Source organism: Zosterops lateralis, assembly GCF_965231275.1.
Source record: "Zosterops lateralis genome assembly, chromosome: 17".
Taxonomy (NCBI): Eukaryota; Metazoa; Chordata; class Aves; order Passeriformes; family Zosteropidae; genus Zosterops; species Zosterops lateralis.
The window spans coordinates 9,886,733-9,996,051 of NC_139777.1; the positions used below are offsets into that span (position 1 = coordinate 9,886,733).

The window sequence follows — 109,319 nt, forward strand, 5'->3', positions numbered from 1 at the left end:
CCTCTGGAATACCAGGGGTGCTCTGACCTCCAGCAGCTCCCGTTTCTCTTCTTGTGGAGTCGCTGTTTTCCTTTTCTCCCTGTCCAGCTGCTCCTGGCCCACGCAGGCTCCCTGCCCCTGCCAAGACTGGAAAAACCCCTCTTGTCCCATCCCCACACCTTTGCCTCTTCCAGGAGTGGCTCTGGCCCTCCCCTCAGCCCCAGGAGCAGCCCAGCAGAGCCTGTCCCTGCCACCTGCAGCAGTGCCAGGCCAGGCCCTGCTTGGGCATCTCGAGGTGACCTCACCATCCTCTGCAGGTCCGTGTGGCACCGGTGACGGGTGTCCCAGGTGTGTCCCGGCAGTGCCAGCCCAGTCCTGTGCCAGGGACACATCACCCCCATCCCCGGTCACTCCACAGCCCAGCTCTGCCCTCAGGGTCCCTGTCCCCTCCTGGGCTCCCAGTGTCACCTTCTGCTCCATCCCCGGAGCAGGACCCACCCCTGGAGTCCCCATACCTGGCTCTGTCCCCTCGGCTCCAAGGCCTGGCACCAGGTCCCAGCTCTGTCCCCTCGGGGCTCCTCCGCAGGGCCCAGCGCAGCTGCCCCGCTGTCCCCTGGCACACAGGATTGGGGTCACAAACCATTTGCCCCTTTTCCATTGCTTCTCCTCCTGCATTTCCGTGGCCACCACGTGGGACACAAGGACCAGGGCTTGGTGTCCCAGCCACATCCCACTGCTCCCCAGATCCCAGCAGGAAGCAGAGCCAGGGGAATCCCTGCATCCATCCCACAATACATCCCATCCCAGCTGGGGCTGAGCCCGTGGCAGAGCCCAAACCCCAGAGCCCGGGCCTTTACCTTGCAGGGTAGGTCCCCTTTCTGGTCCCCACACAGCCCTGGGGACACAGGTGACCCCCATTGCCTGGGGGCTGCCACAGCTGTGCCAGCACCTGTGGGGAAAATGGCATTTGGGGGAGGGGGCCCCACAAACCCACAGAAACCCCACAGGCAACTGGGGCTGCTCCCTGTCACCGTGTCCTTGGCCCTGCCATGTCCCTTCCCCTGCTTGTTCCAGCCCTGCACCCTCCTCCAGCACCTCCCAGTGCCCCAGGCCAGCCCAGGCTCACTCCTGCTGCTGTCTGCTCCTTCCCTGTCCGTGTCATCCAGAGCCAAGGTGACATTCCCTCCACGTCCCCAGAGAGCTGGTGGCTCCTGTCGCCTCATGCCCAGGGTGGGATGTCTGCTGGTTGTGGCACTGCTGGCCCTGGGAAAGCTGCTCCCAGGAGAGCCAGTCCTTGCCCCAGCCCTGCTCCTGCCAGCAGAGACCCCTGGAGTTCTCCAGGAATGCCCAGGCAAGGCTGTGGCCAACAGATCCCCACGGGGAGGGTCCCTGAGGCCCAGGGCTGGCTGGGCAGAGGGGGATGCCCAGGGGACCCTCCAGGACACCCCCACACGGCTCAGGCGGGAGATCCTCGCTCCCAGAGACTCCAGGCTCTCCCTCCTGCTCCGGGGTGGAGATCTGTCCTGCCTGGGGGCCCTGCCCAGATCCACGGGCACCTGTGGCCGCAGGTCCAGGCTTCTCCCTGTGGGGAACAAGGACTCATCCTGCCCAGGACCAGCTCCTTCCCTGGGGACATGCCCAGCAGGCTCCTGCTGGCACAGCAGGGGCTCCACCATCCCCTCCCAAAAGCTGGCAGCAAAGTCCTCGGTGCAGATGGAGCTGGAGCTGCTGCAGTGGCCTGGGCTGGGCTGGGGGCCCGGGAGCTGAGCCCAGGAATGCTCCTCTTCCCGTGGGACAGGGCTGTCACCCTGGGCACACCCGGCACCACGTCCTGCCAGCTCTGTGGGGGACAGCAGAGCCATGAGCCCACCCCAGTGGGAAGGAGCCATCCCATCCTGCTGGATTTGAACCCCCTTGGAGGGGCTGGGAATTCCTGTTCTTACCAGGGAGCACTTGGGGTGCACCAAAGCACCAACACTGAACCCACCCCACCCTGTTCTGTAAGATCCTCAACTGCTTACAGTAGGAAAAGCCACAATATTATTCTTATCTTCCTTTTAAACCAGGGTAATTTTTGGCCTTGATGCTCCCAGAGCAGAGCTTGGTGGGGGGCAGTGCCAGGGAGGGCTGGCAGCACCCAGGATGGGGCAGGGATGCTGTCAGCTCTTCCCAGGAAGAAATTTTCTCTAATATCCAGTCAAAACCTCCCCAGCACAACTTGAGGCTGTTTCCCCTTGTCCTGTCCCTGTTCCCTGGGAGCAGAGCCCAACCCCCCCGGCTGTCCCCTCCTGTCAGGGAGTTGTGCAGAGCCATAAGGTCCCCCCTGAGCCTCCTTTTCTCCAGGCTGAGCCCCTTTCCCAGCTCCCTCAGCCTCTCCTGGGGCTGCAGCCCCTTCCCAGCTTCATCATCATTCCCAGGCAGGCACTGCTCTGCAGAACTGGCAGAGGGGGCTGAGGGGGGCAAGCAGAGGTGAGAAAGCCCCGAAGTGCCCCATCCCCACTCACCGGCCATGCCAGGACACTGCTGGGGAGGATGTCACCGTCCCTGCGGCCACCAGTGCTCGGCACAGCCACACCCGGGTGCTGCAGGGAGTGAACAGAGAATGGAACAGGGAATGGGGCACGGCCAGATGTGTTCACCGGGGGGGACAAGGCAGGAGCATCCCAGCGCTGGTGCTGTGTCTGCACCTCCACAAAGGAGCCCGCAAAGGAACCCGCCTTCCCACACCCACACCTGGATTTGCCGGGCATCAGCAGGGTCCAGATCCAGGAGCCTGAAAACCAGGGCTGCAGGGAGGGGGAAAGAAGCGCTCAGGGTCTCAAAGCACTTGGGGTTGGGCCAGAAATTCCCAGGGGGGTTCTCCGGTGGGGCCAGGCAGGGCAGGATCACCCCGGGAGGGGTTGGGGCACGTCGGTGCTGGAGCAAAGGTGTGCTGGATCCAGGTGGGCTGGGTCCAGGTGGGCAGGTCCAGGTGTGCTGCTCCAGGTGTGCTGGTCCAGGTGTGCTGCTCCAGGTGGGCTGGCCCGGGGCTCAGTGAAGGGGCTGAGACAGACACAGCCCAGCCCGGCCCTGCCCGGCCCAGCCGCCTCCGGAGCTGCGGTGCCAGCGGGTGATGGGGGCCGGGGGTTGTTTTTCTTTAAAACCAGGACATCGGCACTGGAGCCGCACTCGGGAGCTGCAGGGCCCCGGGGCCACCGCCGTGCCCAGCGCAGGGAGGGTCACAGTGCCGGGGTTCCCCCACCGCAGCCCCGACTCACCTGGGGCCGGCAGAGAGGAGGCAGGAGCGGGACGGGCAGGGCTGTGTGTCCCTGTCTCCTGGCAACATCCCGCAGGGACCAGTCTCAGCCTGCCCGGACCCTCCTCCAGCTCCCCCGGGCCAGCTCCTGTCCTGCACAGCGTCCCCTGGGGCGGCTCGTCCCCACCATCCCACAGGGATCTCCGTGCCTGGGTACCTCCCCTGAGCCCCATTCGCTGTTCCTCATTCCCTGTTCCTCCTCCTCTGGGTCACCATCTTCCCCCTTGGCCAGGCCCCCTGGGACATCTCCACTCCCATCATCTCCTCTCCTGGCCCATCGCCCTCCCAGGGCAAACCCTGCCCTGCTTCTCCTTCTCGCTCTTGCTCCCAGATAATCTCCTTCCATGCTCCTGCCTCCCTGGACCTCCTGCCTTGGACAACGTCCCCTGGATCAACTCCCCTCCTGCCCCTCAGGCCACCCTCCCTGGACCACCTTGGCAACTTCCCCCCCCAGATCCTCCTTCCCCAAACCTCCACTTCCCTGGACCTCCCTGTCCTTTGGGCAACCTCCTCCTTTGAGCAACATTCCCTGGATCTTCTCCTCCCTGTGTCACCTTCCAGGATCTCTCCCCATCCTCCACCCCGTGTCCATGTCCCCTCTTAAACCCAGAGCTCCTCCAGGACCCGCAGCCCTGGGGACCCAGTGACCATCTCAGCACCACGGCTTTTAAAACTCCCGAATCCAAGTTTTATTTCCGTGTAGGAGAAGAGGGATCACTCACAATATATTATTGTTCAAAAAGAAAATACATTCAACAGCATTTACAGTGGAATGACATTAAAATCCTCGAGGAGGAACAGAAGGACCAGGAGATGGTGCTCTGGTTAAGTGCTGCTGATAAGATGATCTCTGGAAGATGGAGCAATTTTTTTCCGTTAGCCTAAAATCCGGGGGATTTCTGGGTTGGGGTGCTCCTCGCGCTCCCCACGCTCCATGGAGCTGTGCAGGGTCTGTGATGGGGGTTCCCAGAGGGATGAGGCGATGGGGGCACAGCACAGGGAACCTCTTGGGGCCCCAGAGCCCAGCAGGACCCTCGGTGCCAGCCCTTAGGGAGCAACACCCTGCTCCCTGCTCTGCCCTGGCCGGGAACACCCCAATCCAGCCTGGGAACAGCCTGTGCTGGAGCTTCTCCCTGCTCCAAGCTCCCAGGTGACACTTGCATTGACACAGCAGAAAGGAAAATAAGGCATTCTGAAGAGCTCCATTTCAGCCTGTTTTACAGACCTGACTCAGGCCCCCAGGGGGACAAACCCCCCGGGACACTTTGGTGCTGCCACAACCCAAGGCAGCGGCACCAGGGATCAGTGGGGAGCATCCTCCCTCTTCCAGGCAGGACACCTGGGGCCGGGACATGGGCAGCTCTCCACAGGCTGAATCCCAGGCTGGATCATTTAAGATCAGCTTTCCCGAGCCAGGGCAAAGCTCCAGGAAGGAATGAACATTCCGGAGCAGCTGCTGCAACTCTCGGGACAACGGGAAGCAGCTTGGAGCATCCCACTCCCAGGGATCCCTAGCGCCACTCCTCCAACCCCAAACACATCATTTCCAGATGGGAATGTCTCTGGAACACCTTTGCCATGCTACAGGATCCAGCTTTGGAGCAAACCGTCGCTTCCCTGCAATGGGAATCATTCCATCACTATCACCCGAGCTCGGGGACGAGCCGAGGAGAATCGTACTCGTGCTGTAAAAACTCAGACAGACACTCCTGTCTTCATCATTTTTCATCTATTGTGTACCATAGAAATTTAAGCAAAATAATTTTATATATATTTCTATATATATATATGTATAAATTAGAAGCAAATAAATAAGATTAAAGGGTGCACTGAGAGCAGTGGGGGCTGCCCTGCACCACTGTGACGCCATCCGGGGCCGTGGGGACTGTACACTGTGGGGATCACAGGGATGGAAGTGCTGGAAGCTGATCAGGAGGAGACTGACGGATGAGGAACCTGATTGCATAAGTGTCCCGTGTGCAGCCTGGATATTCCAGTTACCATTGCCTCAAGGTTCGTTATTGCTAATTAACTTCCACGTGGGTGTGACGGGCCCAGCTCAGTCAGTGTGATATGATGGAGAGCCAGAGGAGAGGAGACAGCAAAAATGGGATCCAGCAGGGATTAGCAGGGCCAGTGCAGGTCTCCAGGTGTCCCTGCTACTCCCCGGCCCAGCAGATCCCATCTCTGGGATGCTGCCACCTCATGCTTCCCTTCAGTACCCCTGGTCCTCACCTGTCACCAGCAGTGCTCACTCCGCTTCTCCCAGTGCATCCAGGGCCAGGCAGGGTGATGACACCCAGGAGGGGTGAGGGGGACAAGGGGTTCCCTGCCCTGACAAACTGGAGCCGCTGCAGGGTGAGCCCAGGATGAGGAGGAGAGGGATGTGAGCCAGGAGCAGGTGCTGGGATGCAGGGACCCACCACCCTCAGCCTGTGGCCAGGCCTGTCTGACTGAACAGGGTGGGAGATGCACGACCAAGGCTCCATCCCAGCAGCACCACTCCCCTCCTCTCCCCACGGCACCTCTTCCTTCCTCTCCCAGCCAGCTCCTCAGGCACAGCTCAGCAGGGAGATACGGATGGAAAAGCTGGCATCGAGACCCAGCCCCCATGTGCAGGGATTTGGAGCAGGGACACGGAGCCAGGAGCATCACTGGGATAAAACTCTTCACTGCAGGGGCCTGGCATTCCCAGCCTCGCTGAGGCCATCTTGCCCTCAAGATGTGGTTGCAGGAAAACCAAAGCAAACCTCACTCAAACCACTCCCACACGATAAAGACAGGCCCAAGCTTTGCCTGAACACATCAGAATGTGAGGAAGCAACTCCAACACTCTTGAAAAAAACAAAATCCAGGTCAAAACCACCAAAGTCACCAGCTGAAATATCCTACTTGGTGTTACTGGGATGACTGGGCACTGTGGAACCACCAAGAGCCTCCAGGATCAAGCGCCACGGCTCCTGGGGACAGCTTTCCAAGCAGAGTTGTTCATGTCCATCTTTGAAGGAAACCTGAACCAGGAGCAGGATTTGTTTTTTTTAAAAAAATAATTCCACAAAGTCCACACAGAAATGGGGTCCCAAAAAAAAAAATAAAATGGCAAAGAGAAGAGCTCACACAAGCACGGCATTCCCACACCCCAGGCATCTTTGGAAGTCGACGTCTCAGCCGCTGGAGCCGAGGCGCTGGAGGATATAGGCAGCAACTCCTGACAGCAATGAACATCCTAAACTCAACCCAGCTCCACGTGTCCTCACTCCTAAGCAGTCACTGGAGAAGCCATCATTAAAAAAAAAAAAAAAAAAAAAAAAAAAAAAAAAAAAAAAAAAAAGCTATTTATTAGTGCATAAAAAAATAGGTTTGGAATCCCTGTTTGGATCTCTGCATGTATTGACTCTGTCAGCCTGGCGGGACGCTGCCGGCGGGTCCTGGCTGTCCCTCGGGCTGTGCCCGTGTCCCAGGGCTCACTGGGGGGCTCAGAAGATGTCGGGGCACACGCTCCAGTCCTGCTTGTCCTTGGCCTCCCAGTAGCCGCCCTTGTAGACACAGATCAGCTCCCCGGTGACGGCGTCCACCTTGCGCTCGAACCACAGCGGGATGTACCCCTCGTATTCCTTCCCTGGATGGGCAGAACAGGGGTCAGGGGCTTCTCCATCCACAACCCCACAACCCCACAGCTGCCCCAAGAGCCAGGACTGCCTGTCTGTTGGTGCTCCCAGAGATAAGACTGATTTGAGCCCAGCTGTGCTGTGGCCATGAGGGCCAAAGGTAGAGTGATCTCTAGAGGGACAAAGTGACTGGTGGGACATGATGGCCAGGGACACGATAATCAGCATGGCAAAGCAGCCAACAGCCCTCCCTACCAGAGCCCACAGCCCCAAAAACTCAACCAGCCCCCACAAGTGTCCCAAACCCACCCACAAGGGTCCCACAAGTGTCCCAAACCCACCCACGAGGGTCCCCCAGAGCTGCTCTCCCCTTGCAGGGTCCATCCTCCACAACCATCCCACAGCAGGGGCAGCACAGTCCCTGCATCCTGAACCATGCAAAGCACCTCACCTTCCTCCAGGGCCTCCACGGCCTCGGCCTCCCTGCGCCGGCGCACGGCTCTCTGCTTCTCCTCCAGCCTCTGCTTCTCCACATTGGCCTCGTCCCAGCGGCCGCTCTCCATCAGCCGCTGGTCGGGGCGCAGCCGGCTGTCCGTGGGCGCCACACGCTCCTCGGGCTCATTCAGCGTCAGCGCCAGCTCCGAGAAGAAATACATGTTCTCTGCGTTCTCCCTGGAGCCAGAGAGCCTGGTCAGGATGGGGACTGGGGATACCTCAGGCACAGCCCCCCAGCCCCACTGATCCACTCCTGCTGTGCTGGCACTGCTGGGGCACCTCCAGGGCTGGGGCAGCTCTGGGACCCTCCTGGCAAGAGAGACCTGGAGGGGCTGGAGCGTGTCCAGGGAAGGGAACAGAGCTGGGGAAGGGGCTGCAGCCCCAGGAGAGGCTGAGGGAGCTGGGCAAGGGGCTCAGCCTGGAGAAAAGGAGGCTCAGGAGGGACCTTGTGGCTCTGCACAACTCCCTGACAGGAGGGGACAGCTGGGGGGGGTTGGGCTCTGCTCCCAGGGAATAGGGGATGGGATGAGAATGGCCTCAAATTGTACCACAGCAGTTTTGGACTGGACATTAGGGAAAATTCCTTCTTGGAAAGGGTGGTCAGGCATCGGAACAGGCCGCCCAGGGCAGTCCCCAAGCCAAGAGAATATCCCCAGTGCAGGGACTGTCTGTTGGTGCTCCCAGAGCTCAGACTGATTTGAGCCCAGCCCTGCTGTGGTCACAACAGCCAAGGGAGGAGTGGTCTCCAGAGGGACAAAGTGACTGGCGGGACATGATGGCCAGGGACATGATAACCAGCAACGTGAAGCAGCCAACAGTCCTCTCTGCCAGAGCCCACAGCCCCAAAAACCCAACCAGCCCCCACAAGTGCCCCAAACCCACCCACAAGAGTCCCCAAAGCCACCCTCCCCTTGGAGGGGCCTATTCTCCCGCCTCAGAAAAAGCCACTCAGCCCCACAAGTTCCACATGTCCTCAGGCCTGAGCACCGGAGCCTCCCATTCCACAAGGCTCTGGGAAATGCCACCCCCATCCCAATCCTGCTGTCCCAGGGGACTCACGGGAGCGGGTACTTCCTCCACAGGATCTTTGGGGACAGTGTCTGGTAGACAGTTTTCTGCTTGCCCTCGGTGCTGGTGCTGCCATGGCTGCTGTGGACGATCTTGGAGCACTCCATCTTCTCATCCCACGTGCCCGACATGACATAGTGGGCTTTGCCATCGGCGTCAGTCACCACTCCTGTCACCTGGCAGGGGGACATGGCTCTGGTGGCCTTTGGGAACGCCAAGAAGGTCCCCACAGCCTCCAGGTACCCAGCTGGATGTGCAGGTGTGTCTCCTGGGACATCTCTGACCTTGCAGGTGGGTGTCCAACCCACCAAACCCCTCCCAGATCTCAGTGCTGCAGCTCCAGCACATCAATGCCAAACTAGGGGACAGGGAGGTGCCACCCAGCCCTCCCTGGTGAGCCACATTAGAGGTGCCTGACCAGCCCCTCAGCTCCATGCTGGGGCTCATCCCAGTGGTACTGCAAGCCTGGAAGAGCCAGCTCTGACCCCTGAAGGAACAGAGTTCCTGCTGGACACTCACCTTGCGGGGGACATCCCTGGAGAAGTAGCTGTAGGGGGTAAATTTCAGCTGGCATTTATCTTTGGACTTATGGTTAACAATCTCTATTTCACCAGACTGGATAAAAGACACAGAAGCACAGCAGGGAGAGACAGAGGAGGGTTAGTTGTAGTGCAGGTACCAATCACCACTGGGCACAGCAGCACCAGTGACTGCCCCTCACACCAGCCACCCCCACCACCTGCTGGCCTTGGGGACAGCCAGAGAAGGCTCCAGGAAGCCTTTCCCATCCCTGCAGGAAAGCACAGCTTCCCATCATGGCAGGAGCATGTGCCCTAGGAGGGCAATGCTCCTCCAGACCCCCAGAGCCAGGCAGGGCCTGTCCCTTCACCCACCTGGTCAATCCAGAGCTTGCCCACGATGATGTTGTGCACAGTGGAGGTGACTTTCCTCCAGACATAGTGATTCCCACTGGAGTGGAACTCCAGGTGGATGGCGCCTGTGGAGAGAGCAATAATCTGAGCTCAGCAGGGACAGATATTCCCCAGAGCCCATCACCACCCACTGTGCTCATCCTCAGGGCCATCCCTCTCCCTGCATCCCCCAACCAGGTCTGGCTCTGGATTCATCCCTCCCTCAGTCTGCTCCAGAAAGGGAGGTTACAGCTCTTGCTGCCCTCTGTCAAAAATAGTCATGTTAAAAGCAGGTCAGAAATGTGCTGCCTGGTTGAGTCAGGCACTGGCACCACTCTGGGAATGCTGCCTAGCCTAGGGACAGGCAAAAGGAAAATGAAATGCTGGAAGGAGGCAGCTTATTGCACTTGACTGGCAGGGAGAGGGTTAAAACAGGCAGCAAGTTATCTTTAAATATCCTGGAAGGAGAAATCAATTCCTGGGGAAGCGGGATATTTCCAAAGCAAAAGAGCCTTTGCAGCTGATATAATTTCCACTTCCAGAGCAGACATGTTATTGATGAATCATTGGATCAGGAGCACAAATCTGGGCTCCTCAATTACTTGGGGTGGAATTCACTGAGCCCCAGGTGAGTCCAAGGAATTCCTACAGGCTAAGGAAGCAGTTTCTCTAACTGCTGGGTTTTGCATGAGCACTGCAAGGCCCATCAATCCCAGATAATTCCAGGATCCATCACCTACCCAGTGGCATGATGGAGAGGTATTTGCCCCTGAACTTGCTGGCAATGGTGATCTCCTGCCACAGCGTCCACCCTCGCCTGGAGTACACGTGGTGGGCGGCTGCCGGGGGGTGGTGGCTCACCTGGGGACAGGAGACACAGCCCGTGAGGACACGGCTTCATCCTTTGTTAAAGGGATTCTCTGGGTTGTAATCATTGTTTTTATTGTTTTGCTTATGTTTCCCTGCTTAGTTAAGTGTCTGCAGAAATCCATTGGGGAAGTCTTCATAGTAAGAAAAAACAGGGGAGTTGTGGAGTCCCTTGAACCCCTTGGGGGAATTCCCAGGGTTCTGCCTTGGAAGGATCTGCCATAGAGTCTTTCCTGCCTAGGCTGAAAGAAAGCTCTTCCCCATGGTGCTGTGCACAGTGTGCTCTGCTCTGGTCTCTCCTCTCCCCACACTCCTGGGTCTGTGGTTTCCCCTTTCCCCACTGGCTGTGGTACCCTGGGTGCCCAGCCCCATTTTCCCTACAGGTCACTGACCTTTGCCTGCCCCTTGTACTGCCCCCGTGCCCTCAGACCATTGGTTCCTGACCCCTATTTAGGCTTGTGCACAGCACACAGCCAGGTCTTTGTCCCTGATCTCCCTTCAGTGCCAGGAATAAACCTCGCTGGAACTGAATCATACCAAAGCCCTTCTTGCCTCTCTGCTGAGCTTAGCCGTGGCGTGTGATGTGTGAGCCTGGCTGCTCTGCCTGAATTCCCCACAAGTGGCTTTTCCACAGGAGATGCTGACTGGGATATAGGCAGCAGCTCCATCATCTAAAAAGCATAGTGATACACACGGCCACCGCAGAGCCCAGCTGAGGGCTCAGAGAGGTGACAGCTCCATACCAGCCCAGCACTGAGATGGGCACCAGCTCCACACCAGCCCAGCACTGAGATGGGCACCAGCTCAGCACACAGCTCCACACCAGCTCAGCACTGAGATGGACACCAGCTCAGCACACAGCTCCACACCAGCTCAGCACTGAGATGGACACCAGCTCCACACCAGCCCAGCACTGAGATGGGCACCAGCTCCACACCAGCTCAGCACTGAGATGGACACCAGCTCCACACCAGCCCAGCACTAAGCACACTCCAGGCTCTGGACAACCCAGTCTCCTCCTGGGCATCAGGGAGAGCCCCATGCACTGCCCTGGCAGCAAAGGGAGACACACCAGGATCCTCCCAAGATTTGCTAAGGCTCATTTCAAACCATGATCCATGAAATCTTCACTTGAACAACCATCACTGAGAGATCCTGCTGTTTTGTGATCCCAGGACACAGCCCTGCTTTCCTGGGGTCCTGGCTGAGAGCCATGGGAACAGCACCTGGGTAATCCCAGAGGACACAGGCCCACAAGTTGTCCAAAATACACAGCAAGACTTTGGCTTTTCCCTCACATACACATCAGGCTGGAAAAGCAGACACAGCATTCTGAGAGTGACTTGTTAGAGGATGGTACTCACATGGCCCTGCCCTGGAAAAAAAGCTGCCCAAAACAAAGGTAGGAGCAGGAATATCCCAGGCAGAGGGATGTGTCCTCAGACAGGCCCTCAGCTGGTGGCACAGCCTGGCACAGGCATCCAGCACCAGCACCCATCGATCCCCAGAGCTCCAGGATGATTTCCCTGCTGTAATTACAGGCTGAGCGCCCTGAGCTCTGGATTACACACACAGGCAGGGCCAAGGCCTCGCCATTAAATCCCAGTCACCAGCAGCAGGAAATCCTATTTGGATAACTGGATTTCAGGCACTGGATTATCACTGCTTGGCTGGGCGTGTTGGCAGGCTGAGCAGCACAGGCAACATCCAAGGAAAATTCAGAGCAGTGGGAAAGGCATCTGGAATTGGTCAGGAATATCAAATCTGGGTACAAACAGAGGAAAACTGGGACCAACTGGAGAAAGTAATTCCAGGCAGGTTATTTATCTGGGAGGGAACAGGGACAGAGGATGGAGTGTAGAGAAAAGGGAGGTGAAAGTGTTCAGGAATGTTGCACTCAGGGGAGAGATGTGGTCAGAAGTATCCAGGGGGGACAGGCAGCCCTGGGCTTGGCACCACAGCTGGGATGAGGCTGACAAATCCACCCAGAAGTTCCAACTGGACCTCAGGAAGGTGAGGGTGGGGTGGGATTTGACAGGAGGTGCTGTCCTGCTTCAAGCCAGCACTCCACACATGTCTGACAAGTTTGGGCACCCACTGGCAGGGAGGGCTTTGCCTGTTTCTGCGTGTCCTGCGAGGAGCTGGTGGCAGAACTTGGCACCACTGCAGCAACTGCTCCAAAGGTGGGGACAAGGGGCCAAGCCAACCCAGCCAAACCTGTGACCCATCCCCACCTTGTCACCCAGCACAGAGCATGGAGTGCCATGTCCAGTCCTTCCTTGGACACCTCCAGGGGTGGGCACTCCACCACCCTGTCCCCACACCATTTCTGGGAGAAGAGCCCACATGAGGCTCAGGAAGGTGCTGGCTGCCCCCCAGCAGCACAGGAGCCCCAGGACGAGCCCAGGGAGCCTCACCTGCTCACAGAGGGATCGGAATCCCAGCTCCTCCAGGCGGTCCAGCTCGTAGGTCTCCCCCAGGAGGGGGTTGAATGGCTTTGCAGTGCGGTGCACAGTGGTGGAGTAGGAGGACACGGAGAAGGCGGCCACAAAGCACATCTGCTCCGTGGAGCTCTCACACTTCACTGCCTTGTCCAGCAGCTCGTGGTACTCCAGGTCCTCCGTGAGCCGCTGCAGCATGGACAGGGGCTCATTGAAGTTTACCTGCAGGGGAACAAGGCAGGGTTGATGTAGGAGCATCCCTGGACGGCAGGGAGAAGGAAATCTGCAGACCTGAGATATTCTAGAAACACGTGGTTTTATTGCAAGGGTCGTGGGTAAAAAGGGCTTTGCCTTCAGCCACCAGCCTCAGCTAAAGGGAAGCCCCAAAGAGAAAGGGAGAGAGAGAGGGTCTGAGGTAAGGGAGGTAGAAGAGCTAAGAGCACTAAGAGGGGTAAGAGAGGCAAGAAGAGTGCAGGGGTCAGAGAGCGAGGACCTTATTATAATCCATTATATCTCTTTTTGTGTTGAACATTCTAATTTACAGTGACCAACCAGTGCAAGATACAAAACCTACAAACTTTGCATGCAGCCTATGAGAACTACTATATTACCATATCATCCTATATTCCAAACTCTAAAGACTACTTTACTTATCCACCTTTTCCCTGACACCTTGGCAGGGTGGAGAGGGGTTACATTCTTGGGTCCTTCTGTTTTCTGTCCTTCAACCCATCTCTAGCTATTCACCATCTTCCTGCCTGCCATGATCACATCTCAAAGCTGCCCTTCATTTCTATTTCACTCACAGGTTTTACATCTCCAGTATTTCTTACGAGGCAATCATATTCGCAAGCCCTTCCTGTCCCATCTTTCCCAACAGGTTGAGAAACCAGGTGAGATCTCCAAGAGGCACCACCAAGCCCAAAGGAAAGGGAATATGTGTTTTGCTCCCTGCTCTGTGCCAGGCAGCACCAAGGTTTGGGGTGTGGGGGAGCCAACAGCCCTGTGGGATCATCAGGGATCACCCCAGGTTATCACCCTGTCCCCAAAATGAGCCTCAACTACAAGCTCAGCCCCCTGCTGCCTCCCAGCCAGCATCCCACAGGACAGGGATGTGCTGCTCCCTTCATCACATCCTGGGAAAGCCATCCCTGTGCCAGGTGAGCCAACTGCCCAGAAAACCTGGAAAAGCCCCATTGTGGGGTCTCCCAGCTCCTGGGACTCCAGTCCCAGGACAATACCCCTATTTTTCACTCTGAAAATACTGAAATTAAAAAATAATTGAAAGCAAGACAGAGCCACGAAAGGTCTTTTGCCTTTTTAGCTTCATTTCAAAACAAAGAAATATATTTTAAGAGGACCAGATGGCTGAAGAACCACTTCTCTAAGCCAAGTTAAATATTTCATAGTAGAAAAAACAAACTCCAGATTCGAGGATTTAGCTTTTTTTAGATTCTCCACTCAGGGATTTAGCCTGTAAAGTGGCAGGGTTCTTACAGCATCAGAGAAAGAGAGAGCTGGGGAGAAAGAGCAGCATCAAATCCACATAAAGAGCAAATCACTTGGGATAATTCTCGTGAGAGATACAGAGAACAAAACCAGCAGCTGCATCCTCAGCACTGCTCAGAAAACAGGGAGCAAAACCCTTTCATAGGGGAAGAAGATGAATCCACCCAAATTCCAGACTCCTAAAACTCTTTTCCTCCTTTTCAGTGCTGCAGGATTGTTCATTCAGAGGGAAAAGCAAGGAGCTGTTTGCACAAGAGGTTGCTCAGCCCATCATATCCCCAGCAAGGGGATGGATCTCAGGAGACCTCAGAGAATCTCAGGAATGCTCTTAATTCATCAGGAATCTCCCTAAAAAATGTCCACATGCAGCTGAGCTTGTGGGGTGGATCCTGGGGCATCTCCGCCAGGACCCTCCTCATTTCCTAGTGACTGTGGGATCAAGACTTCATATAATCCCAGAATGATTTGGGTGGGAAGGGACATTAAATCCCATCAGTCTCATCCCTGCCATGGGCAGGGACACCTCCCACTGTCCCAGGCTGCTCCAAGTCTCAATGTCCAGTCTGACCTTGAATTCTGCCAGGGATCCAGGGGCAGCCACAGCTGCTCTGGGCACCCTGTGCCAGGGCCTCAGACCCTCATGGGGAACAATTTCTTCTTGTATTTAATCTAAACCTCCTCTCTTCCCTCACCTTTGGACTCATGCAGCTCCCAGGATAATTTGATTGACAGGAGAAGTAGGAATTCCTCTCTCCAGGCACCAGCAGCTGCTGGGATTTCACATCCTGAGCTCATTCCTATGTCCATCACACCCTGATCTGCTGCTGCTGCAGAACTGGATGGTGCTGGGCTGTCCATCCCAGCTGCAAATAGCACAAGGAAGTGACAGCTCATCACTATCAGCCAGAGCTCTGAGCCCTCACTCTCTGTTTGCAGAGACAAAACAAAGCTAATTCAGCATCCCAGCCTCTGGAATGTGCTCCTTGCTCTTTACCCAACAGAGGGTGGACCATGAATACAGCTCTGTGCAGCTCATGTGAGGGACTGTTCCACACAGGCCCCCCCCAGCAAACCCTTTCAGGCCATTACAGGGAGCCTTTGCTCCCAGGGCTGAACCAGCAGCACCCCAAATTTGCCCCCAGCATCTCTTTCATCAACAAACTGCTCTCTGTAAGGAAAAGGCTCTCTGAGCCCCCAGGGTGGAACCCAGCCCTGCCGTGGTTGGTGCAGATGGGGCTGAGCCCTGAGTGTCCTGTCCTGGATCACACTGGGGAAAACATCACCAGCAACAAGGTCCCTTCTTCATGAATCCTCAGGGATTCACAGTGTCCTGCTTCCCTCTATCCCTCTGCAACAGCTGGATTTGCAGAGGACACTCAGGCAATGTCCCCTCTGCTCCAGCCTCCCCTGGAGCAAAGATGTGCTGGAGCAAGTCAAGAGGAGGCCACCGAGATGCTCCCAGGGCTGGAGCCAGGCTGGGAGAGTTGGGGGTGCTCACCTGGAGAACAGAAGGCTCCAGGGAGAGCTCAGAGCCCCTGCCAGGGCCCAAAGGGGCTCCAGGAGAGCTGGAGAGGGACTGGGGACAAAGGATGGAGGGACAGGACACAGGAAATGGCTTCCCACTGCCAGAGGGCAGGGCTGGATGGGATATTGGGCAGGAATTGTTCCCTGGGAGGGTGGACAGGCCCTGGCACAGGGTGCCCAGAGCAGCTGTGGCTGCCCCTGGATCCCTGGCAGTGTCCAAGGCCAGGTTGGACATTGGGGCTTGGAGCAGCCTGGGACAGTGGGAGGTGTCTCTGACCATGGCACGGGTGGGACTAGATGGGATTTAAGGTCCCTTCTCACCCAAACCATTCCATGATAAGCATGCAGCATTTGCAGAGGGCTCTGCCAGCACAAAATCCAGTCTCTGGAGACAATCTCCTGTCCCTGTTTGGGGCTGCTGTGCCACCACAGCACTGGCAGGACCATCCAGAGCTGTGACCCAAACTCTGTGCAGAGCCCAGAGCCAGCCCTGGCTGCAGGGACACTGGGACTCACGGGCATGGGGATCTTGGAGAGCTCTTTGCCAATGCAGTTCTTCATGATGCTCCAGAGGTTAAGGCTGTAGTTGGGCTTGTCAGGAATGCGAGACCGTCTCCTTTTCCTCGGCAGGAGATCTTTGCCTGTGGACTCATTGTAGCTGCTTTGATTGGAGCTCTCAAAGACCTGTGGAAGCAACATAAGGAACTCAGGTATAAGCTGGACCCAGCCAGACCCAGCAGCTCCCAAGAACAGCAACCACAGGTCAGGAGACACCTGAGAAGCATTGCTGGAAGCCTGTTCTCCAGAGAAATATGGGTACAATTGTCCCCCAACACCTTCCTGCTTCTCTCAGGAGAATGCTTAGGATGCTGATGACTCTGACATCTGTCCCTCACCCGTGACTCACAGAGGAACCACCACACAGCATCTGGACCCAGATGGAGGGTCCCTCACAGCCATCCCCTCTCCCCTGGTTTCACCCCACCAGGACCATCCCTCCCACTCTGCCCAACCAACTCACACTGTCCTCCAGGTTCCAGTCCTCGGGGTGGCCCTCGCTGGCCCCGCTCAGGTTGCTGCCTGAACGCCTGTGGGAAGGAAACAACAGTTCAACAGCTTACCTGTGAGAGCACAGCACAGGGCACAGAACACCCAGGGCTGGTGCAGCATCACCAGAGCACCTCCCTGCACCACCCCACGGGACTGCCAGGAAGGATGAGGGCTGACAGAGGCTGTGCACAGCTGTTAGGAGGGGATTCTAAAGACAGGATGCTCAAGAAGGGATTCTCAGCCCCAGACCCGGGGGCACAGAGATTCTGCTTTTGTCACCAAGCCAAGTGATGTCACCGTGGGTCAGACCACAGGTTCCTCCAGCCCAGGTGTCCATGGAAGAGTAAGAGTAGGTGACAGCAGACAGAGGGCAGAGTTTGATGGGATACTGGGAAGGAATTGTTCCCTGGGAGGGTGGGCAGGCCCTGGCACAGGGTGCCCAGAGCAGCTGTGGCTGCCCCTGGATCCCTGGTAGTGTCCAAGGCCAGGCTGTACAGGGCTTGGAAAAACCTGGGATAGTGGAAGGTGTCCCTGCCCATGGCAGGGGGGGAATGAGAGGAGCTTTAAGGCTCCTTCCAGCCCTACCCATGCCATGATTTCATGATCCTGTCAAGGCATTGTGCTCCCTACCTCTGCCCAACACTCTGAGGGATTTCCCTCCAAGTCCCTGCTCCCATCAGTGTGGGGCAGAGGACTCAGGTCTCCCACAGCATCAGCTGACACCTGCCCTTCCTCACCTGCTTCACTACAATGGGGTGCCATCCTTAGCCTTGCTCCAGGAATGCAGGAGCAGCTGGATGCTGGATGGACCCCTGGACAGAGGCTGGGAAAGTTCTGGAGGACATACCCACAGGGTGACCCCGTGGGAGGGACTGCTGCAGGAAAACTGGCCCTTCCCAGCCCCTCCCGAACTCCCAGGCAGGCTGGGGGTGGTACCTGTGGTGCTTGGGGTCTGCAGTTACAGTGATAAAAGCTGGTGCGTCCTCCATGGCATCGAAGTACTCTGTCTCCTCATCTTCATCACTGGCCTCTCCTTTGGCAGACTGCACACTCCCTGCTGGAACAGAGGCTGTGAGACATCCCGGGCTGCTGGTCCCCTCCAGAGCCCACCCCGCGGGATCTGTCCCCACTGTGTCCCCTCCCTGCACAGCCTGACCCCTCCTGTGCCTCCTGCTCCACACCCCGAGGATGCTGTACCGATTCCCGGCTCCTAAAAGCAGGAATGTGCCCTGCTCCCCAACCCAGGCACACAAGGCGACCCTGCCATGCTCCAGAGCACCCCCGAAAATGCCCCCAGGCTGCCCGAGGGTGACACGGGTGTGCCCAGCCCGCGTCTGATGTGGCTCCGCTCCAGCACCGCCCCGTCTGTCCGCCGGGAAATCCGGTTTGGATTAAAGCAGGAAAAAAAGTCACGTGTTTCAGGTGATGCTCAGAGAGGTTTCCCGGCCCCGCATTTCCAAACATTCCTCCGCTTCCGTGGGAGGGATCGATGGCTGTGACGCCCAGAGCAAGCGCTGCCTGCAGAGTCCCTGCGCAGCTTCCCTGCTCCTACCCCATCCCGGGCAATCCCATTCCCTGCCTCACTCTCACCCTCGGGAGGAGCAGGGTCACCACCTCAGGGAGATCTGTGCCTGTCCCTGCAGCGATTTCCACCCTGCCCTCCCCAGCTGCACCTCAGAATTGTCCAGGCTGGAAAAGCCCTCTGAGGACATCAAGCCCAGCCATTCCCTCAGCATTGCCCAGACCTCATGTCCCCAGGTGCCACATCCATACAGCTGTTAAATCCCTCCAGGGACGGGGATACGGCTGGACAACCCTTTCCATTAAGAAATATTCCCCAATATCCAAACTAAACTTCCCCTGAGGCCACAGAGGAACAAGGGCAGTGCCTGGCACCAACATCAGCCCCCTCTACCAGCCACTGCTCTCTCCCTCGGGTCTATTTTTCCTTTAAAAGTAAGACCCGGCACTATTAGCAGTTTTTGTGGCTGTAACTAATGCTTCCCTGGGGGAAGGACATTTGGCAAGAATCTGCAAAGCTGTTGGATCTTATTGCAAATGAGTCCTGGCTATTCCACTGCCACTCCCAGCAGCCAACTCAGCAGTGCCAGGGACCCTGAGTCTTTTCCCAGTGCCATGGCTGCCCTCCAGCACACAGAGATGTGCCCACCATAAGGGTTAAAGCTCCCAAAATAGCTTGGAGTATCATCAGTGAGCTAGGGACACAGCCCTCTCTCACATGTGAATCTTGGGGACATCCAAGTCCCTGAGCAAGACCAATTAGGAATAATTATGGTGTAATGGGATCCATTTAAAAAAATACCATGGGGATACAGGGCATTGCCTTGGGCATCCTTCCCATTGCTGGCAACTCACTGGGAGCAGCCAGGCAGAATGCCCTGATCCATCCCAGAGGTGCCTGAACAGCCCTGTGCCATCCCAGGGGACCCCAAACAGCTGTGCCCCATCCTGGGGGTCCCTGAGTGGAACACCCCAGTTCATGCTGGGAGTCCCTGAGCAGCCCTGTCCCATCCCGGGGATCCCCAGCAGCCCTGTCCCATCCCGGGGATCCCCAGCAGCCCTGTCCCATCCCGGGGATCCCGACCAGCCCTGTCCCATCCTGGGGATCCCTGAGCAGCCCTGTCCCATCCCAGGGATCCCGACCAGCCCTGTCCCATCCCGGGGATCCCGACCAGCCCTGTCCCATCCCAGGGACCCCGAGCAGCCCTGTCCCATCCCGGCTCACCCTTGGCGGTGCTGGAGATGCTGGCGGTGCCCGAGGCCAGGCCGGGCGCCCCACGGCAGGCTCTCTCCAAGCTGTTGTGCTGCTTGGCTAACTGCTCGATGGTCTCCTCCAAGCGGATCCGCTGCTCCCGCTCATGCTGCAGCAGGCGCTGCCATTTCCGGCTGTGGCTCTCAGCTAAGTCCAGGAAATCGCGGCAGGCCTGCGGCAGGAAGGGACAGGGACAGCTCAGCTGGGAGGTGTCACGGCACACGGTGACCCCAGAGCTGCTTCCCCAATATCCCCTCCTGCTCCTCTCCCAGGAGAGTGGTTTTACCAACTCCCAGAGCTTTGCTCATTCCCCACAACCACAGCTCAGCTCCGGCATCCAAAGCTGAACCATCCCCAAGGAGGGGGCTGCAACACAGACATCTGTCCATGAGCCTGCCCACAGCCTGTCCCTGTCCCCATCCCTGACCCCCCTGTGGTCCTCAGGAGCCCAGGCTGGGCCCTCACAGCCCTCAGCCAAGCACGGAGGTCTTGAGTGGCACCTTCATTCCCAAATTCAGCAAGTAAGAAGCTGGATGGGATAGTGGTCCCTGGGGTGACAGCCATAGACAGGAGAGGATCATAGAATCACAGAATGGTTTGGGCTGGAAGAGACCTAAAGATCATCCAGTTCCATGGGCAGGGACACCTTTCACTATCCCAGGTTGCTCCAAGCCCCATCCAATCTGGCCTTGGACACTTCCAGGGATTCAGGGGGCAGCCACAGCTACTCAGCTACTCTGGGCCACTCAAGCCAGGAGCCAGCAATCCCTGTACTCCAGGGAGGCAGAAAGGCAGGATGCCCAGCTCCTCCCTGGAGCTGCATAGCCCAGGACACAGCACAGGGTCTGGCCTGGCCCCTGCAACACACCCACCATGGCCAGAACCCCCCATTCCCCTCCCCAATGAGCCCAGGGGACCCCCAGCCATAAGGACCCCACAGACATGCTGGGCTCATGGAAGGAAGGCTCAGGGAGGCTCCAAGTGAAGCCTTGCAGTACACACAGCATCCCCATCCTGTGCCACCAGGCAGGGGACAACACAATTCATGCTTGCAGGAGAACCCCTTGGCACCACCCCCCCTCCCAAAGCCCCCCAAGACTGGCATCACCCAGTCCCAGCTGCGCCAGAGTCCAGCAGGAGATTTCCGGGAGCAGGACATCCGCCCAGGGCTGGGACACCGGGACACTGCCGGCTGTCCCACACTGCCTCATCCCAGACAATGGGCTCACAGGACAGCCCAGCCCTCACAGCTCTATTTTTAGGTTATTTTCCATCTTGGATGAAACCCTGAGTTCCGTGGCCTCGCTGCCTCCTTTGCCATCAGCCCCACGTGCAGCTGAGCACGGACCAGGGCTGCTCCTCCCACCCCAAATCTCTGCCAGATGCGACACACTGAACTTCTTCTTAGGTTTCAAAGTAGGAAAACAGGATTTTTATGGAAATTCTCCAGGAGCTGGCAGCATGAAGAGAAATTAACTGTGCTTGTGCAATTCCTTGTCATACCAAAGAAGCCCAATGCATAAATGCTGGCTGAAAATTCAAACCTATTCCAAAGTACTAAAACCAGAGTTCTGGATGTCTGACAGACTTCCAACATTCCCAGGACCTGATTATTTTCTGTTTCCAGCTATTTGGAGTCCACAGATGATCCATCCAGCTCTTGGCTTGGTTAGTCAGCATTTGGGCTGCAGGTGGCACCTGAGGATCGAGGTAACTCCTGGTCAAGAAGATCCAGGGTTTCAGCTTCCATGACTTACTCTGATTTTACCAGGATTTGTCCAAGAAAAGCTCCAATTCATCCGTTCTTCATCAAACCTCTCCTTTGGACAGGAGCAGGATTTGAGACTCATCCAGGGAAAGAAGTTTTTCCTTTAAGGTTTTGCTTCACCTACACCTGGAGCATGGAGGGACGAGACCCTCCATGTGTCCCCTCCATCACACCCTTGATGCTTTTCCCACTGAAGGCAGGACTGGGGCTCAGGGTCCTGTCCCCACAAATTCCTGGCTGTGCTTCCATCTTACACATGTTCAAAACCAGGATCAACTCTGGGACCCTCCTGGCAAAGAAACACCTGGAGGGGCTGGAGCGTGTCCAGGGAAGGGAACAGAGCTGGGGAAGGGGCTGCAGCCCCAGGAGAGGCTGAGGGAGCTGGGAAAGGGGCTCAGCCTGGAGAAAAGGAGGCTCAGGGGGGACCTTGTGGCTCTGCACAACTCCCTGACAGGAGGGGACAGCCGGGGGGGTCGGGCTCTGCTCCCAGGGAACAGGGACAGGAGGAGAGGGAACGGCCTCAGCCTGGGCCAGGGGAGGCTCAGGGTGGATATTGGGAATATTTCTTCATGGAAAGGGTGGTCAGGGTGACACAGCTGCCCAGGGCAGTGCTGGTGTCCCCATCCCTGGAGGGATTTAACAGCCATGTGGATGTGGCACTTGGGGACAATGGTCAGTGGTGGCCTTGGCAGTGCTGGGGGTACAGCTGGACTTGATGCCCTCAGAGGGCCAGACCAGACTCCACATTTTCAGGGCTGTGTTTCACCTCCTCCTCTGGAAACAATTCAGCTTTTCCCCATCCCAAAATCTTTCTTGGAGCCACCCATGGCCCAAAGCCCATGGGGACCCTGCCCTGGCCCATCCCAGTGACACCATCCCAGACCAGCCACTGGCTCCGTGTGTCCCATGGATGCACTGGGCTAAGAGGGTGAAACCAGGGCAAGTAATGGGATATGGCCATGACCTTCCCACTCCAGCAAAGCTCATTATCTGCTCCAAAGGTCCAGCTCCACAAGCAGCAGGCAGAGAAATGCCCAGTCTGGCACTGAGAGTGGGAACTGTGGCTGCTCCCAGCTCAGGGGCTGAGCACTTTAAAACGAGATCACCTGTAATTATCCTACTACAATTAACCATGGGCTGGAAGGTGTAACAGGGAATTAGGGGGAAAGGAAGTAATTACTGAGGCAGGGCTGGGAGCTGGGAGGAGAACTTGCTCCAGCAGCTGATGGGAATCAACATCCTAATGAAAAACAACAGGTAACACCTCGGAATCCCCCATCCCAAAGCTTCAAGGAGGATTCCATGCTAAATCCCAAAGGGAAATCTCCACCACTGGGCTTCATTTACAGCTATATTAAAAAAAATCCAAGTGATCCAGAATGGTTCTCAGCATTGTAGAGCGTGAGGAGGTTTTGGAAAGATGAGCAGGACAGGCCTCACGAGGCCACAGATCCCACCATGGGCTGTGGAGCTTCCATGGAGCAGGTGAGGACAATGCAGAGTCCACACTGCATCCCACAATGGTGTCCATGTGGGTTTAGGAGCTGGGATACATACTAGGATTATTCCCTGGTTTGGAAAGGCTGTAGGGGCCCCTCTCTGCAGCCTCTTCCTCTGTAATTCAGACAATGGCTTGTTCCAAACCTGGATCAAAGGATCCAGATCAACCCAAACAAGGATCATGTTTGCTCCTGGGGAGAGAAGTGATGCCAAGGGTGGAGAGGGGAGAATATCCTGCAAGAGGGATCTGCCAAACTCAGCCCCCACTGCTGGCACCAGCAGCCAAGCAAATTGAAGTGATTAATTTGGGTTTACACCCCCTACAGCCAGACAGTGCCAAGTTCCACAGGGATGCTCACTGGAGGTGGGAGCAGCACTAAACAGAGATCAGGGGATATTTTTTCACAGTCTCTGTCAACTGAACTCAGTCCTGAGCCAGAACTCATCCCTGTATGGAACAAGGGCTGCAGGGCACTGGGGTGAGGAGCTCAGACACAAATATCCCAGCTCATCACTCATTCCTGGCATTAATCCCCCACCTTGGTGTTCCCAAGGTACAAACAATCCCAGCCACTGAGCAGGAGCAACACCTCGAAATCCAGCTTATAAAATTCTCATGGAGAGGTGGCTAAATTTAGTTCCAGCTGAACTTGCTTGGGGATGTCGGCAAGACACAGCCACAAATTCACACAAGGCTGGCACAGGGACAGAGGGAAGAGGCTCCCTGAGGAACGCACCCAAAGGAGAGCACAGAGCCCAGACTGATGGATGAAAGTGCAGGAAGAGTGATTCCCCACTGAGCTGTAGGGCTGAGGAGTCGAAGGCATGAAGGTACAGCCTTGGGAGGCACCACCCTTCTCAAAGCTCTCTCAAGATCCACCCTCTGGAGAGCAGAGAAGGGGAAAGGGCAGAGGATGTGTGCCCATCCCCACGTGCTCCTCACCCCATCAGGAGACTGGGTTTATCCTTCACAGCATCCAAACTGCTGCCTCCCACTCACAGAGGGGCAGCAGGTACAGGAGGTGACAGAACATGACCTGGATTTTGCCCCAGGGATGGTGCTGGATCAAATCCTAAAGTTCCAAAGGCTGTTCTGCCTCAGCAGCATCACAGCACAAATGGGGTTGGAGAGCAGCAGCCAGGCTGACAGGTCACTAGTGACCAGAGATAAAAGCAAACTCCATCCATGTGCAGCCCCTGATCTCAGGGAACCCCAGTGTTACCTGCAACCATGTGGCAGGAGGGACAGAGGTGGTTTCTCCTCCTCACCATGGGCAGAAAAAGTTGTGGCAGGTCCTAATCCAGCAATGGCTGATGAAACTGTAAATCCCAGGCAAGACAGGAAGGCACAGCCAAGGTGGCCAAAAGAAATGGAAAAATACCACCGAGGTTCCTGCAAATTCCCGTGGAGGAAGAGGCAAAGTGCCATCGAGATCCTGCCGAGGAGCAGGAGGCAAGACTTGGTGCCATCAGCTCTGTGGTCCCTCCCTGTGCCCAGCAGCTGCTGAGCCAAGGGCACATTTAGCACCTTTCACACATTTGTCACGGCAAATATCCCGATTTCACAGCTTGTTGCTGGCTAATGGGAACGTCGTTAACAGCCCCGGGATTATTCATGCAGCAGGAAACAACCACCCGAGGTCACCCATGTCCTGCCAAGGTGGTGGTGTCACACACCCGCGGGGATCTCTGCTTCCTCAGTGGAGCAAACAGTCAAAATCGGATAGAAGGAACAAAGAGATGAGGTTAATTAGCTTGAAAGGGTAAATGATCACAGCAAGGCCTGCCAGACTTCATAGAATCATCGAATGGCTTGGCTGGAAGGGACCTTAAAGCTCATTTTGTCTCATCCCCCAGCCCTGGGCAGGGACACCTTCCACTATCCCAGGCTGCTCCAAGCCCCAATGTCCAGCCTGGCCTTGGGCACTGTCAGGGATCCAGGGGCAGCCACAGCTGCTCTGGGCACCCTGTGCCAGGGCCTGCCCACCCTGCCAGGGAACATTTTCTGCCTGGGGTCACCACAGGGTGACAATCTCTGGGGCAAGCCCAGCACAGCTGAGCATTCCCAGTCTCCAGCACAACGCCGATGGATGCCAAGGGAACACACTCACACCTGCAATCCCACCTGTCCCAGGATCCCGGAGGATCAGCCATGCAAATCCAACCTTTGGGCAGGAAAAATCCAGCAGGGAAGTGCCTGCTGCTGTGGGACCAACACCTCCTGCTCCTCAAGCATGGGACAAGGACCACTCCATGGCCCAGGAGTGACATGAGAGGAGGCAAGTGCCAGATGCGTTCAATCATCTCTTTTTCCTGGGTGAATTACAGAGCAGGAGCCATCACTCCACTCAGCGGGGACAGAGCTCTGCCATTCCGAGTGCCTGGGAGATAAGTGCTCCCTTCCTTCCTGGAGTCATCAAAACCCTGGGACACAGCTGGCTGCTGCTTGCTGCAGAACAGCCCCCCGAGGGAAGGGCAACTGCAGAGCCTCTGTTTGGCTCTGAACACAGCGAGACACAGCACGAAACCAGAGCATCACAGGATCATGGGCTGGGTGGGAAGGGACCTCGGAGTTTGTCTCATTCCACCCCCTCCATAGGCAGGGGGACTTTCCACTAGGCTGCTCCGAGCCCTGTCCAACCTTGAACACTTCCAGGGATGGGGCTGAAGCCATTTGGGTTCAGAGCGGTGAGATACAGACTCACAATCTGCCACTGCACCTAGAGAGGGTTAATTTGTCCTTCTTCCCCCTAAAAATACTCTGAGAGCAGCAAGCAAAGGGGAAATACAAGGACAGAGCCAACCTGAATCCCAAATCATCCCACACACAGTCAGATGGCAGCGAGAAGTGGTCTGGAGTGTGGTCATCTGCTCGACAGCAATGGCACCCGCAGCTGTGCTGGGGCCCAAGGCCAGGCTGCTGCTCAGCACCACATCAACACAGCCTGCTTAAATAACAGCAAATCTGTCCTAGATCCTTGGAGTGACCCTCAGCCAGCATCCCAGCTGTCTGAAGCAGGGTGTGGGAACACCAGGAACTGCTCCTCCCTGGGGCAGGGCTGGTGGGGAGAGCTGGGCTGAGCCTCAGCTCATCATGACACCCTGAGAAACCAAGGTGACATTGCATAAAACCCTCTGAGATCAACATGGAAAATCATCCCGCTCCCTCTGCATCCACGGGAAATAGGTGCTACAAAAAAGCACAGACATGGAAAAGATCCTTAGTGATCCAACAGGAAGTGGGAAGACACTGGAGGAGGCTCCAGCCCACCCCTTGATGCAACTGTCAGCAGCCCAGCCTGACCCCAGTGCTTGAACAAGGTTCTCCCAAAATCCCTGATGGTCCCATTCCATGTGGCACCTTGTGCCCCAGCAGTGCCTGCTTCTCTCTGGGGTTCATGGATTCCCTGGGAGTCAGAGATGTCCACGATGGAGATGCTGAAGACAGAGAAGTCCAAGACTGAGAAGTCTGGGATAGGTATGTCCAAGATGGAGACATCCACACTGTGGTGGGGTCTTGTCTTGTCTCCTGATTGTCAATCTGGGAATTTTTCTACCTTTCCACATTATTTTGGGCCACCTGCTTTAAGGCCATGACACACCAATGTTCCAACCAGATCCACCCTGCCCAGGGGTTCCTTGGAGCCAAGCTCATCCCAAAGCTCATCCCGAGGCAGCGGGGCTGGCACAGCATCCAGACCCCGCCTGCAGCAGCACCATCAGCCCCATGGAGCCCACCCCAAGCAATAAAAAGGGGATTAGTGGGAAACGGTGGCAAATCCGCCGGGCTGGCTGTGCTAAGAGGCTCTAATCCCAACCCATACAGCCTCCATGGAGGAGGAATCCCAGACCCATCCGGAATCACAGCACTCAGCAGGACAGAAGGACGTGTTCAGTGTGGTTCTGGGAAGGGGAACGAGCCAATGCTGCCCAGGGTTACAGATCAAGGCAATGCCAGCCTGGAGCTGTGCCACAGGATGGATCTGGTTTCTGCTGGGAAAACAACTAAGGAATTGGCTGGATACTCCAGGGTGCCAAATCTTCCACTCCAAACCTCATTGAGCAGCACCCAGCAGCCTCCACTGGCCATGCCAGAGGGTGCTAAAGACATGCTGGGTGCAGTACAGAAGATATCCTGGGAGCTGAGACTGTGCTGTGACCTCCTTCTGCAGTGGCCACCCCAAAACTGTGTCCCTGCAGGGCTCCCCTGCTCTTCTCCAGCCATGAAAAGTCTCAGCCTTGTCCTGGTGCTCCCACCTGCCTGCACAGCAGTGGGGCCTCCCCACTGCACCTGTGCCAAAAATCCCCTCCCTGGGAAGCTCCCAGCACTGGCTCTTTCCCTGCAGGGAGGTACCTCCAGGTGGCTGCTGCACATTCTTCATTCTCCTTCACTTGCCCAAGCCCCTAAACCCACCCCAGCAGTGAGGGACCCTCCCACGATCTGCAGGAGGAGCAGGAGGAGAGCAGCCAATCTCCACTTCAGGCCCCTGGAGTCCCAATCCTGGTGCTGGTGTGCTCAGAGAGCTCTGTCCTGCCGACAGCTCCCAGGATGACGGATTTCCTGAGGCTCTTGCTGGCTGCTTTCCTCATCCCCTGATGGAACAGATTCCAGGCTGGAGGAGCATCTGTCCAAGCACTGGGCGGCAGGAGCAGCTGGCAGTGCCTGCAGGCAGCTCCGACCCCGGGATCTGCAGGAAGCTGCCTTGGATTGTCCCTCACATTCAGCCTTATGCAAACCTCCCCACGGTATGAGAGGGGCTGCAGGAGCAGCAGCAGCCCCCCACAATTCCCTCATGGTCTCAGTGCCATAACTTCTCCCTGAGTAAATCCATGGGAGAGCAGAGCTGCCATTCCAGTGCTTTTCCCTTTGACACACACTGGAGGAAGGAGTCAAAGTGAAGCATCTCAGGGCAGCAGCCAAGGGAAGAGATAAACACAACCCTGTGACCCCGAGGGGATTCACCCAGCAGTGCTTTGATATTTGCTCTCCCCACGGCCCCATCCTGCCCCAGCCTCCAGGCAGGGAGGAGGATCCCAGGAGGATCCCTGGGCACAGGTTAAAGGCAGAGGTGATGCCTGGCTGGGCTGGCTCCCAGCTCAGTAGAGCTGCTGCCCAACCCCAGGCACTGCTGACAGTGCAGGGCCGTGCTGGGCCCACCAACACAGCCCTGCTGACCCAGCAGCACGGCACAAACGCTCCCAGCTCTCCTCAGCGGAAAAGTCATCCCTCCCAGCCAAAAACATCCAGGAGAGAAGAGCTGCAAGAGACACCCTCAAGTGCTGGGGATAGATTCGTCCTCCCTCTTCTTGCACAAGGCTCTGAGGGGAGCCCTGGGACAGTCTGAAACCTCCTGGGGGTCAGATGGACAGAAGGAGGAGGAGGAGGAGCCAGAAGAGGGGGAAGAAAGGTGAAAACCCCTGCAGCAGGGTGAGCAGGGACACCCACTGAAAGCCCCAGCCAGCACAGAGGCCCCACGGCCACACACGAGGGCTGAGTACCCACACACATGATAAAATCCAGTTGGAAGCACTCAGGGAATGATGATGAGGAGGGAATGGGAGGAAGGCACTGCCTGTCTGAACAGATCTGATCAGAGATACCCTCACACCTCTAGATTTAAAAGCATCACAGGATGCTCTGGGAAAGGCTCAACAGCTCCGAGAGCAGGGGCCAAGTTCCACATCTCAACATCTCCTCATCTGCCCATTTCCACTCCCCCAGCCCCACTCAGGCAGGGACAGACCCCAGAGTGCCACTGTCACCCTCCCACCCTCCTTCCCCCCGGTAAGAGCAAAGCACCCACCAGTTATTTCCTGGTCAGCGCAGCACCTCCACAGCAGGAACACCCGGAGCCCTCGCTGCAGCCCTCTCATCCGAGGGGATTAGGGCTGGGTTAGGGATTTAATCCCACTGCCGGGGCTTTTCTGGGTCGGTGACATGGTTTGCGAGGCGCTGATTAGTGCGCGTCGTTAGCGCAGCACGGATAATTAACACAGCCTGTGCCACATGCCAGCGAGAGCTCCTGCGCCATCAGCCCGGCCCAGGCACAGGGGACAAGCCCTGGCCCCCTGGGGGGTCTGCCTGGGGTTTTGGGCAGCACAGCAGCTGTCCGGGGTCACAGAGGGAATCCCTGCCCTGAGGAAGCAAATCCAGGGGTTAGAGATGGAGTTTTCTCACTGCAGTGATGGAATTAACCCCTGAATGCACAGGGAAAGCTCCTCCAGCCCACTGGCTGTACTGGGGTGAACTGGGAGCAGCCCAGCAGGCTGCTGGTCCCTCCCTGCTGCCCACATGGAGGATGTCAGTTCCATCATCCTGCCTGTGCCATTATGGGTTTGGGGACCCCAAGGGACAGACTATATGTCCATCCACACCAGGAACCAGTTCAGCACAGGGACATGCCCAAGGTATGGACCAACAGCATCAGCCAGCCCCACGGTCACTCCAGGAAGGTGATCCCAGGAGTGTTGCCTCCCAGCTTTGAGCAGTTTTCCAAGCAGACACAGACACACTCACAGGGTGTATCCATCATCTACCACTGGATAAACCCAGAACTCACACATGGGGCTGGAGACTGTGCTGGGCAACCTGAGGCTGCTCAGAGAGGGTGATCAGCATCATCTGAGTTAATATAGAAATAGTTTGGGGAGAATGGATCAATCACAGCAGCATTCCCATGGGGCAGAGGGGGCCTGGTGCTCCACAGGGAAGCTGGAAGCAGAGGAGTAGCTCTGGGGAAGCACATCTTGTGCCCAGGCAGCTCATTCCAGCACGGACACCCAAAAGGCTCCAAATAAACCAACTCCACCAGACAAATGCCACTCAGAGTTCCCAGGAGCCCAGTGTGGCTGCAGGGAGAGGCTAGAGGTTCTTTGAGCCACTGGCACATGGCACAGGGCACCCCAAAAGTGCTGCTGAGCCAGAGCATAGCCCTGGAGGGATCCACAGGGAGAGAAATCTTGCTGGGACTAGAAGATGCAGCCTCTGAGATGCTGCTGGGTGTCCTGGAGGGGCTTAAACTGACAGCCTGGAGGCCCTTTCCTGGAGGAGAGGTAGCACATGCTGTTGTCCACTTCACTCTGGCTCCAGCTCTGTGTTTCATGCTCTTGGAAGCCCTCCTGGCAAGCCTGAAGGATGGAGAGTGCTCTGTGCTGATGTTTCAAGTGCTGCTGCTCCAGGCAGGTTCATTCCCATAGGAAAGAAAAAGCTGGGTGGGAAATCAGCCTGCCTCTAAGCAGGTGCTGCAGGACAGGCTGGGGTGGCCAGCAGTGCCCCTCAAGGGCAGGTGAGTCCTTTGTTCCTGGGACTTCCTGCTCCAGGTGGTCCCTTCTCAGCAAATCCTGATGGAGCACCATCTCCCACCCAGCACCGCACCCCTGGCTCCTCTCACCCTTCCTTGTCTGAGCTGCACTGGCCTGGCAGAGCCTTCCTGCACCCCTTCTGCTCCAAAACCTCAAGGGAAAACACAGACTAACCCAGAAATGACACAGGCAAGCCCAAACCCTGCTGCTCTCCATGCTCCCTTTCCTTAGGAAGCACAAAGCTCTGCCGTAGCATCCCCATTCCCATTAAAAACCTATTTCCATCCCCACCCACATCCTTTGAGCTCTTCCCAACGCCCAAACTGGCTTCCTCAGTGCATCCACACATCCCTCCTGCCTGCTGTCTCCTGCTGAATGATGACAGGGAGCTTTCCCCACTCTTGGATGAGTCTACACAACTCAGCGCACTGCTCCGGATCCTCTGGGCCTCTCATCCCAGTAATTTGTTGCTTCTTATTTCCACACACCTCCCACTCCTCCCCCATGGCAGATTGTGCCTTGGCTTTCCATGTCTGCTGCCCAGCCCTGCTGACACAGGGCTCCTCCATCCCAGCAAGCCTGGATTCTGCCTGGTGAGATTCCAACAGGGAGCAGAGCCAACAGGAGGCTCACAGAACTCTGGGCTTCAGTTTAAGCCCTGCAACAGCCAGTCTGAAATCCAGCACATCTGAAATCCTCACCTGTAACACAAGAGCCCAGCACATCCTGCTCTGCCTCTGCCCAAACCCTTCCCCATCACTCCCAGCACCACCTGCCCAGGTGATGCTCCCAACCTTTGGAGAGGAGCACCCAGTGCTGGCTGTGGCAGCACCCAGAGCACAGAGGGAAGGTCACCTTCGCAGCAAAGCTCTTGCATTTCCATCTCTGTTTATTTATTTCCCGTGCTCGCTGTGCTCCCCGCGGCTCCAGGGCCATTTACATAATCGGATCAGAGGCAGCTGCACAGGAACTGCACGCGCCGGCCCCAGAGCTCCCAGCCCTTCCTCCCAGGAGCACCTTTCCCTCCCTGGAGCACCCATTCCCTCACTGGAGCACCCCGTCCTTCCCTGGAGCACTCATTCCTCTCCTGGAGCATCCATCCCTTCTTCCCAGGAGCACCCATTCCTTCACTGGAGGATCCATCCCTTCCCCAGAGCACCCATCCCTCCTTCCCAGGAGAATCCTACAGCACCCATTCCTTCACCGGAGCACCCATCCTTTCTTCCCCTAGCACTCCTCCCTTCCCTGAAGCACTCATCCCTTCTTCCCTGGAACACTCAATCATTCCCTGGAGCATCCACCCCTCCCTAGAGCACCCATGCCTTCTTCCCAGGAGCACCCACTCCTTCTGCTCACAGCCACAGCACCAAACCTCACAGATCCATATCCACTTCCATGGAGCAGATCCATGAGGTTTGGTGCTGCAGCCAGGGCAGAGCCTGACACGGAGCATCCACATGCCAGCACCAGCCCAGTGCTGCCGGCTAAGATCACTCCAGGAAAAACCTGGTGAGCAAGGACACTTTAATTTCTCCTGCAAGGAACTCCTGGACTGGCAGAAGCACCCTGTGCTGCCATGGGAATGTGCTCGGGGATGGAGGTGGGCATGAGCACGGTGTATTTTTACCAGAGATCTCCACATGCTTCCCTGGAGCAATGTTTCATGTTCTATACAGAAGATTTTGGGACCTTTGCACTGCACAGAGCTCCCCCCATCCCCCCATGAGAGGCTCCTGGCAGCTCCAGAAGGTATCAGCCCATCTAAAAGGAGAAATCAAGGCATAGAAAGGGATCCATGCTGGAAAAGGTGACAGTGTGGCTGGGAGCCACCAGTCCTTGTGACAGGGTCGTCAGGCTGGTCCCCTCCCTCGTGGTCCCCCTCTCACTGCTTGTCCCTCTCCTGCCTTTTTAATCCAGCCCCTCAAAGTGTCCCCTGCCCACACCTCTGTCACCTCCTCCCTAAACAACTGGTTCAGCAAGGATCTGGGAGAGCCACAACCTCCTCCCAAAGCTGCCACGCTGCTCTCACCCTGCTCCTTCCAGTCCTGCCCCTTCCAGGGCATAGCCTTTCCCTCGGGCATCTCCCACCCTGCTCCTTCCAGTCCTGCCCCTTCCAGGGCACAGCCTTTCCCTCGGGCATCTCCTCAGGATGCCCATCCAGAGCCAAAGTACCAAAGGATGCTGTTGGAAACAGATCCAAAGCATCCACGTGAAAACATGCCCTGCCACCCCCCGCCCCTCTTACCTGCTTGGGATTTTGGACAAGCCACGTTCCTGCTGCTTTATCCCGGCACAATGTTTTTTGTGGAATTTCTCACCTTCCAGACAGCCCTGCTCAAGCTTTTATCACGTTGCAAACACCACAATCTCCTCCTCCTCCTCCTCTCTGGGCTGGACACAGCAAATACTGCTCTGCTCATCCCTCCAAAGGCTGCTGGAAAATCCTCTCCCTGGCAATTCCCTGCCCACATCCCATTGCTGTTCCGCCTCCTGACAGCAAACCTGGGCAGCACCAAGGGTCTGCTGGCACCTCCCACCACGCTGCCAACCCCATTCCCAAAACTTGGACAAACTCTCCGTGGGGAAAGCGCTGCACAAGCATCCCCAAACTGGTCTGAAACACAGAAGAGAGACTCAGGAAGCTCTTTCCCCCCGGGGCTACAGAATCCTGGGAGTGGGAATGGGGAGGATGCTATGACCACGGGGTTCTGAGTACCTCTAGCTCTTGCTGGGAATTAATGTAATTTTTTTAAAGCCCACATCAAACACCAGCCAACCTCCCTCTGCTCAGGGCTGGGACAGCACAGTGACAGCACTGCTCCATTCACAATTCCCTGAGCCCTGCCTTCATACATTATTCCAGCCCAGTGAAGCTTTGGGATTGTTTTTTTTTAAATTTTCTTTAAATATTTTATTCAGTTTTGCTCTCTCTCAGAGCACCCCAGAGTAAACCAGGCTCTCCAGGAGAGGCTGTCTCACTGTGATGGAGGCAGAGCCACACTCCAAACACGAGCTGTCTCCAAAAAACAACCAGAAAGCACCATGAGGCTGCACCGGGCAGGAGCAGCAGCGGTGCCAGCACAGCTCCCTGACCTCTGACAACCCGGCTGGGAGAGCGGAGCCAGCACGAGACCCTGAGGGGGTTAAATCCCACAGCCCTGTGGAACAGCAGCAGCTTCAGGGAAGCAATGAGGATGTGAGGGATGTGGGTCTCAACCTGCAGCAAGCAGTGGACTCTGAAGTGCTGTGCCAGGTAGAATTCCTCCCATGGAGCAGGAGAAAACCCTTCAGCATTCTCAACATCCACATATCCCAGCTCGACAAAAACAACCTATTACACGGAGCAGGCTGTAAGGATGGAGCAGACCTGTGCCTCAGTGGGGTCCATATCCATGCCCTCTTCCCAGCTGCATCTTCCCAACTTCCCATGCCCTCACCGTGGTGCCGAGCCCCGGCTGTGCCAAGCCCCGCGGCAACACGAGCCAAGCCACGGGGAGCGAACAGGGAGGGCAGAGGGATGGAGGAGGAAGGGGAGGAGGAGGAGGGGCAGGAGAAGCAGCACTCACGTTGATCATAGCATTGGAGGTGATGCGGAAGAGCGTGGCGCGCTCATTCACCGCCTTGATCTTCTCTCCGCTGTCGGCCGGCAGGCGCAGGCTCTCCAGCTCGCTCAGCGAGCGCTGCAGGGCCGCGCCGTGCTTGGCGATCAGCTCATTGCAGGTGCTCAGGTCCTCCAGCTTACTCGACAGGGTCTTCAGGGGGCCGTGCAGCTCGCTCTTGTCTGACTGCGAGGCGGGCTCCTCGTCACCCGAGTCATCTGCACAGGGAGGGATGGAGAGAACAGCGTTTCCATGGTTACCCCCGCGGGCAGGGACCGACCGGGGACCTCCCGCCTCCTGCCAGTGCAGGGCTGGGGGTCGTGGCCACCGCGGCCCCCCCGGAGCACAGCGTGGTGGGGGCGGCACCCAGAGCCCTGAGCAGCCTCTGCTGTGGCTGTCACCGAGATCTGGGTCAGGGTTGGGTGGTGGGGTGGCACAGGGGGGGGTCACACACCAAACCTGCCCTTCCCAGGCTCACCGGGATCGATCCACCTTGCACTGGGGACTCTGCCAGCCCTGCTCGGGACAGGGTGAACTGTGTCACCTGAGGGAAAGGTCACAGAGACACCAAGGAAAGTGACACTTTACCCAAAACCACCAAGTCTTCATAGGGCAGAAAACTCCACAATCAGCACCTCAGCTACAGCAAAAATTCCTGCAACTCCAGAACACTTAAAAGCACAAAAATAACCCAAATCCACTCAGTGGGGTGCTGGAGAGGATGGAAGTTTAACAGGAAAGTTTTACAGAAATGAATGCTTAGCAGAAGGCTCTTTAGAAATGAAAACTAGTTTTGATACAGAAGAATAAAAGAAGCTAGAAACTGCAGGAGTAACAGTTACTGGATAACCCAAGAAAGCAAAGGTTAAGTCAGACTGAAAGGAGGTTTTTCAGCTACAGCAAAGGTATGTTTCACCACAAAGAAAGATGTTTCTACCAAATAAAGACAATTCCCAAGAAAAGCAGAAGATACCACAGGTAAACAGACATGCTGATGTAGCAAGTAGAGAAAAGATTTAGGAATTTTCCACTGCAAGAAAACAGAAAAGCAACTTTAAGCTTAAACTGTAACATACTAACTTTTGTAACTGGATAGTACTAACCATAATATGGTAATGACAGTAGTTGTGACAGGCTATAGGTAAACGGTAAAGGTATTGTGTATGACGCTGATTGGTTGTATGTATTAAGATGCTCTGTAAATAAAAATATGTAATGCATTGTAACAAGAACTAAAGGGGCTTCAGGAGTCACCTCTGAGCTGATGCTGACAGCTTTTAGCTTTGGCTCTGTTACCCACGGCCCAGGACTGCTGTGACTTCAATCGATGAAACAAACAGCACCTTTAAAGAGCTGCCTAGAGTCCTGTATCTCTCGTTCAGGCTCTTACAGTGGGGTAATACAGCATTTCTGATCACCCCACTGCTCCCCAGGAGGGAGGTGAGTGGCCCCAAGAGGCACCAGCACCCAAAGCAAATACAAAGAGAGAGAAGCAGGTTGCGGGCAGGGGCTATACCCCATCTTTATGCTCCAAAGTCTAGCTGAGGGTTTTCCAGGTGCTCCCAAAACCCACTGAGGCAGCAGAGCAGGGACCTGCTCCTCTATCTCCCCTTTCTCAATCATCTGTTTCTGGATTTCAGAGAGATGGGTACCAGCAAAACCCCATTGCAGCTCCTCTGCCAAGTCTGGGGGACTGGGGGAGTGAGAACATTCTCCAAACAATCCAGGCACAGAGCTCAGGGCTGGCTCTGGTGTAACGGGGGAGCAGCACATTCCCTCTCAGGGCTGAAAGGGAAGAAGGAAACCCGTGATTCCCTGGTAGGTGGGTGTTTAGCTGCTATTCCTGGCTCAATGATAGGAACTCTGGAAATGCTGCGAGTACTGGCAGAGGTGTTCAGGCACTGCTCACCCAGATTGAATCCACAGTAAGGAAACCAGAGGAAGAGCACCCTTCAATTACTGTGATGAAAAGGCAAGGATCTAGATAAATGTGTCAGGATCACTAACCCAGAGTGGAAGCAGGAACAGAGCACAGCACAGTGTCACACCAGGACTCCTGGTTAACCCTCCCAGAATGGATGTGATGGCACAGCTCAGGGACAGCTCAGGGACAGCTCAGGGACAGCGCTGGACCTCCACAGCAGGACCAACCTCACTGCCCACGAATAATGAGAGAAAATCCAAGTGAAACAGGGCACAGAGCAAACCCCAAGTGGCTCATGAAGCACCAGGACATCATCTCCCCGTGTCACCACTTGTTCCTCTACAACCCAGCTGACAAACACGAGCAGCAGCTGTTGGAGCCAGGACAGGAAGTGGCCACCAAGGACAATCAGAGCACCCAGGGAAACCAGCTGAGACTTCCCAAGGAAAGGGAGCTGCCAGCTGAGCTGTTTGGGAGCTGGGCAGCTCCCACAGACAGGCTGGAGAGCTGCTGGGCCTGGACAGGGGACAGGAGTAGGGGTTTGAAAACACATTGAAATCAGGGAAGTCTCCAGAACAGCTGGTAGGGGAAGGGGAATAGGAACAGGCAGGAGGTGCACAGAGGCACCACAGCAATGGCACAGGCTCACACTGATGCCTTGAGTTTTAGCTTTCATATTTTCCAGATTCTGTACTGCATTAGTATATAACTCTGAGCTCCATATAAAGTGTCAGCAAGTTCTCTTCACAGTTCAGTCACACAAAACAATCATTTTCCAGCCCCAGAACCAAGGACACTGTTGCAGCTTCAGGCCCAAAAAGTGCAAACAACAGTGAACTGAGGAGAGCAGTCTGAGAGGATGGGACTGCATAACCTGAAGCTGTAATTGGACAATTAACCTCAATATGTAAATGGACCAAAAACTTATACAAGTGTAAAAACTCATGACCAGGTGTCCATCTTGGGTGGAGCCACGGCTGGGCTCTTGTACTGCCCAAGGTGCATCCTTCAAAGGCCTTTTTAATAAATACGTACTTTATTCCTTTAACACTGTCTAGCCTCTGTTCCAGGTAGCTTCTCAAGGCATCAACACCACAGGTCAACTCCAAAAGACCTGGCAAGAAAATTGAAGCCACTTTTTCTCCCAGTACAGAAAAGAACCAAAACCTCCTCAAAGTCTATTTTCTTCAACACAAAAGTTTCATGTATTCCCATGGTGCCTTCCCCACTGGGACACACAAAGGGTCTCCAGCAGTGTGGGTACATTCCCTGGGCTTGGGTATTGTCTCTGCACGTGTCCTGAGCCGGTGCTTCCAAGGACAGAGCACTCCATACCCTGGACACTCACTGGGAGAGGGACACCAGGCTGCTCCTGCTGCTCTCAGCTGTGTCCCTGGGGCTTTCCAGGGAGTCTCTGGCCTCCTTCACCATCTCTCTCTCCAGGTGAGAAACTGCTCTTCCCACCACCATCCCAGCAGTCTCTGCAGGCTGTGCCAGCTGCCTGCACTCCAGAAGGCAGGAACTGTTCTCCACAGCTCTGGGATCTGATCCCTAACGAGGCTGGACTTTAATAGCCAATTTATAATAAAGTCCCATGTTTTATAAAGCTCCCAAGGGCAGAAGCCAACCCTGCTGGCTCAGCTGTCACTGCCAACAAAAGCCTGAACATGGCAAAACCCACCTCTGAGGGACTCCAGGGGACAATCCGAATTTCCCAATTTGCTGTTTGCAGACATCAAAAATAATTCACAGTTTTATCTGCTTACAAGTGCTACAAAAATTGTGCCAAGCAAGAGAAAATGTCTCTCTGCCCATCCCCAGGCAGCATTTAACCCCCAAATTCCTCCCTTTAATTGTCCCCTCATCCTGCTTTACACAAAATGCTGCCCCAAAGTCCTGGCTCCCATGGGCTGTCAGTGCTCTGGGATTTCCAGAGCAAAGCCTGGATCACCTCGCCCAGGTGCAGCCCCAGATCACAGCCTGGGGATTTTTCACAGAATCACAGAATGCCTTGAGTAGGGAAGGACCCACAGGGATGACCCAGACCCCCAAACAATCCCACCCTGGGCACCCCTGGCAGGGCTGTCCAAAGGCTCCTGGAGCTCTGGCAGCCTCAGGGCTGTGCCCATTCCCTGGGGAGCCTGGGCAGTGCCAGCACAGGGATGGCAGAGCATGGAGAGGGACAGGCTCTGCACTTTGCCAGGACATTATTTCCTGCCCATTGACTGAGGCTGTGGGAACAATCCCTGCCCGAGTGCTCAGCTTGAGGCAGGAACGCAGCATGGCCCAATTTCTTATTGCTGTGCAAAATTATATAAACGCCTCAGAGCCCAGGAAAAGGGGGAAGGAACCTGGGTCAGCCCAGTGATGCTGCTCATTCCAGCTGAGCTGAACATCCCTCACCAGCTCTTGGTATCCCAAAGGGGCTGCTGTGGGATGCTGGAATGCTGGCAGGGTGGGCAGCAGGATCCCACCTTCCTCCTCCTGCCTGGGCAACTGCAATCATAGAATCATGGAATGGTTTGGGTTGGGACCTTAAAGCTCACCTCCTTCCATCTTCTTGACATGGGCAGGGACACCTTCCACTACAGCAGGAACCAATTAATCATAATATATATATAATTAATTATTTTATATATATATAAATATCTCAAGCAATATTATTTGTTGCAATTAAATCAAAGCATGGGAAGAAGGAAATCCAATGTCACAGCTACAGTCAAATAAACTAGAGTAGCTGAAAGCAGAAATGATCACACAGAGCACCAAACCTCCTCACTGCCATTCCCAGTATGGAGCTCTGGCTCTGCAGGTGCTTCCATCTTTCTCCTGGGAGCTCTCAGGAAAGCTGACCAAAGCCCAACTCCACAGAAACATGAATCTTTCTGTTTCCTGCAGCAACCAGCAGCCCCAGATCCCAATGTAGGAGCCCTGCTCCCCCCAGGCCATCCCCACCAGCTCTCTAGCTGCTGTTGGTTACCAGCAGGACAAACTGCCACGGGAATGCTGTGACACAGGACAGGGGCTCTGGGCTCTGGCGTCCCCTCATTGCCCCATCAGGACTGCTCTCAGGGAAGCTGCTTTGAATCACAGGATCATTTAGGCTGGAAAAGACCTCCAAGACCATCATGTCCAACCTTTGACTAACCTTTGCACATGACACACCAATTCCTGTAGTTACAGCTGAAGATCATCATGAAAGGCTGCAGGAGAGAGCTGCAGAAATATTTATCCTGTTGCTGAGGATGAAAGATTCACTCATTCAGAAAGGTGGAAGAGCAGCAAGCCTCTGCCGGGAGGTCTTTGCTTGGAGCCCAGCCAAACACCACAGTTTCGAGGATCCTGCCCTTATTCCAGCTTTTGTATAAGCTCAGACAGGGAAAAAAATGATTTGGCTTTGCTAAGGCTGAGAAAACACCCTGAAGGTCAGGAAATACCCACAGAGAGAGTTTATCCAGGGCTCCTCATTTGAGGATGGACCACAGGGAATTTGCAGAAGCCAAAGAGCAGAGGGCCCAGGATCACAGCACTGAGACTTCAGCCCAAATGGGGGGTTCCTGACTGCACCCAATCAGGGTCACAGAACCTCTTGGAAGCTGCAAAAACACAGATTCCTAAATACTTGGGAAGAATTTAGGAGAGGGGAGAGGGGGAGAGGGGAAACATGACTCCCACAGGGTAATGGTGAGGGACACCCAGCAGAATCCAACGGAAACATTTCCCGGCACAGCCCAGAATGGAGTTTCAGTGATGGCTTTGAAGGGGATTCCAAACACACAGGGAATGAGGAGGAACCAGAAGAAGGGAAGTGAGAACTGGTTGAGGTGGAGGATGCTCAGGAGCTGGAGCGTGTCCAGGGAAGGGAACGGAGCTGGGGAAGGGGCTGCAGCCCCAGGAGAGGCTGAGGGAGCTGGGAAAGGGGCTGAGCCTGGAGAAAAGGAGGCTCAGGGGGGACCTTGTGGCTCTGCACAATTCCCTGACAGGAGGGGACAGCCGGGGGGGGTCGGGCTCTGCTCCCAGGGAACAGGGACAGGAGAGGGAACGACCTCAGGCTGGGCCAGGGGAGGCTCAGGTTGAATATTGGGAAAATTCCTTCACAGAAAGAGCTTTCCAGCCCTGGGAGGTTTGGAGTCTTCATCCCTGGATGGATTTCACAGCCATGTGGATGTGGCACTTGGGGACATGGATCAGTGGTGGCCTTGGCAGTGCAGGGGAATGGTTGGACTCGATGCTCTCAGAGAACTTTCCAACCTTAATGATTCTGGGATTCTATTCCAATCCTCTGTGCTCCTTGTCTCTGGATGCTGCCCTCACTCCTTTCCTCCTGCTTTATCCTTTTGGATCCTCAGCTCCCAGCAGCTCCTAAATCCCATTAAACCTCCAACCGACATCCCCCAGCTAGGCAGAGCCAAAGTGAACTGGGACCATGTCCAGGACCAGCAAAAAGCCTAGAAGCCCTGCAGGAGCCAGGAAGGCCTCCCTGCTCCTCCACACAGGGAGATCCTCCAAGGACAGAGAGTGCTTTAAATCCATGGTTTCCAGCCCCCAGCACACTGTCCCTGCAGAGAGAAGGGCTCAGTGATGGATCCCCTCTTTCCATGCAGGACGACAGCGATGCTTCCACCTCATCCCTCCTGGTGCTCCAGCTCTGCCATCTGCTCTCCATGGAATAAAGATCCTCCCTAGAGCAGCAAACCCTCAGGGGGTGGCAGGGGGGCTCTCAGTCCCATGCTGGGATGCAGGTGGCCCTGGATCCCCTTGGGAAGCAGCACACCCCCACCTCAGGAGCTTCACCCCGGCTCACCCTGCTCCTCCATGTGCTCAGAATGAAAGGCAAATATTCAGCAGGAATTGCTGTCGCTCTTCCCCAGGGAACAAAAGCTCCTCAAGAAAACAAACATGAAAGGCTGGCAGGAAAAAATTGACAACAAATTGCCAGGTTCCTCTAGTTCCTGTGCTGCGGATGAGGCAGCCCAGCCTCCACAGCACCCTCCTAAGGATTCCTGCATTCCCAGTGTGCTCTGGAGATTTCCCTGTGCTCACCAGTGGCACAGAGAGACTATCCATGATTTGAATTCATCCTTCTTTCCATCCTGCAGCTGAGCTTTGCCCTGGCCTTGTGTGGGGCTTGGTGCAAACACCTCCAGGACCCTGGGCTGGAGCAGTGGATTTTGGCTGAGCAGAGTGTGAGCGGCCATCACCACCCAACTCCAACCTCATCCCTCTCCCTGTGCCACGACACAAGTGTGGCACAGCAGGGCTGGCCCCAGGCACTGCAGTAACCCACATAACACCCACCTCCTCCTCCTTTTCCTCCTCCTTCCCCCCCTCGCTCCGGGAAGGCTCCACAAATGCAGCTGCTGCTTCCCGCTCTCCTCACAGTGCACTCAGGAACTCTGCAAGCACAGGCTCAAATCCCAGAGACACAAACCACAGCAGCTCCTCATAAATCCCCTCTCCAGGAACACTCCAGGCTCATATTTTACACCTCCATCCTCAAATCCAAGTGCTCCCCAAGCCGAGCCCCTGATGCTTTGTTTGGGCTCAGGACCAGCTCTGGCAGCCCCAAGGCTGGGTTTGGGGCTGGGTTTGGTTTGTAGGGCACAGGCACAAAGTGTTGCTATAGGAACAGGCACAGCCTCACCGTAAGCTGCAGAGATTATTTTTGGAGCTGTGATGCAATTTAATCTATGGAAAATGGATCGGCAGCCATCGGCCATAAGCCTCCTCGGGCTTGTTTCTCAGCCCAGAGAACACAAACCTCAGTGCCTGGAGCAGCATCCCGAGGCAGAGTTCCCTTTCCACCTCCTTTTTCCGTCTTGAAATCTTCCCTTGGATAAATGTTTGCCATTGCCTGCAATTTCTCCAGAGCTGGTGGGAAAGCTGCTGGCTGGAGGCACAACAGAGCATTCTCATGTTCTGGGGACACACTGGGGCTTTTCAGTACAGTCCATGGGGATCCCAGGGACAGGGATGCCACGCTGAGCATCCACCCCAAAACCATCAAGGAGCAATCCCAGGGAGCTGCTGCTCACAGCTGGGCTGTCCCAGTGCTGCCCATGGATACGCAGAGCTAGGAAGAGCCTTTTCAGGGATAAACCAGGAGAAGGAGAAGGGCTTGAAGGGTTCAGCATTAGACCTTTTATTCCAAAATTCCCAAACTGCATCCAGAGTCTCACTGTGATGACTCCAGCCCAAAGCACCACAGCCCCTCAGCCCCACACCATGGCTGGGGCAGGCAGTTTATCCCTGCTTATCTTCCTCTCAAAGTCCAGCACAGCTCTCCTCACCCTATATCCCTCACCTTCCTTCTCCCTGTGAGTGGAAAACTTTCCTTTCCCAAGTATCTTCATTTTCAGCAACAGACCTCATCCTTTCTTCATCATCTTAAATCCCTCCCCAGTCCTCCTCCAAGCCTCAGCTGCTTTCCTACCACTCCATCAGAGCCTCCCAAAGGCAGGACTAGCCCTGTGCTGGAAATTAAACCCAGCTTTCTCCTGGAGGCAGCTGGAATGAGCTGATGGGGGGGTTGGAAGTGCAGGATCAATATTGCAGGAGTGAAGTCGAGCCAGAGTGCTGCCCACGGGGAAAGCTCTGATGACTTTAATTCAAACAGCATTCCTGGGTTGCCCCAAAGCCACCAGAAACCACAGCAGTGACAATCTCAGCAGCTGATCTCCCCATCAGCAGCAGGACCTGCACACCTGCCAGGAGAAGCTGAGCTTGGAAGCATTGCAGTCCCAACCCTGGCTGTTCCCAACCCCTGGAACAAGCTGCCTTCAGGTGCCTGGATGGTCCAACCACCAGCACAGCATGGATTATGCCTCCATTCACCAGTTCCACCTCTTGTGCACTTACTCCTGCCTTTTCCCACACTTGCCTGGGAGTTTTGGATCTAAAAGTATGAAAAGTATCCCACTGACTGGGAAAAGCCTTTTCTCCGCCCACAGACAGAGTGGAAGATGTCCATGAGGATCAGCCAGCAGCAAATCCTGCAGCCATCCCAAGTGAAACTCCAATAAATCCACAGAAACGAATCCCACCTCCTTTCCAGATTCCCTGTTTATCCCAACACCAAGCAAGGGAATGATTCAGAACCACCAGCCCTTCCTGTGTGGAATTATCCGGATCTCAGGGATATGCTGCTCACCCGTCACTCCTGGAGCAGAGCAATTTCCACCCTGGCTCTGGCAGACACAGCTGCTTTCATCACTTTTAATCGCTATGAATATTAAATGGAGCAGGGATCTATATTTAATAGCCTGGCCCGGCTGCCAGGGAGATGGATGAGGTTTATAGCAGCTGCAGATGCAGGAACAGGCGGAATTTTGGTGGTTAGAAAGAATTACACTGAGAATTAATCATCAAAATAGTAGGGAAAATAATCATTCATAAATCATTCCAAATCCGGGTGATCGCTCAGCAATTACCACCAACCTGGCAGGGCTGTTGCTTCTCCCCGCTAATGCAAAGGGAAAGCTGCACAGGCAAATGGGAGCCTAAAAATAGGGAAAATTGGCTGCTTGTGACAAGCTGGGACATATCCTGAAGTCACATTCAGTGGGAGTAGGTGGGGAGGGCCCAGCTGGTGATGGGGCTCAACAGACCAAACCCAGAGATCAAAGGCCACTTCTCCTAGGGGTGCTCACCTGGAGAACAGAAGGCTCCAGGGAGAGCTCAGAGCCCCTGCCAGGGCCTAAAGGGGCTCCAGGAGAGCTGGAGAGGGACTGGGGACAAGGAGTGGAGGGACAGGACACAGGGAATGGCTTCCCACTGCCAGAGGGCAGGGCTGGATGGGATATTGGGCAGGAATTGTTCCCTGGGAGGGTGGGCAGGCCCTGGCACAGGGTGCCCAGAGCAGCTGTGGCTGCCCCTGGATCCCTGGCAGTGTCCAAGGCCAGGCAGGAAAAGGCTTGGAGCAATCTGGGACAGTGGAAGGTGTCCCTGCCCATTGCAGGGGTGGAAAGACATGGGATTTAAGTCCATCCAGCCCAAACCTCTCCATGATTCTATGAAAATAAGCAGGATACAAAAATAGGGAGTGGGAAAGCACAAAGCATCTCCATTCCCATCACTGCAGCATTCCCAACATGGCTATTGAACATTTTATTGCTGCAATTACAAAATGATGATGTTCCTGGTCAATAATCCTGAGCAGCACAGGCTGCACTTAATCTGGACTGCAGTCACGCACTTCCCAGCAGAAATGGCATTTTCACAACACCTGAACAACTTCCATAAGTTGAAATTCAGGCTACAGAGTCACACAGATTGAGTTCAAAACACACCAAAAGGCAGGGTTTAAACTACAAACCAGATGGACACACTGAAGAAATGGAGATGAAATGCAGCATGTCATCAACAGGGACAGGAGGAGAGGGAACGGCCTCAGGCTGGGCCAGGGGAGGCTCAGGCTGGATATTGGGAATATTTCTTCCCAGAAAGGGTGGTCAGGCACTGACACAGCTGCCCAGGGCAGTGCTGGAGTCCCCAACATCTGGAGGGATTTAAGAGCCATGTGGATGTGGCACTTGGGGACATGGGGCAGTGGTGGCCTTGGCACAGCTGGGGGAACAGCTGGACTTGATGCTCTCAGGGGGCTTTTCCAACCTAAAAACTATTCTGTGGTTCTATAAATACACATACATATATATGTGTGTGTGTATGTATATGTATGTGGGCTGAAACACAGGCAGGCACCAGTGCTGCTTTCACAAGTCTTTCTTTCCCCTGGATTTCTCCACAATCTTTCCAAAACTCTTCTCAGGAGGAGCCAAGAGAGCTTTGCAAGATGCCATTTTGCTGGCTTTTGGAGGAGGTGGAAGATTGGTGGGGTTTTTTTTTTTTGCTCTGCCTTTTGACTACAATGTTCTGTTCCCTATTTCTGACAGGATAAGGAGTTGGGAAGCCCTATGGAAAAGTATGGATCCAGCCCTGAAATCTCCTGAACAGGAATCTCAGAGACTGAGGGGCTGAGCTGGCAGGGAACACAAGAGCACATAAAATGAACCCAGCTGATGCTTTTGTGGGAGCAGTGGAGAGTCACAGTTAGTCCTGCTGGACACGGCCAAATGTCCCTCCTGTCCCTTGTGGGCACTTGTGAATAGCAACGAGCAAAAACACGGAGGGGAAGGTGTGATTATAGGGAAATAATGGCTCATTAGCAGATAATTGGAGGCTCAGCAGCACAACTCATTCCCAGGAAAGGAAATCAAAAAAGTTTAAAATAATGGCTTGATAAAAATAGAAACTTTTTCATTCTTCAACTCGGAACAGCAGCGACACACGACGTGCTGAACTCCAGGAGCAGTTTGGGTGCAGGGCTGGGGCCAGGGACAGTGACTGCCCTTTGTCACACCTGGAAAATGCTTCCTTGCCAGGAATCCCTGCGGGAGAAGCCGGAACTGGCCCCACTGGCAGGAAGCAAGCACAGCCTCAGTGCCTGCAGCATCACCTGCAGCTCCTCATTTCCTCTGCAAGCCCAGGAAGTGTCCAAGGATACCAGCAGGCCCTGCCAGGGCCCAAAGGGGCTCCAGAAGAGCTGGGGAGGGACAGGATGCAGGGAATGGCTTCCCACTGCCACAGAGCAGGACTGGATGGGATATTGGGAAGGAATTGTTCCCTGGGAGGGTGGGCAGGCCCTGGCACAGGGTGCCCAGAGCAGCTGTGGCTGCCCCTGGATCCCTGGCAGTGCCCAAGGCCAGGCTGGATGGGGCTTGGAGCAGCCTGGGATGGTGGAAGGTGTCCCTCCCTCCTCTGGGAGCTATGGTGACCTTGCAGGAGGCCCCATCACTCCTAAACCCTGCAGTCGGCCTGGATATCCAGTTACCCTCCCCACCAGCCCCTCCCAAAGCTGCCTGTGAAAGCATTTCTCATCCCTGGATAGATCCCTATCAGCAGGACAGAGGCACAGACCTCTGTGTCCCTTTCTGAGCCTCTGAAAGATCCACATTCAGCTGCAACATCTCCCATTTGCCCTTCACCAAACCACCCCTGCTCTTATTTCTCTGTACCCTCTAAATTCACAGCCCACACCTGATCCAAGACATCCCAGCAGGGAGGACTTGCCCTGCCTGCAGCTCCAGGACCATCTCCAAGGGAATACTTAGCCCATGGACACAAGTGGCATCATAAATAATTCAGTCACTTGTTCTTGTCCAAAGCACGTCAGAAAATGTACAAAACTTGTTAATTACTTGTTTCTGTTCGTTTAGTCACTGAATCCTTCAGTATCCAGTGATTACAACGGATTTTCATCACTCCCCCACACTGAAAGAGAGCAGCTGCCACAGTCTGGTGGCACCATGAGCTTGGGGACAAGAAGTCCCTGAGTCCCTGAAGGGGTGACAGGCAGGACGAGGACACCAGGCCAGGCACAAGCAGCTTCCTTAGCCAGGAACAATTCCAGAAAAGGGCAGAAATAACTGGAATTCAAATATTTTTGAGGAAATGAGGTTTTTTCAGAGCAGAAACTCACAGAAGTGAGCACTGCCACAGCTGGGGGGTGACACCCTGTTCTTCCACAGATAACAGCAAACCCTGGCACGTCAATACCATCGCAGGTCTTGGATGTCTCCTCCTGCAGCACTGAACATCCATTTTTTATGAAGCTTAAACATTTTCCAGCCCCAGGTCCATCTCCAATGTCAGCAGGGTGAGGAGGGGAGCTCACAGATGGGCTGGCCTCTCCTCCTGACATCCATCAGGGAAGGAGACTCGGGAAGCTGATGGCTGTGGAGAGCTCCCAGGAGCTCTCATCCCTCAGGGTAACGTCATCCTTGGTGTACCCAGGACCACTCCCAGGGGTTCATCACAGTGAATCTAGCCCAGGATTTTTTTAATTTTATGTTTATTTTTTTTTCTGGAAGTCTCCCATCAGCAGGGAACACACATCCTGCCCCAGGCTCCCTCCCGCTCAGGGAAAGCAGTGGGAGATGTGCAAAGGACACTCCTACACTCCTGTCAGCTCTCTCCTTGCTCACTAACCCTGTGAACAAGAAGGAGATGACAAGGGCCCTCACTCCCTGGGAGGGGGAGCAGAGGGAGAGGGAGGCAGGGAAGGGACAGGGCTGTGATGGCCCTGTCTCTGTCGCACCCACGGCTGCACAGGATCACAGGGTAACAGCCAAACCCAGCAGCACCAGGACAAGAGCAGTGATGGTGTGCTGGGACACGAGCAGCCCACCCCAAACTGCTGCTGTGCCACCCAGGGCAGCTCAGAGACAGCACCTGAGCCTCCCTTCTCCCAAATCCAGCAGCTATGGTGTCCTTTGCCTTGGGATCAGGGTTCAGCACATCCCTGCAGGCCCCAAGCTCAGCTCATCCCAGGCTTTGGAGAAGCATCCAGGCTGAGCTGCAGTGCAGACACAGAGATGGAGACACATCCTGATGGGCACTGAAACCCTCCTGGGCTGCCAGGGCTCAGCTTACCCGGGGTAAGAAGATCCAGGGGTGTCAGTTATCCACAGTCCTCCGATTCCCAAAGGTCAGGACATGCCAAAGGCACAGCAGACCCTGCAGCAGTGTCCCAGCCCCCCTGCTCTGCTGAGAGCCTCAGGCTCAGGGAGGATGGCAGTGGGGCAGAAGCAGCCCCAAAAAGGCATCCAGCTTACATCCCTTCTGCCTTTGGATTTCAACTCTGCTCCCTCAGAACCCACAGGCAGGGAAAGCCTCCAAGCCCATAAAGTCCAAGCTGCACCCAATGTCCACCTTGTCCCCAGCCCAGAGCACTTGAGTGCCACATCCAGGCCTTCCTTGGACACCTCCAGATGTTGGGGACTCCAAACCTCCCTGGGCAGCCCCTTTCAATGCCTGATTCCCCTCTCCATGAAGAAATATTCCCAATATCCAGCCTGAGCCTCCCCTGGCCCAGCCTGAGGCCGTTCCCTCTCCTCCTGTCCCTGTTCCCTGGGAGTAGAGCCCGACCCCCCCGGCTGTCCCCTCCTGTCAGGGAGTTGTGCAGAGCCACAAGGTCCCCCCTGAGCCTCCTTTTCTCCAGGCTGAGCCCCTTTCCCAGCTCCCTCAGCCTCTCCTGGGGCTGCAGCCCCTTCCCCAGCTCTGTTCCCTTCCCTGGACACGCTCCAGCCCCTCCAGGTCTCTCTTGCCAGGAGGGTCCCAGAGCTGCCCCAGCTCTGGAGGTGCTCCAGCAGTGCCAGCACAGGGGACAGGCACTGCCCTGCTCCTGCTGCCACCCCAGGGCTGGCACAGCCCAGGAGCCCTTGGCCTCTTGGCCACCTGGGCTTGTGTCCAGACACTGTCACAGCACCCCCAGGGCTTTTCCCACCAGCAGCTTTCCAGCCCCTCTGTCCCCATGTCACCTCCCCTGCAAGGACTGGTGATTTTACGGGTGTCACAGGATAACAGAGCTGTCCCCAAGGCCAGGGCACTGTCACATGTCCCAGGTTAGAGCACAAAGTCACAGTTCCACTGCCTGTGGTGAGCCGTGGACCATCCCACATGGGCCCCATGCCTGGCACCCACCTCCTCTACAGCCAGGAAAACCCCGAGCCCCTTCCTGGGCAGGCTCAGCCCCTGCTGTGGGAGCACACATAAATCCAGGTTTGATCCCTGCAGGAAGCACCAGCACAGCAGCACTGGCTGCACTGACAGCTGTTCCAGCAGCAGGACACAGAGCAGGAAGGGCTGAGGCCGGGCCATGCTCTGCTCCCTGCACAGCAGGTCCTGTCAAAGATTTACTGCCAAAAGCTCCTCGGAACAACCAATCCATCCCTGGAATCTCTCAGCAGCTTGGCACAGAGAGGGAGAAGGACACTCCATGCTGCACAGTTTCCTCAGGAAGTGCTGTGCTGGTTGTCAGTGCAGACAGATCAGGAAAAAAAGAGAAAAGAAATAAAGAAATCCACTCCTGCTGCAGCCAGGGCCTCTATTTGCAAAACTGTTTGATGGAGCTGGGAGTTCATCTCCCTTCCAATTCTGTAAGAGCATTCCTGGTCTCTAATTAAACACCATCAGGCTGTCAAGATGGCCACTTCCTCCCTAATTACTGTGCTTTGTAATTAAGATACAGCTAATAAACTCCTGTTATTAGTGATTGCTGCTGATCAGCTCGAGGTGCAGAGCAGCTCCTGCCTTGTGCCTGCACCAGGAGCTCTCAGGCAGTGCACCCATGTCACAGAATCCCAGGATAACTGGGGTTGGAAAAGCCCTTTAAGGTCATTCAGTCCATTAACCTCCAACACCTCCAGGTCCAATCCTAAACCGTGTCCCTGAACCATTTCCATGGCACCTGCACATCCTTGGGAAGCATCCTCTCCCAGCCAAGCCACATGTGCTCGTGGGCAGCAATCCACCTTCACAATTGCTAAAAATGAAAAGGAACAGGGCAGAGAGGGCATTATTTGGAAAGAAAATGAATATTCCCTGCCCTCAGCACATGATCTGCTGCTTTGCTGAGTGTTGAGGGCTCCCTGCTGTGAAGGATGGGCTTGGCCAGCTCTGGCGACATTCCCTGATGGCCCCACTGACACTCTCTGCCTTGCGAGCTCATACCAGTGAGAATCATGGAATAGGATCATGGAATATCCTGAGCTGACCCACAAGGACCATCCAGTGCAGCCCCTGTCCCTGCCCAGACCCCCCAACAATCCCACCCTGGGCATCCCTGGCAGTGCTGTCCAAAGGCTCCTGGAGCTCTGGCAGCCTCGGGGCCGTGCCCATTCCCTGGGGAGCCTGGGCAGTGCCAGCACCCTCTGGGGGAAGAGCCTTTCCTGATCTCCAGCCTGAATCCCATCTGACACAGCCCAGTGCACAGAGATACCTCCTCACACACCTCCCCCAGCCCTGGGGGTCAAGGGCAGTCACGGGGGGAGGTTTTCCCTTCCTTTCCCTTTCCTTTCCTTCTGACCTGGGCATCCCAGCTCACACTGAGCTCCCTGAGCTCCCACTTCTTGAAATGAGAGGATTCCACAAGATGAAACATCTCCATGGACATTCCTACATCATTTCACCTGCAAAAACCATCCACAGCAAAGGAAACCAGGCAGGGCTCCGTGTCAATGCACTCTGTGTGACCCATGACCCAGCCTTGGAGCATCCAGGCTTTATTTTAAATGAGGTGAATCCACCAGCCCTGATTAGAGATTTTAAGTGCTTTTCACAAATAAATCAGCAGCCACAACTGTTGAAGCTGCAACAAAACACTTAGAGTTCCTCAGCAGCTCCAGCCAGGCACAACCCCAGCCCAAACTCCAGACTCTTAACCCAGGAGCAGAACAACCAGAATGTAACTGATGGATTCAGCACCTCCTCGTGCCACAGCTCTCAGGAAAGAGCCCCCCGTCCACCTCAAGAAATTCCTAAATAGATCTGGAGAAAGGCTGAGCATATCTGCTTTAGGAGCAGGATACAGCCTGTCCATCATCAATGCTCCAGCAGCTACATGTGCTTGGTCCTCCTGGAAATTTAATCCAGTTGATTTCTGAGCAGACTTTAAACACTAATTTAAATGGTTCCTAGCTGGGCCATGAATTAAATACACTCTGTATGTCTGTAGGGAGAGAAATGCATTTTTCCATCTATTTTGTGGTCCCCACTGTGTGCTGAAGCTGTGGGCCTGGATCTAACATTCCTTTGAAGATAAACATCCATGTCACCACCAATTATTAACGACAGATGCATTTGGGCATGGTAAGAAACCCAGCACCAAACACACAGCATGAAGATGGAGAGGGAAAATCCTGATGGAAATGTCCTCTGAAAACAGGAACAGCACTGCTTCTACTGGCAAGAGCTTTGAGATCCTCAAAATTAACTAATGATAAGCTAATTATCTTTATCTGTTAAGATAAAGACTTTTCTGTGCAGAGCAAGTGAACTGTCTGCATTCCTCTTTCTCTAAAGACTTCAGCACTTCAGTCCTTCCTCCTTAATTTGGCCATGAACCCAAAACCCAAGATCCCATCAGCTCTGAACCAGATCAGCCCCTTAACACACAAACACAGAACAAAGCACTTCCTTAAACCCATCTTCACCTTCCTTTGTCTCTGTATAATCAAAAGAGCACTGGCACAATTTGTGCCATCCCCATCCCTGGCAGTGTCCAAGGCCAGGCTGGACAGGGCTTGGAGCAGCCTGGGACAGTGTGAGGTGTCCCTGCCCATGGCAGGGGTGGCACTGGAGAAGCTTTAAGGACTCTTCCAACCCAATCATTCTGGAACATCGAATCATTCAACACAAAGATTCAATAATTGGTTTTATCTTACAAGCACAAAAGGAACTCCTAAAGCCACCCAAAGCCTCCAGGCTGAGCTCTTCTGTTCCCAAGGAATCTCCTGCTGAGCAGAGCCAGGCCCAGCTTTTCCCTGGGCTGCTCATTAAAAGTCATCAGCATTTTAAACATATTTCAGACAGCTCCTCTTGAGTAGATAAGTGGATTTAAGGACAAAATTTTGGTAGGGAAAAAAAAAAAACAATCACAGCATGAGGATTTCCAAATGAAAAGCAAAGCCTCCTTGGGATATATTTTCCCATCCAAAACATTGAATTTCCAATGCAGAATGTGCTTACCGGAGCAACACACTTTGCACATCACAGTTTTTACAGTAAATTGGTTTTAAAAGCCAACGTTTTCCCAGCTTTGGGGTTCAGTTTGCTGTTAAAACATGACAAATATTTGTCTGTCATGTCCCAGGGACAAAGCCTCGGGGTTTGTCAAATTTGTTCCACATGTGTGAAACGGATGTTCCCCCACCAGAGAGGGAAAATTTTTCCATGTCACTGCAAAGCTTTCCCAAAATACCATCATAAAATGGGGGAACAGACATTTTTGGGGGCAGAAAAAGACCAGGCCAGACCATTGAAATATCCAAGTCTCACCTCAGACAGCCTTGGAAACATCTCCCCAGGTTCTTCCCTGCAGTTCCCTAGCCCACTCCCCATTTCTCCAGTGCTCACCACTCACCTTCCCCTGAATTTTCACACAAGGCTGGTTTCAGCTTTTGATGAGAATAATTCTGGTTTGGGGCATTTTATTCTCCACTGAAGCCTCGTTATGTAAAGCTCTGTGCAGAACTCCTGGAACACGCATGTCCTTACGTCACCCAGCTGGAAAAACAGCTCGAGAAGGAAAGCAAAGGGAAGGGGACAATCTGGATTTGATAAAAAAGATTTTTTTTTTGGTCATCTGAAGCCAGCTGTAAATCCTCAATTACTTGAATTTTGATTTGACCTATTTGCATTTCTCCTTTGCTCACCCTTTTCTGGGGGAAGGAAATTGCATTTAGATAAAATAATCTATTGTGAAGTGACACTTGAGAGCTGGACAGGACCACAGGAGGGAGCAGAGAGACACAGGACCATGGGGCCATGGAATGGGTTGGGTGGGAAGGGACCTTAAATCTCATCCCAGTCCCATCCCCTGCCATGGGCAGGGACACCTTCCACTATCCCAAGCTGCTCCAAGCCCCAGTGTCCAACCTGGCCTTGGATATTCCCAGGGATCCAGGGGCAGCCACAGCTGCTCTGGGCACCCTCCCCACCCTCCCAGGGAACAATTCCTTCCCCATATCCCATCTATCCCTGCCCTCTGGCAGTGGGAAGCCATTCCCTGTGTCCTGCCATTATCCCAAACTACATCAGACAAGCAACATTTGGATTTGATCACCACATGGGTAGGTGTGCATCACCAGGTGTTCCCAGGTCCCTGCAGGCAGGCCCTTGGAACACAGCAGGGATAGAAAGAAAACATGGGATGTGATGAGCTGCCAGTGCCCAGGATCAGGGGAACTGTCTCTGGTCTGCAAGGAAAGCAAAGAACATCCTGCAAATCCTCATTTCTCACCATCAACCCTCACTGTGAGATGCAGGATTTTGCTCAGCCCCTCCACTGATGAATGGTGGAATGGGTTGGGTTGGGAATGACGTTAAAGTTTATCCAGTCCCACCCCCTGCCATGAGGAGGGACACCTTCCATTATCCCAATGTGCTCCAAGCCCCATCCAACCTGGCCTGGAACACTCCCATGAATTGTTGTGCTGTCATGAAGCAACACAAAAGCTGAACTGAAAGGCAGGACCCACCTCCAGCCTTTTCCTGCTTCATTCTACTCAGGAAAAAAACACCAAAACAGGGATTTCTGCCCCAAACCAGGGCAGATTTGGGCAGAGCATCCTTTATCCCATAAAGAACAGTGCTCCTGCACACCCAGCACTGAGCTCTACTGGGAAACACCTGGAATAACACAGAGGGCAGTAAGGGATGGGACATTTTAGTGCACACCTTAAATCACAGTTCAGTGCTCCTGAAGAACAACATCTCTGCCTCTCACCACAGCGTGGGCAGGGAGCAGCACAGGACCAACACAGCAATGCTCTCATTCCATCTCAACTCCAAAGGAATTTGGCTTAGAACTAAAAAAATACATCCTGACACCAACACAGGGACTGATTTACCCATGACAAACAGACCAATACCCTGTGCAATTAAAGGTGCCCAAAAAGAACAAATTATCAGCAAATTTAAGGTGTTTCTGTATTAAAACTAAGTCAATCTGGATTTTTTTAAACACCTGATAAAGCAGGAGCCCCACACTTTGTCCTTCTCCAAGCAAACCCAGCAGGGCTGTGGCACACGATGCCTGCAGGGGAAATTCCACATGTGCATTCCTCAGATTCCTCTGCTGTGGGGTCAAACATCCCCTCCCCACCCCGGGCAGACACCCCAGGAGAGCAGCCCCTCCATCGCTCCCCAGCACAGCAGGGAAGCCCCAGAGATCCATCCAGAAGGTCGGGAAGGCCACTAACCCTTGTGGAATTTATTCAGACAGCCGGCGTTGCAGAAGGAGCGGAGGGATCCTGTCTCCCAGCAGCCCCTACCCTTCATCCCCACCGCGGGATCGCTCTGGCCGAGGCTGCCTCCTACATGGCTGGGAGCTTTAGCATGGAGGAAAACCCACAGGAATGAAGAGAGAACGGCCAAGGGAAATGTCCTTATTCCAGTGCCACACTGCCCATCATCCATTCCCGGCACATGCCGGTAGCAGGGCACTACGGCTCCATCATCAAACCAGCCTCGTACCAGCATGCACCACGGAGCAGCCCTTAACTCCATCCCTGCCGGGAAACCGCCTTATCCTGCCAAAAAAAAATGGGATAGAGAACGCCACCAGCAGCCCCAGGCCGGGGAGGTTTGGCTGGGGCCGGCTCAGGAGCGGTGCTCTTGGATATCCAGCCCCAAACCCAGAGGGATGCTGGTTTTTTGGGGAGGGAGGGGGAGATTTGGAAGCTTGTCCCTTTAAATGCTGCTGGAGGTTATTTTTAGGACGTTGGCTTAAAATAAAGATCAGAATTCCTTTCTTTTTTATCAGAAAGTCCATTATCCATTTTAGTCGCTCGGCCACATTTCACATCCCAACAGCTCCGTAACAAACCCCCGGAGGCTCCTCCAGCCCTGTCCTCCCTGAGATCCATTTTCTCACCCCTCCATTCCAAAACCATTGGATTTTCCCAGCTTTAATTTTCCCAGTCCCAAGGGAATGAGTAATTCCTGAGGAAAAATGCGGCATAAATCCCAATTCAGAGCCCAGCAGCTGCAGCCGGGATCTGCTGCGTGTGCAGCAGGATCCAGAGCCTGGAGCAGGAATTGGGAATCTCCAGAACCCAAATGGATTAACAGTTTGCATTTGATCTTTTTTTTTTTTTACCACTCCAGCTGGATTACAAGGATTTTACAGCAAGAGGAAAACATTTGTATTCCAGCTTTAAGTTGGAACCACTTTCTGGGGACAGATTTAAATACAGAGGCAGGGACTGTGCAAGAATTCCAGGTGGAAAAAGGAGAAATTCAGCCAGATCACAATATCTTTACTCTGTCCATTCAAGCCAGAGAAACTAATGCTGGCAGTGCACACACACACACAAAGCTTTTATTAAATTATTGGCACATTTATTGATGGTTTGGGTAAGAATCGGCAGTTCTTAAGGGGAAAATGACCAAAACAAGAGAGTGGATTTTTAATTGGAGAGGAGAGGGAGGTGTTGATGGGACTTAGCTCAAAACAAGCATTTCCAGCTCTGATATCAGATCCAAGGACCAGCTGGAGGCAGGATCTGCGTTTTGACACTGAGACTGGAATTAATACCTATAGAAGGCCATACATACACAGACACACACATATTTATACTCTGTATTATATCCTCATTCCCAAGCCCTGATCAGCATGCATGGAGGAGACACAACTCCACTGCTGCTGCAGGAAATCAAGGTAGGATCATGGAAAGAAATCTAAGATCTTTTCCATAAGGATCACAATCCAAAACTGCCACAGCTCCACATCTTTCCTGCCAGATGCCCCCAGCTGGGGGGAGCAATATTAAAGTTACACCCCCACTCACTCATCTGAACACTTGGAAATCAGTCCTCAAGTTTCCTGTTTATCAACAGACTGCAGGTTTATCCCTGGATTTAGCTCATTCTGCTGCAAATCAAGAGTTACCTTGATATACCTGGGTCCCAGGAAAAGCAGGAGGTGTCTGGGAAAGGCTCCCTGCCCTGCTGCTCTGTGTCAGGATGAGCTTTCTCCTCTCTTCTCATGGGAAATGCTGGAATCGTGATGTTACTTCTTGCTGAGCAACTGAAACTCAGGAGGTGATTCAGGTGGGAACAGGAGTGAGGGTGTGGAACACCCAGGGCTGGATGAGGGGCCAGGGAAAGGCTGGGATAAACACAGTGAATGAGGGGAACCAGGAGGAGACCACCCATCTCCTCATGGCACACACAGCATCCACATACACACCCAGACCAGTAGCATCAGAACATTCCAGAAACTGTATCAAATTTAAAAAGCCATTTAAAAATGCAACTTCTACCTTCCAAATATTTTGCATGGAAGAAAACAAGGCGGGTTAAACAGAAGATGCCTGTAGTCTGGGTTTAGTCTGACTACTTTTCCAAGTTTGATGAAATTCCAAAACAAACTGGAGAACTTCAAGAATTCTGCTTTCCCATTCCCAAGCGCTCCCAACAACACTCCCAGCTGCAGTCACTGCACTTTTCAGCCTGACATGTCCTTTATCATTTTCCAGGTAATCTTGAAAGCACCCATAATCCCTAATTTTCTAGTATCTTTACAGCTCTGCCACATCCATCTCCCAAACCAACTGATAAAAACATCAGGTGATTGTTATAAAGCCCTACCAGGATGAGTGGGACCAAACCACCTCAAACTTCGGCTCATCCATTAAAATCGACTGGAAATGCTTTATTTGGAGCAGTTACAGTAACTTCTCCCTGGTTCAGAGGTCCCTTGCACCGGGCAGAATCATGGAATGGGTTGGGTGGGAAGGGATCTTAAATCCCATCTCATTCCAGCCCCATGAGGTTGCTCTGAGCCCCATCCAGCCTGAGCTGGGGCAGGGTGGGAGGAAGAGCCACCCCACACAAGGACCCTCTGGAGACCCCTCACATATGGGAACACCCATCACTTTATCCATTTATAACCAACTCAAGTGTCTGACCAACTGCAGGGACTCTCCCACCCACTCCCAAACCCACTGCACACCCCAAAGGAGCCACATGCTGCTCCCAGCGAGCTCAGCCCCCCTCCTGTCCCCCAGGCTGGATTTAGGGAATTACATACTGCGTTTCCCACAGCACCTCTTCCTCATCCAGCGCTCGGGAGGGGAGGCAGGGACGGGGGCTGTGGGATCAGCCCGGGACGGCTCCGGGCCCGGGCCAGCCTTCCCCCGGGACACTCTCCGCAGGCTCCATATCCTCATTGCTTCCCTTCCCTTCCCTCTCCGCAGCTCTCATTCCCCGTGCCTGGGGCTGGCAGTGCCTCCTCCTCCTTCTCTTCCTCTCCCTCCTCCTCCTCCCTCTCCTGCACCTCACTCAGAGCAGCTGCGCTGCCCCAGCACATGGAACACGGGCTCAGAAAAAGACAGGAACTTGGGAAATTTCACCTTTTACAAGTTTCCAGTGGAAAAGCACAAAACCAGCCTCTTTTTGGGGTCTCTTCTGGAGCACATCAGGGGAGAGCTGCACGTCAAGGCACTCCTTGCCCAATTTCAAGTCCTTGCTTCAAATGTTATGGTGATAAAATGTAACACCTAAAAATAATTCTGGGGACTTCTGCCTGCACTGAAAATACCTCATAATACACTAAATACAAGATATTAAATATAGTTATTTACTGTATATAATCTAGTACTGCCTTGAAATACTCTTTCCAATATTGCCTTGAAATACTCTTTCAAGAAATGCCCACATATTCCAAAATAAAACAGCTGAGCTGACTCCAGGTGTTCCTGCATTAGGATTGTTGTGTTTTGTAGGTAGAGTTATTCCCAACCCTCAAATTATCTCCCTGCTCCAACTGCAGGGATTGTCTCTGCCCCCTGCAGACACAAAGGAGAAGTGGACACTTCCCTCTGCAAAAACCTTCATTGTATTGGAAAATACTCAACACACCTTCATCCTCCGCTGCTTTTGGAGCTTTTAATAAAATTTGATTATTTTAAGTGTTTCCTAGAGGGGTGGGTGTCCCTCAACTCCCCAAATTCCTTCTGTCTGTTTAAAGTATGATGCCCAAAACCACCCCACATAAATTCACAGACACAGGAGTGAAGTGAGCATGTCTTAAATATCACAGAACCATGGAATGGGTTGGGTGGGAAGGGAACTTCAAGCTCATCCATTCTCACCTTCCACTAGCCCAGGCTGCTCCAAGCCCCGTCCAGCCTGGCCCTGGACACTGCCAGGGATCCAGGGGAATCCACAAACTCCCTGGGCAACCTGTGCCAGGGCCTCTCCTCCAACCCTTCCTGGTCCTCTCCTCCCTGATAGGAAAAGCCAGTCTTCCCGTGCCTACATTATCAGGAAACTTCTAGGACTTCCAAAAGGGAACACATTGAGCATTTTAAACCTTCTCTGGGCAAGGAGATAACACTGGATCTTCTCTCTTGCTCTGTGTCAATCAAAGAATTATTTACATAGTAAAAAGTAAAGAAAAAAAAACCTACCAGTTGTACTGGGGAGGATTTTCTTTCCTGACTGAGAAGAACTCCAGCACATGGGTGTCACCAGGAAACACCACTGCAGGTCCTGAGAAGTTTAAGCCCCATCTCCAGGCTGCAAATGTCAACCCAGGGATGCCCAGAATCCAGAGTGGTCCAAGGCCAACCACAAAGGTTGTCTCCAGAGGAACAGCTCCCTGAAGGCTCTTCAACAGCTTTGCCCAATAACTGGCACTTTTTTAAACGGTTTGCTTCTGACTCCATTTACTTTATTCCTCTCAAAAATGCTGCTGGAGTACAAGAAACTCCCACCTGCCCCACCTTGGTGACACTGAATCCCATGGCGGGTCTGTGTGCTACGGAAATCTTGGATTTTCCAGCTACACATTTCACCCTCGAGAAGGAAATCAGTGCAATAACCAAAATATCCTTGTTTTAGAGTAAACAGGCTGTTGGAAGAGCTCACACATGAGTTTTCCATCACACTCCAACAGTTCTGCTCCCAGACTGCTGGAGAAACTTGGCTCACCCATCCTGCAGCCAGGGGCTGGAAAGCAAAGGCAGAACCTGGAGAGAATTTGAGGGGTTTTTTTATTCCTTTCCTTATTTAAAGCCAGACATTCACCCTCCAGCACATTTCTTCTGCTCTGCTTACTGACACACTGCCAAGGAGGGAAAGGGAGCAGGAAAATGCCCCTCTGGGTCAGGATCCCCAGGGCAGAGAGGGAAGGGAGGGGCCACTTGAGCTGCCCTAAAACGACAGAGCCACAGAAGGAGGAAGAGAACTGGCTTAGCAGAGAATTCCAAAGCCAGTCAGACAGACAGAGATCTAAGGAGTCCATCATTCCCTGCAAGGAATTACATTGAGGCAGGACCCTCTTCTAACACTCCCCAAACAGCATCCAGGTAAATGAGTGCCCTGGAATGGGAGCAGTGCCTGCTGCACCTCACTCTCCACGGGAATGAACTGTACTCCTCCAGCAGGGAATCCTGCCAGGAACAAGCACATCCTGCACCATTTCTGGGAACAGGGAACAGAGATGCTGGCTGTGCTCACGGGCTGGCTGCAGGTCACTGCTCCAAACCTGGCAGCACTGTGAGCACCGACCTCCTCACCACCACACAATCCCAGGATCTCTGAGGCTGGAAAAGCCCTCCCAGGCCATCGAGTTCAGGCTGTGCTCAATGACCCCCTTGTCACCAGCCCTGAGCACTGAGAGCCACATCCAGTCACTCTTTGGACACTCCAGGAATGAGGACTCCAAACCTCCCAGGGCAGACTTTTCCAGTGTTTAACAACACTTGCAATGAAGGAAGTTTTTCCTCATGTTCAGCCTGAACTTCCTCTTCATAAACCAACCTCTATGGCTGGAAAACCTCCACCTGCAGCACCTGGAACCCTGTTTAAAAAGGATTAACAGCTTTTGTACCCCTCTATCCTCCCCCAAGTCATTGTCAGCACCTAACACCATCAGATCCCTCTTGCTGCTGCTGTCTGCACCCAAGGGTTCAGCCTTTCCTCCCTCCATGCTGCCAGGAGCTGTGTGCCACTGTCACCACTGTGTTCCTAAATCCAACACCCACCACACCCCTCAGTGAGGCTTTGGCAGCAGCTCAAGCTCCTACCAGCACATTTCAGGGAGAATCCCAAATTGGGTGTTTATCATCCTGTCATGCTTTCAGTCCCCTTTGTTTTCCCTTCCCTTGCCCAGCTTTAACTGTAAATGAATATTTGAGCTTCTCCTGAATGAGTTACTGCCAGAGGGAGTGCTGCTCTCTGAGGAAACTCATTTTAAATTGGAAACACTCCTTAGAGCTAAATTTTCAGTTGAAGCTACAAATCTAATAACTGAGGTCAAATCTCCCTGGTTATCCATCTCCAGGAGCAGCATCCCCGCCAACATGATGTTATTAGAGCACCACAAGAAGTCCTTTTCCATGAGAAAAGGCAGGCTCTGGTGCTGTATCCATCCCTGCAGAAGTAGCTCTGCATCCACACTAGGTTTGTGTTTCACCTCCAGCACAACCTCCCGGGGGAAGCTGGAGCTGGATCCCGGCTCACACCCATCCCAGGACAGGGCTCCTGCAGGGGAGGCCGCTGAGCCCACCCAGGGCACCAAATGTCCTCCTTAGCAGGACCAAGACCCCCAGCACACCTCCCAGCAGAAGCAGCATTCCATGAATCCCATCCCACGCCTCACCGATGGAGGAGGCTCCAACTTATTACACAAGAGAGATTTTCCTCAAATAAAATAAAAATCTGAGCAGAATAAAAGTGTCATTATATCCTCTGCAAGTTGATCTTCACTCCCTAGAGTGACAATTTTAGCTTAAAGACTCCTAAAACTCCACAAGAATTCTCAATTTCGCAGGCGGATCGGGGGAAATACCCCAGAAGAGCCTCAGCTGGCATCAGATTCCAGCACAGGGAGGAGCCGAGGCACTGCAGGAGCACAGGCACCACAAGGTGCCAGCACAGCCCAGCTGGATGAGCCACTTCCAGCCCGGAGTGTCGGTGCAGGGGGAATTTGGGGGTCCCCACATGCTGTGAGCAGCCTGAGGGCTCTGCCTGGGGCTGGGAAAGGGGCTGGAACGCTGGGAGAGGAGGAGCAGCTCTTCCCCATGGAAAAGGCAACTCTCCTGCCCTACTGGAGTGTCCAAGCAAGGTCTGGCTGGCAATTCCCTCTTTTCCAAGACATCCATTAAAGGCCAGTTGCAAAGTGAAGCACAGGCAGCAAATAATCTGGGCGCCTCCAAGGCCGGGCTCTCGGCAGGGACAGGGCTTAGCTGGGAAACCTCACAGCACAGGGAGCTCCACGGGCAGCCAGGAATCCATGGAAGCAGCGAGCCAGGAGAGGGCAACCTGCTCCTGCTGCATCGCCTGCGATGGGAGCAGGGAGCAAACAACAGGGCTGGAGAGTGCCCAGCAGGAAAGGCCCTGGAGGTGCTGTGACAGTGTCTGGACACGAGTCCAGCTGTGCCCAGGTGGCCAAGAGGCCAAGGGCACCTGGGCTGTGCCAGCCCTGGGGTGGCAGCAGGAGCAGGGCAGTGCCTGTCCCCTGTGCTGGCACTGCTGGGGCACCTCCAGGGCTGGGGCAGCTCTGGGACCCTCCTGGCAAGAGAGACCTGGAGGGGCTGGAGCGTGTCCAGGGAAAGGAACAGAGCTGGGGAAGGGGCTGCAGCCCCAGGAGAGGCTGAGGGAGCTGGGAAAGGGGCTCAGCCTGGAGAAAAGGAGGCTCAGGGGGGACCTTGTGGCTCTGCACAACTCCCTGACAGGAGGGGACAGCCGGGGGGGTCGGGCTCTGCTCCCAGGGAACAGGGACAGGAGGAGAGGGAACGGCCTCAGGCTGGGCCAGGGGAGGCTCAGGGTGGATATTGGGAATATTTCTTTATGGGAAAGGTGGTCAGGCACTGACACAGCTGCCCAGGGCAGTGCTGGAGTCCCCATCCCTGGAGGGATTTCACAGCCATGTGGATGTGGCACTTGGGGACATGGGGCAGTGGTGGCCTTGGCAGTGCTGGGGAATGGAGGGATTTGGGTGATCCTTGAGGACTTTCCCAACCTAAACATTTCTGTGATTCTGTGACTCAGAATCTTAGTATGCTCAGCTATCCCATGTACCTTGTCCAGAGGGATGTCAGAAACCCCATGGGGATGGAAGCCACACATGCTCTGCAGGTGCTCTGTTCCCTCAAGCTGTGGATTCCAGCACTTCTCTGATACCAGAGGAACAAAGGAACATCCAAGTCAAATTCCTTCAAGTGCAGAGAGAGCCCTGAGGGACTCTCTGTGCCCTGCAGGGTTGCACAGAGCTGTTGTATCCCACCACCAATCCAAATCCCATTTTCCCTTCTGTGGCCAGGAGCAGGAGCTGTTTGGCTTCACACAAACGCCACCAGGTTTCTGCCAGTCCCCCATTTCTCAGTGTTCAACAGCTCTGCCACCTCCCCCTCTGCCCCAGCCCAACCCTCCAGAGATGCCTTCAGACCCACTCAAGGATCAGTTTTCACTCAGTGACTCATGTCTAATTAGCAAGGACTGTTATTGTTTCCAGAGTTCAAATTTGATTTACCTCCAACGGCCTTTTTCTGTGCCAGGTAAAGAAAAAATCCCGTGGGAATTCTGAATGACTGACAATAACAGTGAGATACTGAACTGATTCCTTGAGCTGGGAATCTCTCCCTTGGTGCTCCCTATTGTATGAAAATCTCTGTTGTGTTGCTGAACGTGGCATTAAAAATTACTTACAGGTGAAACTTGCCTTAAAAATCAGTAACCAGAGCCTGTTCCCAGCACTGAGAGTGAGTTCAGGGCCCAAGAACCAGGGTGAGCAAGGACTTTGTCCCCTCACTGCAGCCCGATCTCCATGAGGACACCACATCCCTCACCATACCGGGAACCTCCTGTGCTGGAATTGTTCATCCCATGGGCAGGGACACCTCCCATCATCCCAGGCTGCTCCAAGCCCCAATGTGCAACCTGGCCTTGGACACTGCCAGGGATCCACGGGCAGCCACAGCTGCTCTGGGCACCCTGTGCCAGGGCCTGCCCACCCTCCCAGGGAACAATTCCTGCCCAATATCCCATCCAGCCCTGCCCTCTGGCAGTGGGAAGCCATTCCCTGTGTTCTGTCCCTCCATCCCTTCTCCCAAGTCCATCTTTCTGGCAGGCTGCCTTTTGGTACTCTCATCCTTTGGTTCTCCCAGTGGATAAAGTTTTGCTTTATCTGTGTGTCCAGTCCCCTTTCATGTGTCATTTTTCCAGAAACCTGTGAATCTTAGTTTGGGAATAAGGTTTTCCAGCATATAAATACAATGCATGCTCTTATTTTAGATGGCACTAGAAGTGCTTGAAAGTTTTGATATTATTTTTAGCACAAATATTTTTGAAAGTCTTCCCAAGCTAAACCTGGTATGTCACTGGTACTTAAGGAAACCACTTTTTTTTTCGCCTGTTGTGAAAAATAACAAGTTTGTAGTATATAAAAGTGTTTTCATGCTCAAACACCAAAGCCTTGTCACCAAGGGTGAGTCTCTCCTGGTTCCCTGCCAGGCAAGTGTATTCTCTGGGATCTTAAAAATCCCCTTTCCTGTGTGGGTGCAGAAGTGGGAAGGATGATCCTTGTTGTTCCTTCCCTGCTGTACTCACTAATATTGACTGGGTTCATCATTTTGGGAACTTTTCACTTGAGTTGGGACAAACTCAGCACAGACGGTCCCTCCTTGCTGGGTCCCAGGAAAGCTCTGGGAATGGGAAAGCTCTGCCTGCTTAGGATAAAGGTGTCCCTGCCCATGGCAGGGGTGGCACAAGATGAGCTTTAAGGTTCCTTCAACCCAAACCATTCCATGATTCTATGACCCAGCAAAGGCTGTTCCAACCCCTTTGGCTAGAAGTCACAAAGTGTCACTTGCAATTCTCCAAGGGAAACAAATTAGCCCTGAGTTAAGGTGAAATGTGGGCACAGCTGCCCAGGGGTCACTGGTTTGGGTTTTGCAGCCTTGCCAAGTGACCTTGGGAAGTTCTTTTGTCAAAAAGATGTGTGGAATGGAGGAGATCATGTGGAAGCAACAAAAAAAGAGGCACTGAGAATGAGAGAAAGCAAACTGACTTATAAACAGCTGGAAAACATGGAATGATGGAAATCCTCTTACTCAGGACACACACTCATAGTGTTTGCCCAGGGCACAGGGGGAAAGGGCCAGAAATAATGAAACTGAGGGGAGAAAAACAGATTTAAAGAAACACAAGAGATAAGCACGGGAGAAACACAAACCAGTAACACAATCCACAGCATTTTTGAAAATAAGAATGGATTTGTGGTACCTACAAACCTGGCACAGCAGAGACCATTCTGCCCTGGTATTTATCACTTTATCAGTTTATAACCAGTTTTTCCCTGCTATTTATCAATTCCAGGAGTAGCACAATCCTCACCATACAAATTTATCCCTCTCCCTCCCATTTTTGGTGGAGAAGAATCTGCTCTCCAACTTGCCACAGAGTGAACTGAACCTTATGTATACAACAGGATACTTCAGTCCCTGGGTTTTGCCCACCCTCCCAGCTCCCACAGGCACCAGGCAGGACTGAACAAAGGACCCAGAAGGATTTCTCTCCCCAATGTTCCTGCACCAAACTCCTTCTGCATCAGCTCAGCCAAAAAAGGGCCTTTTCCTTCACCACAGCTCTCCCAGGTCACCCTGGTGAGGAAAGAGGGGGCCTGGTGTGCCAACAGAGTTCAGAGAATCGTGGAATCACTGAGGCTCGAAAAGCCCTCTGAGATCATGGAGTCCAACTGTTCCCCAGCACTGCCAAGGCCACCAACGTACCCAAGTGCCACATCCACACAGCTATAACATCCCCCCAGGAATGGGGACTCCACCATCTGGGCAGCCCGTCCCAAAGCCTGACCACCCTTTTCATGAAGGAATTTTCCCCAGTATCCAATGTAAACCTCCCCCAGAATCCTCGTGCTGCACATCCCACCCCCTCCTTTGGCAGGAGCGTTTTCCTGAGCTCAGGCGTGGGCATGGAGCCTCCTGCCCACCCCTGCTCTGCTCCTGCTGTGCCAGCCCCTCCCAGAGCCTCACCCCCACCACTCCTCTGCTCTGTCACGTTCCTGTGTTTATTTCCAAGGGGTTATTGCTGCAGCCTCACCTGGAACGCTGAAAACACAGGAGCCCAAAAAGCTGCACGGAGAAACTGCCACAGGGCCTGGCTCGCCATGCACAGCTGAATGCCAACCCTGCTGAGAGATTTCGGGAGCCCTAAAACATTCCAAGAAGCTGCCAAGAGGGTTAAAGGACAGGGTGACTGCCCAGAGAATGGAGCACCAGGATTCCCTGGGCAGTGGCACAGGGCAGGGGAGGCAGGAGGGGATGTGCCTCTGGACAGGGGTAAGAGCAGCACTGGACAGCAGCAGGAGCTGTGACATCAATTCTCATCCCACTTCTGAATCCCAGAATGGCTTGGGTGGGAAGGGACCTTAAAGCTCATCCAGTTTCTCTGCCATGGGCAGGGACACCTTCCACTACCCCAGGCTGCTCCAAGCCCCAATGTCCAGCCTGGCCTTGGACACTGCCAGGGATCCAGGGCCTGCCCACCCTTCCAGGGAACAATTCCTTCCCAGTATCCCATCCATCCCTGCCCTCTGGCAGTGGGAAGCTATTCCCTATGTCCTGTCACAGAATCATGGCATAGTTTAGGTTGGAAAGGACCTTAAAGCTCATCTTGTTCCAACCCCTGCCACAGGCAGGGACAGCTTCCACTGGACCATGGACACCATCCAGAGCTGAGGAGCAGCCACGGCTCCTTCCCTCACTCCCGAGAATGAGGCAGGAGCAGCAGGAATGGCCTAAATACTGCTGGCTGCTCTGAGCTCCTGCTGGAATGTTTAATTCGTGCTGTTATGTAAGTACTGTTTTCTGGGTTCCTTCACTGGGAATGATTATCACGGATTACATCTGCAAAACAACAACAGCAAACGTGGTGTGCTACCTGGGAATCACAGCAAGAGCGGCACCACAGCCAGGAGGGAAGCTCAGTCCTGGGGTTACTCCATCCCCACATGCAAGTGGAGTGGAAAACAGCAGCAAGGGAATTAAAAACAGATTAGAAAAATAACAAGGCGGGGGAGGGAGGGGAGGGAAGTGATTCCTGGCTTGTGAAAATGAAAAATCCAAAGATTCCTCCCATCCTCCTCGTGTTTGCACCACCAGGCAGCAGCCAGGAGAAGGGAGCAGTTGGAGGCTGTGTAGGTAAGAGAACCCTACACTGGTTTAGGGTGGAAAGGGACCTTAAAGCCCATCCAGTCCCACTCCCTGCCATGGGCAGGGGCACTTTTCACTAGTCCAGGCTGCTCCAAGCCCCATCCAACCTGGCCTTGGACACTTCAGGGATCCAGGGGCAGCCACAGCTGCTCTGGGCACCCTCTGCCAAGTCCTCAGCCCACTTACAGGAACAATTCCTTCCCAGTACCTCTTTGGCCTTTGTCCAAAGTCCCTCTCCCTGGCACAGGTTCCAGACCCCTCTGCAAACCCTTCCTGCCCTCCACATTCCTGCTGTGGCAGGAGGAGCTGAAGTGTTGGCTGCAGCTCACTGGGGGCAGCTGAGATGCACCAACCCACCCCAATCCAGCAGGAAACTGGGGAGCCAGAGCATCCTGCCAGCTGCAGGAGGGAACACAAGTGAGAGCAGAAGGCACTGAGAGGAGACAGGAATCATTAGGAATGGGAAATCCAAGCAAACAACTCCATCAGCAGCACTGTCAATTCTATTTCCCACGGCAGCAGCTCCTGGCATAGTTAACAACAGCTGGCTATCCTGGGAAAATCAAGACTCCAAGGATAAAAAGGCAATTAGAAGAGCAAGGTGACAGTGCTGGCAGCCAGTGCCTCCAGGCACGAGCCCTCCAGCACAGGGAAAACAGCTCACAGTGATGGGGAAACTCACAGGGAGGAGGGGAAAAGGGAATGCTGTTGTCAGAAGAGCTGGGAATAGCTGGACTGTTACAGCCTGAGATGAGCTGGGACAACAATGACAGGGATTGTCCCGTCCTGCCACAACCCCAGCAGAGCCACAAGCCAAGGCCACCTGGCCAGGAGCTTCTGTGAGGGTGGGGGGAGCAACAAGGGGATAATTCATGGAATGGGACAGGGAAGGTGCCAGATGCTTTGCAGTGTCACAGGCCCAACTCAAAATGGCTTTTGCAAACAAACCCCTGCCTTGGAAAAAGGACAAAAAACAGCCAAAATTAGTACAGCAACAAAAGTGGCATTATCAGTGCAGCGACTAAAGGGAAAGCTGAGGAATAATTAATTATGGCTATTCTTTAATGCTGCCATAAAGGCTGGATCTGGGACTCTGAAGGGGAATTCCTTGCTCGCTTGAGCTGCTCCTTGGCTTCCACTCACCCAAATGCACCCCAACCCTGCAGTGTGATCCCTACAGCTCCAGTGTCCCTCTCCAGAGCTGGATTTTCCCTTTCCACTCTACTGCAACAGGAATTCACCCCAGGACCAGAGCAGAGCAGCAACCAACCCTCTTCCTCCCCTCTGCTTGAAGTTCCTACCCTCCTGCAGTCTACAGAAAGCCCTCCAAAGCAATCCCTCTCTGTTTTTCAGGAAGAAAACAATGGATTAAGGCAGGAGGAATAACCAGGTAACCCAGGTAATCAACCCCCAATTATCCCAGATCACTGACCCACACCACAGGCTGTCGGTTTCAAAGTGAATCCTCCCCAGGACAGTCACACAAGGTGAACCTAAAACCCCAGGAAATTCCATCTCTTCCCCAGCAAGCAAACTGCAACTGGTATTTTGGAAACAGGATACTGGGACAGGGCACAGGCAGTGGTTCCTCCGGGCACTGATCCTTCACTGTCAGAGCTGTGCTGCACAAGGAGCCCTCAGGTCACATTCCATACACAGCCAGTTACAGCTTGTACCCCAAGGGATGAAACTGTGCCCAAATCTGTTGAGTCTCCCTGGATTTTCTGGCTCCTGGCAGCAAGTGCCACCATTTAACTGGATGTTGTACAAAATATTAATTATTCCTGCTCCATTTATAACCTGATAATTCCCTCCTTTCTATTGTTACAAGCACTTGTCCCCAACTTTTCCTAGACTCAGACAGTCACAGAATTGTTGGGGTTGGAAAAGACCTTTAAGATCAAGTCTAACCATTAATCCCAGCACTACCTACAAATGCCACCAATAACCCATGTCCCCAAGTGCCACATCCACATGGCTGTTAAACCCCTCCAGGGATGGGGACTCCCCCACCGCCCTGGGCAGCTGTGCCAGGGCCTGACCACCCTTCCCATGTAGAAAAGTTCCCAATATCCAATATCCACTCTGAGGCCATTCCCTCTCCTCCTCTCCCTGTTCCCTGGGAGCAGAACCTGACCCCCCCACCCCCCGGCTGTCCCCTCCTGTCAGGGACTTGTGCAGAGCCACAAGGTCCTCCCTGAGCCTCCTTTTCTCCAGGCTCAGCCCCTTTCCCAGCTCCCTCAGCCTCTCCTGGGGCTCCTGCACGTTTTCTGCACCACTGACCATCATTCATGTGGCACCTTCAGCTGTCCTTCTCCCAGAAGAAAAATTTACTCTCCATCATTCTCCTTCCCTTGCTGGAGGAGATTTTATTTCTCTGGTTCATCTTGTTTGGTTGTTTGGGTTTTCTTTTCAAGTTTTGCTGAAAACCCTGTAAGTCATTGTGGGGAGAGACAGGGCTTCTTCAGGGCAGAGATCACAGCAGCACACAGAGCAAACATGCCTTCCTTCTTTTCCACTCTGATTATCAATTCCCAGTTTTTCTGCTGCACTGACTCCAGCCTCAGTCAAAGGAACCAGACACCTCTGAGAGTGGTTGGTAGGTGAGCTGTTCTTGGCACAGACACCAGCACTGACCTGTCCAGTGAACTGCTGGATTTCAGCATCATGAACACCAAAATCACTTTCTGTCAGCCTGGAATCTGCTCTGGATGAGGCGAGCACTGGAATCACAACACAGCTTTCACCCTCTCTCCTGCCCACAGACCCCTGAGCAGGGAACCAAAAGGAGTCATCAACTCCCTCTCCAAGCAGCCCAAGCCCATTTTAGGAAGTTTTCCTAGTGTTTTAAATACCAGGAACAGATTTCTATCCTTCCCTTGCACACTTTTCCAAAGACCTCCTCATTACAGAGACAAGAAAACAATCCTTGTATATTCAGCACTCCAACAATCCCTGGATGTCATGATACTGCTCCAAAAAGAAAGGATAGTTTTATATCTGTTTTTGTATTTGCTTGAAGAAAATCCAGCACCCACAGTCACCAAATACAGAGGGTGAATACAGAAATCTCATTTTCAGGCCAGGTAACAGCACAGGGCCACAGCCATCACTGATAAAAGCAGGTGATGGAGCTGGATGAGGACAAATTGACTTTACTACAACTTTACCAACACTTTGCAATCTCACCTTGAAACAGAACTGCCGGGTTTGGCTGAGCAGAGCTTGGTCTGGGACTGTCCTGTCCTCCTGTCACACTCTAGATGTGTTTTAGAGGAATTAAGCACACGTGGTAATTAAGGAGAGAGCTAAGCCAGCAGCTCAGCCCCGCTCTCACTTTCTGCCGCTAATCCACTGGAATCCCTGGGCAGGTTTCTCTCTGGGAAGGAGGATGAGGACAGGGAGCTCAGCTCACATCTCCCAGAACCAATGTCCCAGGTCACAGCTCATTAACAAAATACTCCTGACCCCACAGCAGGCAGAGGGGAAACCAGATCTCCCCCATGCACAGAACAGCAAAGTCTCCCATCCCATGATTGCTGGGACAGGTTTTGCTGTTAAAAACAGGCATGAAAAGCAGTCCTGTGAAATGGCCCCTGTGGGTGCACAGCTCCAGCCAGCAGCCAAGTTAAAAACACTTCCACAGTTGTTCAATTCAGGAGAACTCCTGGGGAAAAGACCCTTTTTATCCACCCCAAAATGGTGACCCAGCAGCGAAGATATGGGCAGCAATTTTCCAGTCCTTCTACCCATCCAACTTCCATCAAATCTCAAACACCCTGACAGCACTGAGGGATCACTGATTCCTGCAAAAACAGTGAATGCAATCCCAGCTCAGGCTCCAGCAGGTTTGTGGGTGACTCAAGGCTGAGCAGTACAGTCGACACAACAGAAGGATGGGGACATCCAGGGGGGTGGAAAGCTGGAGAGGGCCCAGGAGAACCTCACAAGGTTCAACAAATCCAAGTGCCAGGTCCTGCATCCAGGTGTGAGCACAGACTGGGAGAGCAGCCCTGGGGACAAGGATTTGGGGTGCTGGTGGGTGAGGGCTGGACTCCCCCCAGCCCTGAAACCCCCTCAGCCCCGGGCTGAGCCCCCAGTGTGAGCAGTGGGGGAGGGGGGGATTCTGCCCATTTGCCCCACCTGCAGAGCTGCCCCAGCCCTGGGGCCCAGCACAGGAAGGACCTGGAGCTGCTGGAGAGACTCCACAGGACTCTCTGGAGTTCACAAAGATGCTCCAAGGGCTGGAGCCCCTCTGCTCTGGAGCCAGGCTGGGAGAGCTGGGGGTGCTCACCTGGAGAGCAGAAGGCTCCAGGGAGAGCTCAGAGCCCCTTGCAGGGCCCAAAGGGGCTCCAGGAGAGCTGGAGAGGGACTGGGGACAAGGGATGGAGGGACAGGACACAGGGAATGGCTTCCCAGTGCCAGAGGGCAGGGCTGGATGGGATATTGGGAAGAAACTCTTCCCACTGAGGGTGGGAAACAGGCAGGGCAGTAGGCAGTGCCCATGAGCACAGATGGCCATGAGAATGCCCTTTATACCCTTTCACAGAAGGGCAGACAGCATCATACACAAACCTGCTCCTCTTCCCACCTTACCTGCCTCCTCTGCCACCCTCTCCCCACCTCCTGGCCTCCCAGAGTCATGGATGCTCCTCCTTAAGGGCACAAATCCCTTCAGCTGCTCACCACCCTTTGCACTCATTAGAGCCCACCTGGGCTCTGCAGAGCAGCCCTTGGGAACACACAGATTTTGGGGATCCCTCAGGATAAGAAGAGGCAACTCAGACAATTCTGCACATGAACAGACTTGAAGGACTGGGGACTTCTACAGCAAATCCAGAACCTCTCCCCTTTACTTGTAAACATCCACCCCAGTGCTCATAGGAGCACAACATCAGGAATTCCATTTTGATTCAAGCCAAACACACAGTCACTCTACACTATAATTAAAAGATCTCTACTTCGGACAAACCATCAGCCAGGTGAACATTAAGGCATAAAGTAATTCCCTGATGTGCTCAGATCCACCTCCATGGCACAAGCATTCAGCACTCATTTACAGTGTCTTATCCCCTCTGATCAGATCAGGAAAGCCTGGAAAAGCAGGGATCTGGTGTGGATTTTCTCTCCCATCAGCTCCGTGGCCTGGATCAGAGCTGAGTCAGCAGAGCCTCGGGGCAGCACAGCCACATCCAGAGCACTGCCCTCAGCCCGGAGAGCCCCGAGCCAGAGCTCAGCACAGCCACAGCTCAGCACAGCCAGTCTGCATTTGCTATTTTTATGGGCAGACACAAACCAAAATAGCTGTGCCTGGCTCAGGAAGGCAGTGTGGCTGACAGCCCCTGTGACCGCTCCAGACTGACCCAGCACTGCCACAGCCCCACGGCCCTAAAGGGAAGGTAAAGCCACACACGACTTCTGCAGGACATCCTTTCCTGTCCAGGAGGTCCTTTCCCACACATCACTTCTCCAGGACATCCTTTCCCACACACCCACCCAGCTGAAGGACTGGAGAGCCCTCACAGCCACCTCAGTGCAGCCAGGACCAGCACAGTGTCTCACCCTACCCAGTAAACAAGTGTGCCCAGAAACCTCCCCCTTCTACAGGATCAGCTGGGCTCTCTGTCAGTATTTGCATATTCCAGAGCTGGAATTTTAAGGGACAGAAAGTTCACAGCACTTAAAATCACAGCATGGTTTGGGTTGGGACTTTAAATATCAAGTAGTCCAACCCTCTGCCATGGGCAGGAACACCTTCCACTATCTCAGCCTGCTCCAAGCCCCAATGTGCAACCTGGCCTTGGACACTGCCAGGGATCCAGGGGCAGCCACAGCTGCTCTGGGCACCCTGTGCCAGGGCCTGCCCACCCTCCCAGGGGACAATTCCTTCCCAATATCCCATCCATCCCTGCCCTCTGGCAGTGGGAAGCCGTTCCCTGTCCTGGAACTCCTGTCCCAAGTCCCTCTCCATCTCTCCTGGAGCTCCTTTAGGCCCTGGAAGGGGCTCTGAGCTCTCCCTGGAGCCTTCTCTTTTCCATTTCTGAAGTTTGTTTACTGCAGCTTGAAGCTGTGCTTGCTTCTAGAAGAAAACCCAATGTTAATCCCAGAATAGTTATAAACATTGAAATACCGACTCACAGAATCATTGAAATATTTTTAAAATATTCTGTTTGTCAAGCCTGACTGACCCATTACAGAGCAGAACAATGTCACCCTGGGAGGAGCTGGGGACCAGGCACAGGGCTCTCATAGCTTTACAAAGTGTAGCTGTCCCAAACCTACTCTAATAAACACCACAACAAAGGGGCAGAAGGAGAGGTACACACAGAAACAGCTCAACTAAAAATCTGTGTCATTCATCCACCAAACCTCCCCAAGCTATGGAACACCACCCTTGTGGTGCTCAGGCCCCTGATCACATTCCCAGCACAAAGTCTCCGGGAGAAAGGCACTTCATTCTGCCTTTCATCATCATTAGCAGCATCATTAGCTCATTGTTACTGTCTCTCCACAATTTACAGCCATTCCCAGGGCATTAAAGACCTGCTCAGAGCTGCCCAGGCACCTCAGACGACAATGGGTGCAGCAGGGCCGTATCCAACCCTTTGTGTCCCTGGGAGACCATCAGCAACTCCCAGGTATGTGTGAAACCCTATCTGGGTGTGCTGTGCACCATTTCCCAAGCACAGAGGGCTGGGTGACCAGGAGGAGTCTGGAGCTCTGGCCCCAGGGGCTGTCCCGTACCTGACTGGTTGTTCCTCATGCGGATGGCCTTGGCCTTGGCCAGCTCCAGGGCCGTGACCCAGCGCTGCCTCTCCACCTCCGAGTTGGCCTTCAGGTGGTAGGTCCTGCCCCCGTTGGACAGCACGATGTTGCACGAGTCCTCCGTGTCAATGTGGGCCGTGGACAGGTTGATGGTGCCCCGGCACGTGTGGGCCATCTCTGCCTGTGTCCTGCACGGGAACAGATGACAAGGGAGTGTCAGTGCCCCTCCACCTGACCCCAAAACACCTCCAAGGCACCCTCCTGCACAGCACAGACCTGTGGAGACATCCCGAGCTGGCAGCACTTACACCCAATCCACTAAAGCTAGGAAAGGTCCTCAAACAGAGAAACAAGGACAGGCTGATGTGTTTAGATGAAGTTCTTCCCTTGGAGGAGCAACACCCCATCATTCCTTACACATTCACATCCCACTGTGTCCACTGCTTCTGGCTGCAAATTTACCAACTACACAACACTGGCTTTCTCATCTCATTTCCACCGCTGCTTTTCTCCCTTCTCTCAGTGGTCCCACCTCCAGAATCCAGCATTTTGTGGCTATTTATACCCTCTCCCTTCCACCACTGTTTTTGTCCAAATGTGCTTAGACCTTGTATGTCCCAGCCCCCCCAGCCCTGGGGTGGCAGCAGGAGCAGGGCAGTGCCTGTCCCCTGTGCTGGCACAGCCTCCAGGGACCCTCTGGCAGCTCTGGGACCCTCCTGGCAAGAGAGACCTGGAGGGGCTGGAGCGTGTCCAGGGAAGGGAACAGAGCTGGGGAAGGGGCTGCAGCCCCAGGAGAGGTTGAGGGAGCTGGGAAAGGGGCTGAGCCTGGAGAAAAGGAGGCTCAGGGGGGACCTTGTGGCTCTGCACAACTCCCTGACAGGAGGGGACAGCCGGAGGGGTTGGGCTCTGCTCCCAGGGAACAGGGACAGGAGGAGAGGGAACGGCCTCAGGCTGGGCCAGGGGAGGCTCAGGGTGGATATTGGGAATATTTCTTTATGGGAAGGGTGGTCAGGCTCTGGCACAGCTACCCAGGGCAGTGGGGGAGTCCCCATCCCTGGAGGGATTTAACAGCCATGCAGATGTGGCACTTGGGGACATGGATTAATGGTGGCCTTGCCAGTGGCAATTAACAGTTGACCTCAATGATCTCAGAGGGTTTTTCCAACCTCAATGACTCTGTAATTCCTCAAGAACATCAGAGCAGGGAGGTTTTACAGGCACAGCCTAGAGATGCTCTCAGAAAGTGTTGGTGATGAAGTTCACTATGGGATGGAGACACAGTCCCTCCCAGGGAAGAACAGGTAGCAATCCAGGGGTACCCACTGCCAACCCAATACCTGAGGTCACTTGTTACACAGAAGAAGCCACTCTGCCTTACCAGGAACTCAAATACCCAACCCCCCCAAACATCTCAAGGACATCTCTCCCATGCTCAGCCCCGACACTGCTTTTACCCCAGAGCTTGACATGAAGACATGAAATCCCCCTGGTGCGTCCTCTACAGACTTACAGTTCGTGTCTCTCAGCACCACAGGGTAAGTTCAGACCCAGTGCACAGTGTGGTTACACTTTTTGCAGGGGGGAGTTGGTCCCTAAGGAATCAAGCCCCAATTTTCATTCCCAAGTCATCACTTCAAACAGCAGCACGTACTGTGCTCCCAGGAGGGATCCCTTCCCACCTTGAGAGAGCTGCTAAAACAATTTTCTCTTCTCCACAAAGGAAAGGTCTCCAAGGTGACTGCACTAAATCAACTGCAGACGTTCAAACAGCCTCACTCTCCCACCCAAGGAAACTGGGATGCTGCTCTCCCTTCCCGTGCCAATCTGCATGGGAAATCATTTCCTATCAATCAGCACCCACACACGAGGCAGGCACCTGACCCAGCCTGGAGCCAACAGCAATCTCCAGTGTCCACACACGGGGAAAGAAGCAGAGGTGCCCTTCAGAGCCCTCGTGGTCAGCTGGATCTGCTTATTCACCGCTCGCACTCGGCTCTTGCATAACGTGATCCCGGCAGATTTCCCGGTTCTCCCTTCCCGCAGCAATCAGAGAGCTGCATCTGGAGAGCACCTGGCTGAGGGAGGTTAAATGTGGACATGGAGCACACAGAGGTGGAGGCAGCTGAGCCTCTGGGATTTTTTAGCTCTGCGAGGGAGCAAAAAGCACCGGGATTCGCCCTCGGAGAGCCAGAATTAGAGCTGTGCATGGGAGGCTGGGGGGGAACAACAGCCTTGGAGAGAGTCTTGGCCAGGACACACCACAGAGAAAAAATACCCCAAAATAACACAGGGAGGACTAAAGCACCCACCCACCCAGCCAGGGGACAGCAAACGCCATCATATCAACATCAATATGTCCCTTTTCCCAGCAGCAAGATCCCAAAGCACCAGGAGAGGCTCTAGGGAAGCCTTGAGTGATCGGCCCAAGGCAACACTGCCCAGCCCAGGCACGCAGCTCCAGACAGAGAAGGACAGGAATCATGGACAGATGCCACGGCTTATCCACAAAATCAGGCTTGAGGCAAGACCAGTGCTGTTATGGATGTGCTAAGATCATCAGAAAGGAGATTCCTTACTCTAAAACCATTGATATCTTTTACCATGATGCCAGCAAGACCCTATTTCAGCTGTCCAACCTCCTCTGGATGCACAGGTCCCAATTCCCACATGGATTTTTTCCAAGCTAGCAGATGTTGCTGCTCTGAATATATATTTTCCTTTTTTATTTCAACAGAATCATAGAAATTTCAGACTGGTGAAAATTCTGGCATCTCCATCACCCACCCTACCCACCACCCCAGCACAGCTCTTGTATCCCAGCCACTCACAATGACAGGTTTTGCAAAAATCTTGAAAGATCTTCTTTTTAAAATATTATTTATAGCATTTCTCCCTTTTTTTGACTGAAAAGGCTGGTACAGCTCCTTAACACCACAAATCTAAACACAGGGAGCTTGACAAGACAATTTACAGCGTCAGTTCCTTAAAAGGGCTTCAGTCTAAAACTCCTGGAGTCTGATTTTCAGTGACTTGGATTCTACAGCCTGACAGAGCAGCTACACACTGCAGTGCCATGAAAGAGCAGCAAATTATAATTTAAAGACTTGCTTCCTACTTCTGAAGGGACACTTGAGCTCCAGGAGGCTGCTCAGCATGCCACTGATGTGCAAGAGAAAGATGCTCCCAATTTTTAACAACTGTACCAAATTTCCCTGGATATAAACAACAAATCTCCCTGTAAGAGCTCACAGGACAGGTTTATCTACGGAGCAAAGAGAAGAAGTGAAAAAGGAGATAATAAAATGGTTTTTGCCTGCCAGCTCCACAGCTGTGGTTCTGGTGATATCCCAACAGCCAAAGATTGAGCTCTGGATGCTGGGAAGATGCTGCTTACACAGAATCTGTAATTATAACTGTGTGGCTCTGCTGGAAGATAACAGGACACAGCAAGGAATGAACAAACCCAGCTCACACTCTGCTCCCAACACTTAACAAGCACAAGGGATGCCCATGGAATTTCTCCTGGAATTTTCTTTCCTCCAGCAAGGCTCTGCACCATTCTGGGTAGCCCTGTCCCTCCTAAAACTCAGCTCCTTGTCTGACAGCTCTGACAGCATCAGGCAGAGGAACCCAACAGGAAATCAAGACTGTCCTCATGTCCCAGGCACAGCAAAATTCCAGCCTGAGCATCCACAGGAGGTCTGGAAGCTCCCAGCAGCCCAACCCTGGGATAAGAGCATTCCTGCAATCCTGGCAGCTCAACAGCTGACCCAGTTCAGCCAAGCAGGACAGGAGTGACACCTGGAGGGACCTTGTGACATTCTGTCCTGACTGGGAGCATCTGGCATCATGAGGGAGCCAGAAACACTCAGGGCAGTGAGGGACAGGTCTCCAAACTGGATCATCCACCTAAAACCCAGCAGGGAGCTACACAAACACTGAGCTGAGGGTCCCCTTCAAAGCTGGCAAGTCCAGTCTCCAGTATCCTGTTCTGAGGCACCTCCACAGGTAAATCCAAACACAGTTTAAGTTATATCCTGAAATACATCCACACTCTCATCCTGCAGATTTCCCTGATTATCTCAAAACCACTGCTTTGCCTCAGAAATCAGCCCACCTGATTCTACATCACGGAATCATGGAACGGTTTGGGTTGGAAGGAACTTCAAAGACCATTGTCCCATGGGCAGGGACACCTTCCCTTATCCCAGGCTGCTCCAAGCCCCAATGTCCAACCTGGCCTTGGGCACTGCCAGGGATCCAGGGCCAGCCACAGCTGCTCTGGGCACCCTGTGCCAGGGCCTGCCCACCCTCCCAGGGAACAATTCCTGCCCAATATCCCATCCTGCCCTGCCCTCTGGCACTGGGAAGCCATTCCCTGTGTCCTGTCCCTCCAGCCCTTGTCCCCAGTCCCTCTCCAGCTCTCCTGGAGCCCCTTTAGGCCCTGGCAGGGGCTCTGAGCTCTCTCTGGAGCCTTCTGTTCTCCAGGTGAGCACCCCCAGCTCTCCCAGCCTGTCCATAGCATCTCAAACACTGAATTCCCATCTTATCACTCTTTCCCGGTGCCACTGCAGGGCTCACACTCAGCCACCTCCCCAGGACAGGCTCAGAGAATAACAAGATGAGCAGGAGAGACTCCTAAAGACTCAGGAGGTTTTGTCTTCTTTATCCCAGTGTCTCCTTCTCTCCTTCACCCTGGGCTTTCACTCCCTGCTGTTACACCACAACCAGTAAAATCTGGGCACTGAGGGGCTCAGAGGCTTCATGTGAACCCCCAGCCTCAGACCACACACTCCAGGGACTTCACCCCAGCATTATCCAGCATGGCTCAGGAGGAGCCAGAACAGCTCATGAGCAGCCTCTGGCTCAGTCTTCTCTTGGGAAAGCAGCCCCAAGTGCTCCAACCTGCTGGGAGCTCTGGAACAAGCAGGAGGCACCAGCAGCCACATCAGACCATTTGCAGGGCACCACTCAGCTCTGTGGACATTGCTTACCCAGCAAATATTTCCTAATTTAAACAGTATTTACAGACAAATCTGCTGTTGCTGCACAATCTTAGGGGTTTTTCCTTGCCTTACATTATTATTTAAGTTCTTTCCCAAGGAAGTTTTGCTGTCCAGGTCTGGGGGGTGTGTGTAGATCCAGCAACAGCCTCCCTTGCAGGATGAGGCAGGTTCCTGCACGTCCCACACTTCAGCTGGATGGGCAACACAGCACAGGGGCCAAGCCAGCAGGGATGCTCCCAGCTCCTCCTCCCTTAGGCAGAATTCAAGGAGAAAATAAGAAACATCTGAAGAGTTTGAAAAGGAAAAGGCACAAACTGTCAGGAAGAGAGTTAAATTGTTTGTGGTTTGGGATAAGTTTTGAGTCTCTGGTTGTGAGGTACAGAGACCTCACAGCAATGTTTGTCACTTCACACATGGGATGGAGCTGGACACCAATCCCAGGTTCATCCCTGGAGCTGGCAGATGGGACACATGGAGGGACTTTCCCAGGGAGCTCCATCATCACACTGTATTTGGAGCTCAGAAACACTTTTTGGCTGTCAGATCTCAACAGAATTACAAACCCAGGCTCCTGAACTACAGATCACACCCAAAACCCAATCCAACACAGCCAGGAGCAAACATATCCCCCCACAGCACAAACCAAACAGCTTCATAAAACAGACAGAGAGGGGCTTTGGACAAGGGCCCAGAGGGACAAAGGGGAATGGCTTCCCATGGACAGGGGTGGGATTACATGGGATATTAGAAAGAAATTCTCTCCTCTGAGGCTGGGGAGGCCCTGGAACAGGGTGCCCAAAGAAGCTGTGGCTGCCCCTGGATCCCTGGAAGTGTTCAAGGCCAGGTTGGACACTGGGGCTTGGAGCAGCCTGGGACAGTGGGAGGTGTCCCTGCCCATGGCAGGGGTTGGAACAAGATCATATTTAAAGTCCTATCCACTCCAATCTATCCCATGATTCTGTGACACCCTCACTGCTTCTTACACCACTGACCTCTCCAGACTCAGAGATTAAGACCTGTTTTTTCTATTGTTTCTTATACGGATTAAGTAGAAACCAGTTTACAGAATTCATTTCTTCATCATACTGGGAAATATTGTAACATTAAGGGCTCTGCAACCACAGAGGAATATTTATACCCGTGGCCAAGTGGGAAATGCCCTTTGGAGTCAGGTGCAAGGACTGTTGCAGGCAGAGGGAAGGAGAGGAATCAAGGACAGGGAGCAAACCAGGCAGAATTGGACAATTCAACAGCTGAGGACGATGTTTTATTTTCTTCCCAAGAGTGGGAGGCAGCACAAGAGATGCCACAGCCCTGAGTCCCTGCTGTGCTTGAGCAGCACAGCTTTCTCTTCCCACAGGATGCAGCACAAGGCACAAGGATTTCCATGCAGAATTCGGAGTCTACCACAGCTACCTTGGTTAGGCTGAGCTCTCCCATTCCTCACAGCATTCCCACAGGGTGCAGGGACAGGAGCTGCACTCCCCACTGCTCCCTGCCAACAAAAGGCTCTTGTGCCACCACCCCCTCCCAGCGTCACCCGTGCCAGACAACAGCTCTCTCATGGCTCAGCTCCCTCGTGGCTCAGCTCCCACTTCCAAAGCATCCGTGCCCGTATCTGCTGTTTGAATTCCCTGTCACCTCCACCCCACACCTGAAATGTTAGATACAACCAGCCCACCTGCACAAGTGCTCCAAAGCAAATTTCACAATAAACTGAGATTTCCCATGTCCTTTGTTCAGTTTTTGGGAGTATGAAGCCAGTGAAACCTCTGCTTCCCTTTTAGGCGTGAGAAATGCCAAAAAGCACTTGAATTTGAGCTCACACGCCTGAAGTCAGGGCATGAAGCACTGAAACCAACCCTCTTGGGGTTATTACTCTCCCTGGGTTCAAGGAACAAGGGAGTTTATGACAACTCAATCCCAGAACTCAAATACCCAAGGAGATACAGAAGCATGGCTCCAGAGGTATTTTCCCAGTGAGTTCAGCACATCACAGCTGGTTAAGCAGGGCTCTCACAAACCACAAGCTCCATGTGACAAACAACTCAGATTTTCCCTCTGCTTCCTCTTTTTGCCTTCCCCAAAACCAAGGAAGCACAAACTGACCCCAAACAAGCACATGGCAAGTGCTGGGCTGAGATTGCTGTAAAAACATACGATTTAGATCTATTTAAAGGCCAACTAATCTGCAACTGGCTGCAGGAAGGATTGGGTATGGATTGGGAATGATCAGGGTTAAGGGAAAGCCTGCAATCCTGGCTGCAATCCTAACCAGCCTGAGGGATGCAATCTTGGCTGCAATCCCTGTCAGCCAGAGGGATGCAATCCAGGCTGCAATCCAGGCTGCAATCCTCACCAGCCAGAGGGATGTCTACAGCTCGGGTACTTACCACCTCCACAGATCATGGGAATATTCCCCCACAACCTCTCCAGTAGCTCCCCAAGCCATTTTCTGAGACAAACCCCTGCCCACACTGGGACCCAACACCAAAGAGCCTCAGCAACACCACCCAAGCATGGATTTAAGGAAGATTTGGCCATACAGCTCTTCTGTAAGTAAGCAATAAGCACAGCAATCTGGAATTCACACTCCTTTCTCCAGTGCTTTTCCACTTTATTTGGTTGCAATGCCAAGGGACAAGGAAAAACCTGGAAGACGCCTTCTGCCCCACATCATTCACACAGAGCCCGTGTCTCTCTGTGCTTCAGAGAGGGGAAAAAACCTCCAGAGGAGCTCAGGACAGCAAATTTGTCAGACAAATTCCCTCAGAGTCACAGTGCAGGACCTGACACTGCCTGCCAGGAAGGTTCCATGCAACACCCCAGGAGGATGGGACGTTTTGCCAATGGCAGCACTTCCTGCTCGGAAGCATCTCCAATGTGAGAGAGTTCCATCAGAACACTCCCTGCTGGGGAAGTGCACAGGGGTAAGATGCACTCAGGACAGGAAAACCAACACTGCCAAGCTGAAAGGGCTCTGAAACAACACCCAGGCTACCCCTCACCTCTTTTCCTAAACAAAATCGAAGTTGAACTGGTGGGTGGCTGAGGAGCATGGAGCAAACTCTTCCCAATATACAACATACCCGAGCTGGGTGCCAAGTACAGGGGCTTGTTTCCTGAAAACCTGTGTAAAATCTGCAAAAATGCACTCAGACCTCAAAAAACTTCCCCTGCGAAAATCAGAATCGCAGCAAAAGGCACAGTTCCCTTCCCCTCGTTCCTCAACGTTGTTTCTGCAGTGCTCCCACAGACAAGACTCCCACCCCAAAAACAAAGATACTCTGAAGTCAGCTCATCCTGCTGTACACCTCTGTGATTGCCTTTTATACCACATTTCTGCCTCTCTCATGTGCATGGTGCAGGTTTTCTGCCAGGACACCTCAGCAGTGGCCAGGAGATTAAACTACGCCATAGTCCAGATATCAGCTGATATGGCTGGCAATGAGACTTTGTGTTGGAATTTAAAAAAAAAAAAAAAAAAAAAAAAAAGAAAAAAAAAAAAAAAAACAACCAAATCCACAATGTTAAAAAACTTACTAGCAAGCACTCTCACTCCTCCCAAAACACTGTGCTATCTCCTCTGCACCTCTGGAGAGGCCAGCGTGGTCCTGCCTGATAAGGATATCAGCCCTACAAACACGGGCACCCAAGAAGCTGCTGGAGGCACTGGTTTGGGGCTCCACCATCTCCCAGCCCTGCAGGGAATGGGCAGCTCCCTGAGCCGGTGTGAAACAAACAACCTCAGCCTCACTCCCACTCAACACCACTGCAGCTCCCCAAAAATGGCTTCACTCCATTCCTTCCTGCAAGAGCAGAATTAAATGAACTCTGCATAGGGAAAGTATCTCAAACGTTACCAGGATAAGAGCGTGTCCCTGGTGGCAGCTGGCCTGCAGATAATCCAGCACAGGGACACTGGTGTCCCTCACAGCCCAGAAACCAAACCACCCGCTCAGCAGCTTCAGCAAAGCCACTGAGCAGGGCTGTGGGAGCCAGGCTCTGCTCACAGAGCTGGGAATGGCTGTGAGGAGCCAGGCTCTGCACATGGAGCTGGGAATGGCTGTGGGAGCCAGGCTCTGCACATGGAGCTGGGAATGGCTGTGGGAGCCAGGCTCTGCTCACAGAGCTGGGAATGGCTGTGAGGAGCCAGGCTCTGCACATGGAGCTGGGAATGGCTGTGGGAGCCAGGCCCTGCACATGGAGATGGGAATGGCTGTGGGAGCCAGGCTCTGCACATGGAGATGGGAATGGCTGTGGGAGCCAGGCTCTGCACATGGAGATGGGAATGGGTGGGGGGAGCCAGGCTCTGCACATGGAGCTGGGAATGGCTGTGGGAGCCAGGCTCTGCACATGGAGCTGGGAATGGCTGTGGGAGCCAGGCTCTGCACATGGAGCTGGGAATGGGTGGGGGGAGCCAGGCTCTGCACATGGAGCTGGGAATGGCTGTGGGGAGCCAGGCCCTGCACATGGAGCTGGGAATGGCTGTGGGGAGCCAGGCTCTGCACATGGAGATGGGAATGGCTGTGGAGAGCCAGGCTCTGCACATGGAGATGGGAATGGCTGTGGGAGCCAGGCTCTGCACATGGAGCTGGGAATGGCTGGGGGGAGCCAGGCTCTGCACATGGAGATGGGAATGGCTGTGAGGAGCCAGGCTCTGCACATGGAGCTTCCAAAAATGCCAGAGGAAGCCCTCCAGTCACCCTAGTTCATTGTTTTCTTTAGTTTCCAAACTAAAAAGCCAGAGATCCAGAGATGGAAAACCCCACCAAGACCTGAGCACAAAAGCCCACACAAGAGTTTCAGGTGCTGCTGAGTTTATCACATCAGTGATCCCTCATCAGTCATGGAAGGTCTGGTCCAGATCCCATCACGCCCACAGCTAGCAGGATAACCCAAGACCTGGGCCAGGCCTGACTCACGAGCTTGGTGGCTCATTTCTAAGCAAGAACAAACAAGGAGTGACCACATACAAGGTTCATTTGAGAAATGCTCTTTATTACACAAGAAATAAATGCAGTGCAGCAGATGAGAGCCTCAAGCAGTAATTTTTCTCATTACAGCCTCTGCTTTCAAGTTTCTACTGGTGCTTCAGCTCTTGCAAATTGTGTTAAATGATCAGCATAAAGATCAGCCACAGTCAACTCGTGTTTATCTTTTCTCACCACCACAGCCAAGGACATAATAACGCACAGGGCACACACAGTCAACATTAAAATGCAATTTTTATTCCTATCCCATCAATTTCTATCTCATCTACAATATTCAGCCTGTTTTAAAAATCCTGGTTTTCCAGACTACAGACGTTAGGGACATGTTTGCTTCAAGCACAAGACTTATCCCACCTTTCCAAGATTGAGGGTGGGTACAAGAGCTCACTGCCAAGAATTTTTCCATGGTGCAAGTATCTCTCCTTTCTGCAAGTTACCGTCAATGTTAATGTTTTCAGTACCCAATAAATTTCCCTCAGAGACAGCACATGAATTACAGTCTGTGACCTTAAACACCACTCTAAAATCATCACAATCCTGACTTCTTGCCAGCTTTCAAACAATGCTCAATTATAGCCCAGGATCTCTGTGTGGATGAGGTATTTCTTAGGGATAGATATCTAGATAGATTCTGGATGAAATATATCAGATATCAGGATGCAAAGCCCACACAGTTGCATAAATATATTTTTCCTCTATTTTAAGGCATAAGAATGATAAAACTTCATATTTAAAAGCTGAACTGTTGCTTCTCAGCCCTTGACTGTGAACTCCTCAGTTCAATAATCACTTTCCTACACATTTATGTGGAGGCAGGTTTCAGGTGTGTGTCCTGTGCAGACATGGGAAGAGGTTCCTTCAGTTCCATCTTCTCCTTGAACAGGACACGCAGCTGCCTCTCCACAAGGCAAACACCCAATGTCAGCCAACAGCAGCAACTTCTGCAGCCTCCTGTGACCACCCAGAACTTTATTCTGTGACAAATGCACGCTCAGCTCTACATTCAGCATATCCTACTCCCTGGGGCAGTGGAGGCAACTGCCTGCTTCCAGAACAGATTCCAGAGGGCAGGAAATCACTACTTGAGAGCAGGAGGAGGGAGCATGACTTTGAGTATTGCATACAAGGTGCCTCCATGACCTCCACTACCCAGGAAACAATCAGCTGATCCTTGCACGACACACTCCTGTGGAGTATGGAGGTCAGCAATCCTGGGAAGAGCAGGTTTCCCATAACAACTGAGGAAACAGAGGGAAATGCAAGCAGAGCAGCAAACCATGTCAGCAGTGTGAGTGCAAGGGGCAGTGTGGCACAGTGCAAGACCTTTCCCATCCCTTACAACACCACCCATAAAATAAAAAATGTTGGCAGCTGGCATTCCAGATGCTGGAGATACCAAGAGTTTTATTTAAAACAGAAATCAAGAGTTAACCACTTACTGGACCATGGCTGGAATTAAGGGTGCTTTTGGATCAAATCCTGTAGGTGCCCAAGCGACCTCAGCCAACAACTTGGGGACAAGCCTGGTACATCCCAACTGCTTCACTGCAAGACACAACATCCTTCTGTATTGAGCCTCATCTATCCACGGATAGATGGATAGATGGATGCGATATTAGGAAGGAACTGATCCCTGGGAGGGTGGGCAGGCCCTGGCACAGGGTGCCCAGAGCAGCTGTGGCTGCCCCTGGATCCCTGGCAGTGTCCAAGGCCAGGTTGGACATTGGGGCTTGGAGCAGCCTGGGACAGTGGAAGGTATCCCTGCCTGTGGCAGGGTTGGACAAGATGCTATTTCAATTCCCTTCCAGTCTAAAGCATTCCATAAATCTGTAATCCAAGACATACTCTGGGATCAGTGCTCAGGACTGCAAATCTTCTGCAAAAACCGTACAGATATTGACTGTGGGTTACCAGGAACAGCCAAGAGAGGAGGCAAAGTCAATGACCTCCAAAAGGGACAGCTCTCACACATAGACAAGGATGAATTGCAGCTTTCAGCCAATTTCCCAACTGCTCAGACCAGACTCTCTGTGTTATTTCAGTGCATTGTGTTGCAAGACAAGTTGTGTGGTGCAATAAATGCTCAGAGGTTTTAATGCAGAAACGTTTCAGTTGTTTCAGCACAATCCGAGTCCTGCCCTTCACTCTCACCCCTTTGTGCTCCCCTGGCTGCAGCCAAGCCTGGCCCTCACCTCCCTGTACAGGACACCTTCAAACACCCCAGAACACCCAGCTGCCATCCCACTCTTTTGCTCCACATCCACAAAAGCAGCACCAGCACTATATCCAAAGCTACTCCTTCCCATTCCAGCAGCCACCCTGGGAAGCCAAGGGGCTTCCACAGCAGCCTGCTATACACACAAAGGGAAACAAGCAATCCACAGAATCCCAATGGAATGGGTTGGAAGGGACCTTAAAGCTCATCCAGTTCCACTCCCTGCCATGGACAGGGTCATCTTTCACTATCCCAGGCTGCTCCAAGTCCCAGTGTCCAGGGATCCAGGGGCAGCCACAACTTCTCTGGACAACCTGTGCCAGGGCCTGCCCACCCTGCCAGGGAACAATTTCCTTTTAATACCCAATCTAGATCTACCCTCTTTCAGCTTTAAGCCATTCCCCCTTGTCCTGTCCCTCCAGGCCCTTGTCTGAACTCCCTCTCCAGCTCTTTTGGAGTCCCTTTAGCTGTTGTTTTTCCATGAGAAAAACCCCAATTTTACACGTTGCTTGTCCAGACAACTCCACAACCCCCTCAGCTCCTCGGGCTCCTGGGAAGCAGCAGGATTGTGCCAGGAGGTCCCAAAATCCCAGTGCAGCCCAGGCCCTGGTGCTTCACAGAGGACATTAAAAGCCTCTGAGAGCTCATGTCCAGCAGTTCCCGTCACAGGGGTAGGGCTGGGAATGGTTTATTTTTAGCCCTCAGCATCTTTCATTTCTGTAGGAGCCGCATCCAACACTCCCTTCCACAGAATACCTCCTCCCCTGCCTATCCAACAACTGCAAAACCAGACTGCTGGGACAGAATGCAGGGTTTTGGCTGCTCTTCAGGACAAATCCCACCCGAGGAAGGAAGCAGAGAGGTTCCACACACAGGCTGGGTGCTTTGCCAGTGCAGGAAAACAGGGAAAACAGGAGAAGCAGAGAGACATTTGCCACGTGTCTCAGCAGGATCCGTGCAGTGATCCACACTCCCAGTGAGGTGTGAGACAACAAACAAACACCACAAGTGCAGCCAGCACCACAAGCAATCCAGCTCTCCAGAGCTTTTCATCTCCTCCAGCCAACAGCAGGGAGATGAATGCTGCTCTCCAGTTTTAAACTCCCACATGGTGAAGAGCACCTATTTATACAAATTTCTGAACAGATGAAAGGCCAAGCTTGGCCTAGAAGCCTCTCTCTGCATCCATGTGCTCCTTGAATGGCTCCAAGAAGCAGCTCATGGCCCATCTCTCCAGCAGGACCCTCAGCCCGGGGGGTCCCACCCTGGCAGGTTCAGCAGCTGGAAAGATTCCAGCAAAGGAGCCCAAAGCACACAAGGGAGGACATGGGAAGTGTCCCAAGAGAGAAGGAAGAGGCCAGCTGAGCTGCAGAGTGCTCAGCTGGTTTCCCAAGCAGGACTTCACGCAGGGGACAAATAAAGCTGTGACCATCCTCCTCCTTTCTTCCCAGGATCCACCAAACTGCTTGAAAACTTCTTTTTTTTACCTTCTCTTCCCATTTTTACTTCTTTAATCTTCTGCAGGAAGAAAAGCAGGTTTAAGCCGTCAATTTTGTATCTATTTTTATATTATCTGAGATTTTTAAAAATGGTGTAAGAGGGGACAGAAGCCAGGCCACTGTAGGGAATTCTCCCATAGGAACATATTTCAGGAGTTGGACTTCGATGATCCCTCTGGGTCCCTTCCAACTCAGGATATTCCATGACTCTATGATATTAAGGAGCACAGAGCAGTGAAAAGCAGCACAATGCACTTTTCCCAAGTGAGGGAGCAGGATCACATCACATCCAGGCTCACTTAAGCTAAGCTGTTCCGACTCCAACACTTGCACATGGGAGCAGATTCTTTTTATAGAGACCTGGCATGGCACAAACACTTCTCATGAGGTTGTGTTAAGGGATAAAGGTGCAGCAGCAGGATGTGTCCCCACAAACTGCCATCACAGGACTGCACTAATCCCACACAGGGATTTCAAGGACCTTTGCTGGGCTTACATCAAACCAACAGTACCATAAATAAACCAGTTTGTGAATTAAGACCACACCTGATGGTATAATGATCTATTATATGGTAGAATGGCAATAATATATTTTGAACTTGGAAATTAAAGCTACACCTAATGCTAACAGTGGAGTTTATGTACCTGCCCCATGGGACAAAGGGATCACTACTTCTTTCCTTTACAAGGCAAATGGAAAACTGCAGAAATATTTGGAGGATGTCAAACAAAACTCTAATTCCCTCTGTACCCATGAGGATGCCTCACTTCAGGGTAGCGCCTCACTTAATATTGGTGTTTTAGCTACTTTAAAAATTCATCTTTCCTAAAACAATAGAAACTGTAAATCCTCGTGGAAACACCTTGGACCAAATTGCCAACATTAACCTCACTACATTAAAGCTGAAAGAATTAGGATTGTTCAGCCTGGAGGAGAGAAAGCTCCAGGGAACCCTGAGAGCCCTTTCCAGTGCCTAATGAGGCTTCAAGAGAGCTGCAGAGAAACTTGGGACACAGGCCTGGAGGGAAAGGACACAGGGAATGGCTTCCTACTGCCAGAGGGCAGGGCTGGATGGGATATTGGGAAGGAATTCCACCTTGTGAGGGTGGAGACAGGGTGTCCAGAGAAGCTGTGGCTGCCCCTGGATCCCTGAGAATGTCCAAGACCAGGCTGGACAGGGCTTGGAGCAGCTTGGGATAGTGGAAGGTGGCCCTGCCCAGGGCAGGGGGTGGAACAGGATGGATTTTAAGGTCCTGTCGTCCTCCCAGACTGACTCTATCCATGATTCTATGATAAAGATTTTGTTCCCCCCCCAGCCTGACTCTGTGACACCCCAGGCCTGGCACCGCAGCCTCGTGACAGAGAGAAGCTCCTTGCCATGATCCCAGTGCTTCCTACAAATGCGTCACTGCCTCCCTGCAGCATCCACAGGGATTCCTCCGTAAAGCTCTCAGTCTCCACTGCCTGCAGAATGTGATTCTCACAACCATTAATCCTGTTCAGCTATTGTGCACTTGGAAATCAATTGTAAAAATCCTGATGGGATCAATCCCGTTCTCACGGCATGTGTTTTGTGCACACACAAATTAACCTACAACTTTCCAAAAACGGGCAATATCAGCCAAGTGCAGCCAGAGGTTTCATTCCTGCACTGCAAAGGCACCTTAGGGCTGCAGTTGTGCAGCAGAACTCAATCCAATCCAGTAATTACAGACCTTATCTGTGTTGGGATACAGAGCTGCAGCCTCTCAAGGTACTTACAAGTGACAATTCCAGGCTGGATGTCTGCAACTGTAAGGAGGGGGAAATAGGCTTGTTACAGAGCAACAAAGCACAAATTTCCAGACCTCTACAAGTCAACTTTCAAATTTAAAATTAAATTTCCAAGGACCTTGCATCCATAGGTTTTTTCCACTTGGAAGCAGAATTTTTTACTTTTTCCCTTGTGGTGAAAAGGAAGGGGACAGAAAAGGAGAGGCAGATGCCTCACCCAGCACATACTCAATGTTTACCCCCAAAAAAATGCAGGTTCCTGGGAAAACAGTCCCAGGGCAGCACCCAGCTGGGACATCTGAGAGACTGCACAGGCAAAAAAAATAGGAAAATTCCTGTCCATCAGCTCCTAAGCCAATCCTACTCCTAAAAGGATCAGAAACACCACTGGGTCTTTGCCTCCTCAAGTATTCCAGCAAAACACTTTTCTTATAATAAGCTTTAACAGATAAAAAAGCCTGATAGAGGAGTAAAGCATAGCTTAATCCCATAAATTTGCCTTGCCAATTCTCAGGCTGTCCCAGTGTCGGGTGGCTCCTTCCTCAATTCAGAGTGCTATGGAAGTGGAGGATGGTCTGTGAAACAGCCTGAAGTGTTCAGACACAGAAATCACCAGGGCTCCCCTGGCATCTACAGGACAAGCCATAGACAGGACATGGCTTTTCCTCATTTCCCATTACCATCCAGAGAGCTGAAGGCAAACTCACCAAAAGTGTCAGAAATAATCATAGAATGGTCCATGAGATGTGTCTGGAGGGCACTCCAGGAAGCCTCAGGTCCATTCTCCTGCTCTGAGCATCTGCATGAAGACAAGGTTGCTCAGGATCCCACCTATCCACAGCTGGAATAGCCATGAATTCCCTGCAACCTCTCCAGATCCCTATCCCAGTATTCAGTCCTCACTCCCAAGTCAACATGCTTCCATGTGTCCATGCAGGATTTCCCACGTGCTCCCCCAGCCCCGTGCCTCACCCTGCCAGGAGCAGAGCCAGGCTTTGTCCTCTCTCTCACACCCTCCACCACAGAGCTGTGGTGCCTGTGGAGCTCTGTCTCCTCTGCTCCAGTCTCATCCTGGCAGGCCCAAACCAGACTGATGGCCCAGACAGTGCACCCCAGAGCACTCCTCTGCTGAGCAGAGGGGACAGTCCCTCCCCTCAACCCTTCTAACACAGCCAAAGCCACCACTGGCCTCTGTCACTCCTGGTCACCTTCTTGCCCCCACGTGCTGTTCTATAAAGCTGCTTCAGCAGCAACCCCAGGGCAGGGCTGGTGTTTGCCTCTGCTGAACATCACAGGGCTCCTTCTCATCACCCTGTTGCTCCAGCCTGTCACGGTCCCTCTGAAATCCAGACCTGTGACCTCTCTGCTCCACTTGGCATCACCCACAGCCCGGCTGTGAGGGCACTCACCCGTTAATAACCACATTACACAGCAAATACTGCAACTAATGAACTGTGATCTTATCGCAGCTACCAAAAACCAATCAAATTATGTGCACTCCTAATCAATGTCTGAGAGGATACAGCTAACCAGAGCACCATCACCACCCCAGCTCTCAAAGAGAGCTCTGCATGTTGTGTACAATTCCAAGTGGGAGCTGATAGCGTGCCATGTGTGCCAAATGTAAATTATGCAGTATTAAGATGACTGTCACCTTTGTGCCATCACAAAATGACTTTTAGTTTGAGCACTCTCTTCCTGCCGCTTATACAAATTCCATCCCAGCAGAGATACAAAGCCAGGGAGCCTCAAGCAGACTCTCCCCAGCACAGACCACAGAGACCCAGCTGACAAGGAACAGAAAACTCTGCTGGGATAAAATAAAGCCATGGAGGAGTTCCACCTGGCCACACACTATAAACCTGCAGTGCCTTCTGCTCCACCGGCCCTGCTGGGAAACACTGCAGTGGCAACTTGGGAATAATAAACGGCGGATAAACAGCATCCAGCATCAGTCACAGGAACGTGCATGCTTGGAAACAGGAAAGATGGAAGGTCTCTGTTTTCCAAGAACAAATGGGGCTGCTGGAGAACACAGCCCTGATACCAGGCACCACACAAGCGCTCCCAGACTGAGCCCTCCAAAAAGGGCTTCAAACCAAAGGCTGAAATTTAACACAAAATCACGGAATCTCCTGAGCTGGAAAGGACTCACAGGGATCACCAATCCAACCCCTGTCCCTGCCCAGACACCCCAACAATCCCACCCTGGGCACCCCTGGCAATGCTGTCCAAAGGCTCCTGGAGCTCTGGCAGCCTCGGGGCCGTGCCCATTCCCTGGGGAGCCTGGGCAGTGCCAGCACCCTCTGGGGGATGAAGCTTTTCCTAAAATCCAACCTAAACCTCTCTGACACAACTTCATTGACTGCCCACAAGTTGTGGGCACAGCTGCCACCCCCCACATGCTGCACAGCATCTCCACATCTCAAAGACAAAAGCCTGCTTCTTTAATCTTGTGGTCTCCACTCCTGCGTAGTCCTGGAGAAGAGGGGCATGTCTGTATCCCACTGCACATCCCAGTCACCCATGTCCATGCTCCAGCCAAATCCACCCAAACTCACCCCATCTTCCGAACTGGGACCGGTGTATTTTTCAAGCGCTTCCAAGAAGAGCGACCACTCCTGACAGTTGCAGAAGACCTGAAAAAAAAAGTTTGTGGAACCACCCCTGTGCATTTCACAGGAAAAGAGAAACTTCAAAAATCGTGAAGATTTCCAGAGCTGGGGAATTAGTTGCCATGGATATTTGCTGCTGTGACAAATATTCTAATTCTGTGCTGGGGTGAGTGACAGGCACAAAGCACCAAGTCAGCTGGGAACAGCAACACGGGACGGCTGGAACACAGCACACACTACCCCACGTCTGTGGGAGCATCCCTGAGGGAACTAAGCCAGGGACCTGAACACCACCAGCACCAGGAATGCCTCCCCAAAGGAGCATTGCTCCCATCCAGGCTACCCAGCCCTGCTGTCACATCCACGGCTGTGCCATGGAAAGGAGAGTTCACTGTTGAGAGCCCACCCAGCCATAGAGTTTAGTTGTCTGTGCCAACCAACCAGCCTGAAGTGAGAAGATTTTACTCACAACAGCAATACACAACCAGAAGGCCCCAAGGACAACATTTTCCTGCTCTGTTTCTTATAAAGTTCCTAGAAGAAACCTGCTCTAGCTATTAATAACAGATTAAGAATCACTGTTTTGTGTTAAAGAAGGAAAAGAGAAAGGCACTGACTTCCACTTTACCATATTTTCCCCCAAATGCATTGCAGAAGCTGCTTTAAACAGCCACGCGTGCCCAGACAGTACTCTCATCCAGAAAGATTTGGAGAATTAAGACTATTTTTAGGGAGTGAAGCACCTCCCCCTGAGTCACTGCAGGGACATATATCTATCCGGTCGTGATTCAAAGCAGAAATAGCCTTGAAGAGTTAGATAAAAAAAAAAAAAAAGCCAGGAAAGTAGATACTAACACAGCTTGGTGTGAAAGGAAGGGCAGGGAAAACAGAGGTGACAACGGGTTTGGCCACTGTCAACAGTGCTGACACAGCAGCAGCTCCATCAGTGCCCGTGTCACAACGTGTGACCTGTGAGCAGCTCCAACCCCACGGCGATGCTCACAGCGAGGAGCAGCATCACCTGGGGACAGCACAGGCAGGTACAAACAGCCCTGCCAGGAGCCCTGGCTTGCAGAGAGGGAAACGAATCCCAAGTGCCTGGAAGGGGACCAAAGAGGAGATTTGCTCCCATTTGTTCTGCTTTCATCGCAGAGCTCCACTAACACGCAGTCCCACGCTTCCCATCTGCATGTTTAATTCCAACCGTTGATCCGTTTGCAGCCCAGGGCTCTGCACACACGGCTGTGAGTCAGCAGCCACTGCCCCAGCACCACACACACATCCAGCTCTGTTTTCATCCAGCTTCAGCTCTGCCTGCCCAGCCTGCAGCAGGCAGGGAATATTATGTCATTAATTATTAAACAAGCTTTTTGATCGAAACTAAACAAAGGCTGATGCAAAGTGTAGAAAGATCCCTGACACGGTGCTGTAGCAACTGCTACAATAACTGAACAGTATAATGAAGACCTGAAGAGATATTTAACACCTCCAGTTAGCTCAGGTTTGGAAGCACTATCTTATTTAGGGATAAATCTCCAGGATGCTGCCTGCCCTCCTGACAGCAAGCTGGGACAACTCACATTTCAGGGTGACAACCTGAGCTGTTGGCCATCAGCTGAACAGACCTACAGGGAGCAGAGGGCTCTGATATCCCTGATAACACTTCAGGCACCTAAAATTACCAGGCTGAGTTACCCAGCTACAACAATTGATACACAAGCAGTGTATGAAATACAGAGAAGCTCAGTAGTCTGACCTGCTGCAGCACAACTCAACCTACAGATAACGAACGTCATTGTCGTTCAGAGGTGAGTTCAGAGCACATTGCACTGATTAGAAACTCCTTTTCAGGGGAAAAAGAGGCAGGATACAAGGGATACTGCATGGTAAAGCAAAGCAGGTTCCTCACAATACTCCTGACAAGAAGGATCAGCTCCTTCCCCAGTGACTCACTGTGGGTACAGAGGATGACAGGCCATACAAGCACCAACTTAAACCTGTAATTGGAGCAAGCCAAGTCAGAGCTGAATACATATTTCCCTGGAAAAAGACAAGCAAGGGAGCTGCAGGAAGAGGCAGGTGATGCCAGTCACCTCTGCAGGCAAAGGACAGCCGTCCTGCTCCTGGAGCAATATGATAGCAGACGGACCAAGGGCTGGCAAGGGTTTTCCAGGGGTGAGCACAGCCATGGATATCCTGGAGCAGGAGCCAGTCCACACCAACATCTGCTCCTAAAGGTCAGCACAGCCCCTGCTGTCCCACTCCAGCAGAGCTGAGGGAGCTCCGGCAGCGTGTGGGAGAGATGCAGGGCTGGATAGTGACCCCCTGCCCTTGCCTGAGACAGCAAAGCAGAACTACAAACAGTGTATGTTCCAGCAATGGAAGCTGGTCCAGGCAACACCAGAAAGGGGTAACAGGCACCTCACTCAAGTAAGGACCCAGGCAGCTGAGACCATAAACACTCTCCATACCTGCAAACAGCTCCAGGAGTGAAAACTGCCACGTGAGCCAAGCTACCAGAGGGATCCCCACGTCACCAAAATCCAAACAGCAGCACAGGCTGCTGTGCTTCCACACAAGTCCAGAGAGCTGTGCCCCCTTCAAGTTTAGTTCTGCACAAGACAAACCAGTTATTTCTTTTACAATTACATCAAATTGAGAATTTGTCCGCTGTAGAATCATGGAATGGTTTGGGTGGGAAGGGATCTTAGAGGTTCCACTCCCCTGCCATGGACAGGGATATCTCCACAAGACGAGGCTGCTCCAAGCCCTGTCCAACTTGGCCTGGAACATTTGCAGGGATGAGATAAGGGATGACATCAATCCCATCTAGCCAAATGAAGATGATTTGGATAGAAATAAAGCAGAAAGATGGTTCATGGCTCTTGTCAGAGTTTGCAACCAGCAAACAGAACAAGGCAACAGCTGTAAATCCCTTCACCCAGCACTAATAACCAAGCCATGACTGAACCACCTTTAAGGATAAGATCCGTGTCTCACGCCCTCCTGCAGAGTCAGCAGCAGTTGCTGTTTGGACTTAAGCGAGCCCAGCCTCCTCCACAGCACTAAACTGGGAGCAGAGCAATCCAGCCTGGAACCAGCAGCTCAAAGAGCATCATTCCCCCCACCCCACGGCACCCCTCAAATGTGATGTGGACATGCAGTGTCCCCACAGAGCTGTGGCAGCACCGTGTCCCCAGGGACAAAGCACAGCAAGGAGCTGCCTCCAGAATGGGCAAATAACAAGGAGGAACAGCAAAGCACCATATGGATCCAGAGAGTGCCATGGGAAAACACGCTGACTGGGAACACCAATTATTCATCACTGTTTAAAAACAAGTAGCTCAAAGTCACCAGGAGCTGCAGAGCTGCCCTGGAAACCTGCGCACTCCAGCACCCAAAGAGAGACAAACACTCCAGGATTTGTCTGCAGAAGGACAGGGTGTGACAAAAAACATTCCAGGAGAGCATGTTGCCTCATTCTATCAGGTAGGAGCTAAATGCAAGGAAAAGTTTTCCCCTCCGAGGGTGGTCCAAAACTGGAAGAGGGGCCTGGAGAAGCTCCGCAAACTCCTATCTTGGAGATTTTGGGGGCTGGAGCACAAGTGATGAGGAGCAGCCGAGGGAGCTGGAGGGGCTCAACAGGGACCTCATGGCTTTGCACAACTCCCTGACAGGAGGGGACAGCAGGGGGGGGTCAGGGTCTCCTCCCAGGGAACAGGGACAGGAGGAGAGGGAACGGCCTCAAGCTGGGCCAGGGGAGACTCAGGTTGGATATTTGGAATATTTTTTCATGGAAAGGGTGGTCAGGGTGACACAGCTGCCCAGGGCAATGCTGGAGTCCCCATCCCTGAAGGGATTTAACAGCCATGCAGATGTGGCACTTGGGGACAATGGTCAGTGGTGACCTTGGCAGTGCTGGGGGAACACTCAAATCAAACGTTCCCAGAGGTCTCTCCTAGGCTCCCTCAATCCCTCCACATCTCTACCACCAGCAGTGGTTTTCAAGCTCCTTCCTGAACTCCCCTCCTCAGCTTTCAGTGGAGTCTCAGCACAAGAAACAGGAAAAAAACCTCTGGGTTGTGCTCAAGCCCTTATGATGCCAACCAAGAGTTAACTGCTGGATAATAGAGCTGATGAAGAATGCTGCCCTGTGAAATAAGGCTTTTCCAGGGAAATGAGCTGCAGGATGACCCAGACAAGATAGCTGAAGTGCCCCAGGCACTCATCACTGCTCTAAGAGGGGAGTTAATGCTGCTTGATGGAGAAGCCTTTCCCTTCCTAACAATGACATGGTTTTCCTCTCTCCATTTGTCACTGCTTTCATCATTACACCCCATGCCCAGAGGAAGTCCTGCTGAAGGCTCTCCAGACAGCCAACCGACAGGTACCCAGCTCCAGCCCATCCAACAGAGGAGCCAACACATCCCAGAGCTCTAAGAAAGGTCAAGGAACTGCTTGGAGAACACAACACTCTTGGAGCATCCATGGTCACATGAGCCAACGCAAATCTTCAATGAATTAATACTCACCTGAAGATCCTCTCTAATCTCCTTGAAAACACTTATCTGTTCAAGGTGATTAGATTCTCCCATACAGAGCCGCTAATTATAGATTATGATAAATCTGATTGGCAGCCTGCAAGAGGAGTTCAGAGAGAGAGTTTGGATCATTAGCAAGTCAAGCAGACTAGTCCTGCATCCCCAAACTGCCTGCCCACGCCGGCATCACTGAATCAGCCAAAAAACTTGGTCAAAAACAACCTAGGAGGAACAGTCGAGGGCAAGTAAAATGGTCCATATTGCTGTGGATTTAGGAACTTCCTAAACCCACACACCGCACTCCAGAGGATGGTACTGCACAGGAACTCCTCAAGAATTCCTCAGCAGTTGTTATTTTTCACAGGTTTAGAGCAGGGAATACAAAGCAAAAGCACATGAAGTTTCTCTGGCAGCAAGACTTGATGTCTTCATCAATTTAGCAAAGCTACAGGAGGCTTTAAATGCTCCATTTGGGAAAAAATGCTGTAATTAGAAGCTTTAATTCAGCAAACCGTCCCTGTGAAACCAACTGGGCAGCAAACAAGCGTCACACGTGGCTGCTGGAGCAAACCCCTCAGAACAGCTCCAAAGGATGGCACAGCACCCACCCACGCACCAGCACCACCAGGGACACCAAGGGGACACCCGGGATTCCAGCAGCTCAGCCCTGCAAACCAAAATCCTCCCAGGCAACGTGACAGGCTGGGGTTTAAAGATAAAGAGCGAGTGGCAGGAAATCCAAATGGAACAAAAAGCTTCAACCTGGAATGAAATCAATCCACGCAAGGAGGAGGCTTGGGCGCCACGGGGCAATTTAGATGGTTTTAGCAGACAAGCAAAATGAAGTTTCTACAAAGCTACTCCTGAGCAGCTAAAGCTAAATCAGGCGGGCTGTGCAGCTAAAAAGGTGACAACAGAAGGAGAGCGCAGCAGTTCACCCACAAGGGCAGGGAAGGAGACTTCTGGTGTGGACCTGCTGAGCTGGGATGAGCACAAAGAGCCAGCAGAAAGCAAAACCCGTGACTCTCAGAATGCCAGAGACCTCTATAGAATATATATAGATAGACAAATATAGATATATGCTCTTTATCAGTGAACAGGCAGCAGCCTGACACCTGCCTGGCTCCTGTCACGGAGCTAGAATTCGTATCAAAACAGAACTGCCAGTTTTTACCCCAGACTGTCTCCCAGGAGCGCTCCCAGATGAGCAATTCAAGCTGACACAGCCACTACTTCAGAGTGCTGGTTTTGAAGAGTATCATGGAGGCTTTTCTCCACTTAAGAAAGACTTCACTGCGTGTTCTGCACTGTATTTTTGTATTCCTGACTCACAACCAAATTAACTCAGTTGTCATCAAGTCCAGTGATGAAAAGAAGCACAAAACCCTCCAGCATCCCTTTTCCCAAGCAGCTGCTGAACGTCTGCCCTGCCTGAAAGCTTCACAAAGTTTCAACTCCTTCACATGCTGCTCAGAATAATTTTCTTGGGTGTTTCTGTTTGTTGTTTCAGCCTAAAACAGATCAAATGGTCTTAAAATAAACCTGGTTGTTCCCATCTAAAATAATTGTTGAAGAAAACTACTTGTTCACTCATGACAGGCTTGGCATCAACACGTAAAAATAATATTCTGACATGGTTACAAGTGGGGTGTTAAACTCCAACAGCTTTTTTGAGCAGAGTTAAGGCATTCCAGAAAGGATTACAATAAATTAGCTGAATTACTGAGAGGTAATTACATTTTTTGGGGGGGGGTAGGTTGCTTGGCTTAAGTTCTTTGAGGGTTTTCAACAACTGCAAGTAGATAAACAAATCATTTACCCTCTGCACTGTTACCAGCTGTGGTCTGAGCCCAGGACCAAAGTCTCTCTCTGAGCTCCAAGAGTTTATATTCACACCTGACAGGGAGCTGGAGCTCCGGGATCTGCTTCAGGCTATGTGTCAGCAGCTGGAGCTGAGAGGAAATCAGCTGATGAACTTTATGTCGGGAGGAAAAACAGCTTTGACATAACCTTTACAGAGAATTCCTGTCTCAGGGGGTTTGGCACTTTAAAGACTGACTATTTTATAAAGCTCAACCATCTCTAATATCCAGGATTGTTTCCGTGTCCTGAAGTACAACCAACATCGGCTGCACAACACCGAGGGTGACAGAACGCTCGTGTTCCAAGTGACAAGAATAAACACGACCCAAATCACAGAACCTCTGAATGGTCTGGGTGGGAAGGGACTTAAAGCTCCTCTGGTTCCACACTCCTGCTATAGACAGTATCACCTTCCTGGAGGATGAAAACACCAACATCCACGTTTGTATTCTCACCGCTCAAGTGAGAGGAACAGCACAGGAGAAGCTACAGCGATGACACCGTTCTGGATGGAGCCTGGGGGTGTCTGACACGCTCTGGCCGAGCCCACGGCCCGTCTGCACAATCCCCCGCGGCAGAGAGCGCGGGGAGCGGGCACGGCCCGCAGGCCCTGCCGGGGCTCCCTCCAGCATTCCCAGCCCAGCATTCCCAGCACAACATTCCCAGCCCAACAGCCCAGGCCATCCCTGCACCGCCACCGCACTGCTGGGGAAAGGTTCCCGAGGCTCTGGCAGGGTACAGCAGAGCAGGTTACACGGCTGAGGGAGGAGGGTTTGGGGTTTTTGGCCGGAAGGTTCTGATTTGGGCAGCCGGAGCTGCTGCAGCAGGAGCGGAGGGATGGGGAGAGAGAAGGATGGGAGATCCAGGGCGCTCCATCATCCCGGGGCCCCGCCGCGGTCTGCAGGATCAAAGCCCGAGTTTGGCTTTAAAAGAGGGGGAAAAGCCCAAACTAAGCGATACGAGGCGATTTTCGCTGTGCGACAGCGCAGCCCCCGCGCTCCGTCCCCCGCCCGGCCCCGGTACCTGTAGTAGCTGAGCAGCCCATTGCTGAGCACGAACCAGCGGCGCTGGTAGCCCTTCAGGTAGTTGGTCCACTTGAAGAGCCAGCCCTTGTAGGTGTCGGAGCCCGGGGGGGCAGCGGGAGGGCCCCCCGCAGGGCCCCCGCCGCCGCGGCCGCCCGGCTCGGCGCTCATGGCCGGCAGCTCGTGGCAGGCCAGGCAGGGCACGGCGCTGAGGAGCGAGACCAGCCCGCGGGTGCCGCCGCCGCAGAGCGCGGCCGCCTTCCCCATAGACCCCGCGGGGCCCGGCCGAGGCTCCGCCGCTCCCGGGGCGGCCCCGGCCCGTCCGCACCGACCGGGGGCGGCGCCGCCGCCACGTGACCGCCACGGGGAGGGGAGGGGAGGGGAGGGGAGGGGAGGGGAGGGGAGGGGAGGGGAGGGGAGGGGAGGGGAGGGGAGGGGAGGGGAGGGGAGGGGAGGGGAGGGGAGGGGAGGGGGCGAGCGCCCCCCGGCGGCGGGGCGGGAATAGCGCGCACCGCCCTCGCCCCTCCCCCGCCATTTTGACCCCCCGCCGCCATTTCGTGCTGGGGGGCTGCAGCCGGGGGAGGTTGAAAATTGTTCCATGTCAATCTTCCCGCAAAAAGTCCTCCTCGGTGCTGCCTGCCCTGCTGGGACGAGAAGCCCCACCCCACTGTCCCGCTCACCTGCTCCCTCCAGCAGCACACGGGCCTGGATTTTGTGCCCGAGGAGGTACCTGTCTGCAGGGAGTGTGGAGGCCTGTGGTAGGTGCTGCCCGGCCAAGTGTCCCCATGTCTGCTGAAGGTTCTTCCCTTTCCCCATTCCCCTTTCTCTTCCCAGCCTTTTTCTTCCCTTCCTCATTCCCTCTTCCCTTTTTCTCTTCCCCTTTCCCCTTTCCCCTTCCTTCTTCCCACTTTATCCTCTCCGCTTCATTCCCACCCCCCTCATCACAGATCACGTCTCACTCATCTGGCTGATCCACTCTGATCCCCCTGATCCCATTATCCTCACCCATCACCTTCACACACTGTCCCAGCCGTGCCAGGGGCTCAAGAGGCTCTCCCAGCCCTGGGAATTCTCCAGAGGGAGCACTGGGCTCCAAGCCTCGGGATCCGGGCTAGGCAGCTCTGAGGATGAAGGACACTCCGTGCGCTGCTCTGGGCTGAGCTCCTGCCCCCCTGGGGTTGGGTGAGCAATTCCTCCCTGGACAGTCCTTCAGCCAGGAGCAGTAGGGACACTGAGGCAGCCTGTGCGATCACTCCTAGGTCTGCAACAGCCTGAGAGTGCTTTGGACTCCAAAGGCTGCAGTTCAGAGACCCATGGAATGGGTTTTGTGTGGGAAGGGAACTTCAATCCCATCCAGTCCCACCCCTGCCGTGGGCAGGGACACCATCCCAGGCTGCTCCAAGCCCCAATGCCCAACCTGGCCTTGGAGGCTTCCAGGGATCCAGGGCCAGCCACAGCTGCTCTGAGCAGGGCCTGCCCACTCTCACAGGGAACAATTCCTTCCCAATATCCCATCCAGCCCTGCCCTCTGGCAGTGGGAAGCCACTCCCTGTGTCCTGTCCCTCCATCCCTTGTCCCCAGTTCCTCTCCAGCTCTCCTGAAGCCCCTTTAGGCCCTGGAAGGGGCTTTAAGGTCTCCCTGGAGGCTGTTGGTGTTTGTGAACTGAAGCCTTTCTGGACAGGGAATGTCCTTCTTGATGTAACTACCCCCCAAACTATCCACATGGGTGCCAACTTCTCAAAGTCTCATGGATCCCAGTATCTCTTGTGGCTGCCAATAAGGGAACACACCTTCCTTGGCCATGTCTGAGGAGAGAGGGGCCTCACCAGTGCCACTGCTCCCTCCTCAAGGGAGGCTGCAAGGAAGGGCCCTAAAGTCAGGAGTGGGCTGTCAAATCCACACAAGCAGGACCTGACAGGATTTTAAAACTGGCTAAAACAGACAAAAATCTGCAGTGGTAGCATAAAATGTTAGGTGATTTAACCAGGAATATTTCACTTGGTAAACTGTATTATTTGAGTCTTTCTGTGAACACAATTTTGCTTTTGAATAGTGTTTTCTTCATTCCATAATAATAATAATTTAGACTAAATATGGTTCCTTGCATTCTGTTAAATGACATAAGAAATATAGATCATGACATTACCACAGGTATTATGAGGTATCTGAGGGGAAATGGCCTCAAGTTGTGCCAGGGGATGTTTGTACTAAATATTAACAAAACTTCTTTTCATGGAAAGGATCCTAAAGCCCTGGGACAAACTGCCAAGGGAAGTGGTAGAGTCACCATCCCTGGAAGTGTTCATAAAACATGTGGATGTGGCACTTGAGGACATGGGTTACTGGCAAACATGGTGGTACTGGCTTGACTTGATGATTTAAAAATTCTTTTCCAACCTTAACAATTCAATGCTTTTATCTGGAAGAGCTCAGACACAGCAGCTTTGCCAGAGAGAGAAATGGGATTTGGGCCTTTATTTCCTGCGCCTGCCCTTGCCTTTGCCCTTCTTCAGTTTTGACTTGTAGATGGACCGCACCAAGTAGCCTTTCCAGAAGGCCTGGATGTAGGTGGCAGCTTCATTCCTCCTGGCCTCCATCCGTGCAGCTTCCTCCTCCTTCTCCTTGAGCATCCTGCGCTCCTCCTCGATCTCGGTGTACTCCTGGAGCAGCAGCGCGTGTTTCTCCATCAGCAGGGACAGCTGGTCCTTCTCGTCATTGAAGACGGCCTGGAGCTCGTCATATGTGGCCTGGCAGGACAGCAGGGATCAGGGACAGCTGCTCAGGTGAGGGTCCTGAAACCCATCCCAAAGCCATGGAACCTCAACTGGTTGGAGCCTTTCCAAAGGGATTCAAAAGGAAGACGTGTCTCCAGTACCTGGGGAGCTTTCATGAGATGCTGGATCCCACAATGGAAGATTTGGAGAACTAGCAGTGTGGGGCTGGGTCTGCCTTGGCAAATTCTGTCCCAAACATGGGGCTCCTACCTCTCCACAGACAGGAAACCAAAATAATCCCATCATTAAACATCTGACAGGAGATCATTCCTTACAATTAGCAGCAGCTTTCAGGCCCCTCCCTGCATTTTGCTCTGTAAGGAATCCAACAGCTTTTATCCAACCCCATAAATACTGCAAGAACAAAAAAGCCCCCAGGGCCTTCCCGGAGGCAAGTTTTGGGGGTGCTGATGTGACCCTCAGCCTGTTGTGGCTCAACTGGGGGCAGGCTGTTGGGTTTCTTAACACCCAGCACATCCCCCAAGGTTTCAGCAGGAACAGGAGCAGAATTCGGACATCAGGTAGGCCCATGAGGATTGAGGATTGGAGCAAAACTGAAAAACCTGTTTCCTGGCATCAGGTGGACATCCCAGACAGACCCATTTGCCCCCAGACACTGTGAGATTTAGCAGTGGATGTAACTTTTCCTAAAGCCAAAGCAGCAGAGGGCTCCTGGACACACAGGCAGGACAAAGATCCCTTTCCTGTAGTTCAGCTGGAGGCAGAACTACCTCACACTTCCATGGTCTCCTGGGTAAGAGCCATGTGTCCCTTTGGACAGGAATCTACCTGAGCAAATCACTTCATGGCCGAGCAAAGAACTTAAAGAAAGCCAATACCTGTTTTTCTGTCATGTCTGTGTCATATCTCTGGACCCATTCCTGAATTTCCCTTTCTGCTTTGCACTTTTCCTGAAACACAAAAGATCAGATCCTTGCAGACATCTGAGGCCTGGTAAGAAGTATCCTGAGTGAGAAAACAGGGAAACTTTGAGCCACAGCATCATTATATCTGAATATTTCACCTCCTCCCAGTGACAAGCTTCCCTCAGCTGACACATATGTGGTTTGCCCTGGTTTGAGGATTCTCCTGGGACATTCCCAAAGGGCTTTATTTGGTTTGCAGCATGGACCTGGGGAGGTGAACAGCACCTGGAAGCTGCTTTCTGCAGGAGGAAATGAACGTGTCTGATGGAATGTGGCAAGTCATTGACAAACTGAAGCAACCAGCCTGAAACTGAAGCAAGAGAGGACTGCAAAACATGAATGTGGGACAGAAAGTACTTAGGAGATGGTGCCTTTTAAAATAAAGAGACCTATCTGGCTGTCAAACAGTTTAGCAGTGGCTGTACTGCTGTACAACCTGGGGCAGTTTACCTCCAGCCCTGGATGTGTGCTCCGTGCAATCATTCCTGCTCCATTTCCTTTGTGGCACTGCCCCAGGATGTCCCAAGGGCTCCCAGGCCATCACGAGGTACCACCTGAGCTATTTAGACCACAAGTACAACTTGTACTTGCTGAGGAAAGGAGGCCTCTGTGGTCAGTAAATGCATCTGCCAGAGTGCTGGAATGAGGTAAGATTTCCACAGGCAGCCCTACTGTGGCAGGAACTGCCTGACGCAGCCACTCTGCCAAAGATTTTGGGGGTTGTACTGCAGCTCTAACTTGAGTTTGATGTTTTGGCAGTGCCCAGCCCTTCATACTGTACCACCCAATGCAAGAGTGACAGATGCCCCATCACCACGTGAGCTTCCTGCCCATGGAAAGCTGTGCTAGTTTGGAGAGAATACCCAGGATGAGCAAAATGAGAAGGAAAATGCCTTTTTTTTTCTAGTTCTCAATTCCGTGTCACCAGGGTGTTCTGCTCAGGGCAGAGCTGCTGCTACAGGGCCTGAGCCTGCCTCATGGTCCCATTCCTCCTCTTGTATCTGCTCAGCCCTGAGGACAAGGACTTTGGGGTGCTGGTGGGTGAGGGCTGGACTTTCCCCAGCCCTGAAACCCCCTCAGCCCTGGGCTGAGCCCCCAGTGTGAGCAGCAGGGGAGGGGGGGATTCTGCCCCTTTGCCCCACCTGCAGAGCTGCCCCAGCCCTGGGGCCCAGCACAGGAAGGACCTGGAGCTGCTGGAGAGACTCCAGAGGACTCTCTGGAGTTCACAGAGATGCTCCCAGGGCTGGAGCCCCTCTGCTCTGGAGCCAGGCTGGGAGAGCTGGGGGTGCTCACCTGGAGAACAGAAGGCTCCAGGGAGAGCTCAGAGCCCCTTCCAGGCCCTAAAGGGGCTCCAGGAGAGCTGGAGAGGGACTGGGGACAAGGGCTGGAGGGACAGGACACAGGGAATGGCTTCTCACTGCCAGAGGGCAGGGCTGGATGGGATATTGGGCAGGAATTGTTCCCTGGGAGGGTGGGCAGGCCCTGGCACAGGGTGCCCAGAGCAGCTGTGGCTGCCCCTGGATCCCTGGCAGTGCCCAAGGCCAGGTTAGACAGGGCTTGGAGCAGCCTGGGACAGTGGAAGATGTCACTGCCCATGGCAGTGGTGGGACTGATGGGCTTTAAGGTCTCTTCCCACCCAAACTATTGGTGATGATTGGGTGGTGAGCACTCAGACTATGGGATGATTGTATGTAATCACATTTCCCCCTCATTCAGTCCAGCCTGACTCCTTGGCTTGTCTTGCCCAAGATGGGCAGAGCAGGACCTTCTGAGCCCTCAGCATCAGCCCTATTTCACCTTGAACACTAAATCAGCTCTAAAAGATGCCTTCTACCAAGCCAATATTGTTTGCTCTGCTCTCCCTACAACAGATCCCTGGTTTCTCACTGTCCTGCACCTGTCCTGCCCCAGCCTTGCTGCCCTGAGCTGTGCCCAGTGGCACAGCACAGTGTGAAGGTGTTCCCAGAGCAAGGCAGCCGGCAGGAGCAGGACCTGTGACAGGCTCTGTCCCTGCTGTCGCTGCAGGGCTGCTTTCCACTGGAATCGGCAGAGCATGAGGACAGGGCGGGTGTGCTCTGACAAACACCATGTGCATCCTGCCAGGAACAAGCAGGGACCAAGGAACTCCTTGCAGCAGGCAGCAGCCAGAGATGACAGCTCTGCAAACAGGCTTAAACCTCCTGTCCCAGAGCTCTACTCCCCTTTACCTTCCTGAGAATCAGCTCTGAGGCTCGATGCTCCAGCACCAGTGCATTGAACCGTGCTCCCAGGAGCTGAACTTCCTGTTTCAGCCTGGAACACTTGTACTTGGAGGCTTTCTCATCCTCTTTTTGCTGATTTTCCCCTTCCCCCATGATGTGCTGGATTTCAGCCTTGCAGTCCTTGGCCAGATCTTCTATGCTGGTTTTGAGGTTTTCGATCATTTTGTCCTTCTTGTTAAGCTAGACCAGAAAACAAGAGGAATACCTTTAGGAAATGTCCCTGAGGCATAAGGTGGGCAGGAGAAGAAAAACCTTTGAGGAAAAAAAGGTGGAAGAGATCCAAAAAGGGACCCTCAGGGGCTGGCTCAGGTAGCACCAGGGACCTGCTACTGCCAGCTGAGGGAAGAGTTAGATTTACACAGGAGCTTTGGAAACCTTCCCCTGGCTCCTCTGGGAACATGCTAGTAAAGGCACAGAGCGAGCAAACCATCCCAAGCCCCATTGGCACTGCCGCCTGAGGAGCAGCCAAAACAGATTCCCTGGAGTAGCCCCATGGCTGCCCCAAGGGCTGGATCAGGCCCTGAGTGGCTGTCTGGGGGACACAGCTCAGGGGGGAAATCCCCAGCTGGGATCAGTGAAACAGATTTATTCACCATGTCCCGGACAAGCTGCCAAATGGCACATAAAAGTCTCGATTCCCAGAACTCCATGGAGTGGAGGGAAAGGGGAAAGCAGGCCCTTGCCTCTGCCAGCAGTGAGCACAGGGCAAAACCTTCTCAGCCAACCCCTCTTGCAGGGAGGAGAAAAAGAAGCACAGGTAGAAAACAAAGGATTGTTGTCAGGAGCTCTGGGCTTGGCACACAGGCTGGGAAAGTGCCTGGGAAGTGCCTGGTCAATTATCTGCCCCTCAGCTGCAGATAAAATTAAAGATTCATGTAATTTATATAATCACTGATTAATCACAAATGCTCCAAGGCAGCTGTTAGAGTCGGGAGTCACTCAAATGTTGGTTTTAAGCAAGAGTGAAGACAGAACAGATATTAAAAATGAATTTTAATCAGAGCAATCTCTCCCTGTAATGATTTTTCATTCTTTCAGCAGTAGGGAATGAAGCAGCTGGCACTGTCATCCTGCCAGGATACCACCATAGCAGTTTGTGCCTGTCCTGCCACTCCTCTGGAACTCAGGAACTTACGTTGTTTAAATTGGCTGGTGACAACAGGTTCAAAACATGCCAAATTAGAGTTTTAAAAAAAAAAATCAAGCATGCAATAAGCATGTTTCATTATGTTCTACAATAAAAATATTATTTTAAAGTTTTAGATCTGGTTTAGAAAGGATTTCTGGAATTTGCTCTTTAGGAACTGCAATAAAGGAATCAGTTTATAGTTACCAAGGTTTTGTTCCAGTTACACTTGGTTGGAAAACACATTCACACAAAATCATACCTCCTCATCTCGAGTCTGGATGACTGCTGCCAGCTCTTCCTGCAGAGCTGAGATTATTTCCGTGTTTTTCTCAACACGGAGGGAAATGTCTTTTATGAATTGAATCTTTTCCTTCTCTTCATCAGGACTGGTCAGGAGCCTCTCAAGTGTGAAATCCCGGAACTCCATAAAAGCTTTGATAAACACATCAGCTGCTGACTCTCTCACCCGAACTTTGTATTTCAGTCCATGGTAAAGCAAGGGGTTGGCCAGGAAGAGCCTCAGGATGTTTCTCAGGGAACATTTCAGGCGTTGCTCCACATCTCTCTTGCTCTCCTCATTTCCAGGGCTGGCGAGCAGGTGCTGTATTTCCACTGCAAGCTTCTGATGCTCCAAAAGGCTGCTTGTGATCTCAGGTCCCAGCATCCTGGCATACCTCTCCAGGGAGCCAATAACCCGTGGGATCAACCTGGTGATCTCCAGCTTGACAATGGTCTCATCCAAGACAGTAAGGATTCTTTCTGTCTCGGTGATATCAGGCTTTAGCTGGCGTGGATCTAACACTTTCATGACTCCTAATGGGATCCCTGCCCTCCCTGGAGTTGCCATGCCCTTCACCAAGGTTTTTTGCTCCAACAAGGATGCTTGGAGTGCAGATGGATCCCCTGTTGCCATGGTCTGAGTGGTTTGAGGTCTAGAATGGACACGGCAGCTCTTGTACAAGGTGAGACTCTGGAAGAAAATCGAGGTCCCTTGTGCCGCTCCTGTCACAAAATCTCCCTTATTGGATTTTCTCTCTAAAAGGAAAACATGGTGACAGCATTAGAGAAGCAATATAATTTGGAAAAACACGAGTCCCAGATTACCCCGGGATTCTCCCTGAGTCTGGGCAGGGGGTCAGGACATGGGGTTGTGGATTAGAGCTGGTCTCTGTCCCAGAGCAGCTGCCAAACACCCATGGGAAGGGGGTGATGGACTCCTGCTTTGAAGGGTGGTAGGGAGAAAGCTCCCATCGACTTCTGAGTAGCAGCTGTGGTAGAGGAGCACAAGCTGCAGCTCTGCAGTCCCCAGAGGGGTGTGAAGAGGGACTTGGAGAGCCCTGGGGCCCCCCTAGAGGGAAAGGTAGGGTTCCCAGTGGGAAACCTCTATGGGAAACCTCTACCACTCTACCAGTCCAGGCCCATCCCTGTCAGAGGGAGGAGGTGGGAGAGGGGATCTGGCAGGACTGGCAGGGACAGAGGCAGGAGGAGAGAGGGAGGGGATGGAGACAGAGGTAGCCGGGGGGCCGACAGGGAGTGAAGGGTTCCTTTGGTGTGGGTTTGGTACAGCAGGAGAATCCAGAGACTGGGCAACAGTCAGAGGTCCGGGGGGTGATTTCCGTGGGGGAGGACCCCCGTGGGAGGGCGGGCGGGCGGCTCGGGGGCCGGAGCGGGAAGATCCAGGGGGGTCTGTGGGACCAGCGGCCCTGGGGCATTCCGGGAATGGGACGAGGTGTCTCAGGAGTCGGTTACTGGGGGCTACCGGCCCCAGGAAGCCTCCACCCCTTGCAGCGTACTCAGTTCCAATCCCGGTCCCGGTCCTGGTCCTGGTCCCGATCCCGGTCCCGCTGTCAGCGCCTCCCGTTGCCCGGCGACCGCCGTTTACTGCGAGCTGTGATGGCCCCGCCCTATCGCTTGATTGGCAGCGCTACTGCCCAATGAGGAGTCCCGCGACTGGCAGGGGCCGGGTGCCATCATGGCGCCCGCGGAGGCTGTGAGGGCTGCGGGAGAAAGCGGCGTCTCGTTCCCTCCGAGCTGCCCAGATTTGTATTCCTGATGGCACGACAAGTAACCCGAGGAGTAAACTTTATCCCCTCGAGGTCACATCTGCCAGGCGCGGGTGAGCCCAGTGGGTGTCTAGGAGCCTCGAGAGGGCTGTTTCGAAACGTCGGAACACAAGAGAGTTCCCCTAAGCCGCACTGTTAACCAGACTGGTTTTACGGGCCATAAAAGTGATAATGATCCTCAGCTGATGAAGATGCTGATGTTGTACAGGCTGAGTTGATAACGTCTACGAAGAACCTGATGGCCCTTGAACGCTCCACTGCAGCCGTGCCCTCACCCTCTGCCCGGGCAGGGAGATGGATGCCCTCGGGAGAGGAGGATTCGGTTGCCAGCAGGAAACATGGCAAAGTGCTGAATTCCAGGCCATGCTCACGGTGATGCTCTCTCCCTCACAGGAGCTGGCACAGCACAGTGCTGGAGTGGCTGTGCCCTCACGGGCAGCCTTGTCCTGTGTCCCAGCCTTACTTGGCCTGAGCAGCTCCTTTATTTCTGTGCAGGGAGTATCCAAGCCCATGAATAAATCTGCAGTGCCCACTGCTCACCCATTCCCAACTGCTTCCCTACACAAAGCAAATGAGGGGCTGGTGGTGGGAGATGTAGTGGGACCACCAAGTTGGGCTGGGCTTTCTGGTGTGGCACTGGTGAGGATGGCTGAGGGGATACTTGGCCTTCCTGCCTGCCTGGGCACATCTAGTACCATCTCCAGCACCCCCACATCATTTTCCTCCAGGCTTATTACCTAGAGCAGTGACCTCTGTGTGGGTTCCCTCCTGCCCTGAGTGGCTTAGCCAAAGGACTGATTCTAATCAAGAATGGGATTAAGTGTGACAGTGAGTCTGGTTTGGGTCCACCCGAAGCTGGGACATGCCCAGCCCACTGTGGGAAGAAGGGGCAGCTGGAACTGCAAGTCTGGGCCAGGCTGTCCTGTAGCCTCCAGGGAAAGCACTGACTTGCCCGGGAACACCTTCTCAGGCCCTAATTTGGCAATCTAAAGATCCAGAAGATCCGTGGTTTCCTGGCTGCACTGTGATCAAGAGCACAGCAGAACTGTGATTTGAGGCTGCAGAGGGATGTGTTGTCAGTTGGATGTGTCCTCATGGAGCTCATCACATAACAGAGAACAGCCCTTGAGACGTGGAGAGCTGCTGCTTTTCTTGACAAGGACTCCAGAAGGGATCCCTGACCCCCCCTGAAAGGCCACATGCCCTGCAGATATTTTGGAATTAAATCCATCATGAAAAGAATGTCTTTCCAAAGTTGAGGAGTGTCCTGATTACTTTGTTTGAAATGTGCCACTGCTCTCCAAGAAGTGCAGACTTGGACTTCCTGACAGCCATGACCTGGAGATGGCATCAACTGGCCAGTGACTGTCACCAGACCAGAGTCCCTTGTGTCCTGGTGTGCACAGCCTGCCTGAAGGGACAGCAAGTCCTTGTGACATCCAGGGAAAGAGGAAGGAAAGGGGTGGAGCCGTGGGTCGCATCCAAACCTCCTCTAAAGAAGGGAAGACTGTGGATCACTGCTGCTCCCTCCTGGACCTGGATAATTACAGACATTCCCATCTTGCAGGAGGAGATGGGGGTGATGACACATGTCCAGAGCAGCCCTGACTCGTCCTGCAGCTCCACACACTGCTCCAAGCCAGCAGCAGCTCCAGGAAGAAAACCAGGTCATTTTGGGAGGTGGATGAAACATCACCAAACCTGCGTCAATCCCACCTCATCCAGGATGTAGAAAAGCCTCAGATCTATCCTCAAACAATCCTCTGCACCCAAACCCACCAGACTGCATCACTGCCTGAGCCACAGGTGCACAAGAATCCAAAGTATGTGGGGCATGTCCAAGCAGGGCAGGAAGAGCCGGGAGCTCCTGGTACAGCCTGGGCACACCGTCCCCCACAGTTTGAGTCCAGCTGTGTTCCAACAGCAGGACTCTGTCACAGATACCTGAAGGCCAGAGACTTTTCTGGCCTCAGTTGGCTTGACCCACCACCCAAACCCCTCTCCAGGTGCTGAATCTCACTCCTCTGCAGGAAGGGAAGCACAGCTCGGAGTGTGGGAGCTGGCTGGCCAATCTGCTTGGAAAACCATGACCCATCCCAGCCTGGTCTGCCCAAATAATTTCCCTCTTCCTGCTACCACCCACCCCTGCATGGGACCTGGGAAGGGACGTCAAAGAGGGAGATGATTTGAACTGTTTGTGAAATGATGGTGAAAGAGCAGAAGCACACAATGAAGCCTTGCTGCAGGCAACAGCACCCCAGCCTGACACTACAGGGACAGTCCCCTCCTGCCACAGCCCTTTGGCTGCAGCCTTACGTTGTGCTCTGCTGGGTACGCAGAGCTCTGGCACCACACCAAGCCCTGGAGGACTCCACAGGGCCACCTGATCCTGACCACATCCCTCCTGCAGCTTTGGCTGCTGTTCCCTCATTCCCATGTCATGCTGTCAGTGGGATGACAGCATCCATATCCTGAACAGGTGGGAAGGAGTTTGCACTTCCCTGGCCCCCAGAGCCTGCCA

General features: G+C 53.3%; 2 protein-coding genes across 9 annotated transcripts; both read right to left on the minus strand.

Annotated features, from left to right (window-relative positions):
* Window positions 1-3,939: 3,939 nt before the first annotated feature.
* Window positions 3,940-97,965, minus strand: OSBP2 (oxysterol binding protein 2). 8 transcript variants are annotated; one of them, XM_083874251.1, is made up of 16 exons: window positions 97,647-97,965; window positions 90,166-90,243; window positions 72,096-72,304; window positions 34,168-34,233; window positions 33,657-33,907; window positions 19,494-19,692; window positions 17,684-17,801; window positions 16,719-16,785; window positions 16,214-16,381; window positions 12,641-12,886; window positions 10,097-10,217; window positions 9,339-9,442; window positions 8,965-9,060; window positions 8,437-8,621; window positions 7,334-7,554; window positions 3,940-6,893 (listed from the first exon to the last, which is right to left on the minus strand). In XM_083874251.1, the coding sequence occupies exons 1-16, from the start codon at window positions 97,910-97,912 to the stop codon at window positions 6,751-6,753; spliced, it is 2,538 nt and encodes an 845-aa protein (XP_083730377.1). In that variant the 5' UTR covers window positions 97,913-97,965; the 3' UTR covers window positions 3,940-6,750. The 8 variants fall into 8 exon arrangements, with proteins under 8 accessions (XP_083730377.1, XP_083730376.1, XP_083730380.1 ...); XM_083874250.1 differs by having other exon boundaries at window positions 17,684-17,804; XM_083874254.1 differs by lacking the exon at window positions 90,166-90,243 and having other exon boundaries at window positions 17,684-17,804.
* A 1,958-nt stretch (window positions 97,966-99,923) lies between these two features.
* DRC10 (dynein regulatory complex subunit 10) lies at window positions 99,924-105,764 on the minus strand. Its single transcript, XM_083874166.1, has 4 exons — window positions 104,995-105,764; window positions 103,553-103,786; window positions 101,259-101,330; window positions 99,924-100,392 (listed from the first exon to the last, which is right to left on the minus strand). Exons 1-4 carry the CDS (start codon window positions 105,646-105,648, stop codon window positions 100,120-100,122), a joined length of 1,233 nt encoding a protein of 410 aa, XP_083730292.1. The 5' UTR covers window positions 105,649-105,764; the 3' UTR covers window positions 99,924-100,119.
* Between the last annotated feature and the right edge of the window lie 3,555 nt (window positions 105,765-109,319).

Coding starts and splice junctions, on each gene's coding strand:
- OSBP2 (XM_083874250.1), bottom strand. CDS start 97,912: ATGGGGAAGGCGGCCGCGCTCTGCGGCGGCGGCACCCGCGGGCTGGTC. Junction 16,786..17,683: donor GCAGACCCCAAGCACCACAG/GTACCACCCCCA, acceptor TCCTTCCCACAG/GCGTTCAGGCAGCAACCTGA. Junction 9,061..9,338: donor GCAAGCTCTGGATTGACCAG/GTGGGTGAAGGG, acceptor TCTTTTATCCAG/TCTGGTGAAATAGAGATTGT.
- DRC10 (XM_083874166.1), bottom strand. CDS start 105,648: ATGGCAACAGGGGATCCATCTGCACTCCAAGCATCCTTGTTGGAGCAA. Junction 103,787..104,994: donor TCCAGACTCGAGATGAGGAG/GTATGATTTTGT, acceptor TTTCTGGTCTAG/CTTAACAAGAAGGACAAAAT. Junction 101,331..103,552: donor CAGAGCTGATTCTCAGGAAG/GTAAAGGGGAGT, acceptor TTTGTGTTTCAG/GAAAAGTGCAAAGCAGAAAG.